Source organism: Cydia splendana, chromosome 10 (assembly GCF_910591565.1).
Source record: "Cydia splendana chromosome 10, ilCydSple1.2, whole genome shotgun sequence".
NCBI classification, from domain to species: Eukaryota; Metazoa; Arthropoda; class Insecta; order Lepidoptera; family Tortricidae; genus Cydia; species Cydia splendana.
Window position 1 is genome coordinate 12,255,026 of NC_085969.1, and position 144,179 is coordinate 12,399,204.

At 35.5% G+C, this 144,179-nt stretch overlaps 4 protein-coding genes and 1 pseudogene across 4 annotated transcripts; 1 reads left to right on the forward strand and 4 right to left on the reverse strand.

Moving 5' to 3' along the window:
- Positions 1-29,232: 29,232 nt before the first annotated feature.
- On the reverse strand, positions 29,233-33,345 carry LOC134794290 (esterase FE4-like). The gene is made up of 3 exons (XM_063766048.1): positions 33,145-33,345; positions 31,071-32,344; positions 29,233-30,592 (listed from the first exon to the last, which is right to left on the reverse strand). The coding sequence occupies exons 1-3, from the start codon at positions 33,322-33,324 to the stop codon at positions 30,418-30,420; spliced, it is 1,629 nt and encodes a 542-aa protein (XP_063622118.1). The 5' UTR covers positions 33,325-33,345; the 3' UTR covers positions 29,233-30,417.
- A 7,899-nt stretch (positions 33,346-41,244) lies between these two features.
- LOC134794286 (prominin-1-A) lies at positions 41,245-63,289 on the reverse strand. The gene is made up of 18 exons (XM_063766043.1): positions 62,118-63,289; positions 61,775-61,830; positions 57,391-57,614; positions 53,814-54,001; positions 52,018-52,113; positions 51,185-51,387; positions 50,325-50,460; positions 49,574-49,744; positions 48,941-49,040; positions 48,393-48,474; positions 47,397-47,560; positions 46,564-46,785; positions 45,742-45,857; positions 45,117-45,307; positions 44,408-44,566; positions 42,089-42,228; positions 41,454-41,510; positions 41,245-41,333 (listed from the first exon to the last, which is right to left on the reverse strand). The coding sequence occupies exons 1-18, from the start codon at positions 63,112-63,114 to the stop codon at positions 41,306-41,308; spliced, it is 3,330 nt and encodes a 1,109-aa protein (XP_063622113.1). The 5' UTR covers positions 63,115-63,289; the 3' UTR covers positions 41,245-41,305.
- Positions 63,290-83,913: 20,624 nt separating this feature from the next.
- LOC134794299 (circadian clock-controlled protein daywake-like) lies at positions 83,914-95,733 on the forward strand. The gene is made up of 5 exons (XM_063766062.1): positions 83,914-84,010; positions 85,858-86,077; positions 93,847-93,977; positions 94,673-94,828; positions 95,513-95,733. The coding sequence occupies exons 1-5, from the start codon at positions 83,941-83,943 to the stop codon at positions 95,680-95,682; spliced, it is 747 nt and encodes a 248-aa protein (XP_063622132.1). The 5' UTR covers positions 83,914-83,940; the 3' UTR covers positions 95,683-95,733.
- Positions 95,734-99,565: 3,832 nt separating this feature from the next.
- On the reverse strand, positions 99,566-118,390 carry LOC134794284 (circadian clock-controlled protein daywake-like). Its single transcript, XM_063766040.1, has 5 exons — positions 117,976-118,390; positions 107,897-108,116; positions 101,137-101,267; positions 100,520-100,675; positions 99,566-99,742 (listed from the first exon to the last, which is right to left on the reverse strand). The coding sequence occupies exons 1-5, from the start codon at positions 118,049-118,051 to the stop codon at positions 99,576-99,578; spliced, it is 750 nt and encodes a 249-aa protein (XP_063622110.1). The 5' UTR covers positions 118,052-118,390; the 3' UTR covers positions 99,566-99,575.
- A 15,175-nt stretch (positions 118,391-133,565) lies between these two features.
- On the reverse strand, positions 133,566-135,832 carry LOC134794575 (uncharacterized; annotated as a pseudogene).
- Positions 135,833-144,179: the final 8,347 nt, after the last annotated feature.

The window sequence follows — 144,179 nt, forward strand, 5'->3', positions numbered from 1 at the left end:
TAAAAGTCGAATTATAATATGGACTGTAACTATCAGGTTAATTGTTAGCGAAGGCAATTAAGCAATTCAGGAATGATTTAATGAATTAAATACGCCACATGTTGCTGCGTATTACGAGTACTGTCCTAGGTACTAATTATTATTATATAATTAATTTTTATGAACCACAATTAAGTACAGTCAACACCAAACGCAGCGGATCAAACTACATGTCAAAAATATCTACTCTTCTATTATTAGCTGAACAAAAAGGGACGTGGGCCGTTATATATGTAGAATAATTCGACTGTAGAAAATAATTTTGAATTAGAACTGAAGGAATTTATCTTTATTTTGAAAAGTATTTGATGATTGCAGATACTTTCGGTGCGTTGTTTCATCCGCTACTATTCATGCTGACTTGCTGACTGTACCTACATTATTGACTAAAGAACCGCTAAGTGTTTCCTGAAATATATTATTGGAAGAGTACCTACCAACTCAGGACTCGTAAATAATCGTCTTTGGCGAAGAAGCCTCTTAAGTATGAGTTACCAGATAGCTCTGCAAAGTTGTGTAGATTCTTACCTTGAACGATATAATCATTGGCAAAACATTTTTTGAACATTTTGAATTTCAGATTGAGATAATTCAAAGGGGAACCCTTTGTTTCCCATAAACTTATTGTTTCGAATTTCGATAGTCAGAAATTGATATCCATATAATTTATGAACATAAACATCAATAGTCATAATTTTTGTTAAGTATAACGTTTCATAGTTCAAATGTTAAACATCTATAATATTAAACGCTATAATCACAAAAGTTATAAAATTGATGAGTATAACATTCAAAGGTATATCAATAATTATTCAGAAATATTTTAAGGCATATATTTTATCGGACTAATGGTCGTTAATCATATCGTTTTAATGTCATCCCTTTGTTTCCCATAAACTTACTGTTTCGATAGTCAGAAAATTATATCCATTATGATTTATGCACACAAACGTCAATTACAAAATCTTTGGGCAAGAGCTATAATATTAAACATTATGACTTTCAATAATTATGTCAAATAATAAAGTGAATTACGTCTAAGAAACCAAATCAATAACATCCTTCATATAAAAAAAAGAAATCTGTGTCCTCAGGTAGGTTTGTTAGTTACCTTGTGTCCCTCAGAGCGGAAATAGGAGCCCCGCGAAGCGGGGCTCCGTCAACTCGTTGGCGGGACGAAATGGCTTAATAAGCTACATGAAAAATAAGAAATGGTGGGGAAATCAGTAAGCCAAACAAAAGAAATCTGTTTTCTCAGGTAGGTTCGTTAGTTACCTTGTGTCCCTCAAAGCGGAAATAGGAGCCCCGCGAAGCGGGGCTCCGTCGACTCGTTGGCGGGACGAAATGGCTTAATAAGCTACATGTAAAATAAGAAATGGCGGGGAAACCAGTAAGCCAAACAATAAAAAATCTGTTTCCTCAGGTAGGTTCGTTAGTTACCTTGTGTCCCTCAGAGCGGAAATAGGAGCCCCGCAAAGCTTAATAAACTACATGAAAAATAAGAAATGGAGGGGAAATCAGTAAGCCAAATAAAAAATAATCCAGGTAGGTAGGCAAGCATGTAATTTGTATTGTTTAATTTTATAACTATTGACAATATGAGTAATAAAAATTAAGATGGAAAACGTTATGGTCTAAAAAAATCGGAACATAAAAATTTAGGGTATGCAATAGAGCCCCTACTTATCATTATAACCTGCGATAAAAGACCTTACAACGATTATTGCAAGCAAGTTTATTGCCTTCAACATTATGTTATTATATACCTTCTGGACTTTGAATATTATGACTAACAAATTTTATAACTAACAATAATAATGACCTGCAAAAATCGGAACTGCAATTTATATTGTTACAATTTATGACTATTGACAATATAACTAGTAAAAATTATGATGGAAAACGTTATAGACTGAAAAAATCGGAACAAAAAATTTATGGGAACCAATAGAGACCCAATTCAAAGCCATCGTCTTTATCATTATCGCCGCTTGTATCCAGCGGTCGCAAAATATTGTGTTTCGTTAATTAAAAATGTTTCGGTAAAGGCTTCATCGTATAATTGGATATTTTTAATATACCTGGTAGTATTTTTAATACTGTCACGTTAAAGTTATTTGTTTTTGTAATGCTGAAAGTATTTAATGAGTTTGTACGTCTGTCTTATAGCCATTAATAATTTATATATGCCTATTGTAACAATATATTAGAAGTTGGCAGGACTTCTGGCGCAAGTAACTAAATAATCTAGAAGTCTAGAGTCAAAAAGTTTGAAAATTCACACCCACGCCGTAAATATGTGCCTGTCACAATTTGTGACACAATCTACAATTAACACTTGTGCTATCAAAATCGTTGCAGACTTTTCTTGGTCTAACTCTAGTTACAATTTCTTCTAACGAGCCCAACATGACATCAATAAAAGCATGTAAAAATTAAACTATTATTACAGTAGTAATAAAGTAATAAACAACACCATGTTAATACAAGATTGAGCCTTTTGTTACAAAAACAATTTGTCCGACATAATTGCCATGCTCATACATAACTTGAGGTCGGGCATAAAGGCGATGAAAGTTTAATGTGCCAGGGTCCTTTAAGGCATCAATAAAACATGGGATGGTAAGTAGGATCCCGTGTCGAACCAATGCATACACACTAGGCCTATTATTGTTTTTGTAGGACAGAAGTTCTTTATGTAAGTTCTGTTTTTATATATTATAACGACTTCCAAAAACAGTAGGTAGCTACTTAAATTTTAAAATGCCTACATTAAGTAGGTACTGCATTTTACTACCGATATTTCGTGTTCTATGTCTATGTCAAAAAAAAGTAGTACGATAGATTAAATTCAATTTACAACTTATTCCTAAAATTTACAGTCCTCGACAAATTACTTAATGTGCGCTTAACCAGTTTGATAGATTGTGATCTAGTTTTCGTAAACAAGATAGGTACCTACTATTAGGAGATTTATGTACGCAGATGACCTTTATAAGGCAATTAAGTTACAAGAGAATCTGTCATCAGTAAAGTAACACAGTGAAGGTTATTTTGAAAGTGACACAGACATAATATCTAGTAAACCACCTACATGGGCTGTCATACAATTAGCCTAGTCTTTCTAAGAGTGGGATTCACTCACGTCGTCTGTTTTTGCATCTCAATACGAACTAATATTCTTAAAATCAAAAATACTTATATGGGCTTAAACTATAATTGAAAATGTCATGTTACATGTAATGGTAAATGTCTTTTAATTGAAAAACGCTTTTTAAAAATCAGTAATAAGGTAAGTCTCCCTGTGAATGACACTATTAGGAGGAAATTAAGTCATTTACTCGAAAAACTACTTAACTATAACCCATACAGACTATTGGTGTATGCAGATTTATGAACCAGTCCTTCCTTAATATCAGCGGAACAATACATTGTATAATATTAATAACATTTATTAATTATTTCAGTTTTCCTCGACATCTGAAATTATACCAGTGGATAACTGGCGAAATTTCGAATGTCCCAATGTATGACTATGAAAAAAAAATGTCGTTGACCCAGTGTTTGACATGGAGGTGCATCAAGTTTACATGATAGCTGTAACCAATGTATGACACTAGTTATGACCCAATGAATGACACCTCAATACGTAACTGTCATTCACTCCACCTCCATAGTAAAACAGTGTATGACACTCATGTCAGATACTACTCACATGATTGAAAAATAATTGATTTTTACAGAGTATATTAAATGTATGTTTTACTTCCTTACAACATGGTCAATATTAAATTTCATAAAATAGTAATTTGTGCGAGTGAATGACATAGATGTCATACACTACTAAACGCTAAAATTTTGTTCCAGTGTATGACATGTCTTCAAAATACTAACGTAAGGAAAATAATCTACTTACTTTTAATATACAATATTGGTACGTTTGGTTTATTATGTAACAATATGAATAAGCACTTACCAATTACTCATAAATTCCTGTTTTTTATTTACACTTTTAAGATGCAAAGTCTTAACAGATTTACTAAGAAACCCGACGCACAACTGAATCGATGCACCTCCTAGCAAAAACTACCTCACAAAGTGAAAAATATATAACGTATTAATGACAGCTTCGGAACAAAATTCATAGATAACAACATACAATCGATTAAGTCCTGTTTTTTGTTTATATTAGAAACCGTTTTCTTATTTTTCAAAATAAACTGCGTAAATGTCATACATTAGGTCAGTGTCATCCATACGGACGTTTACCTTAAGCAGAAGAATAGAAATGATCGTTTTAGATTCATAATTGTTACATATTTGCCGTGACTTATTTTTTAAATGTGTTTTTCAAATAAAAGACACATCAAGATTGTTTACCTTTTTTCTAATGCTAAAAAAAACGAACTATAGTGAGCTTCATCTTTTGCGCTATCGTCACTTCTCATCACGTCTGTATAATAAGAGAATTTGCTCGATAAAATAATGCGCGTAAATCACATGGCTCATCAATAAATAAAATAGGTACCGAAGTAACGCATACGTCGATAACACTATTCTACCCCACCATGACAGGCATTGGGATACTCGTTCAATTGTTTGACCGTATTCTCATGCAACAAATTCCAAATTCAAACTGGGTTCTTAATGGCTCTTTGACGTTTAGTGTGCTCGGTGGGGCCACCTACATGCGAAGTGTATGTAAATATATATCTGTGCTTGTTCTGAAGTGAAATAATGATGTATATCAGTTTCAATATCGATGTCTGAGATGGCAGTCGTTGATATTCGATGGCCTTGCGTCATTTTGGTTAGTAGAATTAAGTGAACTTGCAATTTACCTGTTTTTGTGTGGTCCATTTTTCTACATTTTATTACCAATTATTGGCCATTTTACGCTTGAAACTAAAGACCGAATCATACCGGATTAGATTAAGCATACTCAGCATTGCTCCAGCAGCGTAGATATTAGCACAAGCTTAATTGCTTATACACTGGCTTGGTGCTTTCATCTGTAATTATTTTAAATAAAATATATTTTATTTTTTTTATTTCTTATTTGGATCATAGTTATTAATACTCACGGATAAAATGTTATATAAAAAAATGGTACAATTTTTGATGTAGGCATAGGTATGCAATAAGCTCCTGTAATAGAAATTGATCAGATTATGCATATCGGTATCGGTTTAAGATGATTAAGATGTTTACATAAACTGTATCCGAATTAGGGAACTTCCTGTAAACGGGGTTTTAAGTTATAAGCTGTAGATATAATGGGTTCACACTTGCATATAAGTTTGTAGTTTGTTAGTTCTCTCGTCTGTCGCTAGGGCGTAGACTACTAGGGCGTAACCAATACCATACACTATTAACAAAGACATGTAAATAGTAAACACTATCAATATCTATACAAATATTCGCCTTTGTGTTATGTAATATAGGCTATAGGTACTTTGTGTGTGACATTTCCATTAAATTACAATTATTTTTCTTCAGTCTGTCGTGTCGTGAAGTATTTATATTTAATTCGTTAAAATAGTATATATAATTAAAAATATATCGTAGGATATTATTTTATGTGGTAGTCGATAGATAATACACCGTGTTTTTATTGAATTCCGTTAACTTCGTGGTATAGTTAAGTACGTTTATAAGAACTAAATGGCATAGTTAATTTAAAAAAAAAAAAAATTTTTTGTTTTCTTTTTTGTTTTTTTTTTGTTTAAAAAGTAATTAAATGTAGCATATAGCGTTGTTGTAACACGGGCATTACATTTACCTCAATCAAACAATTGAAATCTGTGACATATCAATGTCATTTCGTACATCAATCGACCGAGATTGTACTTAAGTTTAGTAGCAAATGTATGAACTCATTCTAAACACTAATCAATATGTAAGCCGGCCCTAAGGCAAGTGTACACGCTTGTAGAGGCCTTATAGGAAAAAAATAAATTATGGATTATCTCCGAAATGGACTTAATTAGAACATCGGTGTCTTTGAGAAAGTTACTTGATTTAAGCTCAGGAATGCACCCTTGAAAAAAACGGAAATAAAAAAAAACACGGTGTATAGTTTTAACTTCCTTTATAATATGTCCGTTTCCACGAGTACGCAGGGACAGACATATTATAAAGTTAAGTAAATACTAGAATAAATTGAAATTTAATTATATAGTCTGACACGGGCGTATCTGGCGACGCAAAATATGAGTTTGTCTACGGTTTGCAAAATCACCGTTCAAGTCTTAGGCTTTTTTTTAACATGGGTCATTGTTCTAAGTGATGTTTTATGAGTTTTGAAATCGTAGTCAGGATGTTTTGAGTGACGGTCAGTTTTACATCGCTCATGCGTAGTTAGCTTATCACATTCACGGATGAGGGCAGCCAAAACCGCACACAAATTCATAAATTCAAAATTCAATAATTTAATCTGTAGGGCATGAGCCATGATTAGATAATCTAATATCAATAAAAAAAGGCACGTATTTAACCGGTCAAGTAATTAATCAAATTTGGGTAGTATAAAAAAATAGAAATGGATACTAAAATTAATAGATTGGCAACAAAAAGACAACCTTAAAATATATCAATATGAGACATCATTTTAATATCGTTACAGCTTTTGTTTATTTTTAGGCAGGTACCAAATATTTATTTGGCAACTGAATTATTATATTGGAGACCATTTATGAAGCACACTTTAAAAAGAAAACGGCTAAGGCGGCTACGGTATATGTATAATAGTATAACCAACCAAATTTTATGATCGCTTTACAATATTAGTTGCCAACTTATTATTTTAGACAGCTATCAATTGAAGTTCCCTATAATTTTTTTGGGTGGCTTGATTTTGCTGCCAGTTTTTTAATAATATGATGCTTAAATTTGAGGCTTATATAAATTTATTGGTGCTAAAATATTAATGCACAGCCAAATTATATTATTACATGCCCAGTGAAAGTTCCTGTTTAATATTTTAGTTGCCCGGTTAATACTAAGCCATAAAAAAATACAGTAGCATAATTTCTTTACAACAGCCAATACTTTGATTAAAATCAGGTACTTACAATAATGTACTCATCTTAAAAATAAATTAAATACTACAGGGTGCCCAGCAGCAGATTTTCGATTACAAATTCGAATAATTTTCTGACGCGAAGTGCGAGGGAGACGCGGTGTGTGTTTTAGTTTGGTGAGTGTTGCGGATTGATTATGATTAGTGACAATAGATCGCTGGCCAGTAGAGCATAGTGCATATATTATGCTATTGAGGCATACACCGTACCAAAGGATGATCAATTAGTATAGCCAGCATCAAAAGTGTCTATCAATTTCAATAACTTAACAAAAAGAGTTATGTCTGAGAATAAATATTCTACATATACCTAGACTGCGACATACTTATGTATATACTTTAGATCGCGAACTGTAGAGATTTATCTCTATTTAAAATTTAAAAGAGTATTCCAGGGTGGCAGATACTTTTGATGCGCTGTTTTATTTGCTACTATTCGTGCTGACTGTACCGCAAACCGCAAGTTTTTCAGAATATGCGGAAAATGTAGGATGAGGACACAGCAAACCAAAGCAATTTAGAAAATGTGATATTCAAAAATGAAATCTGCATTTATCTTCTGTTTATAAAAATAATAGTTTTGCTAAATTGTCTTTGCGAACCGTACACGTAGCATATGTTCCGTTTCCCCAGCTGACTAGTTTATTCACTCGGCCACATGCATGTTCATGTTATAAATGTTATAATGCCAAGTAGGTTCGGTTGCAATTTTCTTAAGTAGGCAATCAACTCCTACCACATTTGATTATTTGCATTAGACCTTGGGAGATCTAGGACATACAAAAACGGTAATTGCAATAGTTTACAATTAAAATAATAACTTTTTGTAAGGTGTGTAAATAAGGTGCAACCAAATTCATGATGTAAATATGTAGGTTATGTAGGTAAGTACTTAGATTTTTATGGTACCGTCCTCAGTCCGTCTGCAGTAGCTCACAAATCAGAACCAACTCATTAACAAACTATTGAAATAGGTCAAAATGAATAAAATTACAGTTTCGCATCATGATCATGTACCTAATTGTTAGTTTTTTTCTTACTTTCATATTTTTGGTACTGTTTTAACTTAGATAGTAAGCTTTGTCAGCTCTTTGATGGAAACAGAGCATTGGACATCAGTTACCTCTTCATTCGGGAGGCGCTAACATGAAATAGGAATATAGTAAACAACGGAATCCAAAATTAATAACACAACGTACTAAAACACTTTGAAACACAGAGTAATAACAGTAACAGAGCATTGGCGCGCCGCCTAACCCGCGCGCCGTGTCTGCCAATACGGCGTAATACAGATTACCGTGTTATTGCACCCTCTGTCTCAGATGCGCTGGACAATGGCCAAGAATCATTTTTGTGCTCATATATTCGCTTTTCCCTCAGATCAGGTCAGATGGCAGTCGCTTTTGTAAAAACTAGTGCCTACGTTAATTCTCGGGATTAGTTGTCAAGCGGACCCCAGGCTCCCAAAGCCTTATCAATGTATATTTTATTCCCTATTTCAATTACCTTGAGGTATAAATTTAAATGCTTTGAGACGGACCTCGGAGCATCACGGAGGATTGTTACTCCGCGGCATCGAGGAGCACGTTAGAGGAGACCGCGGCGGTAGGCGGCGGCATGCCGCGGCATCCCCCGGCATGTGCCGAGACCTCCCGAGTGCGCCGGGGTAGCGCCGGGACGACGGGGGAGAACTCGTGCACACTAGTCACTAATCCTTTTTGATAGAGTACACGCGGTGGCTTGCCGCGGCATCCCCCGGCCTGCGCCGAAGTGCTCCCTAGTGCACCGGCCGCCAGCGCTGGGCGCTAGCGGTATCGCGGGGGATTTTACCTCGCCGGTGTGCGCTGCGCGGCGTAAATCCTCCTCGGTGATCTGCGCTGCGCTCCGCCAGTTTGCGCAGGCCTTTATTCTCTTAACAATAGAGATAAAGTCGCGTCATCATCATTTTGAACACCAGGCCCGTTTAGCAACTTCTGCTGCTGGCTAAAAGTAACAGATAAACAAAAGAACAAACAGGAAAACAGAGAGATTTACTTTTTCTTGTTTAATATTGCGTACCTACGAATAATGTAGTAGTACTAGCGGTTGACCAAAATCGGCACGATTAATCTTTAGGCTATTTGAATCAATTTGACCCGTAGCACCAAAAAGAAAAAACAAACGGAAAGGAGTTATGACGTCATCTTTTTTTTGTATGAAAAAAAAAAAACTGTTCAGAAACCTATCGTGTGTGGTATTAAATGAAAGGGCATTTTGAGCTGGTTCTAAAAATATATCACATTATTATATTTCCGTCACTTGCATTCAATTAAAATTAAAATAATTTTCAAACATACCAAGTTTGGGCTCCTCTAGATACGAAACCGTTGAATTATTTTTTGTAAAATATACCTCACGTAATACCCACAATATCCTCATATCTAATTCCAAGAAAGTAATTTCGAAAATATTTAGTTTTAGTATTTTTTTTATTTTTTTATTATTACAAATTGTGATCTATCAATCTATCAATGAAACGCCTCCTAGCCTTGTGTCTTCATCATCATCATCACACAAATAGATGCCCTTACTAGGATTCGAACTAGGCTTCGGCTTCGACTAGGCTAGGAGGCCGTTTCATTGATAGATTGATAGATCACAATTTGTAATAATAAAAAATAAAACAAAAAATACTAAAACTAAATATTTTCGAAATTAATTTCTTGGGGTTAGATATGAGGATATTGGGTATTACTTGAGGTATATTTTACAAAAAATAATTCAACGATTTCGTATCTGGAGGAGCCCACTTGGTATGTTTTGAAAATTATTTTAATTTTAATTGAATGCAAGTGACGGAAATATAATAATGTGATATATTTTTAGAACCGGCTTAAAATGCCATTTCATTTAATACCACACACGATAGGTTTCTGAACAAAAATTTAGTTTTTTCCATACAAAAAAAAGATGACATCATAACTCCTTTCCGTTTGTTTTTTTTTTGTTGCTACGGGTCAAATTGATTCAAATGGCCTAAAGATTAATCGTGCCGATTTTCATACCTTTAACGCCATTTGCAGCTGATTCCCGAATTTCAGGCTGTACCGCTATCACTATAGGTACTTACTACATAAGAATATACTAAAATGGACCGGTGGCTCTTAAATTTTATACTTACATGTGCATACTTATATTTCTGAATCCTAGCATGCATAGGCATATTATTAAAGCCTAGCCCATATTTAAGTGTACCTACATCAGAGACCTAATCTCTGATCTTGATTTACCGTAACACCCCTCGCTCGGGGCTAAATAAGATTAATGAAAAACACCTATAGATGAATTCAGATTTTAAAAATATGATATTGACTTTTTCTGTCTGCATCCTGCTCCCACTAAATATATAACGCGTGAACCACACCGAAGTTAATATTATATCAATTATATATTTTCAGATCAGAATACGCCTTCTGACGATAAAACTGTTTCATAAAATTTTACGATACTTATTTGGTAACGAGATATATTTTCGTCATAGCGGCGTTTGACTTGTATTGAGAATTTTAGTAGTGACTTATTATTTTTTAAATTTTAGCTTGATTTCATAAAAGGCTAAAGGGCTCAATTTCATAACCCAAGAAAGATTTACACTATCAGTCAAATCAACCAAAGGGCCATACACGGTGTTCTGCCTTTTCCCCGAAGTTTTATTGTCCGAATTTCACTTGCCAACCAACCGACAGGACCGACTTATTTTGCATCGAACGATGTTAAATTATAATATATAGTACTTAACAATCATTTTGAGATATCATAAATAGTAGTATTTATAATGATAGAGTATTGATACAAAACTTGATAGTAAACAGCCCATTGGACGATAAAATATGACAAGATAGAGCTATGCACGTAAAGATTGTAAGATGCAGATATTTGGATGATCAGTTATGGCATGCTTTTGGTGTAATTGTAGAGCGAGTTCAAGAATATGACAGCTGTGCGGCCTTGCCGACAACAACTCTGATTACGGGGCCGGTGTTAAGTGCAAAAAGAGTGTCTTATAATAATGAATCATAATATACGCTTGGCTCTCTAAAGTTAACACCAGAAAAAAGTTAACACCAAAAAAAAAATTAAAATCGGTCAACATTTAGAGGTTGCACAACATCAACAAAGATTTTTCAAATAACCAACGACTCTACATCGGAGGGTAGAAAATGGTTTAAGCGGCTACCATCAAAGCGGAGAGTAGTGTGATACTGAACCTTCTACATATAAATAAATTTTAAAATGAGTAGTAGTAAACTTGGATTTTGGTTACTCGATAAATTTAATGTTCTAATTAAGATTTTTCAGTTTTTCCACCTGTTTCCAAAGGAAAAGTGCTTTTATCGTGTTTTAGACGCAAAATTCAGTTTTCTCATTCGATTTTAGTATCAGTTCATTATATTTTGTCATTTTAGAACATAGTTCATTTTCACGCAATGTATGGGGTTCTCACTCTACCTTTTCAACTTGTGCAACCTCTAAACGTTATTCGATTCTTTTGAAAATTGAAATAGATAGTTTTTAGTGTGGGGAGGCTCCATTGGTGAGCAAAGTCAGGAAAAATATTACAACTTTTTGTTCTCCATACAAAAGTGAATCACCCTAACCTATGGTCTATTATCCTTATCTATTCTGAGATAATTATGTAAATACGAAGTCAATAAATAGTCTGAAGATAATAAATTTAAGTTTCTAGTAAGTACAATCGCCTGCGCTCGCGGTGTTCCACCCTTAGGGCGATACTCGTTTGAACGCCTTGCAGGTGGCAGGTAGTAAGGATTAAGGCGAATTTATCTTAACTGGAACACCGCGAGCGTAGGCGATTGTACCTATACTTAAAAGAACCCGCCCCTTGTCTAATACTTTCTTTTGGGTCTATATTGGGTCGCATAATAATTGATTGTCCTAATGTAATATTACGCATAAAACTCATTTCGCATAATTGTTATTGTGCTGAAACTAATAACATTTCTGAAAAATTATAAAACAAACCTAACCTAATCAACCCTATTCTACACAACCTATGCAAAATATTTTCGAAAATACTCTTTGTTTCAGCTCGAGAAAAATTATGCGAAAATAATTTTATGCGTAACATTACATTAGGACAATCAATTATTATGCGACGAGATCGGCACCCCTTTCTTTTTTATAATGTCAATTTAAATTTAAAATTAAACTTCTGGCATTGTGTCTTTGTATTGTGTTCTGTAATGAGGTGTGCAATAAAGAGTATTTGTATTGTATTGTATTGTATCCCTGTTTAGGAAATTAGAAATGTTCGTAGGTAAATAAGTTAAACATAGCAGTACAACGACATAGTGTTTCAAATTGCATAATTAGCCAGTAGACTGTGGACAGGTGCTCTGCTCCCCATCGCAAAGGTCCTGCCATTTGTTTGGCCTTCGCATCTGGGTCAATGTAAGTCTGAGTAGTCGCGGTCTTAAAAAAATGGATTACATATGGTCAAAACCAGTATCGTGACTTCAAGGAAGCGCTTGTCAATAATGACAGTGAAAAATTCCCAGATACATATGTATTTACAAAAAAAAAAAGTTTTGTTTTGAAAATCAATACCAAATTCGTTCTGTGGATATCATCGTCGATCTATTTTTTTAAGAGAAGAGATAATAAAAGCAAAGCCGAACTCAGAATAAGATAATATTTGAAAAATCTACTTCAAGCAGGCGTTTACCTATACTTGAATAATAATTTCAAGTCACAAGTACATTTTACAATTTTTAAGTTTCTTGTTCAGTTCATACTGCCTAAAACATAACAATAATAAAAAAACGTTTGTTCATTCAAGTTAATATGCTTGTTTCAATATTTTTACTGTGTACAGTTAAATTAATGTGACTCGTCAGCACTTTCATGTATACCGGTGGCCAGTAAATTATCTTTATGGATCGTTTTAAACGAGTTCAATTGATGTTCACAGAATTTAATAGGTGTTTATTTTTTGATACGCTAATTAAGTATGATGTAATAAAATAATATAATGGTATCGCTGACCGATTTTACAACGAAGATCATTTTTAGGGTTCCTTACCCCAAAAGGAAAAAACGGAACCCTTACAGGATCACTCTTATGTCTGTCTGTCTGCCTGTCCGACCATCCCCCCCCCCCCCTTTATCTCCGAAACTACTGGGTCAAAATTTTGAAAAAAATACACAAAATAGTTCTTTGCCTTCAAATGACAGGAAAACCTATTAGAAATGTACAGTCAAGCGTGAGTCGGACTTAATTACTTAGTTTTGATTCGACCCGTACGGCTTTATTAAAGACATTTCATTCACATTCCACATAAAAAATACATTGTTAGAAGTTGGGTAATGTACGGAACCCTTGGAATGCGAGTCCGACTCGCACTTGACCGGTTTTTTTTATCAATGTATAGGTATGTAATGCGATTTCACGGTCTTGAGTAGCCCTATATATTTTTTTAAGGTTATGAGATCTTGTTGAATTTGTTTTTTGTTAAATGCCAGCAATCGGTGCGTGGAGATCTTGCTACGACTTAGTACGAGCGCGTAACAGCCGTATTCGAACAATGAGATACGATAAATACGTTTCTTCAAACAAAAACGTCACTTTTGACACTTGTTTGACACTGACATATCCAATCCATATCGTTTCAATATCTAATATTTGACGTATCTCATTGTTCGAATACGGCTGTTAATTGTTGTATGATTTAGGTTCGTTCCTGCAAGAGGTTGTCGCCCCGTCATCTGATAGCCCGATTCGGATTATGTAATAGACATCTATTAGACATCTTTTAGACATTACCAAGATACGATAACGATATGTTTAAGATCTAACCTGTCAAATTTGACATTTGCGCGATACTGGAGATACTGTTGAACGATTTCCACAGGATATGACTTAGAGATCCAATTCACATCTAATAGATATCTTACTCTATCTAACGTAAAAGTGACATTGGTTGCCCGAATTGCGCTGCAAAATAGAACTAGTTGATATCTAAACTATAACGTACCTAGAATGGATCTAGTACGTGTCGTCTCTTGTGAATATCTTGAAGTTCGAATACGGCAGTGAGTCTTGACTCGTCTGAGTCAAGTTTGTGTTTTAATATTTCAATTTACACCCTATTACACCGTTGAAGTGGCACCCATTTCTTCCAACCGACTTGCCTTGATTTTATATTACAAACGTATCCGTATAAAATTTCGTAGGTACTTCAAGTTTAAGGGGAGTATGCTCAATATTTTATTCAAGATAATTTAATATCACGATTCTTAATAAGAAAACAGTGCTTACATAAATGTTTAATACCACACAAAGGTATCGATTGTTCAGAACTCTCAGTGCGCGAGTCCGGCGTGCACTAGAATAGTTTTTAGTTAACAAGTTTATAAATCGATAATATTTATACAAGTAACTTTCAAATATACTGTATATTAGAGATGCACCGGATATTACCCGGTTCGGTTCGGTTCGGTTACTATCCGGTATGCGGCCTATCCGGCCAGTTTTCAATATCCGGCCGGATACCGGATAGTGCCTTAATATCCGGCCGGATACCGGATAGTAACTTTGCTTGATTTTGGAGTAAACAAATTGGATTTAAGAAACAGTCACGGTCATAATCGTACTTGTTTATTATTTAAATAGTATTTTATACAATCGTGATATAATAGAGAGCTTTTCAGTCGAGTACCGTGTTTAGACAACGAAGCTTGCTGAGTTGTCTAAGTAAGGTACGAGATTGAAAAGCTTGTATATCACTATTGTATACAATACTTTTTCTACGCGTCAACAAAAATAATACTTTAAACTAGTAGAATCATTTAGGTAAACAAACCAAAAGTATAGGTACAGCTAATTGTAAGATACGCGAACAGCCGCGATACCTTGATGTCCTTCATACTGGTACGCAACCCGGCCGCCGCGCCCCGCGCCCCTCGGCGGGTTAGTCAACGACACCTTCTCGTAACTCATGAGGCCCTGGTACTTGCTCCGCGCAAATTCAATTTTTAGACAGTTTTTTCTTGATTTTGGCCACCGTAGCCTATGGAGACTAACAAGCAACGCTAAGTGGTTTTCGTAGTCAATGGATGTTGCTATATTAAGGGTGTCACATGCGCGTTTCTGACTTATGAACCAATTGTTTCTACTATACAACCTAAAATAAATAATTAATTTGAGCTATGGTTTTGTTTCCTCCTCTTGATCGCGGCGAGCTGTGATTGGTCAATTTCATTATAGGGTAAGACCTCCAGTGAATGAACACTTAAGGAATTACCCAAGTTTGAAAAATAATTTCTCAGCATTCATTAATAATTTCAATAATTATCTGCAATTTAATGAATCTTCATTTAATAAATAAGAAAGTAATTTCTGCGATTTTTTATTACTTTCATAGTTTTTGAGTTATAGCAGAATTTATCAAAAACTACCCAAAAACCTAATGAATAAACATAAAAACTAGTGAATGAACACCTCAAAACCTAGTGAATGAACATCGTTTAGATCTTTTTAATCAGTTTAAAAAAAACATTTTGAACACAAAAAACGTTTCCAGCTCTATTTTAGTAGGTATAGCGAAAGCGTTAATATATTTTTAGCCCTCCATATTGATTTCAAATAGATTAGAATGTAATACAAATATGGTTATTCATCAGAACCTATTACATATTAATAAGAAAAAGAGAATACATTTTTAAAACAAGAAACAACGAGCATATTCTGATCAAAAAAGGTTAGGATCAGCAAATAATGCTTAAAATAATAAACTTGTCATTGCATTGTTCGTGGTTACATTGTTCATACATAGAATTCGTAGAAATCTAATAAATGAACACCCCCAAATGTTGTATTGTTCATACATAGGCATGAAATATCCAGTAAATGGACTATAGAAATTTTGTTTGTTCCAATACTGGCTGAAAGGATCAGAATCGTTTTCTATGCAGGATCACAAAAAACAAGCTCAATACCAATTCGTTTACACATAAATTTAGAAAAAAAATTAAATCTAGACGACACCAGTAAATGAACACACCGTTCATTTACTGGTTGCAGAACATTTGATAAGCCAGTATTGGAACTATAAAAAATAAAGACTTAATCACATAATACGCCGACAAAGTGTACATTTATAGAAGGTTTAACTCTTAATCTAACCAAATAACCAAACTTTGTACAGGTAAACATTAAATAAGCACTTCATATGTTGCTCCAAACGTACACTGTTCTTATCTGGGATATAATTTTTGCATACAAAACTTCAAAACCAGAAATACGTAAACTTCAAACGCCAGTCACGTTCAAACTGGTCGAAAAAAAATTTAGCAGGGGTTGAAATTGCATAGGAAATAGAGTTGTTAATAAGAAAAAAATACGACAAGTGGTAGAAATTGCTATATTTCTTATTTTAGACAAAAAACGAGATGTTGTTCATTCACTGGGGGGTGTTCATTCACTGGAGGGTTTACCCTAGTTGACTAAACTGTATCGAAATGAATATTATAGTTGAGTTGGGAGCCCACACATTAAAAATACCCAATTGCAGTTTGGTATAAGAAATCTTAATTCAAGAATTATAGTCGACGAGTAGAAAATATTACATTATTGTCGAGGCTCGGAAGTAGCTACTTGCAGGCTGAGGATTCGTTTTAAACGGACGACCTTGGGAGTCCGTTTAATTGAATCCGAAGCCAGCAAGTAGCCTTCCAGCCGAGTCATATATAGTGCTTTTAAAAATGGTCCAAGAAATATAAATATCATAGAAATATTTTACAAAAGCAACTTTCTTACGTATATATTTTCACAAAAAAAAGTAGAAACAATTGAAAAAATTAGCTTTGCCACCTTTTTATTTTTTTAATAAAAAAATAGAAGTGTATTTGTCTGCCGAAAATACGCCAACCTATTTGAGACAGCTAAATAGTCGCGGTACTAATCATCTGTTTGGCTGTTGAATGGGCCTGTGCCTTCATTTGATATGGCCATTTCAACTTTTAAAAAGTTTGGAACTCGACTAATAATGGAATTTGTATGCAACATTGCAGTCCCAAAATCGAGACTGCAATGTTTTTAACTTTTTAATTTTTGACTGACCATAAACTACGCGCTTCGCGACCTATTTTTTAAACGGCAAAGTCGACTTTGCCGTCCATTTTTGAGAAAAATAATTTAAACATTCCACTGACTTACACGCGCACTCATTTTGAACCTAGAAATGTGTCCGCGCGAACGTTCATTAGGAAACAGGTCAAACCTGCACAATGCGCACCTCAAAAACCGAAATATAGTTCCGCAGGCCGAACATTCGGCGGCCGGATACCGGATATTCGGCCGATGGTCAGGCCGAATATCCGGTATCCGGTGTCCGGCCAATCAACTATCCGTTGCATCTCTACTGTATATTACGTTACGGCAGCTAAAATGTTACAGAAAAGCAAGCCAAAGCTCTTTACCTAAGACTCTGAGGGATTAAAATGACTTAAGTTAATGTTTACGTGGCGTCAACACGTTTGATGCCACCGTGATGAATATTTGTAATTAAATTCACGAGCCTACATGTGACTTTGTTTCTCGGCAGATTATGACATTGATATGGTGTGATATAACAGCAGATACCAGCCAAATGTTCACTTCATCTGTGACTTTGTCGAACTTGCTTATATTTACCGTTACCCACAATATGTATATCTGGCTAGAAATATTATGCAATATTTAACGGCGTATGGTCTTGTTTAAATTACGATCAGTATTAAGTCATAGGTAATTAATTTCGAGTAGATTTAGCCTGCTAAATAATTGTATTAACAATTATACTTATAATGTGAATGAGGCAAACCTCATGCAAAATTATTTTAATAAAAACCGGACAAGTGCGAGTCGGACTCGTCCACCGTTCCGAGGGTTCCCAGGGTTCCGTACTTTTTAGTATTTGTTGTTATAGCGGCAACAGAAATACATCATCTGTGAAATTTTCAACTGTCTAGCTATCACGGTTCGTGAGATACAGCCTGGTGACAGACGGACGGACGGACGGACAGCGGAGTCTTAGTAATAGGGTCCCGTTTTACCCTTTGGGTACGGAACCCTAAAAACCGGAAATAAGGACATCTGTCAATCGCGAACTAGAGCTAACTCAGATGTAATATTACTCCATTATACACTTTAAATTTATTCTTACGGCGTATGTATTTATTACTAGAGACATCAATTATCAATCTCTGCATTACATAAAACTTGTTAAAAAATAAAAAGTAGCAGTGTAAGAACATACTAATAGTACACACCGTAAGTATTTTACAATGCTGACAATACAATTCGATACATTTGTAAATTGCTATCAATGCCATGAAATATGTTTGACATTATACCTACTTAGCATTTATTTCGCGAACAAAACTTTGGTCATGGTTTTTGTCGGTTAGGGCCGTTTGTTTCGGTCTTGTAGTTATTCTTTTATTAACAAATATCGGTGTGACTTCCTACTCACAACTTTATATAAGTACACACAAGTAAGGAGATGGGACACATTTTCTGAGGATGCCTCGCAGAGAGGCGAAACGTGTCGAGTATTGTTCTTTTGGTGGTGGTTCTTATATTTATTTGCGTATTTATTTTTGCGGTGGGAGGGTGGGAACATTAATTGAATGTAAAAAATACGTAAATAAGTATAATGGGTTAGCACTGATTGACTAGCACGTTATCTTTTCGCGGATTAGCAAAGTAATATTTTGGTTTTAATTAATATGGATTTCCGCAAAGTAACGCCTGATTCTATTCATTACATTTTTGTAAAATGATTTTACTAGCTTTTGAAGTGATTTGTGTTAGCTAGAAATCTAAATATGAACCCATTTGCCTTATTTCACACGCCAGTTTGGCACACTCTCGGCATTGATTAGGTCATAAATCGATGAAGATGATAATATAATGTCTCTAATAGCTAGGTAGGTAAGTAGTAAGTACTTTAAATTCAGATGCAGTAAATTGTGATTGGTATTTAAAATATTTGGTGAGTACAACGACGCGTAAGCGCGACGTTTAATAACAGGCGTTGACCAGTAAAGGGTGCTCCATGAAGAAGATCCTCGAAAATTTGATCGAAACATGTCGAGGGTTTATTCGACTTAATAATACGTGAGTTACCCGATTAAAATAATTATATTCGAGTTTCACGGGAGTTTTATAATTAAAGTAACTTCACTGTTGGTAAAAATATTCTTATCAACAATTTTAGCCCTCCCCACGTCTTGTCTTGACATGTCTTGAGTGTAAAAATAATGTATTGTGTTATAAAAGAGTCAGTATAATACATGAATGATATGAGCTACGAGTATACACGCATGTATCATTACCTGTACCTTGAACCAGATTTAAAGTCAAAATTACGGTGTCATTGTAGGCGTAGGTATAATAATGGCTTATTGTTCTGCTGTCTCTGCATGTCACAGTTCCGTCTTTTATGACCGTTACGAGTCTCGATTTTTCTTTGATATCATTTAAAAGACTCTTAAAATTAATTCTATGAAATTGATGAAATAATGTTTGCCTGCTAAAAAACTCAAATTCTCAAAGATTTTCTAAATATTTTAAAACAAGACTAAGTGTGAAACTTCTATAATAATGTTTTAATTAATCTGTAAATTATTTACAGATTCATTAAAACATAAGCTAAACGTCTAAGCGAGCAATATTGACCAGTAATTAACTATTATCTTCTTAGCGTTTGTCTTTGCTTTTTGCCACGGCTTGCTAAAAGAAATTTTTAATTAGTAATATCAAAATTGATTTCATTCAAAGAAATATCGTAATAACTCCGAATTAATTAGTTAGTTTAATACAAATTCGAAACGTGACAGCAAAGTTCAATGGACGTACTTATTCGTAGCTTCGTTAAAACTTTGGAAAAGGGGGAATGAGAATTGTGCATTTTCCCGCTAGAATTGATGCTAAGAAATTAATCTCCAGTCAAAAACAGCCATGTTTTGCACTATTTCCTTTTCATTAATCTTGATGATGCTGTCGCTTGTTGAATTGATTGTTTTTGATATTTCATTTTTTGATTATTCAAATTTTTGACAAACTACTTACGACTTGTTTTATTAAACGTAACAACTCGGGCCTTTTTTAGGGTAATTCGTCAATTACTGTCCACCGGTTAATAACTGGCCACCTTATACTAAAAATTAATTCTATTCACCTATAAACAGAATTCATTTTTAGTATGAGGTTTCAATAACTGGCTGTCCTTTAATAACTAGCCATTTTATTAGTTAGTTATCTATTTATTCGACTACATTATTTATTAGGTTGTAAACAAGTAAAAACATCTAGGCATTTTAGAGTGGCATCTCTGTTATATCTATAATCTGTGCCAAAACGGGCAGTTGCGCATAATCTTTAAGTGAATCGTACTTACTTTTTAGTTCGAAATATTTACTTGTATGCTACTAAAGGCCCATTATTATACATTTTGAATGCTCTAGGGGAGTTTGGGTCCAGTGTAAATAATAATTGGGTACCTAGCTAACCCTTTTTGCGAGTTAGTTCGTAGTTTTACCTTCATAATGGTCCCTTTTCGATCTCTATAGAGGTTGGATGGCGGGCATAACGCGCATATTAATGCTATGCGTTACGTTGATAGAATTCTAAGTACAATCGCTATCAGATATATCGGAGCCGCCAAGGTGTTCACAATATCTGAACACGCGCTCTAACTAACGCTTTGACAATAGAGGCGTATTCAGATATTTGTGAGCGCCTTGGCCGTTCCGATATATCTAATAGCGACTGGACATATTGAAACCAAATAACGTATCGGTCGAGTTTCAGTTCAGATTCCAATCATATTAAATCGTTTTATAGGGCTTGAAATATCACACCGTTTCAGGTACCTACATTTTTCACTTTCGTAAATACTCGTAGGTAACTTTCGTAACTTTTTATTTAAATTGATAGATTATCGGGCAAGGGCGATATTTGAAATGTTTATTAAGAGTTTTAAGAATAATTTCCCCTTGGGAGTAATATCACACTGCAATAGATTTACGGTAGCAATACAAGTAAGTAATAGACAGCTTAGGCAAATAATCGGGGATCCGAGTTATAAATTTAACACTTTTACCGTCCGTGCATTACATGACATGCACCGTCAAACTAGCTCCGTCACGTCCAAGTGACATCAGAAATGGGAATACTCTATATATTTGTGCATTACCTGTAATGCACGGACGTACGATCCATGTGAGTAGTGAAGGCGAGGGACAGTTAAAGTGTTAATATTACCAAGCATATTGTGAAGGTTCCGTACGTATTTATACGAGAATTTATTATTTTTCTACAAAAAGTTGAATTTCATTATTCCCGTGGATTCATAATAGATGTATATTTAGTTCAACGTTAAAGGTAACAATTGGATTGCGACTGCTGTTGCAACGTTACTTTTGTAGCGCTATGACGCAAGCGATGCCACTTGATAAATTACGTTAACTTACTTACGTTGATTAGGACGTCCTATTCATTACTCATTTAATCAAGGAGATTTCAGTCACATCGTCCCCATCAATGTTCCAGCATAACCCTTGTAACTACTTGTAACGCTGCTGCTGTACTCATCTGAATGTAACGTTAACTTAACAAACAAATCAAGAAAGCTTATTATTTTCTATAATGCTTTACCTACAATATTACAATCAAATTATCTCTCTAATAAGTCTAGAATTGGAATTTATTATACGAGCATATGGTAGACAGTTAAATTAGTTTTTCAATGCCTATTCAATTACCTATGCGTGATGGTGGGGCAGAATATAAATCGTCTTTCAAAATCTGATGGTTCGACCACGTCACCGTCTGTCACTTTCTCGACTCAATGTAGGCTCCTTATGTTCTTTATTTCCGAAAATAATATACGCTTAGGTGTTTAATATCTACGGAATCCTAAAAAATATAACATTTACAGAATATCCAACATTATTTAAGTATGAACTTATTAAAACTTTAATTGGTTGTAAAGCTATAAAAGTAATTGTGAGGTCGTCCTTTGTGCTACTCCTTGCTTCACTTACGTTATAATTGTTGCTAAATTTCACAGTAATTAGCAAGAAAAATTATAGCAATTAACACCGTGATTCACCGAGCAAGGATTTTCTTGTGAAATTTATTCGCAGTAAAAACCACTGACTCAGGATGTTAGACTGTTTTCGGTATTAATTAACTTTATTCGCTTTTACAAATTTAATACTCTCTTACAAGTATTTTCCTAGTTTGCCCGCAGCGTTTCGTCTCCTTAAAATTACCTTAAGTATGTATATAGTATACATATTATACATTTTTTCTTCTATGGTTTCTAGGATCAATGTGCAAATTATCATACAGTATGCTAGAGACTCCGTGTAAGTCGATACACATAATTACGCACATGTAACCTACTTATTAATAATTCCATAGAACTGCAGTCACCTATCGATCACAACATGAGTACCTATTTATCCTTGTTGCATTCAACATACACCTTGCCGTTAAGTCATTTTAATAGACTTTAAATCTAGGTCTGTAATATGTACATTTCGTAAGCCCAGGTGGAGCTTACGGATATGTGAAATTGTATGTGTATTTAATTATAACGATGTGGAACGGTGCGTATGGGCGAGCCTGATTCAGGTGGACTGGCAGTACCTATAGCTAAAATTGTAGGTAATAAATGCAAACAAGTTATAATGAGATAACACATTTATTACGTTAAATAATACAATTTTAAGCTTATTTCAATACAGTTGTGTGGTAGAAAGAAGAGAAATCTAATCTTCAAGGATGGGTATTCCACAGCCGTCTTCAGATCCAAATCTTTCTATCCTTCTTCTCGTTCCTCTAATTCTTAGAGAGACAGCTCTGATGATTGATATTTGTATTTTGACTTTGATCCAGTTGATTATTTGTGAGTATGGTTTGGACCATTTTTCATGGAGCTTAAGGGATGCTCTTTTTATGTTAAACAAGTTATATGTTCTTGGTTTTATTTCATTTGATGAAGCGTAGACAAAATGTAAAGGATCACACGAGTTTTTAAAAAGGCTCACACGAATGGACAGACAAAATGTAAGTTCGCGAATGAACCAAGAAAAAGCCCAATTCTCTATTCTGTAAGCGCAAGTGGTGTATCCTTAACAGCTGGCCTAGCCAAGGTAACAATCGCTATCGCTTCGACAACGAAAAGCATTATGTCTCTCTATCACTCTTCCATATTTAGTGCGACAGTGACGTTGCGTTGCGATCGCTACGGAGCGTAAGCTATTGGCATCTTGGCTACGCGGCCAGGTCTATATTCTGCGAATACCCATAAGCTTTTGCATTATTTTGAATTTCAAACCTTGTCTTATTTAATAAAAGTTGAATTTGCTTTTTCTATTATGTTCTTACTTTTAAAGGCCTCAGAGATCTATCGGGAAATCGAAACTTAAGCGGTCGTCTAGATGTTTAATTTTATGTAGTTTAAAGTTTACGTATATTATGGCTACGTTCAGAATTAGACACAGATAGTTGAAATACACGTAATTGTAGCTATATGTGTCCTACAAGTAACTTATTTGCATACGGAGATACGGTCCATGTTCATTATGTCTGCGGCCAAGTTGCCGGTGCATATAATATCTATTTAATTTCAGTAACCACTGGCCACTGTGTGTGTGTGTGTGTGTGTGTGACCCAGGTTAACGACATGTTTAGGTAGGTCCACAAAAAATAATTAGGTAAGTACCTATATTAAAACATATTTAAAACCGGGTCTTTCGCGAATTTACTTTGTTTCCTTTATTTCCGACGTTTGACGTTTGACTACGACCGACGAAAGTGACTGTGACGGCTAAGATAAAAGCGAGACAAATTTTAGACTCCTAGTAACTACCGTAAAACGGGGTGAGTAGGTTTCGCGGGGAGAGGTGGGTTATGAATGGGGAGAGAAGGTTTGAGAGGGGGGTGAGAAGGGATTTTAAGGCTACTGCTACAAAAATGATGTCTTCGAATTTAAAATGGAGCTATAGTAATACGCATAATAAAAAAAAATCGATCCAACAATCTTCCAAAATCACCTTTGTATGAAAACCCCTCTTACCCCAAATACGAGGGTGAGGTGGGTTTTCCTCTTTATGGTCAAAGTTATGAAATGGAACTACCCAAAATAAAATAAAAACTAAAATACAAACGTCCGGAACACTTATTATATGTTACTGTAAAAGCCCGAAGTACGGCAAAACCTAGGTTTTACCGGTAAATCCTAGTTTTTACCGATGCCGATTGGTAAAAGCCCGAAATATTAAATCTTACTAGTTTACTTCGGGCTTTTACCAACACCGATCTGGTAAATCCTAGGTCTTACCACGGCGACCGGTAAAGTTTGAATCATGCTCTGATTCTTGAGATTATTAGATGATAATTTTTAAGAAAAAAAAACCGACTACTATGGGGTCCGATGAAAGATTATGGTAGATGGTGCACTATGTAGAAAAGGAGGTAAAAACCACCCACTTTTCTAGTAGCATTTCGTTTCTGTAAGGGTCGCAGTTCTAACCTAACCTAACCCACTTTTGTTCGGTTCTGTGAGGATCGCAGTTCAAACCTAACCTAACCCACTTAACGGCGCATGCGGTGCGGTGTACGGGGGTTTGAGCGGGAGGGGTTGAGAATCAGTGCATGATTCAAACTTTACCGGTCGCCGTGGTAAGACCTAGGATTTACCATATCGGTGTTGGTAAAAGCCCGAAGTAAACTAGTAAGATTTAACATTTCGAGCTTTTACCGATAGGCATCGGTAAAACCTAGGTTTTACCGGTAAATCCTAGGTTCTGCCGTACTTCGGGCTTTTACAGTAACATATACACCATTCAGTTTTCATATGTAAAAATAAAATGTTATATTATATTATAACGAAAAAGTCACTGGTACGGGGCTCGAACATACGACTACACATTTTGAATCCGCACACCTTACACCTTGGCTACTAGGTAGCGCTGGTGTAGCGAAAACTCACCACGCACCAGCAGCTTATGCCACAATGAAAATTATAAGCTTCCTAACGAGTAAACAACACGCAGCACAGTCTTAAGCTCCTAAACATTACGTATCACGTATCCCGTCTACCAAAGCTGGTTGCATGCAGGTTTCGCAACGAGCCCAGCCCAGCCGTGTGTGGTCATCGCTTACCGGCGCAGACTAGTCTAGCTTAACCAGTATATCATAGACCTCGAGATCAGCAACATTAAAAATAACGTGCGTATGGTGGAGAAATCACAGGATCGCCATCAGTGCGAGCCTGAAATCCTGTGAAAATACTATTAATCCAACGAAAATGGTGTTATAACAATTAGCGTGCTGTATGAGGTGAATTGTCTTAATTAACAATTTTACAATGAGTTCAACCTCGTGATCGCGATGAAAAACTAGCTCATTCCTACTTTTGGTACTTCAGATGTCGATGTTTTTTGACACTTAGTTAAAGTTATTCAGCAATGCCTAACTTTTAGAGCTTTGTAGAGTTCTGCAAAATCAGAGTAGGTACACTGGTTATCTTCCGGTAGTGCTCGGCAAGCGGTTAGAATATTACTTCAGCAGACTCATGCGTAAACCTATCTGACTAACGGATCTAGATCGGCACTTTTGCGGCGAAAGGTCAGTCGAACCCGTTGATATTGTGTAACCGTCGGCCACTTTGTAAATAATCTATAGACGCATCAAGATGTTATTTGTGTCTCAGTTATTATGGTATGATTGCCAAAATTATAATTCTGGTTTTAGAGCGAAAAAGTACTAGTCGTAGGTAAGTGTAAATGTCGTGATTGTTTCACCGGATGGTTGCATCGGAAGATCAGCGCTGGAATTTGCCAGCATCACCAAAGATGTGACCATTTCGTGGCACTCCATCCTACGTTTTTTTTTTTGGATAATTTTATTTTATGTGTCTGCTTACGAATAAATATTTTGTATTATATTTTATTCTGTCTATTAAAGTGTCTTTGACTTTATTAAGTATGATGAAAATAAATATAAGTGTTCGCAAAATTACCAAAACATAAACAACATAAAAAAGCAATAATCAAGTGATTTAAGCTAGTTATTAATTTCGTTTAGTAGTACCACTGTATATATATTGTATGTAAATAAATGATTTATAGATAAAGTGATTTATAATAGGTTGGTAGGTGGTAGGTGGTGGTAGGTGGGGGTAGGTAGGTAGGTAGGTGAGGTTGTGTCTTCAATGTCACCAATATCAGAGCCTCATCCGAGAAAAGCACTTTGTGAGTTTACAAAGAAATGGACTTTACAACCACGAATTTTATAGCAAAACACAGATTCAATCTCACAAATGGGTGGACGTCAATCATAAAAATTCATCTTAGAAGACCCGAAGAAATTTAAAAGAATATAACTTAGATAAAACAAACACGCATCAAAGGCGTAACCCGGTCGATGCTGAGTGCAATAAAGTTTAAACTAGTAGCAATTTATAAATTCGAACTCATCATAATAAATATGAAGTAGGTAAATAAATGAAGAGCGGTTGTAAAGTTCAATGAACGCTCGATGATGTAACGAAGATGTTCCGGAGTAGGTCAGCGTGTCAGTGACTCGCGGGTTAAGGCCGCTGCTCATCTTCCATACATCTCGTTGAGAATTCACTGCCAATTATTTGACTTACAATTGTGAGCACAAATGTAAGCTGGCTTTTCCGTACTTTGATATAGGTACAATTTTTTTATAAAAAATTGAAAGCGTAACTATTATCCTATGTATTATTTCAATCTCACTAAAATTAGTCAAAACGCAATCCACACGCAATCAAAACCACATACCACACCACACCACACACCACATACCACATACCACACCACACCACACCACATAGATATGGGGCGCTAGCTCACGTTTCCCTTTCTTTAATGTGACTCCATAATTCACATGTGACTGTGTCTTAGATACCCCTTCCCCTTAGTTTTAATATATTATTCAAGCGGGCTACGAATTGTAGGCACACTTTTTATCATAAGCCCGACGTCTCTACGGTATATTTTTTTACGTCTTGTTCGGCACGAATTGAAAATTTCAATGTCAAATAAACTTACCTACTTCGCGCCTCGTTCGTTATGCTTGTGATGTATTTTCATTAAATTGTCATTTTACCTACTAGGTACCTCGAGAGAATTGAAGGGTATTAATATTCTGTCCTAATTTATTATTGATGAAAATAAATAAGTACTGGAAATTTGAGCAATAAATAACCCATAATATTTGGGGACAATTCTCCGAACTTTTGTTCAAGGTTATATTTTAACGAAGGTTAGAGGCTTTAAGAGGAAACATTAGCGGTACTTTTTCCATACAAACGTTCTCGATATTTTCCTTTGAATATATTTTTTACATAATTTCAATATCCTTATCGCACTACTTTTAGGAGATATTTACCTAAAATTCTCAAATCTGAGAAGGGGCTCAGCTGGTATTTCCTCTTAGCCGCAAACAACCAGTGTTTGAATACACCCGAATGGTTACGGTCTCCTGGGTACCTTTTAAAACCCTTGTTCTATGTTGTTTAAAATATCCAAACGTACATTATTATAGCAGTTAGCCCTTTCCGTAATGGGTCATTATTAACATATTTGTAGAACATAGTATGACATTTCTTCTAACAAACTATGCCTGGCTGACGGGATAAAATTACAAAAAAAAGGTTAATCCACCCATTTGATAATAATGTACCTATATAAAGAAAATTTTGACTTTGTATGTAACAACAACGCCACATCTTAAATAAAATCATATTATATCCACTTATAGTACGAAATATATTAACATAATAACAATGTAGATAGAACAAACGTATAAGAGCTCGCCAGTCTACTTTTTTGTTAATTAATTATACTGCAAAATTTCTATGCCAAGGTAGTTTCCGTGCGTAATCACTTAATGCCATATTAACCTTTTAGATTACATCGAAACAATATATTTCTAAAGGGTAACTAATTAACCTCAATGATAATTCTCGCTGATTCATAATCATGTCATATGAGCCTAAAAAACTTGCATCTTTGTCCACAGCTGGGACTGTTGGACAAAGGCCTTAACCAAGGATCTTCAAAGTGTTTGTTTCGTGTGCAGTATCGTCGCTCACACTGTTAACTGACAGTTCGTAAACCTTATTACAATAAGCATAAGGTCCACTATGGTCAGTTAATGTTGCTGTTTGTAGACAGTGCAATTAGAGCCGAGTGTATAGGTACAGTGTGTATTTTTAATACTATAACTGCAAATTGAAACCAACCGGGCGTAGGTTTCAGTGCTACGAAACAAATTTGAAAAGGAATTTTTAAATTAACCTTAACTAACAGAGTGCAATTTTTTCCAGCGGCAATACTGCGTACATAGTCATCACTTGTGACAGTTGTGACGTCGCGTCAGTAAGGACGATATTTTGAATAATAACAAATGATATATTGCATGCTGAGTTATTTTCTAAGGAAAAATAAAAATCATATTTTTTTGTTAACATTATGAAAGTTAATATATTTGGGCTTATACTAACTACCCTTACAATCCTTACATACAACCCTTAGATAAACATCAGTTCTGTTTACTGTATTCAATTCTCATATTCCTCTGACTCATAGTACAGTCGCCATCAGATATATCGGGGCGGATAAGGCGCTCACAAATATCTGAACACGTCTCTATTGTCAAGGCGTTAGAGTGCGTGTTCAGATATTTTTGAGCACCTCGGACGCTCCGATATATCTGATGGCGACTGTACCTACCTTGCCGATACGTGTAAGTGTTAGGTACTTACGGTATAATTATTTTCTTCCTCTAATTTGACTTAGTATACGTATTCGTGGTATTATATTATAAAAGTAATCAAAAGAAATAATATCTTTGAACTCTGTTAGGTAACTACGTCTGTAGTACCATTGGAAAACCTTCTAAGTTGTGTAGGGTATGTTATTTTCATTTTCATTCTAAAAACCTTCTATTATTTTCTAATTATTATTGCCTGCGACTAAAACATGGATTACATACGTAGGTCAGATACCTAGAAATAGTATAGCTGCCCGATTCGAACTTTAAGATACGTCAATTAATAGATTTGGAAACGATATGGATTAGATGTGTCAGTGTCAAAAGTGACGTTTTTGTTTGAAGTAACGTCATTTTTGACAGTGACATATCTATTCCATATCGTTTCTAGATCTATTAATTAACGTTACTTAAATTTCTAATCGGGCCGTAGATATGGTGTACCTATATTTGCTCATACTCGACGATTGTTTTGTGCGTGGTCTCTTCTTACGTTGCAATGCAATATTAAATCAAATGTGTAACAAATGTTACGATCCTGTACACGCCCGATATTCTGATATTTTAGACATCTTACAGATTCGACTTAGAGCCACTCTAATGCCACATGTGCCAAACTCAAGGGACAGCCACATTGTACCTATATATACCTACTAGTGTACTAAAAAATACGATCCGGCTTTAGAGATGAGATGCTTTTGCGAGTCAACGGCCCTTTCAACCTTTTGAATACATTAATTGGAATACGTTTCAAGTGGGTGAGAGCCCTTGAATAAATTGTAGTGATTCAATTGAATTTTCTTAGAGAATTTTTGCTTTCTTCATGGGTGTTGATTTTGTGAAAATATTTGAAAATATTCTCAGAAATTACATCTCTCTCATTATGCATTCAGATATTGTGACGCGAAAGTCTTTCAGAATACCTACTTAAAATAGTTATATTTAGTGGCAATGCTAGAAATGGGAGTGGAGTGTATTCGTTATTAATGTTCTCTTAGGAGATTACGCCCGAAGTTGTTAGCAACTTCAATCGTAAAACTACAGTTATCAAATTCTTGTATCTCAGCAATCCGTCAATCTTAATGAGATTTCTAGAACTAAATGGTTCTCGTTAGACAAAACAATAATATTGTTGCGTAGAAAGATACATTTTGATGATAAAACCGAAGTTTGTTCGTATACGTATTAATATGGGTCTAACGTATACACATTTTACCAAACTATTGTTACCTTTACCAAATTTGCCTTTATTAAATCACCACCGAGACAGTACAAAACAATAACGCACCTCTGTTTTCTGCGGAGACTCAATTTAAAAAAAGATTCTGTCAGGTATTGCGGTCTGATCATTCGTCACACTTAAAATACGCATGTAATTTGGATTATATTAATATGGTAGTTATTTAATTTTACCTTCACTTGTCCAATTTATCTATCAGAATCTAGTCTTTCTATATTTTTGATATATATTTTTCCACATTTCGTACGCCTCTGGACTAGGGATGCTCGCCATCTCAAAGTCGCTACCTATGTAAAGAAACCTTAAGTTTTCTTTGTTACTCGGCAGCCAGCGTAGAGGGAGCTCCTTTGTAATAGTAGGTGTTGGGTCCCTGCAATGTAATACATAATATTTAATTATATTTGCGGTTGTGTAACGGCTAATACTGCTCTGCAATTAATGGCATCATCTTTTGGTTATAATTGAATCCTCTTCAACAAAATTACATTTCATTTAATTACTCGCTACAATCTACGTTATGTTTATTGGTCAGTGGTAGTACTCCGCTGTCGCGTAGGCACTACTTACAAAATTGTTCGACTTATGAAATGTTATATCCTAGGTTTTCCTATTTTCGTCATGCCAAAGTTTTATTTAATACTCCTTTAACCATATTATTTTGAATAAAGTAAATTCAATATAAAACCTGATGGGCAGTTCTAAGAATTATGTTTATAAAGGGCTGTCCAGCCACTTGGATCCGTCCGGATCTTAATGTGTGCATGCAGTATGGTTCCATTCATCTCAATCATTGTAAAAGTGACATATGTAAAATCTAGATTAGCTAGGCCGATGATGCCATGACTTACCCGTATTTCGCGAAATTTGTCCACATTGTAGTCATTCGTCTAATCATAAGGTTGTCGTCTTCATTTATTTTAAAAGGCCATAGTACAGCATCGAAGACGTACAAAAGGTCATCTCCATGACATGCGCCATCTACTTCATCATAACCTAGAGCAAATTTTAGGTAATTTCTGTTACCAGAGTATTTGAAATAATAATTGTATAACGTAACGTTGCTTTCCTCAGCCAAAATTTCTGACTCAAAAATACTCGGCATTTCAAAGTGTAGGTGCTTATACAATTCTGATAAATTCATTGCAGTTTTCATGCTAATAGATTCTTCAAAAAAATAATAATCTTGTATTTCTTTAGATACTTTTGCAGCTTCTTCATTAGTTTGGAACACTAAATCGCTCGCCATCAAGTATTTTCCATTTCTATAATTAATTGTTTCAAGGGTATCGTACGAAATGAAAAACAGACCTTCTTGATCAGTTGTTCCATGAATTATTGATATATTTGGTGGATTTCTTTTAAGAAGATTGTAAGGATAGTCAGTTATAATAGCTTCCGTACCAGGAAACGTCTTTTCGATACATGGTAAATGAATTAGTTGTGTATCAAGATATTGTTCTACAGGTTTATCATGAGGTAGTGCAGCTAATTGTTTGTATGTCATGCTATTTAAAATACTATGTAATTCGTACGGGTCTCCGGTATTGTCATACCCTAATGATTTCAGGACATAATTTGCGACCCATAAGGGTTTCCTTGTGATTGCCCAATGGGCAAGAGCGGAGCCACTTTGAAGGATGGCTCTCTTGACCAAGCCATCCAGTTTGCCGCTAGCAATAAGTAGCGACACAGACGCTGCGCCAGCACTAACTCCGAAAACTGTTACGTTATCACTATCACCGCCAAAAGCCTTTATATTCCTCTTCACCCATCGTAAGGCAGCTAACTGGTCTTTCAGCCCTGCATTACCTGGAGCTTCTTCGATACCCAAGCATAAAAACCCTAAAACCCCAATTCTGTAGTTAAAGGTAACCAGTATTATGTCATGTTTGAGTAAAAACTTTGGTCCAAGAAAGATCTTTCCTCCGTCTCCGAGGAAGAATGCCCCTCCGTGAACAAATACCATAACTGGCAAAGGTTTCGTAGCAAAAGCTGGAACGAATACGTTGATCTTGAGACAGTCCTCTGTACCCCTAATGGCGATGAAGTTATTCTGAGGACATGCCGTGGAGTCATCGGTGGCTTTGAAAATTCCTTTCCATGTTGGCGGTGGGAGTGGGGCCTAGAAAATCAACACAATTTTGACGAAGCCTGCAGTCGTAGTGAACTTACTGAATAAATAGACAGGCGTTGGAGACAAGTTTGGTTTCAAACCCAAAGTTTCAAACCCAAATATGGGTGAACCTAAATCGACAATAATCTTTAACCAAAAAAACCGACTTCACAAAGCAGGTTGAAATGTCATTAAAATTATTTACGAGTTTTACAACATAAATAGTGCATATTTGAACAATTACAAATTACTCGAAAGATGTAAAACATTATCGATTGTGAATTGTTCCATTCTAGTCTTCATCAGCAATTCGACTTCACCAAATAGCACTGTTTAAATGCAAATGCTTGATTTGTAGATGAAAACACAAAAATAGCTATAAATATGTTTATAAGACTTGAGGAGTGCCCCCAATTCCTTATTGAACTTATCATCAGAACAAGACCTTGACAAAAATGTTGTTTGAAACCGGACCTACTTGCTTAACTGAATGGAGAAGACAAATCAGTAAATATAAAATACGTGTCACTGAGGAGTTCCGTCCCAGTTTTCACAGTTCCCTGTCAAAAGTTACATACCTATACGCTAATGTCTACGTAATTTACTTTCTGTACATCTCGCTCGCACTAATATGCGAGTACAAGCGAGATGCATAGAAAGTAAGTTAGGTAGGTTCGTTCTCGATAGCGTTTACATTATGTCAGTGGCAAACTGGTCGTAGCCACTCAGGAGTAGAGGAGACATTTCGAAGTAATCTAGACTTCCAATGTGGCTTACTAATAATCCAGCTAGAGCATAATCAATTTTACCTTGAACCGTGCTTTCTCATTAGTAGTCGCATAAGGTATCCCCAGGTACTCAAATATCAGTCCATCTTCGCTTATCCTTCCACTCAAAGTCCCTTGTTCGATGGTGACCTCTGGTGCGGGCTGTTCGATAAAGTTCAACGCGACTAGCGTAAACAAAACTACATGTTTTCCTGACCGCATTGCACAGACTGCTAAGTTATACTAATCATTAATTACTTAGGATGCACTTGAGTATAATTGTGACCTACTTGATAAATTATCTTTTATGAAAGAGATTTTAAAGCTGCTTTTACGTGGTATAATTTAATGAACCTTTTTACGAACCGGTATAACACCGTATATATTATTGTGATTCTACATATACAAAATACAATTATTATGTGTCTAAATCATTGATCGCTGACTGATATCACTGAATGATCACTGAGAACTTTTTATAATACGAAACATGCGCAAAGATAACTCATCGCTACTTGCTTATCTTCGGCGGTGGATCAGCTGCTTCATATATAGGATTCCATTTGCTATTCTCTTTAATTTTTTTTTTAATTCTCTAATCATACGTTTAATAGACAATAACAAATATGATCAAATTTTCAGTAAGGATATCCACAACGCAGGCTTCGTCAGGTGGCCACAAATGCAAATCCGCAACATGCTTCGTCCAAAACAAACCAGTGATGATGTCCGCACCAGGCTTCGTCATTTTTAAACAAAACAATTGTCACGAATCGTACCTGGTTCAAAAGTCCCCATCACACTGGCAGCGTTACCACGTTGAATGGCCAATGAGATTTGTTGAACCAGGTACGATCCGGACCGAGGGTCACACCCCCTGTCCCTCAGCCGCCGGCCCAAACCCCATACGAATTCCTTGGCCTCCAAAGCCCAAGGTCCCGCAGTCTCGACTGCAACTGGCATAAAGTCGTACATTGGCTCCAGGGCAGAGTACTTAACATGCTTCATTTTAGCCGCATACTCCGCGGCTGAGCCAGCAGACCTCACCGTGAGATTCAAGTGGGACGGCGCAAACGTACTGACGCACGTTGCATCCCACAGGAGGCACAGTCCCTTCTGCCATAGAACCAATGTCAGACCGTCAGGCCTCTTGCCATCTGTGCGGCACAACCCTGGAGGCTCCATAACGCAAGGAACGTTGGCCGACACCAGAGCCCTGCGGATTCCATATTGTTTATAGGATATATAACATAGGATATATAAAAAATTTTAATGGCCCTTCGCATTTACCTACGATATTACAATAAAATATTGAATTTGTTTTCTATTGTGTAGGACGCCTAATTAGTAAATAGGTATATAATTATACATTAATAGTGTTTGCCCTTTTGGTGAGGTCAGATAACGTAATCAAAGTTATTCCGGTATAACACGTTTTGTAAATTATTCATTTACACATTTTTAGACCGTTTAACAATACGATGATTGTGAGGTGTATACTATATACTTTTCACATCACCTATTCGGAAAAGGGCTTTTTCTTCCCCGCTAGGAGGGATCAAAGTGGCACTTTTCCTCCCTGCTAGGGGGGATCAAAGTGGCACTTTTCTGTTCTAGGACACTGTTTTTGTTATTTTTTGCATTCTTTTTTTAGCTTGAATAATATTTTGAAACATAATAATTGTGTCAACACTAAGATCTTTTTATTTCCTCATAGTTGATGTGAAAAGCAGTATGTGTCACACGGTATCAAAATTATTTCGTCTTGGGCGTTAACACTTGAATCCCTCATTACGCTCAGGATTCTACTTTAGAATCCCTCACTACGTTCGGGATTCTATTGTAGAATCCATCGCTTCGTTCAGGATTCAATGTACGCCCTTGACGGAAATATATCATTTTAATCCCTTGTAACACAAACTACTATACTCACTACTTAATATTTTTTACTTAGGTACAACATTAATCAGATCTAATTTATATTACTTGATGTCGTCAGGTGACAACCAAAACTCACTAATTATATACCACCACAAGTTCATAGCCATAGTGAACCGTATTATTAGTACCTAAATAAAGTTGATTTTTGTTATAGTAAAATTAGAGAGTTATGGTTCTCATCTGACGATGATTTGTGTATATACAAAATTACATGACTAAAAAAACTTGTGAGTAGTATTTTTTGAGGATACTTTCAATTTACATTTAGGTAAAAGGATCGTTATTTATGGAATCTGTACTTACGGCTCGATTCCGAAAATGAATTAGATTTCTACTAGACTTCAACAAGTTACGATACGGATAATTTAAATATATTTGTAAGATAGATATGTCAAATTTGACGTTTCCGCGATTCTGGAGGTCCTCTTGAACGATTTCGACAAGTTATGACTTAGATATCCAAGTCACATCTAGTCGATATCTAATGTAGATCTAGTTGATCTCTAAATCGTCTCAAGATCTTGTGATTATCTCGAAATCCGAATAGGCCTATTATAGAATGGAAATTATACATAAAATCTATTTAGAACCGATTTTTTATTGGTAATAGTAAAAACATGGAAAAAAACATACTTGGAAAGTAAAACCGAAAGTAGAGGCGAAAATTATCACTTTCATCCCGCTTCATAGATAAAGGAATGAGCCACTTCCATACGTTGAGAAAGAAAAATACGTTGCTATCTCAATCAATCAATGCATTTGCATAGTACTAACAATAAGCCGATCTACATCTAACTAGAGTGGCGTAACATATTTCAGTATCTAAGGTCACACAAATGTTAACCGGTTGGTCACAGATAGATGGTTCACATCGAATATGGCGTAACGCACGGCTACCTAATTCACAAAATGTTGCGCCTCGACTGCAGGCTGGTGGCTATTATAACTTGACCGCCTAATGTTGTTTTTTACTGCAGCTATGGCTTTAAAAAAATACGAATTATTCGCTGTGAATAGCTAATCAATTGGCTTACCTAACCTATACATAGCTGATAAGGAGATGATACTGCTGATTTTCTGAAAAACTTATGCAACTCATGACTTAAATTTTTTTAGTGACAGATCTTAACCAAGCAGTCATATTTTCTGTTATTTTTTTTTTGAGTCATTTAAACATTTTTTTTTTCATTTCATGTTTCTCATCTCGACGAGTCCGATGTACATTTAGCTCACTGAAATTAAAATTATACTCGATATGTAAAACATGTATGTTTAATTCTGGTGAAAATACAATCGGAGTGTAATATAATTATCATTTCCATTTCCCAAATAGGTATCATCTCAGTAACCGCTTATATATAGCGATTATAATTTCGTTTAATGAATAATTTGTCGTTTCAAGTCAATAATAAATAAATATCTGAGACGATCTTACAAACAATAAATATTATTAATTTAAAATATATTTACTCGTGATTTAAAATTCTTTATAGTAAAATGTATTTATATTAATGTAAGATTTCGCCAAAAAATAAGAATAGCCAAATAGTTTATATTCTAACAAATACAAAGAAAAAAATTTCAAATATTGATATACTAGACAAATTTAACTTCTCCAGCGACCATCGACTAATTAGAGGAACTAACAACATAATAATATGTTGGGCACAGAAAAGTAGAATAAAATTCAAAAATAAAAAACAAAACTTAAATAACATTACAACAGTAAACAAATTCTTAGAAAGTTTGGAAGAAACTATGGAAAACTTAAAATTAGATGATGACGAAACAGTAGAGTCTTTTCACTCAAAAATTAAAAAGACAATTGCAGAGAGCTTAAATTTCTTTACCAATTCTAACGCCATATCGAAGCAATATAAGGTTATTTCGGAAAATACACAAGCTCCACTACAACGGAGACAAGATTTACAACACAAAAAACCGCAGACCAGGGAAGAAAAGCAAGAGCTAAGCTTTTTATACAAAACAGTCCATAAACTTATAAAAAAGGACTACCAAGAACATAGGCTCAATATAATAGAAAAATATTTAGAAACGACTGGAAGCATAAAAAAGGGATTTAAAGAAATTAACAAGTCTAAGCAATGGATTGCCACTCTAACAGAGTCACATACTGGAAACAAGCTTTACTCAAGAACCAAAATTGTTAAAACAGCAACTGAATTTTACAGAAACCTTTACTCCCAAAGAAGTGCTAATATATATCCAGGTACAGATAAACCTGTTCAAATAACTAACATGACAAACATAGAAAGATTCACCGATAGTGAGATATTAAAAAAGATAGAGTCACTGAAAACGGATAAGAGTAGCGGTTCTGATGAGATTACCAACGAAGCAATCATAGCCGGTAGATTCTTGTTAACACCATACTTAACAGCTCTTTTTAACAAAATTTTAAACTCACTAACAATCCCTACTGAATGGGCGAAATCGGACATAATTTTATTATATAAAAAAGGAGACCCTGCGGATGTTGGCAACTATCGGCCTACTTTATATAAACTGTTCGCCTCTATGATAGAGCGACGAATCTCAAAATTCACGGAGGAACACCAGCCAGTAGAGCAAGCCGGGTTCAGGGAAGGCTTCTCTACCATGGATCACATTGATGTTTTAGACCAAATAATAGAGAAGTTTCAGGAGCAAAGACGACCGCTCTACCTCGCTTTTATAGATTACGCGAAAGCGTTTGATTCGATCTCACATACCAGCATGTGGAACGCTCTAACTGAATGCAACGTGCCGCTGGAAGTTATAGAGCTCATTAAAGACATTTACTCTAAAAGCGTTAGTAGAGTTAAGTTAGATAAAATGGGCTCGGAAGAAAATATCTGCAGAGGTGTAAGACAGGGTGACCCCCTGTCGCCAAGAATATTTATTACTGTTTTACAAAATATAATGAAGAAATTAAATTGGTCTAACAAAGGCATAAACATTGAAGGGAAATATTTAAACAACCTACGATTCGCAGACGACATTGTACTTTTCTCGAAATCAGCTGCACAGCAGCTTCAATCAATGATCGAAGATATCTACGTTGTAAGTAAAAATATTGGTCTAGAATTGAACATATCTAAAACAAAAGTCATGACAAACCACGATCGGGACTCTATCAAAGTAAATAATAACAGTCTTGACTACGTTGAAAACTACATCTACCCGGGAAAACAAAATTCCTTCAAGAAAACCCGACATCTGGATGAACTAGACAGACGTGTTAAAATATCCTGGAACAAGTACTGGAGTTACAAAGAACCATTAAAATCAAATCTGCCACTGAAACTGAAAAAGAAAATTCTGGATTCCTGCATATTACCATGCCTTTCTTATGGATGTCAAACGTGGATTTTCAATTCGTACACAAAAAATAAAATTAACACATGTCAACGAAGCATGGAGCGGAGCATTCTAAATATAAAACGTACAGATAAAAAGAAAAACATAGAGATAAGACAAAAAATAAAACTGATTGATGCTCTGACATACTGTAAAAAATTGAAATGGCGATGGGCTGGTCATGTAACAAGAATGAATGACAACAAGTGGACAAAGACAGTGACAACATGGCCGGGTCCAGCGGGAAAACGAAGGCAAGGAAAACCACTAGAAAGGTGGTCAGATGAAATTATTAAAATAGCAGGACAACAATGGATGGAAACAGGCAAAATAAGAGATAAATGGAAGGAGTTGGAGGAGGCCTATACTCGAGAGAGGTCCTTAATATCTTAGACTTAATTTATATATCAAGTTGACAATTAAATTTTACTAAGTTAATCAAATTATATTTCAATCAAATTAAATAACAAATTCAAATGTTTAGAATGTATTTATATGTCAATTATTTAAGAATTATAGTAAAAATGTAAATAATGCATGCATACCTATCCGATAATTCTCTTTTTATATTGTAGCGATATTAAGGAATAAATGGCTTTTTTATTTTTATTTATTTATTTATAGTAAAATTAAAGGTATAGTAAGTTGCAGAGACAAGTTTCTATGCAGCGGGGGTGACTTATCTCTGCAACTTACTCCAATACCTACTTTGAGTGAAAATTGAGATTCAGTTACACTGGTCTGTCAGAGATGATGCGCCCGGGAAGCATTGAAAATAACATATTAGATAATTGTCAGTGTTTGCATACTACTATGACAGATCAACTGTTATACTTGCATGTATCGGGCCGCGAGTAAGAAGTTTGGGGTGTAAGGTTATTTAAATTTTAACCTAGTTTACCTATAGGTACTGTAGAAGATTTTATACGCCCTCGGAAAATCCAACCGGCGTGAAGTGGCTCAGAAAGCGTAGAGTGGCGGTTTGTGGAGTCGGAGGCCAAAATCCTCTTATGGTCGCCTAGAGCGTGATTAGTTGTAGTAGTAATAGTCGGTAGTAGACCAACGTAAAAATATTCTCGCATTTTCGAGCGCTTCAAATTGCCGGCAATAACGGTATTGCAAGATATTTTACATGATCATAAGATAAAATTACTTTGACTTTGAAAAAAAAAATATTCTTAACTTTTCACTAGGCACTACAAAAAAGATCCATTTTTTATATGAAACATCATGGTTAAGGTTTGGAGTCCATTTATTTATGTTAATGTAATATAATAAAACTATAACATTACGATAATAGTCATTAAAAAATTACAAGTAAAAACAGGTATCGGTAAAATATTATCCTACAAATAAATAAGGCAATTTAAAAGCTGTACTTATTGTAACTGTACAGCCTTGATAAAAATTCAAACTAACACAAACATTATTGGGCAAAAGGTATTTTAACAATTTAAATAAATAACCAGATTATACTTACAAGTAAAATAACCAACATCGGTATCATATACATAAGTACATGTTAAAGTTAAAATTTGATTTGATATCGTGAAAGTCAGCCGCGTAGCCGATTTTTAAGCCTCAAAGTCATGGCTAGGCCGAAATGCGAGACCCTAACTTTCAGTCACGTTAAATAAAAATGCAAACATGAACGCTATCTATAAAATCTTTAAGATTATTTGAGTGACTTATAGTTTGGCAGTTATCAAGGAACATCTTTTGGGTTTAGTGTCACCATTTAGTGTAGTAAATGAAGCAAGTTGTTGTATGGAGACCCATGTATTAATTTCTCAGTCGATGAAATTTTGCTTGGTTATTGTATAGTATAAGCCTAAACTAACATATAAATATCAAAAAAAAAACACTCCTAAGTTAGGTATTTATACGTAAAAATACAAATTTATTTATATATTGAACTGAGTAATTCCTCCGTCCAAAATTATTTTACCAAATAAGTTATTTGTATCAGTATGTAATACTAGTAAAAAATATAAAACTTTTGTCAAACATGAGAATATTTTTTTATGATAATTCCTTTTTTTGTCGCTCATTTTCATCGGAAAATTGCTCTATCATTTTTTTCTTCTTATATGATCTTAGAATATAATTTGGCGTAGTGGGTAAGAAAATCAAAAATAAAAATGCATACCCAAATTTATGTATTTTAGAACTATTAAAAAGTGAGAGTGGAAAATTTCTCAGCCTGATTTCTTTTTAAATATGTACTAAGTAGTCACGTATACACTTAAATCCAAAATATCCAAAAGAAATATCATCCCTTGTACACCCCGCTACCGATATGTTTAGTTTTTAATACGCTAGTTATTTTTTGGATGTTTTTATACTTGAATAGAAAAACAACTGTAAACTTAATTCAGTAAATAAAATGGATAGAGAAATTTTTCCACAGCGAGTAAAAAGGCAATTTCTGAAAATAGTACAGTTACATGGTAATTTTTTTAGATTTTCATTTTGTAGGTATAAAACTGCAATAATATGGCATTCCAGTGAAAAAATTAGACGGAGCAATTTTCCGGTCCAAGACACGCCAAAAAATTATATTTTATAAATATTTGTATTTCTGCTGGGATATTATTTTTGATATTTCATATATTGTTGCAATACGTTACATGAATATGTCCGGTGAAGAAAGTTTGAACGGAGCATTTTTCCGTAAAAAGATATTAACGATTTAAGACTTTAGGTATTTACTTTAATTCTATTATTATTATTCTTTGGAAATTTATACAATACTTTTTATTTATTGATATTTTATCATACTGTAAAATTTTTCTGGCTGAGGAATTACTGCGGGGTCCACTACCTTTATTTACTACACAATTACAATTGTGCTTCTGCGTTTTACGTTTAAGTGAAAGAACGGTTAAGTTTTTACATCCCATCACCAGCTGTCATTTCTCGGAGGCGGTCTGAAAACAAAAAAAATAAGCTGTCAGATTGATGGTGGCCATCCCAATCATATAAAACAAACTTAAGGTTTATCATCCATCCTGCATCAGGCATCCTCTTAAAAAATAACGTCTATTTACCCTGGTGTATTCCAATTGCTGCCCTCGCACAGTGCCGTTGTCGGTGTCTCTTGTCGTCTGAAACAATTCACCAACATGTTAATATCATAAAATACATATTTTTAAAATTACGTGGCTGCAGCAAAAATAGCAATTTATTTATTTTATTATGTGTAGCAATATCATTGAAAGCAAAACAAAGCGTGAAAATATGAGTAACCCTCCACACCCCAAGAACTGTGAAATTTTCGTTCGGACAGTTTTTAACGAACGTAACTTGAGGATTTCTAAAAAAGTTTGTATCTACATCAATTAAGGAATTTTTAATTTGTGAAATAATTTTCTAAGATTTTTTAAAGTTTTCAACAATTTTATAAACATTTTTGATAATTAAGGATCTGTTGAAATAATATTTTACATATTTACCTCCGCTCTCGACTTCATCCGCATAGAAGTTTCCAAAACATTTAACCCTAATGACTAAGGGACACATATAAAGTTGTATAAAATACTTAAAAAATGCATAAGAAATGAATGGGAAAAATGAAAAGAAAATTGTTGCACATTTTAAGCATGTCTGCAAAAGCGCATGAGCACTTTATGAATAAATTCCATTCATAATGTATCCATGCAGTTTTGCAGCTCGCTTTACATACCCTGATCCTAAGGTAGTAAGGTTTAGGGCATCCCGGGCCCTGATCTTCCGCCCGTAGGCTCGCCACAGCTTCACACTGATTGGAGTCAGGAACGTGCACCAAGTCACACCTAAAAGGAGACCGCAGAACCACCAGCCATGCTGGGAAAAAAATGTAAGAAAGACTAATTAGTTGTATGACTGGTACTAAATACTTTTTGTATGATAATGGCTATATTGATAATGTGTATGTTGCCAAGCGGAGCCCAGGCTCCCTTAAGCCGTGGCAAAAAGCCGGGATAACGCGAGGAAGATGATGATGAATGTTTATGTTGGAATTGGAAGTTTGACACACTCACGCAGTAGCTGGACTCAGTAGTCGGAATAATTTAATTCACTGGAGACTTTTAACTTTTATCGTTCATTAACTTACAATATAATGTTTACGGAAAGATAACCCACAATTAAAATGATCAACTAGGTACTTCTTGTTCTTATTCTGTCCCGTCAGATAGTTTTTATTGTATAAAATACAAAACAGAAAGTTTTACGAAGAAGGGGGTTTGACCTGACTATGTTTGAAAATTTCATGTTTAGGCAAACAAACCGATTCCGTCACGCATTTGAAATATAATATATTACTGGCAATAATATCCTAAAATAAGAAAGATATCTTTGTAGTTTTACATGTATATAAAATGTATAATTATTGCAATAAATAATATTTACCTACTTACTTACATTTTAGGATTAATAGTCTTACTTGTCTTATTCTATTTTTTTTAGTCCAAATCATTGTGCTACGATGACACAAATGTGCAATGTCATTGCCACAACAGCTCTGAAAAACACATAGACTCGCTAATCCTCTGCACGCCGGAGAGACAACAAATTAAGTATCTTAGTTTCGTTTCTATTCTAAAATGTAGGTTTAAACGATAAAATGCAATGAACACACTAGTCTTTATACTAATGACCTAGTTTCAGACATTGAAGGCTTTCATACCGTTTAGCGTTTGTTCAGTTGCAGTTTGCATCAAAGAGAAATAAGCTAGATAGATTAAACCAAAATCTGCTAAGCAAGCTTACCTACGAGTTTTAATGAGACCAGCTAGACTAAATGAACAGAATACCTAAATGAAATTAAAACGTTGGGTTGGGAATCATTTATTTGAGGTTAGGATAACAACTAGTTCGATGCAGCATGCAGCAATATATACAATGAAATAATGTTTGAAAATATTAAATACCTCTTCACTACAAATTCACTACTAATTCTAATTAATTAAACATAACTACTAATAATTAATTAAAGTCTATTAGAAACTATCTGTTGATATAAATGAGTGTGTATAAGACACAAGATTATAGAGGTTAATTTATTGAAACAAAGCATATATAAAAGATTTCGCAGCATTATTATGAATGGAATTTGATTTAAGTAAAAAGTAAAGTAAGTAAAATTATTTATTAACCAAGAAGAATTGCTTAAATACAGTATTCAAATTATCGACGACTTCCACACTAGGCTATGCCTGTGTCGTGAAAGTCAGCTACATGCGGAAATTAACCAAGTAACAGCGGCTTGAAAAATCAGATAAGTACATAGTGCATGCAAACTTACAACTAAGTATTAAATAATACAACTAAAGAACAAGGTTATGAATTAAATGGAGGCAAATATACTAAATGGAAGCAGAGGGTTCCGTAACTAATTATTTACCTATTGCAATATTTGGTGTGAGTGAGTGTGGGAGATGATGTGTGATTTTAAAAATTCTGTGAATTCTGATTAGATACAGTATAAGTAATATGTTATATTGTTACTGATTTCAATTATGTTAACTTAATTAAAGGTAGGTTACTAGTCAATACACGTAACGCATAAAATGTAGTTGTAATTATCATTGTCTGCCTAGTCTAGTGGCTTCGTATAATTATAAATAAAAATTGGGAAACATGGTCCCTGTCAATTTAGTTCTTTAGTTTTTGGTACCTGTTTGACGTTATAATTCAGGAAAATATTGTATTATACTTTAGTCGATGTTAAGTATAGTTATTTTTCAGCCAGACGTACCGTACAATATTTTTTTCGTGTACTTGGTACTAACACAAAAAGGGAGGGAAAGTGACGAGATATACGGCCCGATTTGAATTTTAAGATAAGTATCTACGTCAAATATTAGGTGTAGATACGATAAGGATTAGATATATCTGTGAAAACGTCACTTGTGACTGTTATGACACAGACATATGTAATCCATATCGTATCTAGACTTAATATTTGACGTACCTTAAATTTCGAATCGGGCGATATATATCGACAAAGATAAGTTCTTACCAAAGACCCGATGTATCTAGTACACAGCAAAGACCTAGCGGCTTCGTAGACGGTGAAAAGGGGTCGGCAACGCGCCGCGTGCTTTCCAGCCGCTGTGAGTGCATGCGTTCGCCAGCCGGCCACGTGGGATACCAACCGAGATACGTACATTGCTACTTTCTGAAAAACATAAAGGCCTTTTATTTGTAATATTTTTTGTTATCTTGTCACTTATTACATGCCATTAAAACTTATTATATATTAATGAAATCGTTATAATAGGTCAAACTGTATTTTAGTTAGTTTACATACAATCTTTTTTTTTCGGAATTTTCTCACGATATTTTCTTAACAAACAGTACTCCTTACCTGTCATATAGAAACCCCTAGGAATCTAAACGCTATGTATCTCTATCGCACTAATATGGAAGAAAGACAGGGAGACAATAGCGTTTAGTTTTCTGCAAACGATTGTCATCTTGGCTAGGTCCCATGATGTCCATCAATATTTAGTTTCGCAATTTTATGTCAGAAAACAGATTAATCAGATTTTTTCTCATTTCGAGATCATTTGGGGCATTATCTATGAAAATGGACCTCATTGTCGATAACGCTTACGCCGCACAGCGTCGCGCGGCATTGTATTTATATCGGAGCATCGTTAATAATGGCGTAAGCGCCACCGACAATAAAGTCCCTTTTCATAGATAACGCCACATTTACGTATTACCTTATGAGCAATAGTTTCTCCCTGATTGTCGATATAGTATTGCGCAGTATAGATGTGGCTGAGTGATATATTCAGTTTCCTCCTGAACGGCAACAGTTGAAGCTCCAGCTCCGTCAGTTTGTACACAACGTCCGCTCGGAGCTGTTCCAGTGGTTTTATATTCGTGATGTGCAAACGTTTGGTTCTTGTTGCTGAAATAAAGGTACTCAATTTATTTCATGGGGCTATGTAAGAATAAGAAAAAAAATTTAACTAATAATAATAAAAATCTATGCGACGGGAAATATATTTAAGTACCTACACATTAACAAAAGCGTACGGACACTAAAGGGGCCCACTGATTAACAGTCCGTCGGACGGTATCGGCCTGTCAGTTGTTCGGAACTGTCAAAATTTTGTTCTAACTGACAGGGCGATACCGTCCGGCGGACTGTTAATCAGTGGGCCCCTTAACACATTAAAAAAAATGACGGAATGACGGGCGAGAGTCATGGAACTCATGGAAGAAAAGACGGGCGTGTAATACCAATCGTAAATAGATGAGGGCAAGCGAATCATGGCTCTAGTTACTTTGGACGTTTACCGACCCTGATAAACTTGTTAACATTATGCAATATGCAGTTACCCAAAGTTTCCAATCTGCCAGCTGTCGTCAAGTCCGATATTTGTGCTCCAATGTTCTCTAACTGATCTACTAAAGAGGGCAAATCTTTGCCAACAACCGGCCCGTTGTATTCCATCCTAAAATTAAACAAATCTCATTAGTCAAAAGAAAGTTTTGTATCTCACGGCCTCTTGGGTAATAATTTCAAAGTTTTCTTTAGGTATTCATATTATATATAATCCTTGAATTGAAAGTTAAAGATTTTCTTGCTGTTACTAAGCAAATACTCTTTTGGCGAGATTTCATCTTTAAAAATTTGTAAATTACAAATAATTACGTTTGCGAGAAGAGGATTTCAACTTCGTTAAAATAGCTTTTGAGAAAAAATCTCGAGTCTTTGATAAGTATTTAATAATTATTCCTTGGAAAGGTTTCTGTACTTGTATACAGTGTCTTCGTCTCAAGTTTAAAAGATCTGTACCTACTTAAATAAATTATTATATTTTTGTAAATTGGCACTTCAATAGTACATTTTTCCTATAAATAATACTTTTATATCAATTTATGTTATACGTTAAAACAAGCGATTTGCTCTTTCATAGACCTACAATTAAGATAAATATTAAATTGATAACATGATATTTTGGTAACGCCATAGACGTAAAAAGTGTCGATCTAAAAAACAATAGCATAAGCACGCATCGCTGCGTTCCAAAAGAATAGGTATATCGACGTATGTAAATTGGTTGTCTGTAATGGCTTAAACAACAATTTTGTGTGGTAGTAATGTATAAGCTTGTATTAGAATTTGGACATATGTTAAAGATTAAATATAAACCTTACCTGTATTTCGATAAGTTCACATCAGACACCTGTAAAATCCTATTCAGCAGTTTGTTAAAATTCACAGAGATCGTTTTCAAGAACCTGACGTCAATTGATGATGTCAGACCTTCTAAGTCCATCTGCAGTTGGTCCCATTCAAAATATGACGTCTCTTTATTGACGTCCAAAACTTTGTCCAATTGAAATACTATATATGCCGGCCGGTCCTTTTCACAATCCCTATAAATGTCAAACAAACAGGTAAACTTTCGGGCCAATTTGAACGTAGGTACACTGACATCAGAATGATATTTGAATCACGTTATTTAGTTATCGTGCATTTCACTCGTACTTATCCGTACATGTAGTGGCGAGGGCGAGACGCATGATACCAAATTAACATGATTCAAACATCATTTAGATGTCAGTGTACGTTGGAATTGGCCGGCTTAGCTACGCAATAGGGATTCCAGGGGATTGAAAGGAGATACCTTTATTTTTCTCTTTTAAACTATAAATATCTACGAGTGACAGGCAATACCAAAATACCGTTCGCCCTCAGCCGACGTACGCAAGCCTAAAGGTGCCTAAAGATAATTTATTTTCAGGTTGACAAAGGTCGACATGCACCCACGCCTAGACTATTAAATATCTGGGACATTTTCCCTCTAGGGCTAAAATCTGGCTAAACGATATTGAATTAACTAGATAACTACCTACTGGTTAATGATGATATGATGAGCGTGGATGAAAATGAATTTGATGGGAGTGCCATTAACGAGTTTAAAGGATACCTAACAACAAAATGATACCTAACAATTCTTCTTTCTTCTAACAACAACACTACATACCTAAGGACATCCTTGACGGACACATCAATAGTAATATTCTCGAGATCCGAGAATAACGCATCGAAAATCCCTTTTTTATCAGTAAGCAGGGGCGAGGGTCGGTCCAGGAGTGCTGATAAAGTTTGGTATTGCGGAGTGTCCCAAAGAGCACGACACACAAAAACCTGGAAATTATAGTCATAATTTATAGGTAGGTATGTAGTTTTATGAAAATCATAAATAAGTAATGTAAACTTCGTAAATGGATATAGTATCTACAATTTAATAAAAATAGTAGAACCCCGACAGGAATGTCTTTCAGTAATTTTCATGTAAGTAAGTACTCTGACTGTTGTGAGTCGTGACTTAAGATTTATATTGTAGGGTGGAAAGACGTGATTTCGACTAGTTCTAAAATCTAACGAGCAACGAAATGTTCTTAAATCATTTAGAGTTTAGAGAGACGTAGTTATTTAGAAAAAACTTAAATATGTATTGGAGGCGTTTGCGAAACAGTGGTGTCAACATTTTTTTTAATGTTTTTAACATTAGACATACTAGGCGCAGACTAGGACTTTTGTCTAATATTTTGGCGCTGTTTAAGATGTAATACACTAATATTACTATACTAATCGCATACTCAGGATTTTCCAAATGCCACATTCAAACGAAACATGCTATCCGTTCCATACCGCTGTTTACTCAATATGATTTAACCCTTTAGTCCGTAGCGGCAACATACTTGCCATCATAAATTTATTGAAACAAAAACGCATCTCTACATTAAGAATTACGGTTCGAAATTGAATGACTAAAAAGGAATGTCAAATGGTTCAAGGGTTTCTTGGATGCAACAATAAACTTTGTTATGATACCAACCCATAAATTGTAACACATAACGCATAGTACAATTCAAGCAACTCATTGAAACATTTATTTTTATGAGTAGGTACTAAACCCCTCAAATAAAGGAAACCCTAAAAACACAAAGTCGCCCTTACGCAACGCGGGTCTTACCTCAGCATGTCCCGCAATAACAAAAATGGCGGATATCACGCCCCATAAAACAAGGGACACGGCGCACATCCAGACAGCCGATCTGTAACATTCATCACATCACGACTCTGAAATAAGGCAAGTTGTCGCACCACCCGTAAGTAATAAAAGTAGTTTGTTCGCAGGTCGTTTTACATATACCTACAGTCAGTACCGTCTTTACCATAAGGGCACACGGGGCCCGTGCCAAGGCCCCCATCCTCAGGGAACCCCCAAGGACAGACAGTAACAGTATATTTGAATAGGTACCCATAATAAATAGAAGATCATAGTAGAAAAATGTTAGTTTAATTAGCTTTCTTTACTTTCCAAAAGGGCCCCAAAATCTTATGTGCCCATCACCCATGGGCCCCAGCATAGTTTAAGCCGGCCCTGCCTACAGTTTTATAACTTATTTGCTTAATGATTTTCCTTTATAAGATTTTCATATTAACTGAATTATTTGTGTAATAGTGGTCAAATTGATAGAAAGATTGGATGAAAAAAAAGTCTTGTCACAAAAAACTTACATTTGTAAAGTTCGTTTAGCAAGCTCCTTACTGTTGCTGCAACCGCACATCAGGGCGAGTAGCATGAGCGTCATCACGAAGCCTACGGTCACCACGCACGCTTAAATGCAAAAAGAGATTATTGCTATTTTATATTTTTAGGCGTCAGATTGTTTTAAAGCTTGCCTTACAGACAGATACACCAGCTGTGTACTTTAGAAGTTCTATTCACTTGTCTGGTTTTATTTGAATGATACTTATATGGCACATCCAATATTGCACTATTTATAGCTCGTGACAGCATACGTAGAATTATCGTTCTTTCATACTATTTTTCTCAGACATGCTCGGAAATGGTCGCATATTATTTAAAATGTAAAGTGCCCAATTTACGTATCTCTTATCTAATAAAAAAATCGCAGTGGAAAAAAATGGTTTTCACAGGAACATTTTACTCCTATAGGAATAAAATATTCGCATGAAATCTCATTTTTATTCGCTGCGTTATTTTTTTTTAATCGTGTGATTGCATTAAAATTTAAATCCAAGGAAATATTTTTAGATTTTTTTTAATACATTACCGAGTCGAGTTGACTCTCGACGTAAACATAAATTAGTACATTGTGTTAAAGTTTTCCAATATAGCATGCTCACCCAACAAAATAGTCCATCTCCAGAACTCGTACTTTTGCATTCTGACGAGCGCGGAATCAAACTGCCTCACGACGCTGTGGAGCCCCGCCGTTAGATGGCGCACCATGTCGCTCAGTATCCGTACGGCGCTTTGTAATGTCTGTCTCTTTGCTTCTATGTCGCGAAGAATTGCTGGAATACAATTTGATTAGGGACAATCGAAATGTTCCCAGTTTTTAGCGGCAATATATACTTACTCAATACTCAGTCGTAACTATACATAGGTATACATAATACACACTCGTTTCTATATTGGCGCTACAACAACAAATAATATAAATAACAATACTAGGGAGTATTGCCTACATTTTAAATGAGAAAGTAATTCTGTCCGTCTTTTACCTCTTAGCGCTTAAACCTGAACCGATTGAGATGAAATTTGGTACGGAGATAGTTTGAGGCCCATGCTAAACATACAATACTTAAACATAAAAATGGCCAAGCGTGATTCGGACTTAAGGAGAAAAAAACATTGTTAAGAATTGTGTAATGGTACGGAAATGGCGGGGCTCAAGTCCGACTCGTACTTAGCCGGGTTTTTTATAAGTACAGCCAGTACGTAGGTGATATTCTTAGAAATTAGGCTACTTAAGTAGGTAACATAACCCCATTTATAAGAATATCGGCGACTAATTTTTTTACGGGTTTTAGTATAATTGTTGAATTATGTGATAGTTAAAGATCCTGACTTTGCCCTTTTCGTCAAACTCACCTTCCCTGACTTGCGTCGTCTGCGTGGTTATGGCATGTGGCAGGGTTCTGAACTCCTGTCGGGCGTTTGATATGGCACGGGTCAGATTCTCCACTCCTAAAGTGCGCAACTCTAGAAGCTGCTGCTCACGGAGTATCTGAAATACAGAGAACATTGATTGAAGACTAATCACTCAGTACAAACATTGATTTCTAAAACGGTTCAGGTTATACCTTATACCTTCTCCATAAATATACCCCGCACCCAGTTTTAAACAGTATTCAATACACAATTCTTTCACCCCTTCCATTTTCCTCGCGTTATTTCGGCATTTTGCCACGGCTCATGGGAGCCTGGGGTCGCTTGACAACTAATCCCAAGAATCGACGTAGGCAATACTTTTTACGAAAGCGACTGCCATCTTACCTTCCAACCCAGAGGGGAACTAGGCCTTATTGGGATTAGTCCGGTTTCCTCGTGATGTTTTCCTTCACCGAAAAGCAACTGGTAAATATCAAATGATATTTCGTACAGGAATTCCAAAAAACTTATTGGTACGAGCTGTGGTTTGAACCCGTGACCTCGGGATTGAAAGTCGCACGGTCTTACCGCTAGGTCACCAGTTTTTCCGCTGGCCACCATCCAATGCACAATTTCCTACTAACTATTTAAAAAAAAATGATTTGTTAAAATATAATTATATAGGTACCTCAACCCTTTTGCTACAAAATTACTATATCTAACAGGCATAACGATTTGAATCTTCTTGCATAGACGTTAAGATCATTATTGAGGCGGGGTATAATGTTAAAAGATCTGTTCAGATAGATAGTTTTAACAATGAAATCTATATTTTAATAATTTAATCGAAAGGTACATACCAAGTCGAATTTTAGTTGTATCTCCAACGAATTAGTGTTAATAGTATCACAGAGCGGAGCGTCTTTGGCAGTGCAGTGCTTCTTCAGGTTGTCCAGCTGTTTGGTTAAGTCCCTTATTCGGTCTGATGCGGTGGAAGCCAGCGCTCCGGCCCTGATACTGACGTCGCGCAGGGACGCAATTTTCGTAGCGATATCTTCGCTCTCTGAAAATGTTGGATTCCGTATGTTTCAAAGTACTTTTCTTTTTGCACACATAATATGTTTGTTATTATTGTAGGGATTTATATTAAAAATTACCTGTGCCCTAGAGTGCTCGCGATATGAGCATTTTGCCGCCCGTGGCGAAAAACTGTGATTATAAACTTGAACGCGGTACCTACATTTATCAAGGTAATTTTTTTGTACTACAAAGTGCTAAACTATAATAAATTTATCTTTTTTTAATAGTTTATGATTTATTTTATCCCATAAAAATGATTACAAACAGATTTATCCATTATTTTAAACAAAAAATCATGTTAATACTGGCGACAAAATGCTCCCCACGCGAGCACTCCCGTTTCACGGAAAGGCGTGACTACTCTAGGATTAAGGACCATTATTTTCGTAAGCAGAATCACGAATAACCAGCGCACTGAAGTGAAAGGATAAATAAAATAGGAACGTGGTTATTAGTAAAATAATCAAACCAACCAAAGTAAAGCATATCGTATCATAGACATTTCAAATCTACAGTATAAATCAACCGTTGAATCCGAGAAAAAACAAATCAGACATAGATTTCTTTTCAACCCCGTTCAACAGCACACTTTAACGATCAAAGCGAACCCAACCTGAGATGATATCAGCCAACGAATCAAACACCAAGTCGATGCCGCTCTCAGACGCGATGGCTTGTTGAACCGGCTCCCCGAGGAGAGGGCCCACGTCTGAAATTAACGAATCCAGTTACGAATAAACTTGTTGATGTTTACGCTTCCATTCCCGATTTTTATTGGTTATCGCTATCCGACTGATTTCGAATTGGTTTGTAAGTCATTACCAGAAAATTCAAAAGTGAGGAATGAGGTTTATATTAGTGAAATTAAATCAATGTTAACTTTACATCGAAGTGTCAAATCATTGTATAAGATATGGTACATATGTAAGGTAAGTGGGTAGAACACAAAAGGATAGAGAGCGCTTTATCCGCCAACAAACTGTCCTCAGTTTGGCGGAATATAAATATGTAAATACCCTGTAATAGTGAGGGAAGTAGTGTCACCCAATGTACGGGACGTGCAAATTTTGGTATCGGATGAATTCACTTGGCACAGCAGACTTGTTCACCCTTGACGGCGACGTTATCCAATGGAAGTTACACATATCATATCGGCTTCTATTTACCTACCACCTAGAGTTTGGTATCATTTCCAGATAAATCGGGCATGAGGAATTCATGTTTTAGACATTTAATGTACAGTTTAATAGAAAAAAATAAAAATATTGACGCTCAAATCAAAATCGGTTTGCTATTTTTTTTATTCAACTATTACTATTATCAGCCGAAACTACAAATGCTAGAAAGTTGAAATTTGCACACCAGGTTACATTTATAATGTGTACAAGAGATAAGAAGCGATTTTGAAAAATTCAACCCCTAAGGGGGTTAAAAAGGGGATGAAAGTTTGTATGGGGTTCATGTTTTATTTTAAGCTAGGAATTTCAAACTTCGTTAAACGATATATTATTGAAATACAAGAAACTAATTTCAGCGTTTTTGAAAATTCGTCCCCCAAGGTGGCGAAATAGGGGTTGAAAATTTGTATGGAGATCAAATTTTTTTACGACTGTGGGGCTTGAAACTTTGTTTATGCATATATTATTAGAATACAAGAAAAGTAGTTTCAGCGTTTTTAAAAATTCATCCTCTAACGGGGTTAAAAAGGAGTTGAAAGCTTGAATCGATTACAAATTACTTTGACTGCCCCCCCTGCCTACCTGCCAGGGGGTGGCGGATGCTTTAGCTTTACATATATTACATCTGTGCTAAGTGAATTCATCCGATACCAAAATTTGCACCTTATGACACTACTTCCCGTACTATAAGTATTTTTTGCGATAAAAAAAAAAAAAGAAAAGATCCATTATTCATATTATATAGGGCGCGAGAATTATGATTGTTAATATTTTGATATTTTAAATTTAAGTCGCTATGTCAACAAACTTACTTTTCAAGACCTGTCTATACATGGACTAGGTAGGTACGATATCCTTAGGTGGCACCAGAGTGTGGCGTAGCTCGTGCGCAGATGCGGCCAGCCAAGTCGCAATGAATGATTTTTTATACACAAGGAATACCTACTTACTGTCTATTAATAAAATTATTTCTTTATATTTGTTATAAATTTAATTTTCCTTGGTAAGAAGGAGGAAAGTGCCCAGAGAGAGGCATAAGGGAGACTTTTGTCACTTTCTAAATGTTGCCATTTTGGAAAACTAAAACTTCTTTAATAGTTAAACATAGTTATATTAACTTCCACGTATTGCTTCTTTATTCGTTTAACGTTTATTGGAGGCGAAAGCGCAGTCTTCTTAAGTCTATGATCAGCGCACGCAGTTTTTTACTAGTATATCACCTAATACTTACTTCTCAAATCCTGTCTATAAGCATGGACTACGATATCCATAGGCAGCACCAGAGCGTGGTGTAGCTCGCGCGCCGACGCCGCCAGCCAAGTCGCTATGTCCGCGCACGCGCAACTCACTATGTTCCGGCTGTCAGCGGCAGCGTCAGCAGCCTGCTCGTTACTCAGCGCCATGCCTGATATGAATATGCTGGAATTATAAGAGAAGATCGCAGGTCACCAACACAGATTTAGACAAAAAGTATAAAACAAAGTAATGGAATCCTATGACTCACTTTAGGTTATATAATGAGAACAATTTTATTGTCGTACTAAACTATAGTATATGTCCTTTACAAAGTAGGATAGGTTTAAGGTAACCAATTATTTAGAAGATAATTGTTGATAATAGCTTGAAAAGGGAGATAATTCTTTAAATACTTATTATAAACTACAAGACTTACTTTTTTAACAAATTAGTCCGATTTGTTCTTACAAAGATACTGAATATAAGAAAATGGTTACCGCTAAGGGCAAAATTGTCTCATAATATAATTATAGACCCCGAAACAGGTACAAATGTCATCAGTCATTCCGTCAACTGATTGTTTGTTGATTAAGTTTAAATAATGTTGATAACGTGCTCACATTTATTTTACATAAGTAAACGTTTTTTCCTTACTTTGATTCGGTAGTATTCAATATGTATTCAAACACAGACCTTCACTAACGGGTAAATAATACCTACCCCGGATTTTTTTAGATTCTCTTTAACAAACTTTCCTTTAAAAAACAACGAAAACTCGAAAATTACATTCATATGTGACTGTTTACAAAAGCCAAATAGGGAAGTGTGTAGAGTCTAAGAAGTATAAAAATTAACTACAACAATACCCTTTATCCGCTCTGCTACAACCCAATGCTACAACCCAATTTTTAGGCACGATGACCGTAAACAACGTTTTTATTTGAAGATGTAGTACTTTCCTCTAATTTTACTTTGCAAACAATTTTTGTACAACATTCAGGCTCAAATGGACTTTAATATTCCCGTATAACTTTCTCATCGCAGATTGGTGTTTGATGGGTCTTGCGAATATTTAAAATTATGAAAGCACAAAATAAAAATGAAATTCCTCCTCAGTTTTTAGCTGCATTGAGGTGAATGATTTAGTAAAACGGTCGCTTTAACTTTGTAGCAGGAAAGGTGTGCCAGATATACCTTGTGTGTCTTTAATACTAACCGTATTAAAGAGACTATTGAGCGAAACCAAGGCTCCAAAGTGTTCGCAAAGGACAAGTCTATTGGGCAAAGCCAGCTGACAAAGCTGAAACGGGAAGATGGCAGCATAGCGTCGAGCAAAGCGGAGGTTTTAGGTGAGATCGAGAGGTTCTATGGACAGTTATACACTTCGATCGCAAAGCCCGTTGACAGCTTGGTAGGAGATCCAAGAGCCAAGCTGTCCCGACATTATACCGAAGATATCCCGGACATCAGTCTGTACGAGATTAGGATGGCCCTGAAGCAGCTTAAGAACAACAAGGCGCCGGGCAAAGACGGAATCACTTCAGAGCTTCTGAGAGCGGGTGGAACACCGGTACTTAAAGTCCTCCAGAAGCTCTTTAATTCCGTCTTGTCCGAGGGCATAACGCCTGAAACATGGAATAGAGGCGAGGTGGTGCTGTTCTTCAAAAAAGGTGATAACAACCTATTGAAGAACTACAGACCCATCACGCTTCTGAGCCATGTCTATAAGCTGTTTTCAAGGGTCATCACGAACCGTCTCGAACACAGACTTGATGACTTCCAGCCTCCCGAACAAGCCGGTTTCCGAAAAGGCTATAGTACCATAGACCACATCCATACGCTGCGGCAAGTTATACAGAAGATCGAAGAGTATAACTTGCCATTATGCTTAGCGTTTGTGGACTATGAGAAAGCCTTCGATTCGGTGGAAACATGGGCGGTGCTTGAGTCTCTTCAGCGATGCCATATTGACTATCGGTACATCGAAGTGTTGAAGTGTTTGTATAGTAACGCCACCATGTCGGTCCGAGTACAGGAGCAGAGCACGAGGGCGATTCCATTGCGAAGAGGCGTAAGGCAGGGAGACGTTATCTCTCCGAAACTGTTTACTGCCGTAATGGAAGACGCCTTCAAGCTCCTGGAATGGGAAGGACTTGGCATCAACATCAACGGCGAATACATCACTCACCTTCGGTTTGCCGACGATATCGTAGTCATGGCAAAGTCGATGGAGGAACTCAGCATGATGCTCGATGACCTCAACCGAGTTTCACAACGGGTGGGCTTGAAAATGAACATGGACAAGACGAAACTTATATCAAATGCCAATGTTGTGCCCATCCCAGTCTCTGTTGGGAACTCGGTACTCGAAGTTGTTGACTCGTACATCTACCTAGGACAAGTAGTCCAATTAGGTAGGTCCAACTTCGAGAAAGAGGTCAACCGCCGAATCCAACTCGGTTGGGCAGCGTTCGGGAAACTACGTAATGTCTTTTCGTCCGACATACCTCAGTGCCTCAAGACGAAAGTCTTTAATCAATGTGTGTTACCAGTGATGACTTACGGCTCCGAAACGTGGTCTTTCACTATCGGCCTCATCTCAAAACTTAAAGTCGCTCAACGAGCTATGGAGAGGGCTATGCTCGGAGTTTCTCTACGTGATCGAATCAGAAATGAGGAGATCCGTAGACGAACTAAAGTCACCGACATAGCCCACCGGATTAGCAAGCTGAAGTGGCAATGGGCAGGCCACATTGCACGCAGAGAAGATGGCCGATGGGGTCGAAAAGTGCTCGAGTGGAGACCACGGACTAGCAAGCGCAGCGTAGGACGTCCACCCACAAGATGGACAGACGATCTTGTTAAGGTCGCCGGAAGACGCTGGATGCGGGTCGCTTCCAACCGGCACGTATGGAGGTCCAAGGGGGAGGCCTATGTTCAGCAGTGGACGTCTTATGGCTGAGATGATGATGATGATGATGATGAATTCATTTATAAAGTGGCCATGTAATTTTGTGGCTGAGAATAAAGTAGAGAAAAAGCAGTTTCTAATTATTTGAATATTAGGTATTTTAATACGACGCTGATGTATTATTTATTGTGCCAAAAAATGAAAAACTTGCAAAGAAATTGACGAAGACTAAATTGTAGGTTTCATACTATTTATATTTTTTGTACCTTTTGTCTATTTGTCACATTATTATATCGTTTTTATATCTTGTTTTTAGTTGTCAGTAAAATCTTGCTCTCGAAGCCGATTTTTTCGTTTTGCTCTCCTCATAGCTATCGTATTAATCGTATAGGTATTTAATGCTCATAATTCCCGGACTGAAATTAAGAACTACATTCTTCCCTACAACCTTTGGGTACCAAGAAATGAAGAACTTAAAACCGTTAACAAGTAATACAAAGTATAGAGATATTACCGCCATCTTCCCTTGAAATATTAACAAATATTATAGTATTTGTATAAAATAACCTTAACACCATTTGCAGCATTTTACTGAATTTCGGGGTGTACCGGCTAACACTATAACTGAACAAAAAACATAATGTAATATTCAAATACTTACCAACAAAATAGTGCCAAAAATAAAGTAAGCACCACCAAGACTCGGCCATTGTAATCTGAATCTTCATCATCAGGAAATAGAGCTCCAGTTTCCGTTTCGTCATCGCAGCCAGATTTTGAGAACAGTGATAGTATTGCCAGTATCAGCATGTACGCTGGTATAATGAACGCTATGCATGAGAATATCACTATGACTGCTAGAAATGTAGATTCCACTTTGATCGACTGTAATGCAAAAAATAGGTAAGTTCGGTACAAAAAAACTTAAGTGACCTTTAAATTTAAAACACAGTGTCAATAGAGTGAATTGCAAAAAAAAATTCATAGTTAAGGAGCTGTAATTAGTCTTTAAGTTTATCGAGTCCATTGTGTTACGACAATTAAGCAGTTTCTAAGTATTTAAGTTACACGCATGAAAATGTGTTCGCGTATGCTATAAACTCAGGTGTGTATAAACACAATGGTAAGTGTAACATACAGTATACTTTACTCAAATTAATCTACATCCGTAGGGCTACCCATGCAATAATAAATAAAATATGATTAAAAAGTCAATGTTGAATTCGAGCATTATTGAGATTACCGTGGGACTAAATTGGATTTGGGATCGTAATTACTTCATAAGCGTGCTTCGGGCTATCTGAGATAATTTTATGTTATTAAATACGAGTATTTACAATATTTAATGAAATACTTACCATCAATCTGATCCATTACTATCAATAATATTACATTCTAGCATTCTAACGCAAAATTATTTCATATACAGCTAATAGCATGATATATACAGTTAACACGCGCACAATAATGTATTTAATCAACATTAAATGTATGGAGATATTGGTTTAATTACGGAGGTATTTACATTAATATTCTTCCCCAAAAAAGTAGCTACAAGTGAATAAGGTATCAAAATGCTGACACACAAAGTGATTCATTTACTGAATAAAATAGTTTTAAAACATGGGTTTAAATATGTTGTACTGTCAGTTACTGCTATATAATTATTTACTTTTCATATAAACTTCAACAAAATAAACATAAGAAACAACATGTACCACCGTTTTAAATAACTTCAGGAAAAGATACCTACCCACTTTAAAATTATGACATGACCAATACATCTTGTGTTAAGAAAAATGTGCTCTTTCGTAAATAAGTCAGGGGAATCTCGGCATAATCATGCTTTTACTGCGCCCGGAGGGTAAATTTCATTCAGGATAAATATACGTAAAATTACTTTTTCTTGAAATTAAACAATTTTCGTGTAAGCACTCGGTCATTAAGCAGGAAATTGCTTTTTATGTACTTACAGCCAGCTGCAGTAAAACTTCGTAGGACAAGGCTCCTAAAATCATTTTAAAAGTACCTGACAAAATTATGATTAGAATAATTATGAATAATTTGTAAGTGTCGTAATACAACTCTATTACACACAGCTGTTTTAGAGTATGGCAGACGGTGTACTTCCGTTTGGGCCAAATACCTTTCGACAAATTTCACTTCCCAACAAACTTATCGCAGTAGTTTCATTTCCCAAATGAATCTTTAGCAAATTTACACTTCGCATACCTATAATTTATTTGGTCAAATTATCATTTGGCATGATTTTACTTTGTCAAATTTTATTAAGACAAAAACTTATTTAGCAAACGTTTTTTATTTTCTAATATTACTTATATTCCAAAAATAAGGTTTGATCAAATTTTCACTTCGCAAATTTGGCAAATAGGCATCTCTATTTTAATTTGTACTTAAATTTGTTGTGTTAGAATTTTGAATGTATATATTATTTCTACTCTGAATCGGCTTTTCCCATTTTTACTGAGAAAATGTTCCCAATTATTTGGTCCATTTAAGATACTTTGGGAAACGCTTTTGGCCCATTCATTAGCAACCATGGCAGACATACATGAGTGTTTAATACAACTCTAAGATAAAAGACCTGGCAGATATGGTTAGGCATTAGTAACATCAAATTATATGTGGCTTTCCACGCAATAAGGACGTTTTCATCGGAAGTTCTAACTAAACTAAACTCTTCTCGGATGGAAAGCCAACATTCATCTGACTTCACCTATACTCTGTATCTTTAGGTACTTATATAAAAGTAAACAAATTTTCAAGTAGTTCTAACAATTATTGATTAACCAACCAAATACAAACTGCCCGATTCGAACTTTAAGATATGTCAGTTAATAGATCTTGAAACGTTATGGATTAGATGTGTCAGTGTCAAAAGTGACGTTTTTGGTTTGAGGCCGAAAATCACCTGGGGGGCGATTTTTGAATTTCGATCGCTCGTTTTCGTCACTCGAAAATCGGTGGAAAACGGCGAAATGCTAATTTTTTAAATACGAGCGATAGAAATTGGGAATCGAGTGGTATTGACCACTCGTTTTCAATTTTATTAGTAGAATTTAAATGCCTAGTAGTTAGTAGAGGAGATATTATTGAACGAATTACACGAAATCGAGCGGTCGAAATTCATAAATCGGCCCCCCGGATCTATCATTAAACGACCTGACTATTATATCATGTAATGTTATCATCTACCCTCAACTGACTTAAGAAGCCATTTGAGGGTAGATTTTGTTAACTCTTTTTTAAATAAGTACCTAAAGATACAGACTTAAATAATGATTCCGAAAAGCTGTTTTATTTTGTATAGGTATTAGCTTTTTAATAAAAAGTAAGATAAATTATATTTTAAAAAATTTCATCAACATTTTCAAATATAAAAATATCAGTAACTGACTTACATTGTGTCGCATGAATGTGTAAAATTCAACGTGCATTAAGGACAAAGCCATTAACACCAAAGGTTCAGGCACTATCGTGTTGCCGGAAGTCATCCTTTTAAAGTGTCAGAGGAACGGGATATTCGTACGGTCGTCGGTCAATGCAGACAACGGGTAGCTACATATGTAACGGCCGTATTCGAACAATACTTATAAGATGTCTCAGCGATACGATACCGATCTGTCAGTGCCAAAAGTGACGTTGTTGGTTGAAGAAAAGTCATGACACTGACAGATCGGTATGGAATCGCTGTGCAATCTTATAAGCTTTATTCGAATACGGCCGTTAATCATAGGTCACTAGATCTACTAGATAGATCATGAAAAATGACTCGCAGTCGCCGCAAATTAGCTCTTCTACTCGTGACGACAAGAATAATGGGCAATGCCGTGAAATAGTCGCAAATTAGACATTTTTTGGCCCTAGAAATTGAATTAACATCATGGTCTAATAAAACATGGTCTTCCATTCCCAGAGTGACACGGGCCTACGTCACAATAACATTGCCACTTTATTTCAACATAACATGTTACATGGGTACATTATACCTATGGTTAATAAGTTAAAATATTTCTTTATAATTCTATAATTTTCATTTATATGTATTTTAGCTTAAATTTTACAATAACACGTCATTTTTAATTACTCGTTAGCAATATCTTCCGATTCACGAAAGAAATTTCAGACCTTCGGGTAATTCTGTTTATACTACTGGCAACACAGGATAGCGCTGTGCACATTTGACAATTCGGATCTAGATAACTTCATGCCCTGACCGTCATCCTTGTCGAACGCGTGTTAATTGTTATTTCCTTCTCGCTCAGTGTCAGCAGTCGCAGTGTTTTCCAAACTTTTCACGTCGTAAGCTTGGTAATTAATGTGTAACTGTGAATTAGTTTTTTAAACGTTTGTCTTGTATAGATAAATAAAGTTTAATTTAATACATTAGATTTGTTTTATTTTACTATGTTTCTACATGAATAACTTAAAATTAATGCCGTTAAAATAATTTTCACCGTTGGTTAAAATTCTCCCACATTTCAAAGTTTGAGAACCTGTAAACAGCATGATGACGTAGGCGCGTGTCAGTTAGGTCATACGCGAATCTCGGAATGGAGTACCAGGCGGAGTATATTATTATACCATGATTAACATTAAGTAATTACTAGAGTACCATTTAATTTTGACATTTAGCCCTGTCTTATCTTACGATTTAGTAGGTAGGCATAAAATACCATTACGAGTAGAAGAGAATTCACTGGATTGTCTAATAAACGAAACGATTTCCAAAGTTTTAATCAAATAATCCGTTTCGAAAGAGAAAATTACAATTTAGCTGACCATTTATTTTCGGAGTTCTAAGATTTGCTTCAGATTGGCTATCTTAGTCTAAATCTGAGATATTTATTTCGTTTTGAATCTACTACTAATTGGCTTTTGCTATTAGATTCCTGTGAAGTGATAGCAGTTAAGTAAAGCAATACAAAAATTAAAGAAAAATAACTGTACACACATTTACTAACGCAACGCTATACTATTTTATACATTCATCTATACTCTACAGTAAATGGAAATACGTTTACCTGTAAAAATGAGTAAGGAAATGAGAAGTTTCCCCATACGATATCCTTGACAAGACCTATAATTTTAAACTTTCACTTTATATTGGCTACATGTTTGAGTCTGCTAGTCTAAGTATCAATTTCTTTACATAATTCACTCACTGTAGCTCGTATTTTACAGTGCACTAGTTAGACAAGGCGTATTATGTGCATTCTTTACCAGTCAACTTTCAGATGAAACAAACAGATTGTGGGCGGTGGTCAAGATTCTTATTTGCTTTCTTCTTATTTTGATTCTTAATTAATGATTAAGTTACATAGAAAAAGTATATATAATCAACTTCAGAAAAGTAACGTTACTCACCAACTGGAAATTCAAACGGGTAAATGATAGCGAAGAATTGTGACATAAACCCGAAAGGATAGAACCCCTCTTCCGGCATTAGCGCCGGTATCAAATATGTCTCCGACTGAGGCTGCAACCCGAATCTTATCTTACTCCTGTCATTCGGCTCGAACCAATCTTCAGTGTAACTTGCCCTAATGTTGTTTTCTGTCACTAAAACATCGACTGATATGTTAAACGTTTCTGTGGGCTCATTGAATAATTCCCGCGTTATAGGTATCATTTTCATAGTAGTCGATGAAATCTCCGTACTAGTCGGTTTCTCTATTTTCCTTATTAGCAACGAATCCGATTTACGAAATGGCACATTGGTTGTTCTAGTCCTTAAGCTCTTGTATTTTTCTATCCAAGACTTTATTGCCAATGAGTTATTTGTGTTATCGGCGTCTCTTTTGGTCAATCCTTCGCTCCATATACTTCCAATCTGCCTATTCTTTTGGAACTGTGAATCGTTTTCGGCATCCTCCATATCCAATAGGGGCTGGATCGATATTCTTTGATTATCTCTGAAATTTGTTTCCATACAGCTATCCCAAACTAAGGCCAGAGGTTTAATGTTAGTGCCGTCTGCATTAATTTCTCTTGCCGCGGCATTTCGATCAAAGGCTTGTAAATTGACGTTTCCTTCGTCTTTATCGTTATATTTCTTTTCTATTGCCTTTTTGTTTTGCTGTGAGTAAATTGTTGGAATTGCCTGGTAATTTTCCGACTGTAGCTGTGCGCCCGGTACGCTAGCGCCAACGACATTTAGATTGTTTCCGGCGGAGGCCGCGGGCGTCGCTTCCGATGTCGCCCGGATCTGTCGGATTTGCAAGGCAAAAATGGCGTCTGTGAAGCCTTCTGGTAACGTGTTTACCTCGAGCGCTGGATTCAACTCTGTTTCCGTTATTTGCGCGGTCGTAACTTGATTTAGGAGAAATATTGCGATGGAAGAAATTAGGGCAACAGTTTCCATCACTGCGAGGTTTACGAGTTCATATTTGTTCCGAGTTAGAGGAGTGTGCCGCGAGGTAGCGGGCCACTGGACTGAGGATTTGTAGCACTTAGCAGTCTGCCCTGCCGGCGACGTTGCACAATCGTATCGAGCCGCGCCACGGTGCCTTTACTGGATTATATAAAGAGTACTTAGCGAACAGAGTCTCGAGTCTGAAGCAATTCCACTTTATTGTTTACTTTGTTATTATCTACGATAATAATAAATAACCGCGAGACCATTGCCAATTAAATTGCTTATTATAGTAGGTGCTTACGAATAACGACATGAATTCATTTTAGTTATACTAAAGTTATAATAATATTAATAAAGAACTAAGCTGTTATATAATAATTAGATGTCAAAGATATAGTTATGGTTTACGTTTTCGTAGAATATTAGTATTCAGTCTAAATAGATTAACAATGAATTTATTAAATAATAAATAGTAACCTAAAATTAAAACTACATACCTATAAAACTAAACCTACTTAAAAATTAAACAACAATAGAAAATATACCCACCTACACTCTAAAAAATTAAGACCAACTAAGAGCAGTTTTCTCTTAGTTGACGTTAAGTTAATTACAACAATAACGATCTTATATAAATCAAAGAAAGCTGGTTACTTAAAACAATAAGTGTATCTGTGATTGAACTAATAAAGTAGGTATGTTATTAATCCTAACAATTGTATACTTTGCATCTATTATTAACTTGTTGGCATAATTATGTAACGTAGGTTAATTCAATCCTTAACAAATTAATTAAAACAGATAAATATGTTAATAGTTATGAACATTTTAATAGTTTATTTGATTATTTTGTCTTTGTTGATTTACATAAGATTTGGTAGTTCAATCAACTAAACATATAATATTTAGAACAACGAAGATAAAACATTCAATCCCATTATAATCAAATTATTGTATTAATTACGAAACTAATATTCCATTCTACTAAGAATTATTTGTTAAATCGATTTTCTTAATAATTAAATTAAATAATCGGTTAATCCGATCAATCAAGAGATAAATGGGAGGAGCGCCTGTACACCCGCTCTCCACCCCGCCCGCGCCCCTCTCGCGGCGTGTGCCACCGTGCGAGCGAGCAGTCGAGTCTCAGTAGCATGCAGTTGCCTTAAGCTCATTCAATTACTTATTCCTCTGGAAAAACCTGGTGTGTACAAAGTTGAGTGCAGTAGTTCGCACATTGGGCAGACCAAACGCACTATTGCCTGCAGAATTAAAGAACACATCGCTGCGGTCAAGAACAATGACTCTCGCAAGTCAGCTATTGCTCAGCGTCTCCTTGAGTCGGGTACAATAATCACTGGATCGAGTTGCATAGTCCCAAGGTCATTTCGACACCACTATATACCAAGATTGGTAAGAGAAGCCATTGAAATTCACAAATACAAAAATTTCAATCGTGAAGATCGGGTTTTAAATTGTCAAATGTGTGGAATCCTGTGATTTGTTTGTCTAGAAATAACCAGTGAAATCCGAATCAAACTCGCGTAGTGACACTGTGAGTGTAGTGTACTTTCAAAATGTTTAAATGAATAAATAACATCTTATTATAATATTTTTTTTGTTTTATTCATTTACCCCCTTTTCATAAAACTGTACAGGACTGATTTAGTTTAATTATGTTTTATCCCTTTCTTTGTTGTTATATTTTATTAACTACTTATTCGTTTAAATTTGATAAATTTCCTTTGTGCTAGTTTTTATACGCGCCGTGCTGAATAAATGCTGGTCCTCGTATTATACTCAAGGCATTAGTCTTAAATACTAAGTAGGTAATACAGATTACAGATTTATTTCAGATCTTTTTGAGGATCGGCCTAGACCGATATGGCTTAACATTTCACAAGCACGCCTCCTCCCGTGTTTGTAAAGCTAAACCGGTCTAGGCCGATTGCCAAAAAGGTCTGAAATAAATGTATATATTAGTATTTAAGACTAATGCCTTGAGTATAATAACGAGGACCATCAGCATTATTCAGCACGGCGCGTATAAAAACTAGAGATCTGAAAGAAATGTATTAGCATGTATTAGTAAATGAGACAAAGTAAGTCATAGTACAATTGAACAAGAATGGTATTGTACTAAACAAGCTTCATAGTTGAAATGATTAAACAATTAAGATTCAAATTGAACAATATCTTAGTTCAGGCTAATAAAATGCATAAGTCGGTGTAATCATGTTCTTAGTTGATCTTATTTGGGTCAAATAGTTAATACAGTAATTCTTCATGTTAACATTGATTTACATCTTAGTTGAAATGATTAAACATTTAAGATTCAAATTGACCAATATCTTAGTTCAGGCTAATAAGGTGCATAAGTTGGTGTAATCATGTTTTTAGTTGAACTTATTTGGGTCAAATAGTTAATACAGTAATTCTTCATGTTAACATTGATTTACTTCTTAGTTAAACTAACTTGTTTGTTTTAGTTGGTACAGTTACGTATCATGATAATAATTATCAAGCCCTTAGTTAGTATAATTATTTTTCATGTAAATATTGAACAAGATCTTAATTGGTTCAGTTACATAACAATAGTAATAGCAATCAGAATTACCTTGTTTGATGTGTCTAAGTTCTTGTTAGGCTCGTATGGAATCAAGATGCTTGATTACGACTATCAAGATATTGATTGGGACAACCAAATTTTTTTTAGAGTGTATGAAAAGTCCCCAAGTCTGTGCCGTGCCAATAAATAAATAAATACTTAGTAGGTACATGTATCATGGCCAAGTGGTGCGCTTTATGAGGACAATTAATATTTTTTTATATCTTTTAAATTAAATTTAGAATTCAATATAGGTAGGTAATAGTTGCCACATTACATTTTTACCGACATTAGATACGTATAATAGCTTGTCAATAATAAAGCATGTATTCATATAATTATATTTGCTTTTTATACTTGTAATTATTCTACGAGTGTATGACACAAACTTTAGTTACTCTATACTTGTCGTGTCAATTCAATTTACTTACTAACAGCGGTTGTAACGACACACAAGTAACGGCTAAATAAAAAGTAAATCTCGGAAGTAAAAACAATTGAAAATTTGTATTAATATTTTTTTTTCTTTAAACTTTAAACAGCTCCAACGATTTTGATTTAACTTACAAAATATAGCTAGGTTTCATTCTTAGAAAAAATCTAAATTCATCTAACCCATATGTCTCTGTCACCCAGATATTAAACATTAATTGATGCATAATTTCATATATTGCAAAAAGTACCTACAAACATTATTAAACGACGTAGCACGTTTAAAATAAAATACTACTTATACCTGCTGAAAATTACAATTATACCTATAAATATTATACATTCATAAATCCTCTCTAGGCCTGAAATATTCAGGATCTTCTAAACCAAAAATGTAATTTACAAGAAACCTTTAGTTAGGTACGCTTTTGAGCACACCAAGATACGGCAGATTCATACTAGCAATGTGAAAGGTCTGAAAAAAAAATACCATGACATTAAGTATCCTACATTTAGGACAGGTTCTATTATGGTTAAGCATTGCTTTAGAATACTTCCTATTCAAGAAATTACAAATGCTGTCAAGTGTGTTTTTGTTTTATTGTGTCTGTATATATATGTCTTTTAATTTAATACATTATTTGCAAACTGATAGAAACAATTCGCTGAGGGAAATATACATAGTTGTAATTTGATTATAAAATATTAAAAAAAAAGTAATTTATCTTAACCTATTTCAAAAGCGGTGTTTTAGCCTTAGAATTATCTAGTAATAGCTTATTAATTTCGTTTTAGTGGTGTTTTTAGGATTTACTTATATAGAAGGCCAAACGCAAGTTGTGAGCTCGTTTAAGAATACGAGATTGGCGATCCCTTTTCCGAGGAACGTTCAGCTAGCGTTTTCCTTAAAAAATCTGGTATAGATACATCAAATAAAAAAATGTAAGCGCCAAACACCGTAGGCTCATATTGTAATCAAATGTTTATGTGTATATTTATAAAATCTAGTGAAAAGTAAAACAACAAATAGGTAGCTACTGATTAGTAGGAAAACATAAGTCATATTTCCTGTACAGTTCCGTAAGGGTGATGTAAGAGCGTATGATTACAGTTATAAGGCTTCGCGTAACGAGACACGCCACGCTGCAACTAGCGCGTTCATGGCTTACACATACCCTATATATTAACTCATTAAAAGCAGGCTAATACATGCTGAAGGCTATTTTTTATTTTATAAAAACAATTGCTTTGATATACTTTGTTGTTACTTAGGTTTATATTAGAACATTAAAATATCAAACATGCACGTTATTTTTAAAAAATGTGCAGGGCTACGACTGGCCTCTTTCTACCTAGATATGATTAAATTTGAAAGTTGGAAAGTATTAAATGAAAATGTTTCAACATTAAGAAATGTATCACTTATTTACTGCATAGCTACGCATGTAGCGCTACGTCGTAAATTGTAGCATACCTTTCTCGTAGCGAAAATGTTTTGTAGAGGAGTAACTACTATTCGTCGCGATTAGTGTTAGACAGGTAAAAATAAAAATAGTGTTTCGAATTTTATACTTACCCCAAAATGTAAATAAAAGAGAGTGGTACACATAAAATTGCACAAGTTGTCATTCCACGTTACTTGAAATTCGTCGTTAATTTATTTATAACTCTACATAAAATGTACCTAAATCTGTAAGTATACAAAAGTACAGGATGCCTAGCCAACGTGCCAATCGTTTACGCTCCGTAGCGAACGAAACGCAACTGTCTCTGTCGCACTAATCTGGAAGAGTGATAGAGTGACTACGCTACGCTACGGAGCGTAAACGATTGGCACGTTGGCTAGGCACCCAGATGTACTTACTTATTACACCTATATACGTATTTGATATATTTCAGGGAACGTGATTAAGGATGATTCACGCTAGACCGGACCGGGGCCGGGCCGGAGCTTCCGGCGCTTCGTTTTCTATGGAAAGCATCACGTGATCACCGATCAGAAAATGGCATGTCGGGCGTATCGGCAGGTCTAGCGTGAGTCATCCTTTAAGAGGAGTACACTCCACAGTACATAAATGCACCGGAAACCGGATTCTATCAATGCTAAATCAAAATCACACGGCGCAAAGTACTACGGATTTCCCAATGCATCTTCAAGCGTGTACTTCGACTGCGACCCGACTGCATAATTCATCCCACTTGCTTACGGACACATCGTATTTGGAATGTCTGCATTATGTCGATGTATTCAGCTGTGGGTAAATCTGCGTTCTAGCACAGAATGTAATAGTATTTCATACCGAATGAACACGGTCCACGCCGCCCCGAACAGGGCTATAACCGCGAAAATCAAAGTCGGTACATTTTGAGCTACTGTCTCTGTCAATCTAATTACGCATTAATTGGAGTAAAAGAAGAATTTGCGAACTTCGGTAGGCCCTCAGAAGGCCATCTATTCGAAAATAATGACTGTTACCTATTACCAGCGTGACATTAATATACCAGAGTGCTGCCATTTAAACCAAGAGGTAATTAAGTCTTAACTAAACAACTTTCTTCAAGGTATGAATGGGATATTTTAATTAAATCTCACCTCTGAATAGCATACTAGCACGTTATATAAACTTTGTGTCCGGGCATGTGACAGCAATTTGAATACCGTAAACATCGCGCTTCAGGTCTCAACCATTCCTTTGCATTCCTCAAAATCCACGTATCAAAATGCCACAACCACCTTTCACCGGTCCACAGCGATATCGACTTTGAAAGCAAAGGCGTCAAAAGGTTAAAGAAACATTTCCCCTGAACGTGGAAATGGGGGCGCGCTCCCGTTAAGGCATGTATGTGAGTTAAGTCAACATACTGCTTTTCTTTCGGGCGGAGGTTTTACGAGATTTTTTTAAGGGTAAATTGACTGGTCGCAGGTGGCTAGGGAAACGGGTCAGCGGGCCTCGGCGTGTCATGTTCATGTGCCACCAGGGACGGAGTCGGGAAATAAATGATAGTAAATTCACCCCGATGGCACTTTGTGTGGCTAAAAGACGTTTATTAGGCTCACGTCCGAACCTTTTAGTCTTTAATTTACGCACAAATAGTTATAACGGCGCGGAGCGGAGTCATTTGCGCTTGATAATAGAATTCGTCGTAATGGAGCCTGCAATTAGATTTCGGCGTGAAATGAAAGGTCTTGGTTACATTTAGATCTTGAGTGGAGTGTCTGCTTAAAAGAAATGAAATGTAGGCACCTAACTAGGTTATAAACATATTTTTGAAAGACAATCAAAAAGGTTTTCAATATTTACTTAGGTTCGTTAGAAATCGTTAACTGCTACTATTTTGCATTAAACTAAGACTGAAGCCACAAAGAGCTTACTATATGAGAGCTTACTTGCCTAAAACTGTCTATACAAGTATAATACAATACATTGAAGAAAACCCTATACCTACGTTATCGTAACCATATGGTTATCGGCAACGTTAACCTGCTGCATTATTTAATCTCCAGCTTATCGGCATCATAAACATTTATGTTAGGACAAGGCGGAATTGTTGCGGTCTAACAAGGATCCTCTTTGTTGTAAGACAACGGTCGGGGCCTAGCCGCAAATCGCAATGGATACAGAGTGGCTATTTGTATTTGAATGAGAAAAGATGTAGGCTATGATAAAACACTCACTACATTTACTTTCTGCAGTCAAAGTTAAGTACTTTTGGACACAAGTCAGAAAACTAAAAATAAAATGATAAATAAGATTACATTTAAAATTAAATAACACACCTTATTTAAGAATCCAGAATCATAATCACAATTATTTCGTTTATCGGTTAACATAAAAGGCTGCTGCTTCATTAAGAGATCCCAACGACTAGCGTGGATTGCCAAATGGTGACGGGATCAAATTTAACGAGACACGATTATTTTTAATACATTTTCTTTTGTATTCAGTTTTGCTAAGCACAACTAGAGTGTGTGCGGAAAGAGAAGAATCGTGAAATGTATTCCATTCCATACATTCCACGACTCTTCTATTTCCGCACAGACTAAAATTTTACTGAGTGTTTGCAGTGTTCTATCCTATTGAATCCGGCCCTGCTTCTCCATATTTCTATTAATTACCGTGTCAACTGGGTCACGTCTTGCATCTTCCGGAACTAGAGGGCGGAGCCGCGTCGATACGATGCTGCCTCGTTACTTACTTAGGCACTGCTTCAGCGAGATGGACATTAGAAATAAATTATACACATACCTACCTAGTATGTATGATCAATTGATGCATATCTAAAACTATAGATGTTCTATAATTTATGCATCTCATTTTGACAGATAGCGGCATTCTACAGATTAATACAGTTAAAACACCTCTCAGACACGAAAAGCCGGCAATATAACAAGTTTCGCCTCCCTGACCTCACTTTAGTTCAGTCCAAAGACCTGAACCTCACACTTAGTCTTAACTATCATCGCCATAAATATATCTACAATTTACAACGTATCACAAGACGTTCACGGCATCTTCATTATGGTTATTGCCAGAGTAAACGATGTTAGAGTCTGTGCAGAAAGAGAAGAGTCATGGAATATATGGGGCCTAACACATATCACGACTCTTCTCTTTCCGAACAGACCTTAGCGATGTATTTATATTCCAAAAAATGTCAATGAAGTTGAATAAATTACGTTATAAAACTCTTCAAACCATTTTTCTCTAATAGCAACTTACCACGTAGACGAATTTATAGTTCTCTACCTTACGTACTTTTAGTTATAAATATTTTCTGGTTATTCTAAGTCACCGTTTTCCTTTTATTCTCGCTGATTGAGGTATAAATAAAGTTTGTAAAAAAATAGCTTTCTTCTTATAGTTATTATCGACCCTACTAACTCGTAGATTATAAATTTATTATTCATAATTGCCGAACTATTTAATAAGCGGAGCTATTAACAGTGATTGCAGTGATTTCTGATTTCAACAGCTGGCCTATTAATCTTATTGCCCTTGCCTTAGTTGTTTTGACCTGTTATACTACAAATATAAGGATGTATACCTATTTATACAAATTTCATGATTGAATATCGATAATTGAATAATAAGTTTATAAATTAACCGTACCTATAAGTTTGTTTAATTTTTGTCTTGAAATGTAGATATTTAAAATCAATTGAAAGTATTTACTGAAGGAACTTTAATAATTTTAATATCTGTTTCTGTAGCAATAATTTAGATATTGTGGAAATTTAAGTTGTCCTTAAAAGATTTCTTAAAAAGAATAAAAAAAGATTGCTTAAAAAATAACCAAAAAAATTTTTTTTTAATGTAGATTAATTTTAATATTTATTGTCTTCGAATACCGCAATAGTTACCTAATCATAACTATTTAATGAAAATCATTACGCGGTAAAATACAATAGATTTTTTTGCATTGAATGATTTTGTTAATTGAAATAACCTTACTACAAAACCTACGTAGGGATGGTAATTTTCATAAAACGGTCTCAAAGTTTATACGAGCTGCGATTGAATTAAGCCGAAATTGCTCCACGTATCTCCCCGCTTTATGAATATACTTACCTTTTATTCTTACCTGTTTTTATTCATAATTAATTTAACCTTCTTTTTCCGAGAATTCATGCTAATGATAAGTAAAAAATGGCGGAATTTTTAGAAAATTGCGTTAAAAATTCAAATTACGGAATAATTAATTAAGTACATTATTTTCAGCCAGCCGCATAATGTAAGTCAAACATAACTTTGTTTAATGTGTATAATATTCATCCATACACTTCAAAAGAGTACCTACCTATATATACCTACATGAGTTCTATTTTTAACTTATTACATCATAAGACATGCATGGTGTTTTCATTTAGTATGATCGACTGTTAGAATTGCTGCTCAAAATGCGTGTGATATTTAATTGTACATATTTGCAAAATAAAACGAGATTTTTAGAAGCATGCACAAATAAAAAAGATTTGTCCAAGTAGAACTACAAAGTAATAATGCACATAACACAGGCTTTTAGGACTCACATATCTAACAAACAACTTTATGAGAAGTCTGGTAAAAGGAAGCTTAGGCTGAACTAAGAAACCTTAAAGTATACGAGTACAACAGGCTTGTAATTCCCATTGTTTACCGAACGAAGGCGACTCTGAATCTGAACAAGTTATACATAGTTGAAAGATCTTAGACTATCTTAGACATATGCGGCCCGATTCGAACTTCAAGATACGTCAAATATTACGTCTAGATACGATATGGATTAGATATGTCAGTGTCAAAAGTGACGTTTCTTCAAACAAAAACAAAAAAAACGTTTAAATCGGGCCGTTAGTATGGCCGAAAACTGAATTCTAACCTACGAAATTAGCAGTTCAGTACTCATTTGCAAACGAGTCACGCAGTTCATCTGGAAGTAGGCAAAATTAAGATAATGAGATAAAATAGCCACAAGTTCGCCAGAGTATTTGTTGTAAATAACAGCCATGGGTTGTGGTAGGCGTTTTTGTCACTTCTCTTCTTCTTCCTCGGTCCCTCATTGCTGAGGATCGCAACCGTGTGTGCTCCGTCTCCATAGTGTGCGATCATAAGCCATATGGGCCACGCACTGCATGTTGCCGCCAACCACCTTCTATTCACAACATCAGACCATCTCGTGGGTGCTTTTCCTAACGCACGCTTGCCATGTAGTGCTTTTGTCGCTTATCTACTCGTATTATTGTGTGCTACCTATTTTAAGGTGCTCACAAGTTTTTGTTTTGAGAATGTGTTTTCTATATGCTGTACTAGTTGTTACACCCAGTTTGTAGATCAATAATAAAAAAAAGCTAATCTAATAAGCGAATACGATTGACACACACCACTACTTTTTAAGCTTAGCGTCAAGCGGCAGATAGCAAACCCTATGGTGTCCACATATAATACTGTAGTTTAAAGCGCCTTTTTTGAAGTGCGTACTATGCAAGTTGGTTTTCTCGAAAACTATTTACCCGCACTCGCACAGCACTGAGAGAACACAACCGTCGACACACGGCGAGACTCGAAGAGCTCTAATTAATTCTGAGCTGCGGTCGCGCTTCTGTTTGACTTCATAATTAGGTTTTCGTGCTTGCTGTAAGAAGTCAATACGTTAAGATATCTGTGAATAAGAGCGGGGTATTAAGACATTACATATCTGTTACATATAATGTACACTTAGCATTAGTCTGTCTAGTCGTTAGACGTTATCGTTCAAAGGGATTTTTTTTTATAGGAAGAGTAAAATAGGTATTTTCATTGCTTTTTATATTTTGATATTAGTGGTAGGTATATACCTACGGTGTATCATATACGAATATTTGGGAGACCGAGCTTTGCTCGGAAAACATATAAAAACTCAAAAATGCGCGTTTTTCCAGAGATAAGACCTAGATCGATGTATCGCCCCCGAAAACCCCGAAAGCAAATTTCATCGAAATTGTTAGAGCCGTTTCCGAGAACCCGGAAATATAAAATATATACAAATAAAATAAAATAAATAAATATTAGAGGACATCTTACATAGATCAACCTAGCCCCAAACTAAGCAAAGCTTGTACTATGGGTGCTAGGCGACGATGAAAATGAAAAATGAAAATGAAAAAATGTTTATTTGTTAACACAGAGGGTACAGGTGTAAAGGTTGAAGTCTTCTAGTAAGTATAAAATACTTGTGACAGAAGACTCCGCTCTTCCATAATATCTAGGGCTTAGAACTTAATTAACAAATATAGGTAATATACAATATTGTTATCTAAGAAAAAATAATATAATTAACTTATTATTGGGAATATTAACTAATTAGCTACTGCTATTTCTAATACAATTTAATTAGTTTTGTTTTGAATAAATTATAATCTAGTACAAAATATCCTAAAAATGTGTGTGTGTGTGTGTGTGTGTGTGTGTGTGTGTGTGTGTGTGTGTGTGTGTGTGTGTGTGTGTGTGTGTGTGTGTGTGTGTGTGTGTGTGTGCGCGTGAGTGTGAGAGTGTGAGCAAATGTACGTCTATTCTATATTTGGTGGGTATATAGTTATATGTTATATGTTATAGTTATGTGTTATAATAAGAGAGACTCAATTTCATCATAGCTTTGTGTTTTTAACCAATCTGTCACAACTTTTTTACATTTAAATAGCTGTAAAGGATAGATATCTAGTTTTTTATTAATTTTGTTATATAGGTGAGCTGAAACTTTACTGAACTGAATCTTGGCAAATCGTGATTTGGTAGGAGGTATCGGTGCTACATTTTGTTTACGCCTCCCTGTAGTTATGAGATTAGGGTTGTACGGTAAGGCCTTATGTAATTTTAAAATTGATTGTAGGACAAATAGTTTTCTAATGGAAAGTAATTCGGAAATTTTGTAAAGCTCATTAGTAGGGTATCTGTAAGGTTTGAAATACATGACCTTAATTAAGCTTCTCTGTCCTCTCTCTACTTCAAGGAATTTTGTTTTTGCTGCCCCTCCCCAAACAGCAATACAGTAGCACATTATAGATTGGGCTAGAGCAGTATATAGTTGGTTGAGTAAAGGTCTAGAAGCTACGTGTCTTAGAGTTTTAAAAATCCAGTTGAGTTTCCTAATTCTATTATTTACATATTCAATGTGTGAGTACCATGATAGGCGTTGGTCAATTATAATGCCAAGGTATTTAGTATAGCTAACTTTTTCTATTTGCGTGCAATTACAATCAGTCATATTAATAAGATTAAGTAAGATATGATTAAGTACGATAACATACTCATATAGATAAATACATACTTAAATATACATCGAAAACACCCATAACTCAGGAACAAATATTTGTATTCATCACACAAATAAATGCCCTTACCACGATTTGAACCCAGGACCATCGGCTTCACAGGCAGGGTCACTACCCACTAGGCCAGATCGGTCGACAAAAAATATACAACAATTGCTCGTTTAAAGATATAGGTAAGATGATAATCATTTGTGTCTATAGTAGGTACCTAACCGCGACAGCATATCTTATGAAATAACAAATGAGACAATATTCAATTTATGTGTGTTTCAATAAAGGGTTAATTACCTCAACATAAAAAAAAATACGTTGACATTAATATAAAGTTATCTTTTTCGTGCACCTTCCACGTTTTACCACCAGTTAAGAGGGAAGGGGACGGGCGTTTCCCATACAAACGTAGTACCCATTTTTCCTCTTTCCTCTTTCCCTATATGGAAAATGATTTTACATAATTTGATGTATGTACATCACAGTACAAAAATAATAACATGTACCTAAATTTATAAAGTGTTGTTCATCCTAGTTTCCAGTTTATTATTTTAGAAGATAATATTCGTCTCCAATGTATGTAATTTTTGAAATAGGTAATCAAATTTTAAAAGTTAGTTTAGGTCCGCTGAGTTCGGTTAGCTTGCTAACTTATTTGTCGGTATCGAGGTTCTCCGATTACACCAGGATTCTTCTTAAGTTCTGAGAAGACTGTTAGTAATTTACGTAGAAATATATTTGTTGTGAAATACTTTATAACTTAATACCACGAATGTATGGACATTTGCCGTGGTGCTCTCATTCGTGAACATTAATCGCTAATCAATTGTTCAAAGCCCAATCAAGTCAAGTGCTAATTATTCAAATGATTCTCGTTTGCCAATTTAACTCCGGTAACCAAAAGCTATTGTCAATAGCATGGAATGAAATTCGATTTTAATTGTATTAAAATTAACACTGAATTGAGCCACAAAATCATAAACTTAAGTCGTGACATGAGTAGAAAACATCAAAATTTCAATAAAGTGTCCGGATAGTTAAAAACCCGCGCATAATGCTTATTGTATAAAAACCTACATATAATACCCACTTGATTTTCCGAGTCTTCTTACGACACGTTTGAAACATTAGAAATATTCCAAAGTTACTTGCACCTATTTATCATAATATATGGTGGTCGACATTTTACACAATTTAGTTGCCTGTAGATCTGTCAAGGAAACAAGAAAAAGCCTGTTACATGAATGTAAACAATCGCTCGTAGGTTCAAATATAATTAACCACACTAATTTTCCGCGGAGGTAACACGAATCCACGAGATAAAGTTGTAAATGGATTGCGAATTCAACCAACGAACCGACCGAAAGCCAATTTCATTATTTCTCTCCGCGTTGGCTATCCACCTTTGTAACATTGCGGGAATTTCCTTTTGTTTTCATGAAATTAAATAAATGAAAGTCGAAAACTATCGTTGCCGTCGGTAGAGTCTGTTCGAAAAAAGAAGAGTCGTAGAATGTATATAGGTTAAAATTGCGACCATATTACTAAGACTCCGCTGTCCTTCCGTCCGTCTGCCTGCCTGTCTGTCACCTGGCTGTAACAGATGATGTATTTTTGTTGCCGTTATAACAAAAAATACTAAAAACAAAATAAAATAAATATTTAAGTGGGGCTCCCATACCTACAACAAACGTGATTTTTTTTGCTGTTTTTTGCGTAATGGTACGGGACCCTTCGTGCGCGAGTCCGACTCGTACTTGGCCGGTTTTTTGTATTTGTAATAGATTTAACGCGGGTTTCAGATGGTTGTTTGTTAAGATTATGCGGTAAATGAGCTATAATTTGAAGGAAAATAAGTGTACATGGATTTCAGTATTCTGTAGCTGTAGATTTTGTTTCCCTCCTGGGGATACTTAGTAGTCATGTCTGCAATAGCTTTGAATAACTACATAAATATTCAGTGGGTTAATTTCCTAAACAGAAGAACTCACAGTCCCATGTAACGGAGGTATTTCTTTTTGTAAGCAAAGCAAAAGTTATCATCTCACACACTACGAGCATTCCTATACATTCAAAATGTGTTTACTTGGAATGATAGAATTTTAAATGTTTAAAAGAGGAAGAAGATAGAAATATTATAGTTTTGGTTGAAAAATAACTTATCGGTTTTCATATAAGCAGGTTTTTAAAACAGTCCTAAAAGTTCAATGCATGAAAGGGTAGCAACCCTAATTGGAAATATGAAGGAACCCGTTCGCTCGTAACTCATAATATAATAACTAGCCCCCACTCAAAACTTTATTATCCTGGACAAATTCGTTTAATGGCCGATGTAAATCTTCCATCTAATCCCGGTATTATCTTAATCTGTTGCGGACCATATTACTCCAACACTAAAGGATGTGGGATGGGATCACGTTTGTAAAGGATGATGATAAGGGAAAGGAGGGACAAAAACTATTTGGATATGAGGCAAATAATAATTTATTACTATTTATATGTAGGTACCTATGTTATTTGTAAACTCTCTTCCAAATAGGAATACCGTATATTATACTAGGTTCTGCCCGCGACTTCGTCTGCGTGTGATGATGATGATTAAAAAAAAACTAACCAATCGGGCCGATTGTCTTCCCTCGGGCTTGAAATATCTCCATATCAAATTTTATCAAAATCAGTTCAGCTGGTAACAGATAGTCAGACAGGCTCAGTTACTTTCGCATTTATTTATACTATGAGTAAGTAATGGTAAGGCTGTTTATAGTATGGTGAAATCGCAAACACCTCTGAGGTATCAATACACAGATATTTTTATGTTTTTTACCACACCAACTGGTAAAGGCTCTCTTGATTGTTCAAAGACTGATAGCAAAGTTGCATTTTATTCACATGTGAGGCAAAGTAATCAAATGCAAATTTTGAGTTGTTTTCTTATGTTTGCTGGTATTAGAATTGACTTTTAAATTATGATTTTGAATGATACATATTTAATAACATTCATTTGGATTTGATTTGGTTTGATATCTTACAGTTAATATTTTCTTCGGGTTGGTGTAGTGAAAAATTTTGTGTTTCACTCGGGGGCAAATTTTGTTTAACCCTCGTGCTTTGAAACCCTCGCAACGCTCAAGATTCAATTTATCGAACCACTCGCTACGCTCGTGGTTCAATTTTGGAATCTATCGCTTGCTCGGGTATTAATATTAGCACGAGCGGTTATACAACAACTTTGCCCCCTTGTAAAACAAATAACTGTTGTTAATGTGTTAATTTTATTCCTACGCATTTAATTGAATACGTACTCAGACCTTCTAGAGGCCAGCCAACTGCAGTGAAGTGTATTACAAATGACAATGCGTTCAAGTCGACGAACAAGTTCCAACATGCCCGCAAGCTAACAACTTGTTGGAACAACTTAACTTTGTCCCAGCTGAATTGACTAAACCTTTATTGTACTTCGGATGTTGTTGGTCGTATTAAGATCTAATGCAATAAACCGAAAGCTAATTGAGAGACAGATAATTAAGTGAAATGTGCTTAGGAACGAAATAGTCTTTGAATATAAGAACCATTCAAGAGAAGTGTTCAGATCAGAGAAAATATGTATGTAGAAATCTCCGCCACCGTACCTCAATCACCGTACCGCAAACTTACCGTCTGCACGTGCACGTTATGCATAATTTACGTTTTCCAAAAACGATCAGTAGAGATTTTCCTGCTATAATGAGCTTTCTCAGATGGATAAAATGTTGGAAGAAATAAATAATGGTCCACTCGATAAGGATACTCTGCAATTGATATAAATGAGCGGCGTTAGGAGAGGATTCGTCTGAAGAGTGGATTGCTGGGTAAAGATTCGGTCGGTATTTACTCTTCAAAGTTTTAGATATAAATAATGTTTTCGTTATTCGTTTGAGCTAAAGTTAATAACAGATTACGGAATTTTCCATGTTAGGTATAGGAAAATATCATTAATATTTTTCTTTTACTTTGACGACTTAATCACCTATTTTATCTTTCTGTACCTAATAAATTACAACAATCTACTTGCTTGAAAATAAATTCCACGATTACCTTACAAACTACATACCTAACATATAATTAAAAAAATATATCTTACTGACTCTGAGATAAAACGGCTTAAAATTCATGGAAAATCAAAGTAGGCACCCACTCACTTTGATGTATACGACCCATCGTTCAAAATGTCGTTGGGATAACAAATCCATGCGAAGCCTGAGAGTAGTTTCGTGAGGTCATTTGAGAAGTTTTGATTTCTTGAGAGCACAATTTCTTTCCGTGGAACTGATATATTGGTCTAATAGTGGTCGGCAGTTCAATGGCTTTTTTCCCAGCTCAAAAAATGCCCAACACGCCTAAAGAAGTTATCACTTCACTTTGTCTATGTACGTAGGTAACTGGAACGATGTTTAAGACTACAACGCCTCGAACATTAGTCATTCATCTACTTTGATAGGAGAATAAACATCTACAGATGAAATCTGGTAGGTACCTAAATCACTTCAGTGGTGCAGATCATTGTGATGTAAGTAAGTATGCCTAAACCCAACGTCAGAGGAGTTAAACATTAGTCTATGTTTGGCTACTGCTAACTACCGAATAACTATCAAAAATAATAACAAAAACATTAAGTTTGTGGGGTACAAATTTGCAATAAATATTTGTTTTACTAGTTGGATTAGTTTATAAGTGAACACAATGAACACATACTAAATGAGACATGTTGTATCAAAAATACCAAACAAATATGTACTGTTGTACTTATTTATTATACTGGCTTATAATGTACTTTAAATTTTTATTGTTCTCATTCTCTCCCAGGATATACCCTGGCCATTAATCTACAAATATGACTGCGTTGTAAATATGTACATCTTTAAACGTTAGGGTTGAGTAAAAAATATTAACGATTTCCGAGAGGCAGGTAAAAGTAAAATATGGTGCTCGTTAGAATCAGCGTCGTCGTTACGTCGCAAGTAACTTACCTACAATTTTGTGGAAATGACATAAAAGCTGTTTTTCGTTTTAATGGGGCGTTAGAGGCTCATAATGGGTTCACCAATTTAAACCCTTAGCTGCCACTGAGACAGCAATTCTATAACTTTGAGTAAACTGGTAGAAATCAATTCGTTTGCTTTACCAATTCATTGCCTAAAGTGTCATTCTATGGAACTTGATAACTATGTAAACAAACCGCCATATTGAAATTGTCTCTGAATGATGAATTTACTAGTGACTTTTGTTTACATAGTTAGCAAGTTCCATAGAATGACACTTTAGAAGCCATCATTTTGGAACCATAATTGGTTGCGGGCATGAATAGTGTTCGGATTGATAACAACGATGTTTAATTTACCTTAACCTAAGGGTAACATTCCATTTCTGACCGCAGCTGCACTACTAGTACGAGCGCGTCGGTGTTATTATCAATTTCCATAGTAAAATGAATGGTAGTGCTGCTGTCGTTGGAAATGGACTGTCACCTTTAAGGTGACATTCGTTTGTCAACTGCAGCTTCATAATTTGTTCCGACATTACTGCGGCAGCGTTGATGACTGTCTATTTCTTTGATAAAATGAGTGACGGATTGAACATCATGATCGTGGCAGTAATGCGGCGTCATAAAGTCAATATTAGGTACAATAACTACAATTGGGCCTCGCGTTTTAAATATAAATTATTGTTAGCTTGTATTAATGGATCAAAAACTAAAACCATCTATAAACAGAAACTTGGTTTAAAATACCTAAAGGTTTGTAATTTTATATTTAGTTTATCTGCCATAATGACTAATTTTATTAGGTACGAGTATGACGTTTGCAACAGGATATTTGTACGTCAATTATGTCCTTTCGTCCTGTTCTTGAATGGACATTGGACTTATTTATCATTCGTTCCCTCGTTTTAGAAAATCCCCAAATGGTTATTTATGGACACGACGCATACCTATGATGATCATATCGACGCGACGTTGGATTTAACCAATATTAGTATTTACAACGCGAAATGTTATTTTTAAGGTAAACTTAAACTGTCAAACATTATAATTATATTGGGCGATTATCTTAAGCAACGTGCTTATTGACCGGTGGATCTCGGCCTCCGACACCAAAGACCGCCATGCTACTCTGTCCAAAGCCGTTTCTGTCAAGTAGACGGCACCGAGTTTGCTAAGGTCTTTCTGCACTTCGTCTCTCCAGCGGTACCGAGGGCGTCCAGACGGTCTTCGGCCACTTGGTACTCCAGAGTACGCCCTCCAGACTGCGCGAAAAAAAAATTAAGCTTGCTTAAGCTTGGGCAAATTATGCTTCGTATATCCAACTGTTCTCCTCAACAGGTCACATGTCACAGCCGATGCTCGTGAAATTTTGTGAGAAGCTTTAATAATTATATATTAAGATTTGTCGATTCAGTTTTTGGGAATTTCGCAATATCCCATGGGAGCCATGGGGGATCGAGAGGTATATAGCTCACAGAGCCACTAGCCATTAATTTATAAATAAAATACCTACCTATACAAGTTTCATAAGAGATTCGTACCCAGGACTACCAGTTTTTTAGACAAGTTCACTACCTAATTTCTAAGTGGCCATAAAGAACCTTCTTTAAAAAAAGAAAGCACCAGATCAATGCCTCTTTCCACCTATTTTATGCTTTGTTAAATCAGTGAGTAGTAATAAAGTGGGCGTTGTTAGGACTTACAAGTGGCTTAATCCAATTATATGGGCGCCCGCCGAGTTGTAAGTTAGGATAAAAGGGTGCAAATTAGAGGCTTTCGTAGCTGAGGAGTGAAATAATAAGTAAACTTGTATAGCCGTTGTCCTGTGGTTAACTATACATTCATTCAAGTATCTAAATACATAAGTAATTTAAAAATATGAATGGCATTTTAAGATAAAACTAGTACCTATGTAGGTATGTATTCGTATTGATAAATTATTCGCAGAACCTCTCGCTTACTATTTATAGTTCGAATCGGCTTTCAGATTGTTCCTTAACAATTTAGTTGCAACTTTAACTTTTTTATGTAAAAACAACTAGTCATGAAGTGGGAAAAAATAATTAGAAAACTTGTTTTTACGACTACTGAGCCAGCTTGGATTTTCTCGTAAAGTTGAAATGTCAATTCTTACGTTTTCTACATTTTAATCGATTCGGCCGGTTGGAATAAGCTACAATTTAACGAACTTGAAAAAATACGTTTATAGAAGTTTTTAAACGATTTATATTTTATCACATAAAAACCTAATGGAATAATTTAGAGTTGTAAAGCTAATCGCTTACTTGTGCACTAATACGTGACCTTCGACAACGTGCGTCAGTTTTTTTTATAATTCCATATATTAATAACCAACCAAGATAACACCATTTTTGTAATGTACCTATAAATATTCGAGGTCATCTAAATTAATAAGTGGACAAAGGTCGCTACCGAAAGCGTAAACATCTAGATATTAATACACTTTTTTCATCATTCTTCCAAATAATCATCTATTCTCGAACAATAAACGTAATACTTAAGTTTATTTCGTCTGAATAGGATGTTTAAAATAGTAGGTAGGTCCAGTTTTTAACTTTACTGCCACTTGAATGAACAGGCAGTTAATTTTAATTATTCTTTGCTCGACTTCATTTGATCTTAGTTTTTAACTCTTAGGCCTGTATCAAATTTAGAATGTGCGATTTTGTGTCATTTTATACAAGAAATAAATAAATCTTCACTTGTATATGTTACCTTGATACTAGGTACCTTTGTTGATAATATTCGTCAATCAGATAATTTTAACCGCCAGTCAATATGCTTAAAATCGTGTAAGTACCTATCAATAAGTTAAGTTAAACGATTTATACAATTGCAGTAAAATCGAACCAGCTAGTTGACAAGTCTTTGATTATGTTACTGTACATTTATTGTAAACTACGAGTAGGTATGTGAGGTGTGAAATAATGAGTATTGTATTGTATTGCACGCCATCCGATTATACCCATACAGCTGTTTACGACCTCAAGACACAGTTACATTGGTTCATTTGAGCACTCTACATACATGGCAGGTAGCAGTGGAATTACTGCACTTGCTTCCGATCGGAAACTCGTCATTATCGAGCTCAGGTACAGTAAAATATACGTCTCCAGTAACATTAGCAGACTCGTATGTGATCAAATTGTTGTATTGCAAAAATATACCAACAGAGATGGGAATAACGTAAATAGTTTAAAATGAAAGGGCGCACTAGAGGTTACTTTAGAGATAGACGATATTTATAGTAATATTTTCGAGGATATTCAGATGAGATCATGTGCACGACGGGAAATAAGATTCAGAATTTAAGAAATATTTTAAATATGAAGGTAAAAATGACATACTTACTTATTTACTTTTAGCATTAAAAAAAAATCTCAATAAAAAAAGACTGTAGTAAGTAACTTTTCTGAGGTACCTATGTGTTTATTCTTTTAAATTCTAAACTACATGCCATGCAATTTGGAGGTAATTATCTTATAAACTATGTTTTGACGTCAATATAAATCTTTTTTTTTCAGAACAGAAGCTATTAGGTTTGTTACCCCTGTACACACATTTGTATGCAGAGGTGCTAAGCTAATAGTTTTGCTGACTGTACCTGAGTACCCCAAAAGTTAAAACCTTAAACTGTATGATGTAGAAATTTGAGAGATTATGTATTACATTTCTTTGCGTAGTTTGACCCATAATAATTAATATTTATTTTTGCTATCGAGCGATGTTGCCAGCTTTTTTAGCGAACTAGTTATACCACTCGTATCTATATAAGTACCTATAATATGTTTTGTTTTGATATTAATATGATGTCCTTTATACAAGCGGAACAAAAAGTCGTCGATGAGCCATTTTCTATAAAACAGCTTGCGGGACATACATTTTGTTAGTTTCTTGTTGTGTTTCACAGTTTATGCTACCTTATATAATTATTTAGTATTTTGTAAGGTTTTAAGTAATATTGAAGTCGCAATGCGCTGGTACTTGTCATTTTTATGCATAGCTGCATTTTTCATTGAATATGGATTTACCAGATTGACACGTAAGTACCTACCTAGATATATAAAAAGAGTTCCAATTTCAATCAGTGGTTTCCTTCTTATACCTCTCTTAGCGCCACTTGCAACATCCCACTATCCCAGGGTTAACCGGTTAAACCGTTAACCCAGTGTCAAATAGTACTGGTAACCATGGTAACTCCAGGTTTAACCGGTTAACCCCGGGTTAGTAGGATGGAGCAGGTGGCCCTTAGATATAAATAAGCGTTATTGATCTTAGATGTCACAATCAGAATTATCGCATTTTATTCGTGATAAACTTATTTACTTTCATATCGATATTACTCTCATAAATATTACGTGTTATTTATTCCTTGTCATTTTCTTGTTTTCCCTGTTGCAAGCTAAAGAAACTTGTCACACGCTAACATAAATCCAATATTTTGCTTTTCCGTAAGCATCAGGCCTTCCAACCGGGAGGGGAAATTGTGCCTTTGTGGAGGTTAGGTTGGTTACCTTAGGATCATTTCCTTCACTGAAAAGATTAAAGAGATGGCTTACTTTTAATTATTGACAATTTCATTGTAAGAACGGGAAATTAGATAATTTTCGGTAACTACGTTCAATATATTCCGCCCCAGATACTATATGAGATGATGTAACCTCATGGACCGTATAATAAGAACCACCACCCATAACAAGGGCAAGCGAATGATTAATTAGGTGGGTATACTTAACATCAACGAAGAAAACTGTCTTTGTTTTGATAATTAGTGCAAAGTTACAAAACAAAATCTTGTTTGTAGGTAATGCACTAAAACGATTTATTTAGTCAGGATAATTTTTTTTATCTATCTCCTTAGTATATAAAATTGATTAAAAGAATAAAATAGAAATATAGTGTGAATTTGCAATAGACAACAAATTAAAAGCAGTTTTACAACTATGTTCTCAAATTATTTGCTATACAATCCATTGGCCCTATGGCCATTTCTATCTATAAGCATTTATAGAGAGGAACTTATGTACTGTCACGGACTTTAATCTTTAATTGTTGAGCCATTTAGGGTTTACTTTACAGTCGACATTTCATACCGATAGTATTGACAACCAAATTAGCTTAAACCCTAAATGGCCAAACAATTAAAATCCGTGCCTGTACCTATGCAACTATAGAAAGAAATATATGTTAAACTGTCAGTGTACACTGTAAAGGCTAATCACGTACTCGGCCCATTTGTTTCATCAACAAAGAATTATACAAAATAGCGCGTTAATTACTTATTAAACTAACATGCACACAATGTTCGTTTTTAGGGTTCCGTACCCAAAGGGTAAAACGGGACCCTATTACTAAGACTTCGCTGTCCGTCCGTCCGTCCGTCCGTCCATCCGTCCGTCCGTCCGTCCGTCCGTCTGTCACCAGGCTGTATCTCACGAACCGTGATAGCTAGACAGTTGAAATTTTCACAGATGATGTATTTCTGTTGCCGCTATAACAACAAATACTAAAAACAGAATAAAATAAAGATTTAAATGGGGCTCCCATACAACAAACGTGATTTTTGACCAAAGTTAAGCAACGTCGGGAGTGGTCAGTACTTGGATGGGTGACCGTTTTTTTTTTTGCTTTTTTTTTTTGTTTTTTTTTTTATATGGTACGGATTCCTTCGTGCGCGAGTCCGACTCGCACTTGCCCGATTTTTATATAATGTAAGGATTATTGTTTAAGCTGCTAATTGTTTTGTTTAGGTGCATGATTAGATTAGTTAATTGAGCGTTTCTTTCGCCAACAAACGGGTTACAGTTTGGCTATATTATAAATTTTGTTTGCGAGCATGTACCTTTTGTGTTAATAAATAAAAAAATAAGTAAATCATTCTATTTTCAGCGGACTTCATCCACCCATGTCCTATAGACAACAAGCCTTGCTTAATGCAATCCACCATTGATGCAATCCCTTACTTCACTATGGGAATCCCTGACTTGGGAGTACCATCTATAGATCCTTTCTACATCGACAGACTGACGATTCCGCTTTCAGGACTTAAGATTGCCTTCTTTAATGGAAAAGTCACTGGATTCAGGAAGGCAGTCATAGATAATGTTGAGTAAGTAAATTCTTAATATAATACACATATAGAGCCGACGCCACCAACGACAGTTGACGGACTGATCAACGTCACTCAACTACGAGTATTAAACTTCCCATACAATAAAATTAAGCGAACATTTCAAAGGTGACAGATGGTTTGGTGCAACCGTGCAACTTACTTGCTAATTTAATAGACTACAGTTTGGTTTAATAGAAAACAAATAACGGCGTCTACTACTACTAATTAACACACTTAATAATTATTAAGGTGTGACTTTAAAATGCCCTTTGAAGCATTACATAAAAGTAGGTGTAACGTCCCAGACAGTAAAAATAAAATTAAACAGTCGTAATGAGCTGGATTTTAGTTACGGTTTTAGGTATTAATGTGCTTACTACTTCGTTTTTATTAGGGTTCTGTACCCAAAGGATAAAAACGGGACCCTATTTCTTTCGGTTCATTTTATGAAAAGTGTTAGGTATATATTATATTTATTTATTAATTAACATGTTTTTCTTCATAGCACAAACCATACAAGTCAATCATCATCATCATATCGTTAAGCTAACGATTACTTCACAATTTAAACAACAAACAAATTTGATAACAATTTATAATGAACACATCCAGCTCAAGGTACTCGTATTTTTATAACTCCAAAAATTAATTCGTCATCGAACCAGTCGACGTTCACAACCTTTTTGTTTTCCTAATTTAATCTTGTTTAGACGTTTCTTGACGTCAACTAATAATATTGACTAGTTGACAGAATCACTCCGATCAAGTTGAAGGTTAAATCGATTAGATCACGCGATTTTTTTTTCACTAAAACAATACGAATTCGAAAATGTCACCTTTAAAATACAGCACAATAAATAAATTAAATAGTCAAAATAATATAATAATGATTATTATAATAAGATTACCTTAACCTTTAAAATGAGCTTCTTTTCATTTCACATTTAAATGGACGTTGCCTTTCAGTCAGTGTATTTAGCAAAGCTGAGGTGTTAGATAATATACGTTGGTTAAAATACAAGTATCAACCCATATAACCATTCCAGTCGCAGAATCACAAAGTGGTAACTAAATGTCAGATGTGTCGTAACAGAGTCCACACAATGTGTCTAGAATTGTTTCGAAACAAAGTGTCGTCGCCGTGTCTACACTTTTCCGTAACAAGGTGTCGACACATTTGTGTGCACTTTGCGTGCGGTTTGCGACTAAATCTGACAGCAAATTTGTGACAGCAAATGTCAATATAAAATACCTCTTGAAAACCAAGGTTTGTCAAACTACTATTAGTGTCTCGTGTGCTCGTAATTCTAGTAAGTCATCATGGGCAATGCAAATGATAATAATCGACCGAAACCATATAAACACCCAACACCCGTCAACCTTTTACAGAAAAGTTTTTAAAGAAATTCAATAAGCTACTTAGGTCAGGCAACGAATGCTCCAAAAGTTGTAGAGGGAAATGCTCGGAACACAATTTTTGACTCCGTAACTCGGTTTGACAAGTTAGGAGGTGAACATATCAAAAGTCCCCGGCCGTAGCCCTTGAGCGGGGGGGAGAGAGGGGGCTTTGAAGGTCCCATTTTCCCGTTTTTCGATTATATCTCGGAAACTATGCATCTCAGCGACATGGCCACTTATACAAAATGAAAGTTAATTTAATTTGTTACAAGTTTATTCAGTCAATTTTTTCGATATGTTGAATAGTTTTTGAGATATCCGCTCTTGAAAGTTTATTTAGGGCTCTCAATTTTATCTTGATATATATATCTATATCAGTGAAGGTGCTAGGCCGTGTTTGGTATCGTTTTCGTATAAATCTGGGGTGCTGAATCCATTTAAGATATCACATTGACACCATTCCACAAAATAAAAAAAAATCTTTTTAGGGTTCCGTACCTCAAAAGGAAAAAACGGAACCCTTATAGGATCACTCGTGCGTCTGTATGTATGTCCGTCTGAATACACAAAATAGTTCTTTACCTATAGATGACAGGAAAACCTATTAGAAATGTGCAGTCAAGCGCGAGTCGGACTTAATGTACGGAACCCTTAATACGCGAGTCCGACTTGCACTTGGCCGGTTTTTTTGAAACTCTTCTTGACGCTTAACCGCTGAACCGATTTCGTTGAAATTTGGTATAGAAATAGTTTGCGTCCCGGAACAGGACATAGGATAGATCTTATAACCAAAATCATCTTTTGAAGATGTGAAAAGTGGCGTGGAAATTTGTACGGGAAATCAATAACCGCTGAACCGATTTATATGAAATTTGGGATGGTCTACATCTTTGATTTAGTTAAAAATGATGAAAAAACATGACTTCAAACCTAAACTTAAACAGTATTAACTTCAAGAAGTCAATTCTGAATTCCCCCCTACACCTCATTTCACACCTTTAAAGGATGATTTTTGAGATAACTTATTATATCCTGTCTCGGGACTCAAAATATATGTGTACCAAATTTAAACTAAAACTGTTCAGCAGTTTAAGCGTGAAGAGGAGTTTAAAAGAAAGTATTTTAATTAGTTTATATGTTTTTACTTCGGAATGGTGTCAATGTGATACCTTAACTAAATTTGGTACTGCGAATTTATACGAAAACGATACCAAACATGGCCTCGTAGCTTTACTGTTGTAGAAGTCAAAATAAAATTGAGAGCCCTAAATTCTTATTACTTGGCCAAACTTGTGTAGAAGGAAAAGGTAAAATAAAAGTCTTCGGCAGGAATATAAGACACAAATATATATTTTTTTTGCGTTACTATTTCATTCATCAAATATAAACATACCTTGATTATACTATTCTAGTGAGATCCTCATAGATAAACAAAAACATTTACTTAAAAAATTACAAGGTCGAAATGTCACGGAACTTGTGAGAGTAATATGTGAAAAATAAAAACTTTTATGACAAAAAAAATCTGGACACAATTAAGAATCACCCAATTGCGTCGAGGAATCATCTGTATTTTTGCTTGTTTCATTACCTCCTCGCTTCTTTTTTGTCCTTTGTATTCAGTAGCAATTTGTTAGATCTGAAAATAAAGATAACTTGCGTCGTTACGGATGTCGATTTATAGGTTTTAGGGAGTGCAGAATTCGAAAACGATGATCATTTTATAATCCAAGATGGCGGCTACGTATTTTGTCATAAAATTGGAATCCAAAATAGTCATCATTTTCGAAATCTGCGCCCCCTAAAACCTATAAAACGATATCCATGACGACTTTTATGACATAGTGCATTGCCGCCATTTTGAAATTGAAAATGTTATCATTTTCGAAATCTGCGCCCCCTAAAACCTATAAAACGACATCCATGACGACTTTTATGACATAGTGCATGGTCGCCATCTTGAAATCCAAAATAGTCATCATTTTCGAAATCTGCGCCCCCTAAAACCTATAAAACGATATCCATGACGACTTTTATGACATAGTGCATTGCCGCCATTTTTAAATTGAAAATGTTATCATTTTCGAAATCTGCGCCCCCCAAAACCATCATCAAAATGGTCATCATTTTCGAAAGCGGGGCCCCCTAAAACCTATGAAACGACATACATGACGACTTTTATGACATAGTGCATGGCCGCCATCTTGGAATCCAAAATGGTCATCATTTTCGAAATCTGCGCCCCCTAAAACCTATAAAACGACATCCATGACGACTTTTATGACATAGTGCATGGCCGCCATCTTGGAATCCAAAATAGTCATCATTTTCGAAATCTGCGCCCCCTAAAATTTATAAAACGATATCCATGACGACTTTTATGACATAGTGCATTGCCGCCATTTTTAAATTGAAAATGTTATCATTTTCGAAATCTGCGCCCCCCAAAACCTATAAAACGATACCCATGACGACTTTTATGACATAGTGCATGGCCGCCATTTTGGAATCCAAAATGGTTATCATTTTCTAAATCTGCGCCCCCCAAAACCTATAAAACGACACCCATGACGACTTTTATGACATAGTGCATGGCCGCCATCTTGGAATCCAAAATAGTCATCATTTTCGAAATCTGCGCCCCCTAAAACCTATAAAACGACACCCATGACGACTTTTATGGCATAGTGCATGGCCGCCATTTTGGATTCTAAAATGGTCATCATTTTCAAAATTGGGGCCCCCTAAAACGTATAAAACGACATCCATGACGACTTTTATGACACAGTGCATGGCCGCCATTTCGGATTCCAAAATGGTCATTATTTTCGAAATCGGCACTCCCTAAAACCTATATATCGACACCCATCTCGACTTTTATGACAAAGTGTTTTGCTACCATCTGCATGCAAGACATTTCTATTATTTTTACGTACAAAAACGGCCCCCTTTCAACTTTCAATCGAGATTTAATCGATAATTTATTCGATTAATATTCAGATTAATTCAATTTCAATCTATGTTAGGTCGACTAAACTAATCGCGATTAAAATTTGAGAATTAACCTTTTTTATTCCATTAATTAGTCGAATAAACAGTTAATCGATTAATGCCCATCTCTGACCACGGCATTTTTACACTTTGAGAATATCTGAAAACAAATCAACACAAGGAGCCATTTTGCAAATCCAGTAACATACCAGTAACTTTGTTATTACTTTTGACAGCGCGTGTCATGTGTCAACACAGAGTCGACACAAAGTCGAAACATTGCAACTACTTTGTGACTGCAATATTTCTCAGCCTTAAACCATATTTATACATCATAATTAACAAGTTTCGTAGTATGTAAAGCGTTATTTCTGTTATTTAAGTATAGTATACGCATCGAAGTACTAAAAATGCTTCAAATAATATAGTTATGAACACAGGCACTGAGAAGTTAACAATTTCATTTCCGGCTAAACTAAAACAATGTGGTGGCGCGTTGATTATATTACACTTAGTTTATCAAATCACTCGAGCAGTTTATTTCCCCATAATAATTTAAGTCCTATTGTAATATAAATGCAAACAATATATAATTACGTCTTGTAATCCGTTTTAGAGATGGCGTATTAATGTCACTTATTTTTATTTAAGTATTTTTCCATCTGACAGTTTCCATTTGACAGAAACAAAATGAACGAATGAACGAATGATTTTGGCATAAAGTAGTCGCAAACCCGAAACAATGTGTGCACACGGCGACCACACTTTATGTCACTTTGTGTCATGTGTCGACCCTTCCCCATTTCTGGTAACTGTGTCGACACGGCGACGACTCTGCGACTGGAATTGTGACCGAAACAGACGGTGTCGACACAAGATGTGTCAACACCGCGTCGTAACGGCGACTGGAAATGGTTGTATGGGAAGTCCTGTTAATATCAAATTGGCATTGTGTTATGCGTTTATGTTCCTAATTATAGTGGGGGGCTCGGTGATCCGGCATCGGCAGCGGCACCCGATAAAATAAATAAAAATAAAAGCATGATATCAAAAACGTGGCATTACCGAATAATGCAACCTCTCTGTAATCGGCGTTCGGCTGTGTAAAATGCCGGATTAAGGATGCTTCACACTAGACCGGGCCGTGCCCGGGCCAAGGCGACCAACATGTCATTTTCTATGACAGTTGATCGGTGATCACGAGTTGCTTTCCATAGAAAACGAAGCACCGGAAGCTCCAGCCCGGCTCCGGCCCGGTCCAGCTTGAGTCATCCTTTATCAGAGCAGGCCATATAAGACGCTAATTGACGGATTGATGAGCGCTGGATTACTGAGCGCCTACTGTATAGTCATACCTACAGTAAACTACACTCATTTTTTTTCAAATTTTTAACAATATCTCATTCGGCTGACTTAGTTTTGATGCTATTAAAATCATTTAGATATTTTCCTTACAACTTTAATAAAATTACCATTCGATGTGTTTTAAATTACCTTAATGGTGAAATTTGTTAGGCGAAATGTCTCCAAACTTATGTCAAAACATAGTAACTAAGCAAATCACAATAATGTATGGCTGCTATTTAACTGATCACCAGATTTAGTAAAATTTTATACCAAAAAAATCTATTTTACCACCCTAAAATAATAAATGATCACCAAAATTATAACACCATTTTAATGTGAAATGATTGCCAATTATATTACATTTTACTATCCTATTAAAGGAAATCACACCAAACTAATCAATATTAACCCAAAAATAGTAAATAATTACCAAATTTCAAACCCCATTTTAATGTGAAATGATAACCAAATTTTTACATCTTGCTATCCTATTAAAAAAAATAACACTAAAATAATCATTGTAAACCCAAAAATAGTAATTGGCCACCAAAATTAGAACTCCATTTTAATGTAAAAATATAGCCAAATTTTTAAATCTTGCTATCATATTAAAGCAAATTACTCCAAATTAAATCCACTTCGTCACCTTTTTCTAGTAGCATTTCATTTCTGTAACAGTCGCAGTTTTAACATAACCTACCCCACTTTTCTAGTAGCATTTCGATTCTGTAAGGGTCGCAGTTCAAACCTAACCTAACACACTTTTCTAGTAGCATTTCTTTTCTGTAAGGGTCGCAGTTCAAACCTAACCTAACCCACTTTTCTAGTAGCTTTTCGCTTCTGTATGGGTCGCAGTTCAAACCTAACCTAACCTAACCCACTTTTCTAGTATCATTTCGTTTCTGTATGGGTCGCTATTCAAACCTAATCTAACCCACTTTTCTAGTAGCATTTCTTTTCTGTAAGGGTCGCAGTTCAAACCTAACCTAACCCACTTTTCTAGTAGCATTTCTTTTCTGTAAGAGTCGCAGTTCAAACCTAACCTAACCCACTTTTCTAGACGCATTTCGTTTCTGTATGGTTCGCAGTTCAAACCTAACCTAACCTAACCCACTTTTCTAGTATCATTTCGTTTCTGTATGGGTCGCAGTTCAAACCTAACCTTACCCACTTTTCTAGTATCATTTCGTTTCTGTATGGGTCGCAGTTCAAGCCTAACCTAACCCACTTTTCTAGTAGCATTTCTTTTCTGTAAGGGTCGCAGTTCAAACCTAACCTAACCCACTTTTCTAGTAACATTTCTTTTCTGTAAGGGTCGCAGTTCAAACCTAACCTAACCCACTTTTCTAGTAGCATTTCTTTTCTGTAAGGGTCGCAGTTCAAACCTAACCTAACCCACTTTTCTGGTAGCATTTCTTTTCGGTAAGGGTCGCGATTCAAACCTAACCCACTTTTATAGTAGCATTTCGTTTCTGTAAAGGTCGCAGCTCAAACCTAACCTAACCTACTTTTCTAGTACCATTTCGTTTCTGTAAGGGTCGCAGTGCTAACCTAACCTAACCCACTTAACTGATAGCAGTTCAAACTGATAGCAGTTTAACCTACTTTTCTAGTACCATAACGAAATGTTACTACAAAAGTAGGTTAGGTTAGGTAGGTATGCGGTGCAGGGTTCGGGGGGTTGAGCGGGAGGGGCTAGTAATTTTGGCATCAGTATACTTTATTTGGTAATATGTATACACTTTTTGGTAATCATAGTGGTTTATTTGGGTGAAAATATCGCATTAATTTGGTCTTCAAGATTTGGTGATCATTAATGATTTTTGGTGATCATTATATTTGGTATTTGAATACAATTTGCAGTGCAGTCGTTATTAAAATGGTGGTACTTTTGTATTTTTAGGCCTTATTTTTTTGTTGTTCAGTATTTTTTATTGGTAAGCATGATTTTTTTATTTAGGGTACCAAAGTATTTTTTGGTGGTCATTATATTTGTAGCCATAATGTATATGTGTTATATTATATTGCAGGTCTAATTTTGCTAAACGGAAATTCGGCCTAGAGTTCCACAGCAATGTTACCCTCAAGGGAGGTTACGAGGCCACGGGGAGAGTACTCACCTTCCCCATAAATGGAGAAGGAGAGGCCAAAATAAAAATAAGTAAGATATTAGTCACATGGTTTATGTTTTTGTCTTTGTTTTTTTTTTTGGATAATAGCCTCTGTATATTCTTAGTATGGTGACTTAAAATTTTCTCAAGAGTACGAGTATGTGATGTGCCCTCAGGATTTTTAGAGGTATAAAAAACACCTTGGGTCTGCAGTATTGTTAAGTACATGTTATTTGAATACTTGTTTTTATCAGTTGGGATAACATACACTGAATTATGTTATGTACCAAACACACTGTGAAACTTTAATATGTCTATTTCAACTTTCTATAACTTACTATAAGCTGCTCTAAAAAGAGATCGGGATATCAAATTAAGTTTAACAATTATTGAACACATCTTACTTATCAATACCTATGTTTTCAGCTTAACGGCTCGGCCACGACATCGAGCGACTTGCGACGGCGGGAGCGATAACCATAGGTTGGAGCATGACACAGCGACCGGACCTTTCGCTCCAACCTATGGCTATCACTCCCGCCGTCGCAAGTCGCAAATTGGTAGTTTCATACATTTTGGCTGGTCCATTTTCTGTGGGAGGGTAAAACTTTTTTCTCGATTTCGGGGTTGGTCCCATAGTAAAAATTGCTCAGTATAATCCCAAAACCTCCCTGGCAACGGGAATGCAGTTATTTTTTAGCCACGCTGTATATATCAATTATAATTAATGGTTTTATTTTCACAGCTAACCTCAAAATGAAGGTCATGATGAATTTGGATACGAAGTCAGATGACAAGGGTGTTAATCATTTATATGTCAAGAATTACAAATATAACCTCGGCTATGGCGATAAAGTGCATTACAACTTGACTAATCTCATTAAAGACAGTCCCGAATTGAGTAAGTAAACAATGACTTATTACTAATTACAACTAATAATTATTTTATATTATTTATGTAAACATGTCATCATCATCATCATCATCTCAGCCATAAGACGTCCACTGCTGAACATAGGCCTCCCCCTTGGACCTCCACACGTACCGGTTGGAAGCGACCCGCATCCAGCGTCTTCCGGCAAACATAAACATAACACATGAGTCATGTGTCATGTGACATGACACATAATGTAAACATGTACCTATCATAAATGAGCTCTGAGAGTGACGCGACGCAACTAAAACACCTGCACTAACCTGCACTAACCTAAGTTGAATCCTGCACGGATATTATGGTCGTGTAGACATACACGTGAACGTGACACGTGATAAAACGGAGTCCGCCACTTTCTATCTCGCGGTGTTAAAAAGTGACAGTTATTTTATCACGTGGATAAAACCATTCATAATACGCCGGCTGGACAATTGAAAACCGACAGTCGCGCCGCGATATTGTCACTTTGGTTAGGAATTTTGGATAAGGTGAGAACACCAAGAGCGAAACCACACGATTTACCTAGGTACTCCATACTTTTTGCACTTAAGATAAAACTAGTACTAACTACGATATGATAAGTGGTATCTTTGTCCAAGGAAAAAGGCAGTCGGCGATAGCAGTAAAGATTAAAGATGTTTTTATTTCCAGGCCGAACTCTGCTGCAGTTCATGAACGATAATTGGAAACTCGTGTCTGAAGAGTTCGGGAAACCAGTAGTGGATTACGCTACAGAACTGGCTCTGAGGACCATCGAGAAGTTCTTCCTCGCTGTGCCTTATGAAGAGTTGATTGAAGGACCCATACCCTCCTTTAAATAAATGCTTAACCAAGGGTGGCCTAAAATAAATGTCATGAAAATATAGTAGGAATATAGAAATCTAAGTATTTATACGTTTTTCTTTTCCAATATCCCTAAAATAGTGTAAACGGGTGATACTTAAATTGTGTCCAAAAAAATTTTTTTTTCATAAACGTTTTTATTTTTCACATATTTGCATATATCAAAAGTACATACAAAAAGCATTTTTTTGAATCATATGGTCAAGCTTAATACCCTCAGGAAAGGTAAATAAAATGAGTACATAAACACGGTTGTGACAAAGTGTCCCTCAGTTGTGACATTTCGGCATTTTGGTGGCCAACTCGGCTATTTTGATTTATATAGTTATTTTAACATAGCCTAAGTCACTCCTATGACTACGACAAACCTAATGACAGCTCAGACGTTGAAATCCGTCGTCAAACTATAAAGGCTGTAGAGCGTGACAAAGAATTCGATACACATCATACATATATACAAGCGAAAAACATTTTTTTGCTTTGGCAGTCGGGCAATAATAGCAAATGATCTGTAGCTAATAAAAATGGATTTCTGAAAAGTGCATGTGCCTCTAAATTAATCAAACGAATTAAGAATGACACGACCACGTGTCTATATGTCACGAACGTGGACTCAAAAGTCCGTGGTGGTGACAGATTTTTGAGGCCACGGTCGTGATAATTTGGAACATGTTCGATATTACACAAACATTTCCTTTGATTTTGCAAATGTTAAATAATTAGCTTAATCTGCAATGTATGAGGTATATCTTATGTTACAAACAATAACGTGAAACTGCAACTTACTTTTAAAACTCTAACACGGCGGTGACGCGTTATGGTTGACCGTTTTTTTCAAATGAACACAAATAAATAATTTTTGACTAAACTTCTACCTTCAGCCATTTGTAAATCTGACAACAACACAGTGTTGCTGTTCTAAAAAAACTTTAATAAGGCTGCCAGTAGTAAAGATAATTTTCTACCGAGTACCGCATGTTTATATTACCACGCGCGGTGGTGACGCGAAAACTAATCACAAAATGTATGTTGTTTAAAATTATATAAATCCATACAATTTTTAAACAGTGTTGTAGTACAAGGATTAGTGTTTTATATTTGATATAAATTATTGCAAAATCACTTCATATTTTAAAAAAAACATCAAATATCACAAAATCTGGGGAAATCACACTACACGACATTTCGCACTTGTGATTTTTTTTATATGTTTCTAATACTTTTAGGACAATACATTTAGGTTGACCTAAAACTAGAGGTAAATTGCTAAGTATATTGATATAGAGTTTACTTATTTTCACAAAAATACATACTATTCTTACGTGTTACACAAAAAATGCATAAGAATAAGAATTACCCAAACTGTATTTTTATTAATTCACAATGTACCTACCGTTCGGATTCAGAGGCCCCGTGCATGAAGTATAGGGGGCAGCATAGGAGCCGTCAGATTTTTGGCACGAGGCGTAAATGTGTCGTTTATGCTTCCAATGTAGTAGTCCACAAGATAGCAGAACATACGAGTACTATGCACAAGGAAACGTACCGACGAGAACGGTAGATGGTGGCACTTGCTTTGGCAATGTACATGTGCACATATGTTTCCAATCCAGGCCACAAGATGGCAGACCCTCCAACACGCACGGTCCCCGTCAAAAATCCAGGCAGCAACAACGATTATTTTGACAACAGCAAGGAGTCGGTAACAATGTAGCGCCGCAGCAGTAATGCTGATGTAATCTAAATTCAAACGGTACCTTAATTCTGAAATTTGCGATCCCTTGAAGCAATAAAAAATTTAACTTTTAAGTTACGCGATCAAATTATACAACATTCAAGTTAAACACTGAATCGAAAGATCCCGTTTGAAATAATTTTACAGTATATCTGGTGCTCCATTACGACACCTTTTGCTATAATAAGCACATTACGTAACTACGTCGAAAATTTAAAGGGCTATATGTACTGTAAAACGTTGTACAATACACGTGTGAAATTCTATTTCTGGCACTTGTATCGTAAATAACTATTAAATAACCACGTTACATAAATTATGTAGTATCGGAAATAGAATTGAGCCAAAAGGCTACCAATATCCTATCAATAAAACAACATCCAGTAGCTACGTACCATTTTATTTATATGTATAAACTTTGCGCTACTTGTACCTACCTGAGTTACAGTTTAATTCGTGGTATTCTTTTTATAGCTGAGAATTAGAATCAAGATTGTAAGTATCAAAAAGTTTATGTTTGAAACAATGTTTTGCATTCAACTTTACATTTTACACAGGTAATCATAGGCTTATTGTGATAATTATAATTGCAACGAATCAAATCTCGACATGCGACAATTTTTATGTAACAGAGTTCATGTGGCTATAAAAAAAATTCTACGAGTATCATGAGACCAGCTCAATGATAAAGTAGTGTTACTTTATGATGAACTTGCATACTTATAACTTTATCAATTTTCTGCAGTCACGAGGCCTGCATGGTGATCTGTTGACTAATAAATTAAAAATGATATTGATTATTAGAAAAAAAGTTTTTATAGAAAAATTTCCGTACCTACCGTACATGTTTACAATGACTTTGATTGCACTTTTCATGGTAGATAGTGAGAAGTGTAGTTTATTGCAAAATTATACATTTGATATACTTATACAATATATTACCCAATATCAATATTCTTACAGAATATGTTTTAATTGTAGATTGATTTTGGGTTGTTATTTTTCAAATTACAACTTAAATTTGTTTATTTTTATTGTATTACCCAATATCAATATTCTTACATAATATGTTTTAATTGTAGATTGACTTTGGGTTGTTATTTTTCAAATTACAACTTAAATTTGTATAGGTAATTTTATTGTCTTTCTTATATGTAGGTACAGAAATAGCGTTCTATGTAGCCAGCATCAAAGACGTATTATACGGTTTTTTAAATTATATTTGATACCATTTTGTTTGAATATTTTTTAACTTGTTGAGAAAGAATCAGTTCAGATCAGATCACTCAATAGAAATATATTGTATGCGGACTCTGAAAAAAGGTAACAATTAGGTTTACCAAATACCAAAACAACTGGCAAGAGTTTACAATAGCATGGGGAATATTTATAAAGAACTTAGCCTAAATTATTGAAGATAATGTACTACATATGTACCTAACCTGTATTTTCTCACAGTAATTTAATAGTATTTAAAATATAGTTTACTTTTACGAAATATGTGATATTTACATACTAATTACAATCCTATTCCTCAATTATAAATATTATACTACATTGAATATAATCTCTTTTATTTAACTTCTGTTTCGTATATATTACTCATATTAATTGCTTAAGTACCTAACATTTAAAAGGCCTCGATTTAAGGCTACGTAAAGGTGGTTTTTAATTCTCACATTCAACTTAAAATAATTAAATCGATTGCTAATATCAACACTTACTCAGTCCGCTATCAGAATAGGAATGTAGTTTGAAATAAGTTGTTTATAATTTACCGATCTTAAGTATTTGTCATGTATTTAATACTTCGAATGGAAAATAGACTGCCTACAATATAATACCTACCCCTTGTCGAAGTTTTGTCAGGTATTAAAGATAATGAATTACAACATTAATAATTATGTGTGCCGGATTCAAATCTACTTGGCTGTCTAACAAGTACTTTGTGGTATATAAAATCAAGAAAATTATTCATTAAATCTCCAATGACTGATATTCTGTACCTATCAATCATTTTCATGTCAGTGACAACTACATAAATAAATGTCCATTCTCATCACGAACCGGATAACACCACACGGTTTTAAACAAATGAGTGGTAAGTATAATCGATTAACTTTTAAATTATGTTTTTCAATATTTAGGAATGGGTACGTATAGCAGCTCATCGTAAGGCACAGCGTTGAAGAACTTCGTTGCTGTAGACACAACGACGTTCATGGCATAGTCTACGACTGGCTTTCCGAATTCTTCCGTGACTGTCCTCCAGTTTTCATTCAGGAATACGAGCACTGTGTTACCTGAAAAATATTTTAACATTGTAATCAATAGACAGTAATAGGAAATATTATAACATATTATGAAAATATTTAACCCTCGTTATGGGGATCAGCTTGAATATTGCAATGTAATATTCAACACCAAAACTAAAAACGCCTGCCCGGATGAGGTCTATTCAAGACGACAGAGTAAAATTGCCAGAACTGTGGAATATCAACAGGCGTCTATCGAACGTATATTCATCAATGATAAAAATCAATACAAACATAATTATACTACACAGTAAAAATAACCAAGGTATTTCAAAGATAAATATTAAATTTGTGCTCGATAGCTGTCACCGGGCTGAGCGTATTGCCCTGCTGAATAGCGATACATAATTATTCGCTGTGCAAAATAGTGGCTAGTCATCCTGGTCACCTGGAAGTATATTAGGCACGCCGACAAATCTTTAAAGAGTCAACATGGGCTCAATCCTAAAGTTCAATCCCCAACGCCACGAAAATGTAGCTGTTTCTTAAGGAGCAATATTTGCGGCGTTTCAGGTTATCGGCCGAGGTGGTAAGCGTTTATAATTTTTTAAATAATTTGTATAGTTAGGTCTACAATTAACTTTCTGTAAAACTAATAATTATTATTGCATTTAAGTTTTGTCAGTGTTTCCGGAAAAAAATTGATGTTATTTCTACGCTTACTCCTAACTTTCTTCTATGCTTTCTAACGCTTTCGCAATTTAACGGTATGTAAGTAACTACATTTAAATAAGTAGGCAACTAAAAAACAGAAAATTCACTTACTTAATTCGGGGTTTCCCTTGAAGAGATTGGTGATATTGTAGAAAATTCTATCACCATAGTCGAAAGTGTATCTGTAGCTTTTGATGCCGAAGTGGTCGCGGCCCTCGTTGTCTTTGTAGTATTTAGTCTTGATGTCCATTTTGATAACGGAGTTCACTGAAAAGAAAACAGTACTTATTAAAAATACAATACTCATAATCTAATAACCTCATCACCAAAGGGGATTAAAATATATATGTTTGCCAACGAGTCACTTTTGTGAAAATTAACTACTGAAATCTTTAGGTTGATGCCTATTCTAAAGTGTGATTCTATGGAACTTGCTAACTATGTAAACAAAAGTCACTAGTAAATTCATAATTCAGAGACAATTTCAATATGGCGGTTTGTTTACATAGTTAGCAAGTTCCATAGAATAACACTTTAGAAATGGTAAGCAGTGAAAAGGCAACATCGAAACGTACAATATACGTTTTTACGAATCAGTGCATACATTGAGCAGTTTAAATCATTGATATACCTATCAGACTAACTACTAGGTTTATGCGAAAATGTCGTCGGCATCCGAATGTAACATTTATGTTTTATCCTTATATTTAGTTGCTACAAATACTTACCGATTTTGATCTTAGCGTCGCCTTCTCCGTTGATGGGGAAGAGGAGCAGTCTGCCGACCGCTGTGTATTTGCCCTTGATGGTGATGTTGCATCGCACCTGCAGCTGGAAAACGTTCTTCTCCAGATAAGCCCTGGAAATAAAACGTAATTTCTTATTATATTAATTTGAGGAATACACGTCAGTGCCACCCTGCCCCCATCCAATTAAGTAATTTAAAAAACTATTTAATCTGGAATTCGTTGAATCATTTTTCCAGTGGCCGTTACGGGCTGTTAAATCAATCGTAGTTGGGCAAAATATTCAAGTAGGTGAAACGATTTTAAATGATAATTTTATTACATGCTATTAGATAAAATGATAGGTACCAACTTGAAAACCCACAAAAAATCACAAATGAACGGAAAATCATTCGGTACAGTCGTCATCAGATATATCGGAGCGGCCGAGGTGCTCAAAAATATCTGAACACGCGCTCTAGCGCCTTGACAATAGAGGCGTGTCCAGATATTTGTACTTTAAAATTTTAAACAGGCAAAGAACAGTATTAAAAGGTAATTTATTTAACTTCAATTTGCCGACGATTATCACTTGTTGCGATTTTAGCGATTGTTACGTGCTTGTAAATACTAACAAGTTTCACTATATTATGTATATGGAAAATTAACAAGATTGAAACTGTTATTAAAGTGTGATTGAAAAGTAACATAACAATCGAGACAATTTTAATAAATGTAAAGCTGATTTATGAAATGTTTAAGAATGGTGGGACCATCCATGAACTCCAGATTTGATGGACACCCCAGGCGTTTTTTATAGTTTTGATAGAATTAATAATACCATATTCCTACAAGATATGGGATAACTAATACGAATGATTAAAGTCCGTCTGTACCTACAGTTTAAGTAATTTATAGAAAAGGTATGATACACATCAAAACTTATAAATTAATAAAGTTTGCAAGCCGTATTGTTTTATGAGAAATATTAGATAGACAGCAGACGCAGACAAATTTATTGATAAGAACGGTAATGGTGTCTAGACGATGGCTAAGTTTCAAACCGTATAATAAACGGTTAGCGCAATTATTTTCATCTAGTATTTATTGCTGTTATGTACGGGTGCATTCCATTTGTTATAATTACTTTACATATATTATAGTTTGACATATCGTTATCTCGAATAACGTAATAAATGGCATACTACCGTAATACCTAATTAACGGTATACATAATGTTATTATTGGTATAACGATCATAAGGTATATTTACACTTCGTCTATTATACATTGCCATAATTATTACATACTCTAAAGCATATTATTTGTTATAACAAGTGACATCACATAATTATTTATGTTGCATAATAGTTGCATGACATAAATGGGTTAGGTTAGGTTAGAACTTTGACCCTCCATAGAATAAAATACCTAACAAAAAAGTGGTTCAGGTTAGATTTGAACTGCGGCTCCCGCAGAATCGAAAACCGTGAAAATATTGGTTAGGTTAGGTTATAACTGCGACCTCCCTAGAATAAAATAGCTATAAGAAGTAGGTCTGCGTACTAGTTATAAAAAGTGTGTAAACGTTATCATTACATGAAATAATATTTTGAAACATGAAAAAAAAGTTATGCAATATATATGTATTTATATTTGATAAAATTGTATGAAGTATTACGTTATACAAAAATATAATATAACAAATGTCATTATAATATATGTCTATATACGATTTAAAAATTATATCACAATAGGCATTATATCAATGACAGTTTAGATGAAACCACAATATAACAAAGGAAACGTATAATAAAAATTACATTATAACATATAATAATATATCAATGGCGTTATAACAAATGTATGATAGTTTTTTTTATAATTATATTAAGCATTACACACCCGTTATGTACACACAATAAATAAATCTATGTTAATGTTTTGATTTCAATGGTTATTTGTGTTTATCATTTATGGTATGTAAGTACCTAGTTGTTATTCATATATCGTATCCGCTCTCTCGCATTTGACGCATTTTCAAAAATATTAACGATATTCAGTGAAAAATACAATTTTCAACATAAACTAAGGTAACTAAGTGAGTAGTATTAATAAATTTGAAACGAAAACATATTGTTCAATATTAGGATTTCATTAAAAGGCATATAAGTCACTGTGGCGAAGTCCGGCATACTTTTTTTTTTTTTACTTTGGAGTGATCTAGTTCCGTTAATTATTCACCTATGTTACTGCTTGTAATCGCATACGATGAAGAATTTAATAATTAATAGTTTAGCCTTAGTGACAGATCATTTCAAGCACAAATTAAGCAAAAACAATGGCATTTTTTAAAATTCGGCGAGTAGACGGACTTCCCGTGCAGTTTAAGGGAAGTCCGTCTAGTTATGATATCAGCCAATCTATGGGTGTATATATGTTCGTAGTCAAATTCCTAAAAAGAACGGATCAAGACAATGAAAAGTGTATTTTAAACTTGTTAATATACGGTTCAGATTCGAAATAAACACCATTTTTCTAAAACAAAGGCAAGTCCGGCATATACTACCAAAATGGGGTGGTAAACCTTTTTTGGCAAATAATTAAACATAATTATTTTTTTGATTTCCGAAATAAAAGTTCAATAGTAATTTTAAAATGAATTTTAATCGTTTCTTTTAATTTACTGAGATCAAAATTTAATTAAGTAACATCATGCTCAAAGTCAGGAGGATTTTTTGATACCTTATCAAATCGTTATAATATTAAAGTCGCACAAACAGTTGGTAATCTCTGATTTAACGAAAGTCCGGCATATGACGGACTTGCCTTGAACATAATAGACGGACTTTCCAACTTAGTCAAATTTTAATATGATAAATTGTGGAACGTATAATTACAAAACTAAGCTAATTTCTGATATTTTAAAAATAGAATAAAGACAACTGTTTCTTATGCTACCTACGTAGTTACTTTTTGATGCACAATCTATTCAAAAACAATTTTTAAATTTTTTTTTTCGAACGGCTGTCGCACTATGACTTCGAGTTCAAAACACGAAATGACTTGTTGAGGCGGATTGCTCTGAAGTTGGTTGTCACAGCGCCATCTGTTTTACAGTGACGGAACTAGCGCGAAGAACTGGTTAATCGACTGGACTCCAAAGTCGCATACGCCTTCAAATTCAAAAGTTATAACGTGTTGACGGACTTGCCTTGTAGACGGACTTACCCACAGTGACCTTAAGTTTAATTAACAACATACATTTTTAAAGATACGAAATTAAAGAGTTTCATCTGAACATGTTTTTTTTTTGTTTTATTAGATAATTGAATCTACTCGTAAAATGGCAGGCAATTAGTAAACCTACTTTTGAATTTGGAATTTATTTTGCGAGAATACGGTAAGCTTCAATGAGTTTTCCAATGTGGATTACGGCTATTATAAGTCACTGAGTGATGGTGCAGATACCTACAAGTTAACTAACATTATTTACAATGCCACAATTTCAAGGGACACAAGCCTATTTGAAACAGTGGACGATTTTTTGCAAGGTTACGTTCATTGAACCTTCAAGTTTAAGTTCTCACAGGCAGTAAAGCAACAAAAGGTTCGTTCAAAGTCGGTTTACGCAACTGTGAGAATAATGCACCGCGCCGGTAATTGCTGTGAGGCAATCTGTGTGGGATGCCTAAGTACATGACCGGGCCACAGAGGACTGATCTGCGCAGAGTTATCAATTTATATGACCCTCCTGTGAGATGAGGTTCAAATATGCATAGATATCGAAGGGAAGTGACAAATACGTCATACTAAGCGGATGTCATATAAAGCATAGTTGATTAACTTCTTATTTTTGTAATTTTTTCCAAATTAATCTTAAATTCCGTTGTGAGAGATGAGTTTTATTAACCTTGTACCAATTATTAATTTGTCACCGAGAATCAAAACTAAAATAACTTAAACGCCACGCACGCACCAAACGTCCTCGCAGGGAAAGACGTGGGGACGGCCACGAAAACCAGTAAATCTGTGAAATGTGTCAGTATAACCGGACAACCGGGTAACTTCATGAAAATAGAATTAAAAGATAAAGGATAAAAAATAGTTTATTCAAGTAGGCATATTACAATGCGCTTATGAACGTCAAATAAACCTTTACCGGCTCCAACCATACACCTCTGCCCCGAGAAGATTTAAATCCCCCCTCAATTGGAGGAGGGTATCCCAATATGGGACCGGCAACAAACTCGGCGGGACACATCTTTTCAAAACATTATTACATCTTATAATTAACATGCATTACGAGTAATTAAGAAAAATACAATTTAAATTACTATAGAATTCATGCAATTATACTCAGTGAGTACATAACTTTATATAAATACGTAGCTCTTTCAGAAAACATATCAAATTCATACAAAAGGAAAAGAAAAAAAAACATTAAAAGAAATGAGAATACATATTATATGAATCTGACTGATTTTTATGAGATGCTTTCATACAATTTGATGTGCATTCTTACCTGAGCTGAGTCACCTTTAACTCTACACATAATACAATGCTTTTAATTGCTACTTGTCGTTATTACAGTTTCTGGTTTGGACCATGCATGTTTGTCTGTCAAGTAGTCCTCGACTCTGTAATAAGCCTTCAACATCAATGACTTTTTTAAGTAATTCTTAAGAGCTGGAAAGGGTAATCTTAAAGCATCCTCAGGTAACTTGTTATAAAAATGAATGCATTGCCCAACGAATGACTTCTGTACTTTACGAACACGAAACTTTCTGATAGCAAGCTTGTTTTTATTTCTAGTATTATAGTTATGGACATCAGAATTCTTAGTGAAGGAGTCTAGATTCTTAACAACATAAATAATACTATCATATATGTATTGGGAAGCTACAGTTAAAATATTAATTTCTTTAAAAAGTTCTCTTAATGATTCACGCACCCTTAAATTATATATAGAACGAATGGCTCTCTTTTGTAAGACAAATATAGTCTGTATGTCAGCTGCTTTGCCCCAAACCAGAATACCATATGACATTACACTATGAAAATAACTATAATAAACAAGGCGAGCTGTTTCAACATTAGTCAATTGTCTAATTCTCCTCACAGCGTAAGCGGCCGAACTTAATTTGTTTGCTAGTGTTCTTATATGAGGACTCCATTGTAGATTTTTGTCCAATGTTAAACCAAGAAACAGTGCTTTATCTACCGTCTCTAAGCATTCATTATTCAAAAGTATCTTAGTATCGACTGGTTTAACATTCGGCAAAGAAAATCTAATGCATTTAGTTTTCTTAGCATTAAGAAGCAAATTGTTCATAGTAAACCAGTTAAGTACATTAACGAGTGTGCTGTTAATTACACTGTAATCGGTATATTTTTTTAGTCTAAAAGTCGACATGATTCAACTAAGATCCATTATCATGATATTATCACTATAATTTCGTTACCTTGGAAAACACAAAATATAAAATTGCGATATCAACTTTATGTTTATATGTATATTAAATAACTGTGAAACAATAGTGTCAAGGTCGACTATGATGACATGTCAAACCGGTTTGAACGTCCGTTGTTCGAGAAAGTGTTTCCACATTTCTGGACATGTTTGATTTATTAAAATAAAGGTTACACGGTGTCCTTACTTAATGTCCTTACTTCGACTTCAGAAACTTGATTGGAGAATTTTCATTTATTTTTGAGATAACATTTATTAGTCACTAGCGACCCGCCCGGCTTCGCACGGGTTACACAAAACCTTGACAAATTATATACCTAAACCTTCCTCAATAATCACTCTATTGAAAGGTGAAAACTGCATGAAAATCTGTTCAGTAGTTTTTGAGTTTATCGCGAACATACATTCACACAGACAGAAACGGCGGGGGACTTCGTTTTATAGCCGGAGAGCTAGCCACGTCAAGAGGTATGCAATTTATAGAGCCACGAAATCCCTCTAGTTAGTGTGCCATACTATCATTATTAATTAATCCGGGCGCCTGGCAGCTGTTCAGCGGTGGGTGCGGGAGTGGATGGGCAACAAAGGGGTTGTAAAATCAATTGAAGGTGTGCAATTTATAGAGCTCTGAGTTTGATGTGGTATAATAGCTAATTATGTATTTAATTCGAATATAACAATGCCAGGCGTTTTATTTGTGGGAAAAGTAGTGCCAGGTGATGAAAATACACAATCACTTGTGCGCCTGCAGGAAGATCACGAGCAAATTGCACTGTCTGTATGTCTTTTACTTTTTCCTAACACTTACCTAGGCGTGATCTTCCTGCAGGCGCACAAGTGATTGTGTATTTTTATCACCTGGCACTACTTTTCCACCAAATAAAACGCCTGGCATTGTTATATTTGAATTAAATACATAATTAGCTATTTTATCACACCAAACTCAGAGCTCTATAAATTGCATACCTTCAATTGATTTTACAACTCCTTTGTTGCCCATCCACTCCCACACCCACCGCTGAACAGCTGCCAGGCGCCCGGATTAATTAATAATGATAGTATGGCACTCTAACTAGAGGGATTTCGTGGCTCTATAAATTGCATACCTATTGACGTGGCTAGCTCTCTGGCTATTATAAAGTGTAGTGATAGTGATAATCATTATCCATGTATTTTAATTGTAGCCATTATTTTGGTGACATTGAACATACATTTTTAAATAGGTAGTACATTATTTAGGGTTCTGAGCTTCAAAAACAAGAATTTCAACATGTAAAATTATAAACTTACTCAACATTCAGCACTTGGCATTTCCTCAGTCCCGTTGCTTTTCCATCCAGAAAGGTGACTTTGACTCCAGGCAGTTGGATGGGCAGTTCGTCAATAACGAAGGGGTCCAGGGATGGCACCCCGATGTCCGGGAGGCCTTTTGTAAAGGGCAGCACTGCGTCTTGGGTAGCCTTTATCAGGCAGGCCGGCTCCGTGTTGTTGCAGGGGTGAATGAAATCCGCTGTAATATTAAAATAAACAGTGTTACTTTACGGTAGCTTCTTGAATGCGACTAAAAGTAGCTGAATTATCAGTACTGACCAATACCTGAATCGCGCATCCAGTTATGCTACAACGCCTAAAAGTCCTGTTCTAGGGGTCATAGTAACAGTAGGGGAGGTAAGAAACCATTGGGAGGCTCGGGCACCCCCTTGTAAATCTGCACTTGTTACAAGGGGGTGCCCGAGCCTCCCGACTGCCCAATAGTCCCCTACCTCCTCTACATAAAACTTTGCGTATTAAACCAAACGTCCTTACGATTTGCCATTCTAATATTAGCCATTTAAACTACATCTGTCATGTTGCAATATTTCATGATCGATATTACTTTGCGGCATGCACGCAAGGATTTAAGGAGCATATAGAATGGTAAACAGTATAAAACATTCGTACAACGATAATGATACATTATAGGATTTTTAGTTTTTTACAGTTCAGTTATGCAGTCACCATCAGATATATCGGAGCGGCTGAGGTGCTCACAAATATATGAACACGCCTCTATTTGGGCGTTAGAGAGCGTGTTTAAATATTGTGAACACCTTGGCCGCTCCGATGCAATGGCCCTTAGTTATAATGACTACATGATTTTAGGTTAAGTTGGGAAGGCAGTGTGACAAGGTCCTTTTAATTATCTTTGAGTTATTATTATGGCTACGTGTAGTGTAGGTAGTTGACCTTTTTCTGTGTATGAACACGACGATGTGATGGCGAATTAATGATGTAGGTGCTTAGCCGGTTAATTTATCTTGCTTTAATAACTCGTACAACATATTACAGCTTATTTGCAAACAGGATATATACAGTGGTATTACTAAACGAAATTAAAAGCTTACAGCTTTAACAAAAGTGGCGATATCACCAATAAACCTGCCGATTAGGTGATCTTTAACTTACTTAGATGCTGACTGTATCAGTTAAGTTTCAGTTGACGGAGAAATTCCAAGTTATTATACATAATATTGTGACATTGTTATAATAAAAAAACAGGAATGTAATAAAAGTAGTCAACTGGCTAAGAACGCACTGCGAATATTTCTTGCGGTTTCAGAATCGCAAAACGTGTAAAGTACGACATGCTTCATAAACGCAAGCACTTGCAAATCTGAAACCCCTTAAAAGTAATCGCAGTGCGTTCATTTAACCTTATAACTTTATAACTTTTTTTTTAATGAGCCCGTTATGGTGTCCCACTGCTGGGCAAAGGCCTTTCCCCTTGATTTCCATGATAAATTATATATGATATTATTATTGTTGCCAGGAACCCATTTCACAATTGTTTGCTTTATTAACTCAGAAAGATTTATGATACGAGAAATATAGAAAATGATTTATTTATATACTAGCTGTGCCCGCGGCTCCGCCCGCGTGGAATTCGGTCTGTGTCAGTAAGCGGCTAATTTCTAATCCTAATTTCTCTCCCTCTCCCCTGGAGGCGGAACTTGAAGTAAAGTTGACAATTAAAATTTTTACAATTAGGTACCCCTAAATAAAACTACACTCCAAAATCAATAGTTTTTTTCGCCCTTATTCAAATTTTACACGTGATTTAAACGACAGAGTAGTAGGTGTATATCGGACGATACAGTAAGGGTACCTATATTATATTTTATCACGAAAATTGACAGTGCTGCAGCAGTAACGATGCAACAGAGTAATGCTGCTGCAGTCGCCACCCGAACGTCACCTTTATCATATCTTAAAAAGTTATTGAAAAGGCGAGCGAAGCGAGCGCGAAATTTTTTCAATATAAAAACGCAATTTGATAGACAGTTGTACATTTTTACTTTCAGTATGGAAATCAGTCACATCATTTTATCACGAAAATTGACAGTGCTGCAGGAGTAACGTTGCAGCAGAGTAATGCTGCTGCAGTCACCATATCTTAGAAAGTTATTGAAAACGAGAGCGAAGCGAAAGCGGAAATACTTCGATATAAAAACGCAATTTGATAGACAGTTGTAAATTTTTACTTTTGGTATGGAAATCAGTCACATCATTTTATCACGAAAATTGACAGTGCTACAGCAGTAACGTTGCAACAGAGTAATGCTGCTGAAGTCGCCATATCTTAGAAAGTTATTGAAAACGCGAGCGAAGCGAGCGCGAAAATTTTTCGATATAAAAATGCAATTTGATAGAGAGTTGTACATTTTTACTTTTAGTATGGAAATCAGTCACATCATTTTATCACGAAAACTGACAGTGCTGCAGCAGTAACGTTGCAACAGAGTAATGCTGCTGCAGTTGCCACCCTAATGTCACTTTTATCATATCTTATAATGTTATTGTAAACGCGAGCGAAGCGAGCGCGAAAATTTTTTGATATAAAAAACGCAATTTGATAGACAGTTGCACATTTTTACTTTTATTCCCAACCAGGCGCACATCCAGGATTTCATACAGAGAAGGGATGGGACAGTTTTCTATCAGCCTAGCTTCGCATAGGGCTCGACATTTAAGGGTCTCAGCGAGGTTGTTTTCATACAGAAAAGATGCAAGAAAGCAGAGCTTGGAATTGACCAAGTGAATTGAATTGGCGAAGTGTGAGCAAGGCAGAAGGCCCAGCTGCGAAAGAGGAAAGCTTGCATTTGAATCCACGCCCAAGTGTAATTAAGGCAAAAGATCAACTTTGCCATAAGGCAGAAGACCTCGCATAAGATCTTACGCCGAACTGCAAAAGAGTGGCTTGAAATCGAATCTATGCATGTAATCACGACTCTTCTACTACTCGCTCTTTGGCTTCACTCGAAAGCGCTACTTGATAGGATGCTTTTAGTTTTCGGCTTTCACGGGGCCCCTCATAACACTTTGACAGTTAGGTCTCAGGATCGCGGCTAAGGAGCAACTCGGCTTGGCCGACAAATCTGGCGTGCAAGAGAGCATAATTCGCTATAAAATCGGTAACCTATGTCGCAAAAATCGGCGGGCCGCAAGCCCGAAAACAAGATTTTTTCCATGACTTCAAGGTCCTCCGCGTAAGGTCAAATCGAAACCTACGTTGGAGATGTTTTTACGTACCCTCACTCTCTTACTTGATCCCTACGACCCTTCGTTATTAGATGGGTACTTGTACACGTATAAAAGTTTCATGTAGGTACCTACTCCACGACGACTGCAATGCTGATGCAGCCCTGCGCTTTTTTTTGCCTACGGTTTTGGTGCCACCTAGACGTGGTGCCCTAAGCAAGTGCTTATTTTGCCTAAAAGCCACTAGCCACACTAACCACTCTTCTAAACTTAGAGTTAATTTGGCAAAATCTTTCTTCGGTGGCTTATTCATGTCACAACGTATTAAATTCAGCGCCATCTGTTAGTTTACCAGGGTACTCAATAGTGGTAGCACATATTTGAAAAAAGTTTGCCCCTCCTTCCTAAGTAGCGCCATAAGATTCAGGGGCAAACTTAAGTCAATCGAGTGTTGTGGCTACCCCCCCTTTTAGGGGTTGAATTTTTATAGCCTATAACCTGGCCGGGGATTTTCTCGACAGATTAGTAAAGTTTTCATCAAAATCCGTTCAGCCGTTTTCACGTGATGCGCGTTCAAATAAACAGACAAACAGATAAACAGACAAACAGACAAAAATTCTAAAAACTTTTGGAACGTGTTCTGTTATCGATTCTAAGTATCCCCAGCCAACTTTTTTTCAAATATCTTCCATGTACAGACTTTCGACCGTCTTCAGCTTTATTATATGTATAGATAGATATTACGCACGAGTAATTTGATACTTAAATATTGTTCGACAAACATTTTGGTGTCTCTTATCTGTTCTTTTCTAAAACCAAAGCCTCAATACAGTTATATTCTATCATCATTGTTTTATGATAAGATAAGATAAGATAAGATAAGATAAGATAAGATAAGATAAGATAAGATAAGATAAGATAAGATAAAAAATAGTTTATTCAAGTAGGCATATTACAATGCGCTTATGAACGTCAAATAAAGCTATACCGGCTCCAACCGTACACCGCTGCCTCGAGAAGATTTAAATCCCCCTTCAATTGGAGGAGGGTATCCCAATACGGGACCGGCAACAAACTCGGCGGGCCACATCTTTTCAAAATATTATTACATCTTATAATGAACATGCATTACGAGTAAATAAGAAAAATACAATTTAAATTACTATAGAATTCATGCAATTATACTCAGTGAGTATATAACTTTATATAAATATGATAAAAAAGACATATATGTACATGATAAGCATCATTTGCAAGTAAAATAACAGCCATCGGAAATTAATCATGCGCAAATGTTTGCGTTAGAACAAAAAAAAGATATTTATTTCATCGCGTGTATTATAAACATGCAATTCTTAAATTATGACAATATAATGTCTCTCACAACTGAGACCAGACAAACATTAATCTAACGAAATCTCACACGCTAATTTGGTAATCATATATTTTAGGCCCACTCAGAACTGATCGTGATCGCGTATACACTGTATATACCTACAGTTGATACTTAATCGGCCCAATTCGAACTTTAAGATATGTCAATTAATCGATCTAGAAACGATATGGATTCGATATGTCAGTGTCAAATGTGACGTTCCTTCAAACAAACGTCACTTTTGACACTGACACATCTAATCCATATCGTTTCTAGATCTATTAATTGACGTATCTTAAAGTTCGAATCGGGCATAATATTTTTTTTATCAACGAGTGTCATCTTGGCTAGGCACCCAAAACTCTATGTGCGGAAGCTACGAAAATGCTGCTCATTAATTACAATAATATTATTTGCTACGAGACTTAATAAATTCCAGCAATCTTAGGAACACGTGTGACACGTGAAAGTGTATGAATAACAAATTCAAAATGCAATGATTCTAATTTATCAATGGCTGCTATGACTTATACATCACTCTTGCTGCGAAATATGTTTCTTATTCTTATTACAATAAAACGGATTTTTGTAAAGTATAGTTTTTTAAAGGGTCGCACATGAGGCACAAGTAATGGAATACCTCTCAAAACGAACGCGATCTTCAAAAAAGAAGAATAGCAACTGAGAAGGTCGTCTGGCTTTTGACACATTACAGATCACTCGTAATAAACGCGTTTAACCAGAGAGCGGCCTTGACCGCTGTCGCAACCGGACCCAAACAAACTGCATGCAGAAGCGGTAAGCTGATTTTAAAATCTGATAGGTTTCGATATTGATATGATACGCTCGCGCTAATTGGACTGCGAGTATTTCGCTCGCACTTATTTTCGCGCGCGAGATGCAGACAAAACTATCAAACATTCGTATACAAAGAAAATAGTTTAGTTATTAAATTAGTTTTCACCACACCAGCGCACAAGAAAGGCAAAGTACCTAAGTCCATGCAAATTTTGAGTAGTTTTCTCGTTTTGGCTGGTAGAAATGGTAGAATTGACTTTTAAATATTGATTTTCAAGTAAGCGTAATTGTAATTTTAATTTATTGTGTAATAGATTAAAGCTAAGTATGTACAGCACATTAAGTACATTAATAACTTATATAACTAAAATCTTAACTTTTCAGGCATTTAAAGTACGCATAGCGTTCTTTTTGGATCAAAAGCTTTTACATTTAGTATTTTCCTCGCGTTGGTGTGGTTAAAAATTATGTTTCATTCGGTATTCGGTAGCCAAGTATGTTTAACCTGCCTGAAACCCTATTAACGCTCAAGATTCCACTGTACAAAAAGCTTTTAGAGTAGGCATACTAAAATGTGAGAATTTAGCGAATAAGCTGCAAATTTAATATATCTACACAATGCAAAATATTTACCTGGTTTTAGGTAAAAAAAACAAAACCATCAGCAGTTACAAAAACAGATGACCTTATTATTCCGTTTAAGCTGCATTTACCAAAACAAAAGATACAATGGCCTTAAATTTATGAGACCTTGAATATGCTTCTGACTGGAAATAGCCACCCATAAATTTATAATCAGTAAACCTATCTGTTACAAAAGAACAATTTTGTAGCAACTTATCTGTGTGGCCTTCTTTTTATAATTTAAAAGGAGGAAATTAGGTACCATACGTCCTATTTTAGATTGTTGTACATCTAAATCATTTCATCATTGTTGTGCATCAGATCCAAAATTTCCGACCGTGAATTAGTTTTTTGTAATTACTTTGTCATTGAGAGTTGTCTTACAAATCTAAATAAGTAAAGCTCTAAGGGCCTACCGCGAACCACGTTTGCCTCTCTGTCGCACAAGTAAATTCGTATGATATTTTGGTTGACTGGTTTCCTAGGATAGCGGTGCCGTCATATAGCGGCCGTTTTTATACAAAATATTACTCCATCCATATATTTTGTATGGAGACGGCCGCTATATGACGGCACCGCTATCCTAGGGAGACAGAGCTTAATTAGAGAATCAAACCATTATCGCTTAGCAGAACGTGGCGAACTACCCTCTTTGACCCATTACAAGTACAACCTGTATAGTTATACTTATTTTTAATACAAAGTTTATTTATGGATAATTCGGATTTTTTATGATATATATTAAGGAACCAAAACTGCAACTTAATTTAAATACGGACAATACGTAAATTTTGTAAATTTATCTTGTGCTTACGTAAGCGTAAACCAGAAGTAATTAAAGCTGACATGACTCTGAAAACATATTGTTTTCTTTACCCATGAAAACCGTCACTGAACCGAATAATGCGAGACTAACTTTTGAAAACACCGAACCAAATTGACTACCGGGGTATTTGTAACCTCATCATGCAGATTTCATTATGTGCTTAACTCGCAGATACCTACTGGACTTTTATAATAGATACTACATAAAGTATTGTACTTTTTGTGAGGGTTTTACAATGTCATCAAAAGCATATACCTAGGTGACATTGCCATGCTATTTGTCATACAATGTGCAGATTAGAGTCAAATAGAAACTCAACCTACAAGGTAGAATTTATTGACTAGTGTACGATTTAAATATAGGTACGTGAGCATACATTTTTTATTGCACTAGCCAAAATAATAAGCACAACGAGATGGCAGTGATGTAACACAACTTTATTTTATTTATTTTATTATTTTATTTATTTAATACCACATGCAACTTGTGACTAAATACTTCAAATTTTTTTAGCAGTGTAACTTTAAAGAAAGTTAAGCAATTGAACGATAAATGTCCGTCCGGTGGTTAGGTACTATTTTCCTAGGGTCGGCAGCCTTGTACGAGTAGTATCGTTTACCCATTCTCTATTCTCTCTCTCTCATGTCATATACTTAGAATTGTGGCAATATAAATACTAGAACTAAGAGAAACTGCAACAGAGAGGATCGTTCACTTATATGAATAGTACTTTAGCAACTTGCCTTAACGACTTGCCAATAAAACCTAAGTCTAACCTTTAATAAAACCATAAATCGTGTTCTATCCCATCATTAAAGTTTGAATTCCTAAACGTGGCTACCAGTGGCTGCAAAACTTTGTAAGTGCTCATTAAAGGGGTATTAAAAAGTCTCTAGGGCACACATGGACATAAAACGTATAAGAAGCGGGGAGAGCGATAAATAAGATAAGGTCGGTTCGCAATCAATCCTCAGCGCCGATAGCGTTGATGAGGGCTGGTATTAACCGTGACTTTGCTTTTCTCTTCTATCGCTAAAAGCTTTGCTAGGTTACTGGACTTTTCTCAGTTTTTTTTTGTCATACTATTTGTAAATATTGCTGCCGATTGACGAATCTGGAAGTAAATATTTGACCGATAGAAAGGCGACATTGCCTAAAAATCAGTTCGTCATTTGCCAAGTGCATGTTGAGTGATGACTTAATGAGGCAGGTTGCGGATCGAACTTTTCCAATAAATTGGAAAAGTCCTTCAAAGTTTCTGGAAAATTTTACTACCAATAAACGAATTCGCAAAGTTTGTGTGGGCAATTCTTTTCGGACACCTGGGGGGTCTAGCACTGGCTCGTTTAGATACTTCTGCTGCTGAATATACAAAACTTCACGAAACAAATATTATATCTGTATTAAAATTTACTTAACCAAAGTGAAAAGGGAAGTAGTTAATGCATTCCAGTTCTGGCAATAACCTTATACGATCAGAAATGAGGTCGACAGGTTTCCCAGTCCTATGACGTGTTTCCTTATAGGTAAGACAACAACTTTTGTACTCCCAATACAAATATTCTTTATATGATTTCAAGCTAATGACCATCTACTACATATAATATTACAACACATTATTAACACACACAACACACAACACATTATTGACATATACTATTTGAAACTAGGTGAATACCTCCCTACATTTGTTTTTGTGACTTCCTTATATTACTACCCCCACTTAAAATAGTGTCGAAAAAATGGGAAAGGTGTTCAAAATTACGATCTTGTTCTTGCGGTGCCATCTCCTACTGGTAGTTAGCGAGCATCAGTCCTAGAGTTGCTAAACAAAGATCGACAACAGATCATGCCGAACCACTCCCGAAGGAATTTGAGCTAGATTTTTTTTATCGAAATCTCTTGTGAAATTGCCGAGCAGTTGGTCGTATATATACACCTAGTGGTTACGATGATGAAGCGAGTCCCGTTGAAGACTTACAATTTCAACGTTATATTAAAGTCATTGATGTACCACAATCAAGAGGTTAAGGTCTCAGTTAATCATAGACATCATAGTAAATGTGCGTGTATTACACTAAGTAAGGTAGTTGAATTGAAATATTTGTCGTTGCCGGGGCACGTATGTCGTTGTTAAGCAAGTGTGCGACCGAGTTTTATTTGATGCGTGAATCACCAAGACTACCTTTATTTGTGTTTCATTACGTGCTAAATTTCTTTGCTTACCCTGCAAAAAACTTATAACCAACTTAAGACCAGAACGAAACACCTCAACGCGACGTAGGTATTGCACGTTTGGCGACATGTCTTCGTTCGTTTAGTTTGTTCAGCAAGTTATTAAGTCCAGTAACTTTGTCGCCTAAAAGTACGGGGTTCTTTTACGTCGTCATGTTTTGCAAAAAAGATATCGACCTGGATAAAATGTTCAACAATTCTGATGATGGATTCCATGAGTAATTAAGGGAACACCTGAATACTTATAAGCATACTCATAGCGGTTTTTTTTTTTCAATTCATCTAATAACCTAGCATTTGAGATTAAACTGTGATATTTGGAGAAATGGAACTGGTCACCTTGGTCCAAGCAGTTCCATTCTGGTCTTGACCAGAATGGAACCCCTCCACGACAAGTATTGTCTTGGAGCTGATTGTAATTGTTACAATATACTTGTTAATTTCAAACGGTTTTGTGAAGTCGAATGTGCAACATAATTATGTTAGCTGATTATAATTTTTTAGCTTTATAGCTAGCTTTAGCTGATTATCAACGGAATTTAATTATTCAGTCTAGGAAAATTACTAAATTAAAATGGAAAAATCTGGCCAATGTTGATAAATTTTTTTATTCATAATTCCTGCTCAAGTATTGAAGCATTTTGTATCCTACATTAATGCAATATAAACAGTTTAAAGATAATGTAAATAAGTTTTGTTCTCACTTAAATTGAAATAATGCATATACTGCCAATTATACTCACGATATCTCCAATAAACCTCTAAAACCAGTTAACCAATATGCACCATCTATTCTATGTTGCAATAGACATTTGTCATTCCTTATTTCACAATCAAACTCCGGATAGGTATACACAATTGCTAGCAAATAATGCGCCGTATTGCAATTATTGCAATTAGGTTATCGAACATAAATTATACTCAGGATTTACCGCCTGGCCTGAAAATGCATCCTTCCCTAGCCCTAAGGTTAAGTAATTAAAGAAAACTCACGTGCTAATTTTGCCGAGCAATCACTAACGAAGGTCGCAGCCGCGAGGAAAGTGAAAACCAAAACATACGCACACATTGCGAATACGCACGCACTGGCCGGCGCAAAAATCGGAAATAAAAAAAACAATGTGGCGTCCGATTCGAGGACCACAGACTGACTGAATGGTGACCCTGCTGGCTTCGCGCGCTTACTTCTTATGTAAATTGAAACGAGTTCTTTCTCATTTTCGGTTGCACAAATTCGGTTAGCTCTTTGCCAATGTGAAGCCTGCTTTTCACGCAACACTGCTCGCTAATCCGCTTTATAAATTGTGTTCGCAGTTGGTATCGCGTGAAGATAGCCGTTTTTACGATATCGTGAAAATGAGATAAGTAATAGTCCCCCAGATTTGTGAATTTCAGACAGTCGTAAAAAATTTAATGCATTGTTCCTTAGAACGTAGCTAGAAAATACGGTACTGTTAAGTCGATAATGACTTAGACATAAAATGATGTTTTTATGGTTATAAAATAAACCTTTCCATGCCAGAAAAAATATTATGGAATCGTAAATGAAAATATTCATTATAATTCTTATTACTTCTAGGGATTTATTACAATAGCATAGACATTTTCATGAGCCACGCATGGAAACATATCTAAAATACAAGAGTGTCCACAAGTTCCACAACTATATAAATGAAATGTTGCCTGTAATATTTAATGGGTCATATTATGGAGATTTTAAACAGATGTGTGGCCATCTTCATCTTAGTACCAATTGCTGTCTTTCCTGATCCTGATAGATATCCACGGTAGATATCAGACCCAATTAGTGTTGCTACATACTTAATATGTCATCAGTTGCACTAATTTCATTCAAATTTTAGAATTTATAGCTCTGCTAGAGGTGAAAAATAATAATAACCACTAGGTACCTACTTGAAATTTCCACTCACCACCAAATAAAACATGTTACTCATGAAAATACTATTTTGGATCGCACTTCCTCAAGGCGGAACTCTCTTCCGGCGTATTCCGGGGACTTACAAAGAACACAGGCCTTCTTGGTTAAACTTACTACAGAGGATACCTACCTTGTCTTAACTTTCCAGTAAATTAGACCAAGGTCATAAGCAAACATAATTATACTAGTAAAAATATATACATAGTTACAAAATAATTGAAATATAATTAAAGTATGTTATCTGATCTGTAATATATTAAGGAGGCATATTTGCTTTTTTTTTTGCTTTTATTTCAACACTAAATATATTGTAAAAGGGCTAAGGAGTACAGGATTGTCTTTTAAAAGATAAATTAATTGTTTCATGAAAGGGGTCCTGAAAAATTATTGGAAATTATGACCTCATCAAATACGTTCCCATACCAATTTAATAAAGAGTAGCAGATTTTTTAGGACAGAACACTACCCTTTTTGGAAAATAATTTTCGGTTCCCGCGATTTACACTACTCAATGTGTGCTTTTTAGCAAAGTAAAGTTTCAAGAGCCTATCTGGCTTGTATATGACTACAGAACTAACTAACCTAATTGTTTGACTTTTGTACATTGTAAATTGTAATACAACATACAACGTGCTGTCGTAATGTCGTAATCTGCCCAATGTAAAATGTACTTACAGTACAATGTACTTTGTAATTTTATTTTGACGAAGAAATAATTATGGCACCAAGAGGAAGCTTGTGCACCATACGAAACAAATTGTTTTATTCGTGTAAATAATGTATAAATCAGCGAAGCAAGTCCGTTCCCAATCAGTGTTCCATGACCGATTCTTTGCGTGCACGCCTATGCAGTCAATGGTCGGTCGGCCTGATCGGTCGGACAATGCGTGCTAGAGATGGATATTGGGTAGGTTTGCTTTGTGCTTGACGCTGAGAGGGACACATTACTTACCTGATACTTGACAGCCTGTGTAATTTTTCTCCCATGCCGAGCGTCAATGCATAGACTGCTTAACCTGTACGGCTACCACCAGCTCGAGACTGACATATATCCTAGCGTGTGCACATATTAGTGCGAGCAAGATGTACATAGAAAGTAAGTTACGCAGACGTTGTCTAATATATCAGTTTGACACTGCTAAGGCAGTCGTGGTAAGGCTACTGAGCTCAACCAGTTCAAAAATACAAATAGATGTAAGGGGTGCACGCAGAGGCAGCACGTGAGGCCGCTACTCTCGCCACAAGCTGTCCTGTGTTTATATTTTATTTAATTATTATCCATCGTTTGCTCATCCTGTTGTTATTCTATTAAAATGTTATTTATTCAGGTATATATAAATGCTCTCAAATCACCTTGGAGGTTAACGGGTAATTTAGGAAAAATCCGGGAAAATTCAGGGTATATACCCGCTACCCATCCCTAGCGCTGTCAGTCTGGCGGTATTACAGTTGCTCATAGAGCGTAGACGAGTCAATCACTCACGTAAACCAGTGTCAAGTATACTGTTCGATTACATACGAATATCCACAAGTCAAATGCAAACTAAGTAAGGTTTGTGCGGAAAGAGAAGAGTCGTGGAATGTATGGGGCCCAACAGACAGTTTCCGAACAGACTTTACCTACTTAGCTTTTTAAAGTTTTAGGTAGGTACGTACCTATACTTTGTTTCACTTGTTTTATTTGAAGTTTAAGTTAATATTCTGCGAACGTTTCTGTTAAAATCGAGCGATATGTTTGATTAATGTGCAAAAAAACTCATTTACCTTAATGTTATCTCTAGATACCTACATATAAACTAATTCATTATCATAAGGCGAGTTTATCGAACGAGCGAGCGAAGCGAAGTGAAGTTCTTACATTCGACTTTGAACACACGGCTGGCTAGAGGCATGTCCCGGCATTTCGATGTTTTTAAGCTGAACTATCAGAGGATAGTTTGATACTCAATAACTTAAGTAAATTTGTTCTAATTTAAATGAAATTGGGTGAACGTATAGTTGCGGGCGGCATTATATTTTAGTCATTAAATTTTGAACAGGCTCGAACAAGAGGTTATTGAGCTAGAAGAGCTTAAAATGCTAAAAAGCCATTTGTGAGGGGTCTTGCTATTCTGGTCATTTTAATTGCAAGAAAGTATGGTCGAGTTTGGTATCAAATGAAAGTGCTCGGTTTGTTACACATTTATAATACTGTTTTTTTAATTTAAGATTTTTTCAAAAATGATGACAGTTTTGGAATCCAAGATGGTGGCCATGCACTATGTCATAAAAGTCGTCATGGATGTCGTTTTATAGGCTTTAGGGGGCGCAGATTTCGAAAATGATGACTATTTTGGAATCCAAGATAGCGGCCATGCACTATGTCATAAAAGTCGTCATGGATGTCGTTTTATAGGTTTTACGGGGCCCTGATTTCGAAAATGATGACCATATTGGATTCCAAAATGACGGCCATGCACTATGTCATAAAAGTCGTCATGGGTGTCGTTTTATAGGTTTTAGGGGGCGCAGATTTCGAAAATGATAACCATTTTGGATTCCAAAATGGCGGCCATGCACTATATCATAAAAGTCGTCATGGATGTCGTTTTATAGGATTTGGGGGGCGCAGATTTCGAAAATGATGACCATTTTGGATTCCAAAATGGCGGCCATGCACTATGTCATAAAAGTCGTCATAGATGTCGTTTTATAAGTTTTAGGGGGCGCAGATTTCGAAAATGATGATTATTTTGGAATCCATGGTGGCGGCCATGCACTATGTCATAAAAGTCGTCATGGATGTCGTTTTATAGGTTTTAGGGGGCGCAGATTTTGAAAATGATGACTATTTTGGAATCCAAAATGGCGGCCATGCAGTATGTCATAAAAGTCGTCATGGATGTCGTTTTATTGGTCATGGTCATCATTTTCGAAATCTGCACACCTGTTTCAAATAAGGTATAGGTAGATGCATCCTAGTAAGTCAACAACATCTATATCTACTATCGAAATGTACTTTTGATAGTAGTAGTACGAAATGTAATCTGAAAGGAATCAAGTAATATATTCCTGTAATGAGGAATCGTCATTGATTCCAATTACTAGTAATTGTAATATTCGAATAATTGATTCCTGATTCCTCAAATGGAATTGTACTTAGTAATTCGGTATTGTTAGATTACAAAGTAATCTGGGAAGCGGTAATCAGATTACAAAGTAATTTCAAGTAATCGTGGAATCAGGAATCAATTACGAAATGCCCATCTCGGACTAAGTAGCACTGCATTCAATTGATCTTTTTGGCGAACCGCGAGTTCACAGTTCGGGGCGAACTACTAGTTATAATTAATGCGATTGAGTGTTCAACTCGTTTGAATTCTATTAACAATTGCAATAACATCCCTGGTTTGTTTACGCAAATGAGCATAGGTTACTGGGTATTACCAGTTTCTTATATCCGTTTGGGTATCGAGGCCAATATATACCCCGATAATATGTCTCCTATGTCAAGCAATAACCGACAGTATGTCAATGATGACAAGATTTTTATTTGCTTCTCATTTAAGTACAATAGGAGATAAGTAAATGTCAAGATGTAACGTAAATAGAATGTAATGTAATGTAATGTAATGTAATATAATGTAATGTAATGTAATGTAATGTAATGTAATGTAATGTAATGTAATGTAATGTAATGTAATGTAATGTAATGTAATGTAATGTAATGTAGTGTAATGTAATGTAATGTAGTGTAATGTAATGTAATGTAATGTAATGTAATGTAATGTAATGTAATGTAATGTGGTAATGTATAAGTTGCTTATGTAAGAAATATGTTACAATGTTGTTTGCCTGTATTATGTTATTGTACCTATTAAAATAAAATAAAATAAAATAAAAATAAAATAACTACTAACTATTTAACAATATTTGTGGAAGATTTTTATATCGGTGTTTTTAAAAATAACTTAAGAAACAGGAAACCTTACGATTACCGTGAATTTGTTTGTCTACGCCGGTCCGTAACGCAAGCTCCTGATGACACTACTCGGTACGGAGTGAAACATGTCGAGCGTTTTTCGACTTAAAATACGTGAGTGACCCGTTCTTAATATATTTAATATTTCTGTGTCTCACGGAAGTTTTGTTATTAAAAGTGAATCTGTTTGTTTTATAGTATGTTCTTAGTTCTCAGTCGCCCGTCATCTCATCATCCACATACTTACTTTTCATCCTATTCACTTATTCCTTGATTTACCTTTGCTTTACAATCTTTACATCCCTCCATATTCAACCCAAAGGTTGTCTGGAAGAGATCGCTTTTAAGCGATAAGACCGCCTGTTGTTTACCTCTGCTTGTATTTCTGTTTTCGATTGTATTGTCTTATTTTATTGAGGAGTGCAATAAAGAGTATTTGTATTGTATTGTATTCATTCATAATCCTAACAACCTTTCTCGACACATGCCCGTGCCATGATAGACGTCTCAGTTAAATGTTTTTAAGGTAAAATCAGGCAATTAATCGGATTTGATTAGAATAAAATGGTGTGCATGTCCCGTATTAATTTAATGAACTGTCAATCTTCTTTGCTCGTTATTACATAAGTACAATATCATTATCAAATCATTCGGGCGTTGCTGATAAGTTAATGGATGCGAATTTATATCAAATCAGGGATGGCATTACAATTTATCATCTCGTTTTTTAAAAGAAAATCTTTGTTTGGATAATGGTTTAATCTCAATAAGACTCTTTTTCCTTTATTTTTTTATGTGGAAAGATCCATCGCTTTATTAAAAACTGGTGCCTCGATTTAGCGGTTAATTACGGTCTAAGCTTCATAAAGGTGTACCTGAAAAAGGAATTAGATAAGGAAAAGTGTTAGCAAATTGGGGTGAATTGAGACCAATCTGAAGTTCAAACCTCAATAAAAGTTTATATTTATATGTGGCACGTTGATTTATATACTTTAAAAGTGTTCCGGTAGTATGAACTAGTTTTTCAATGATAATCTGTCGTTTCATTCCATAGTTTCAACGATAAACACAAAATAGTAGGAAATCCCAGCTCACCCCGTTGACGGGGTAGGGGGGATAGGAATTGAGGGAGATGGGACAATTGCTAGAATTGACACAATACTATAATAGCTTGACTTCTCAAGAGAATAAAGTATTTACGTAACAATATGATAACTCTGGTCTAAAAATACCATCTACCTCCCCCAACCCCTACCATCCCTCCTCACCCCATTTATAACCCAACTGCCCTCGTAATCCCTACTCACCCCATTTAACGGTATTTTGCTATCTACCTTTACCGGAATTCAAACGTTATATGATCTCGATTTAACATGTTTCATTATTTTAAGGATTTAAAAGTGATCTTATATCAATAAATGATATCACTTACTGACGAAACACACAGTATAAAAATCGTACGTTCTTTGTCTCACAAATAGAGTTAGACCAAGACAAATCTGCAACGATTTTGATAAAACACTCAGAGCAAGTGTTATTTATACGTCATAATTTCATAGAAGTTAGACGTTTAAATTAACACTTGCACTGCGTGTGCTATCAAAATTGTTGCAGACTTGTCTTGGTCTAACTCAAGTATTCGTGATATACCTACTATATGAATGATTTCATTAAAATTAAGTACCTACATTAAGTATCGTTAACACAAAGTCGAATAAAGTTTCTGCTGTATTTATATTATTTATAATAATTCGATGTTATGAGCTTATATTAATGATGAAGGACACTGTAAACTACGTTTACTACGATTTTTAGGGTTCAGTGCCTCAAAAGGAAAAATCTGAACCCTTATAGGATCACTTTGTTGGCCGTCCGTCTGTCTGTCTGTCAAGACCCTTTATCTCAGGAACGCGTTGAGGTATCGAGTTAAATTCAAAACCATACACTTAGGTCATATATATATTCAGGGGCTATGAAGCTGTGAAAATCAGATATCTAAGCTAACGTAAAAAAAAGATACCGCCGATTATGCCGCAAAAAACTTACATTTCAACACTCTCAAGGGAATCAAAATGTATAGGGTACTTCCCTTTGACCTATAACTATGAAATTTAGCAAGTAATATCGTTTTATATTACAAGTACCTATAGGGAAAACGCACAAAACTATAAATTTGTAAAATAATAAAATTAAAATATATTTGTTCGGAACCGTTGGTAGGCGAGTCCGACTCGCACTTTTTTGTTTACTTATTCGATCGGCGACCTTGACCGGCGTTGCGAATGAAAGTTTCACCAATAACGCGCCTCGTGCGATCGGCGCACGATCGTACGATAGTGAATCAGCAGCACAGATTGTGCCCACTAGATACAGCATACCTTAAACACATTCATTGCGACCCAGCTAAACAAGACGTCCGCGCCAGGCCACAACAATTTCGTCATATAAAGCAGTAATACCACGATCCTGACTATCGGGTCGTCCGGCCAGGGAACGAAATCATAAAATACCCGATAGTCGGGTTTTCACTCTAGTCTATTGTACATAGTAATGTACCTACTTGTCTATAGTTCTGTATCAAATCGCATCTACTTAAAGGTTACTGGAAGAGATCCCTTAAAGGGATAAGTAAGTAAGTAAATAAATACACTTTATTGCACCACAAAAGAAAAAGTCAATAACAGAATTACGATAAGTATAAGTTTGCCTGTTCTGTGCCATATTTGTTTCTTTGTATATTCCGTACAATAAATTGTTAATAATATATACGAGTAATACAATGCTTGAAAATAAATGAAAGTTAGACAAGTTTACGTGATTTTTTTCTATCAACTTTAACCTTCTAAGGTTTTGGTTAGAGTCTGCCTTTGCAAATATAATCTAGTTTCCGTGGGAATTTTTCATGGCATTTGCCCTTGATTAAACATGTAAAAATTCAATATAAAACTAAATCTCCCCTCTTTAAAATATGCGGAATCTGTGAAATGTAAGCTATGTAACGTAGCCATGTTGTCTGTCCTTCGAGCGCGGATCAAGAAGCGCATTTACGGGTGCCGACAGAGAAATATTACATCTTGCAATAAGGATGGAATAAGATTTATTATGGCTCCTCTACACGATGGGCCAGCGCCGGCCACTCCAAGGGACGCAGCCATGCGGTAGAATGAGATAGCAATATCACTTGCTCCCTCTAAGGCATAAATGCGTCCCTTGGAGTGGCCGGCGCTGGCCCATCGTATAGAGGAGCCATTACGAATATTGAACAAGGTTCGTTTAGGATAATGTATGTTTTGCAATATCCTTATTAAGTATTAGCGTTACGTACACATTTGTAAATAAAATCCCAACTAGCAAATATTATTTTAGTAGTTTTTAGACCACTTGTTGATATATAAATAAGCTTGAATTTTGTATACTTATAAAAGATCGATGATCCTGGGAGGCTAATTTAAACTTATATTGTAACATAAAAATTATATCTAAATGATGTCAGTCATGTCAGAGCGCGTAGCCAACGTGCCTGTCGTTAACGCTCCGTAGCGTATCATAGTCATCATTCTCTATCAGTTATCACTCTTCCACACTAGTGCGACAGTGACAGTTGCGTTTCGTTCGCTACGGAGACAAAGATTAAGTTAAATATTCTATCTTATAAATAACGTTTAAAGAACAAACTAAAGGAGAAGTAGAGCGTCGAATTAAAATCGCATGGAAAAGATACTGGTCGCTAAAAGACATCTTCAAATCTAACCTACCCATTACCCTAAAGAAGAAAGCTTTCGACACGGTCGTCTCTCCCACACTTCTCTACGGCTGTCAAAGCTGGACTATAAATAAAGAAATAATACACAAATTACAAGTATTTCAACGGGCAGCAGAACGGAGTATGTTAGGACTAAAAATACGAGACAAGGTTAGAAATACAGAAATAAGAAAAAAGACCAAGCTAGTAGACGTAGCTGACTTAGCCTGCAGGCTAAAATGGCGCTGGGCAGGTCACGTCGCCCGCGCACACGATGGACGCTGGAGCGAGCGCGTACTACACTGGTGGTTCGTGACAAACGATTCACGCCGCAGAGCCCGCAAGGGCCACCCGCGCCGACGCTGGAGAGACGACATTGAAGAGTTCGCCGGCGGCACCTGGACTAGACTCGCGCAAAATAGAAAATCGTGGTCATGCATGGAGGAGGCCTTTACCCAAAATTGGGTCCCCAAAAACTGTAATTAAATTTATTTTAGATTTTAATGGAATTTGTACTTAATTGTGATCATTTATTTTAATTACTTTATAATTTTATTGTTCTTGCCTAAATTTTATGTTTTTGTGGGAATAAATGGCTTTATTATTATTTGTATGTCTTTCCCATCACGGAACAATGGTGTTCCGGACCTTTGGGAGGCGTGCGCGGAGCCGAAGCCAACACGTAGAGGCCCTTTTGACACTTTAATGAAATGTAAGGGGTACACCGAGCGGAGGCTGCCCTTGCCCGTGTCATGGGACGCACGCAGAGGCAGCACCCGCCAAGGTGTAAGGACTATTGAGAGTTGATGGAATCTAAAATGAACTTGTTATTGGGTGAAAGCGATGGACTAACAACTGAGCTATGGGGTAAAAAACCGGACGCCTGCCTAATAAAACGGTATGCAATTTTATTTCCGGCAGACGGTGACTCGCCCTCACAAGATGGGCCCCCACAAAAAGCGACATCTAGGATGGCTCAAGGGCAACACCGGTGTGAGCGGCTCAGGGGTGTCGAGAGGTGTGCGCCGCTTTCTACCCAGTGGCTGTTAACAGCCACTGTGCCAACTCGCGTCTTATGCATATTTCACTTCCACCCCTGGAGCTTATAGCTCTAACGACTCCACTCTGGCCGGCCGGCTAAGGCAAGCCAGAGGCAGAGAATCCTGTCCCACCCACCTTCCTTGCGGGTAACAGAACTCTCCAGGAGCACTCGGGTACGTGAGGTCGCTAATCCCCAACAGCTCGCCACAAGCTGCCCTGCGTTGACTGATTGCACTGGTAAAACCAGCGGGCGATGGGGTCGTCACATCCCTACGCCTTATTATTATTATTATTATTCTATCTTAAAGATTAAGTCGGTCGCTTTGTGTAAGATATTCTCCTATTTGAACTTTTAATTCGGGCTGTATCCACCAACCTGCTTCAGACCTCTTCTTTGTTACGTCACGGTCACGCTCTTCAACTTTGGGCTTACCGAACTATTAGGTACTTCTATTAACTCGTAGCTTAGGTATTACATATTAGGTAGATTTTTAACCGACTTCAATTTCATAGAAGGAGGAGGTTCTGTATTCGGTTGTAGCTGTGTTTTTTTTTTCTATGTACGTTCACCGATTACTCCGACATCCGTAGTCCGATTTGAGTAATTCTTTTTTTGTTTGATAGGAGCTACCTCCGAGTTGATCCCATTTTAATTTGGTTCTGTTCTGATGATGGGATCCATGAGGAATTGAGGGAACTCCTCAATTTTTAAAGGCATATGCATGGTGTTTTGGGCGTTTTCTTAAGCAACTCGAGCATTTTCTCCCGAAAACCACCAATTTGACGAAGTAGACCTGACGATGATGATTATTTTGATGATAATGATGATGATTTCTTTAAATGTGTATTTCTTTAAAAGTATGTTCAGCGATTACTCCGGCACCTGTGATCCGATTTGAGTAATTCTTTTTTTGTTTGGAAGAAGTTACCTCCAAGATGTTTCCGTATTATTTTTGGTTCTGGCCTGATGATGGAATCCATGAGGAATTGAGGGAACTCCTCAATTTTTAAAGGCACGTGTTAAGTGATTTCGAAGTTTTCTAAAGTAACTCGAGCATTTGCTTCCGAAAACCACCAATTTGATGTACTGCAACTGTAGCCTTACCACAAGTTTGACATTGACATATTCGCTAACATCTTATGCATCTAAATGTAACTTTTTATGCATCTCGCTCACACTAAGGTTAGTACGAGCGAGATCCATAGGAAGTAAGTTACACACATGCTAGCGAATATATCAATGTCAAACTCGTGGTAAGCTGGTAAGGCTACTAATCGGGGGTTAGGGTTAGTAGTTAAGGGGTCAGGGATTAAGGGGTCGGGGAATGGCGGTTGAAGGGTTGCTGGTTCAGGATCGAGGGGTTCCTGGATCAGGGGTTGATGTGCTGTGAGGTTGAGTGATCGGGGGGCTGAGGGATTGGGTCAGTGGCGCGGCGGGCGGATGGATTTAGTTGACAGGAATTATAATTTCCCAGACGGACTCGAGAAAATTCCTGATTACATATTTACTAAAGTAATAGGTACACGAATTTAGTGTTAAACATGATCTTGTTTTTCATTCATGCGTCGCGCTCTTAACAATGCGTTAAAACTAAAAATGGTAAAATAAAACTTTTTACAAAAAAAATGAAACCGACTTCAAAAAGGATGAAATAAAATATTATAATTTTTTATGTCTATGCGTTACCAACTGATATGTTTGAAGTCGGTGCCAAGCCAAGTAGTAACAATACCAGTCAAAAATAATCAGCTTTATGGCTATAAATCCCATTAGAACTGTACTAATAACTATTATAAATGTGTAAAGAATTCTGTCTGCCTCTTTGTCGCCTTTTCATGACTAAACAACTGAACCGCTTTAGTTGAAATTTGACAAGAAGGTAAATTCCTTGAATTGTTTTATATTTTGAAATGTAGTCCTCTGGATAAGGGACGGGAAATAACTCAGTCCCAATCCCACACTTGCGTGCTATAGACTGTTCGAGCATTAGTAAGAAATGCTCTTTAAAAAATACGACGGCAAAAAAATGCATTTATATTTACACTAATGTGCCGACAAACATGGTACGTACTGCGCCAAGAAGGTTTGATATTGTGTTATGAGGTGTGTTCTTAGGTCCAGTCGACGTCAATGATATGTTTACGCTTTTGCACCTTACTCCTTAGTAATAAGGCGAAAAGTGTAAACATATTTTTAACGTCGACTATACCTACAGAAAGTACGTTCATAGTCGTCGTGTAAGGCAATCCAACGTAGGTAAATCCTTATCGAATCGTACTAAAGTCATGGCATGCTTCAAAATTTGGCTTGGCACCGACTTCAAACATATCAGTTGGTAACGCATAGACATAAAAAAGGATAATATTTGATTTCATCCTTTTTGAAGTCGGTTTCATTTTTTTTGTAAAAAGTTTTTATTATACTTACCGTTCGGCATAATCAGAGGGCTTACCGGGAACACCGAAATTCGCAAATTGCGGGCATTTTTCTCTGTCACTCTAAATACGCCTTAGTTGGAGTAAATGAGGGAGACGTACACATAAATCGGAAATTTAATTTAATTTTATTTGTTGATAAAAATGCTCGACGTACCTATTAGGTATTTGTTCTACTAGTCAACTGTAATTCTTGAATTAAGATTTCTTATACCAAACTGCAATTGGGTATTTTTAATGTATGGGCTCCCAACTCAACTATAATATTCATTTCGATACAGTTTAGTCAACTACATATAATGAAATTGACCAATCACAGCTCGCCGCGATCAAGAGGACGAAACAAAACCATAGCTCAAATCAATTATTTTAGGTTGTATAGTCGAAACAATTGGTTCATAAGTCAGAAACGCGCATGTGACACCCTTAATATAGCAACATCCATAGACTACGAATACCACTTAGTGTTGCTTGTTAGTCTCCATAGGCTACGGTGACCAAAATCGAGAAAACAACCGTCTAAAAATTGAATTTAACGCGGAGCAAGTACCAGGGCCTCATGAGTTACGAGAAGGTGTCGTTGACCAACCTGCCGTGGGGCGCGGCGGCCGGGTAACGTACCAGTATGAAGGTATCGAGGCTGCTTGCGAATCTTAGCTGTATACTTTTGGTTTGTTTGTACCTATGATTATAGTTTAAAGTATTATTTTTGTGGACTCGTAGAAAAAGTATTGTATACAATAGTGATATAATCAAGCTTTTCAATCTCGTACCTTCCTTAGGCAACTCAGCAAGCTTCGTTGCCTAAACACGGTACTCGACTGAAAAACTCTCTATTAAGTATATCACGATTGTATAAAATACTATTACTTTTTAATACTGAGGAGTTAGTAAATTTACCAGCGGGCTCTTTGTAATCAAAGGACCCTATCAAAAACGTATAAGTAACTAATAGATGGAAACATTTTAACCCAAATTTGTAAATCATTCCCATTCTGCAACGATTCGGAACAAACAGTATGAGGCATGAATGCCTAAATTTATGGGAATGGTGAAACTGCCTCGTTTGTCCCGACTGTTTTACTTGCGCAAAAAAATATGCTAAAACACGTGCTTTTATTGATACTGCTTTGCAATTGTGATTCGTTTTAAATAATGTTGGTTTCATGGCAGACAAATTTTACTTGTTCTAATATTAAGTCGAAGACTTGATACTATTGATAAATTTGTCTGCATATCGAAACGATATAAAAAATACCGAAAGTGTGAGTTGGACTCGCCCATCGCGAGTTCCGTACAAATTAGTAGGTAGGTACATTTTAAAAAATGTTTCAAAATTTTTCCAAAAAATAGCTCTTCAAAATACGCTTCTGGAATGAAAACAAACTGTTCACACACACACATTGGTTTTGTATTGGCAGGCGAGGGTCACTCCGTGATTTCGTCGCTTTGCAGCAGGTAGCTAAAAGTACATCCGTTCCACACCAATTTTGGTGGCTAACCATAAGCCGCGCGTGGCGTTGTCGCCACCTAGCGGCCATATCTGTCCTGATCGTAACAGACGCGTTTTGTTAGAGAGTGAGTCTTCTGTACCTAGTACTATTATTTATTCTGTGGTATTGGTTAATTTCATTAATCGATATCCTTGATAAAAATATTTTCGTTAATAATCTGAGTTTCTGCATTTAAAATATTTTGTTTCTATCATCACTATCATCAGCGTCAGTACCTACCGCTTTACGGCCCCTACAACTATTTATACCTATCTACCATAGGTAGGTTGAAACCAACCAAGATCACAAGTAACTATGTATTATTTCTGTCTCAATTGGTACTGCATCTTAATACGAGTACAAATACTATTTTTATTGTACAAAAATTTAGTGCATTTTATTATTAAAGGTACTAAACTAATTTCAGGACAAAAATATGAAAAGGATATGAAAAATATGGAAAGGAGCTTGTTGTTAAAATGCCTTAGTCAAAATTAAATTCCGAAAATATCAGGCTGATAGTGGGCTGAAATATTTATATTGGAGATTACGCTGACAACTTTATTATTATCTAATATCAAATATGTTCGTAAATATGTAGTATGTAATATCAATCGTTAGAAAGGTATCAATTATGCATACATTGCAAGTTCCAGATAATTAAATGTATAAGCATAATTTTCAATAAAAAAATATTGTTTCTTTTCTCATTCTTATATATTTTAGTCACTTTTTGGTATATAGGATTTCAGCTTGCTATGTATTAGATACGTCTCTATTTATCTCATAGATCGGTGAACGCTCTAATTAACGTCTCACCAATTAACTGTTCACGGGTGGTAACTTGTGAGATATAGGGTTCGCTCGTTTCCGATGTTTCTAAATGGCAACTGAACAGGGTGCGTAGACAAGATGCCAATCGTTAACGCTCGGTAGCCAACGAAACGCAACTGTCTCTGTCTCACTAATATGGAAGAGTGATAGAGACGAGAGATATAGCTACGCTACGGAGCATGAACGATTGGTATCTTGTCTACGCACCCAGGACATACAAAGTAGAGCCATTCGCAACTGAGTTTAATTACATAGTTATTATATTTTGACTTAGATAAAGGTTCATTCAAACTAACATAACTTGGTTTATTAGCTTGAAGCATAATATATAGGGTATCGAGGTAGGCAGGCAGGCTTAGAGCTTAATATCGTTTTAAATATCGTTACAAGCTTCCTTAAACACTAAATCAGGTTCGAGCAAGATTCGATGGCTTATTTGGTTACAGAGTAATTGGACCAGTAGTATGTCCCAGGTGTGGATCTCCCGGAGGTCTGGTGCCAAATCTGAGTATGGCTTTTCAGCATCAGTATATAAATGTGACCTCGAAATCCGTAACTATGCGTACTCTCTGCCTTACACTGGTTTCCATGAAGCGATTCGCTTGGTAATCGATGACAGTAACAGGCAGGTACTCATTATCAGGTTGTAAAGAATCCGCCAGGCGTATGATGGCAACTGGCATCACAGCGTGAAAAACTATGAGCGACATTTTTAATAGAAAAGTTACAAGAGGGTCGTGTGGATTCTAAGCAAACTGTATCCATTTTATTACGCTCTGACTTTGCGTATTTGCATAAATATATATTTTATATTTCCACTTCGAAAGATAATATCACTACGCAATATTATTACAAGTCAAAGAAGTTTAGTTGTGAGGATAAATGTGATATACTTAAATATTTACTTAGTTTTTATTTGTAAAGTGCTAAAAACGGTTATCATGGACCAAAATACTCGCGGCACTTTCTCGGATGAGTAAGTTTGCTACATACAATGGCGTAGGAGCATTTTCCAACATTAAATAATTATTTTTCCAATAAAATAATGCAATTTAAATACTTGATAATTAATTACATTTGGATCACATTTATTATTATTTACATATTTTATTGCTGACACCAATCATACTATGAATGTACCATAATCTTGCAAAAAACATTTTTGATGATGTTGATTATTATTTTATGAACGGAGTAAGATCTTCTTTATTGTAATATCTGGCTGGTACAACTTCAAAGAATTTTCCACAGTAAGCGTATACAAATTCTAGAGATTTATCCATGATGGCTCTTCCAGCGTATGGTGCCATACTTTTAGCGGTCTGATTTAGTAGACTGATTGCTAGGACACCTGGAAATAAGTAACGATATTAAAGTAGTACCTACCAGTTACATAGGTACCTACCTAACATTTATTTATAGGTACCTAATATAATTATCTATTAAATAGAGAATAAAAATTATATATAATAGACTCAGCTGAGAAAGAAAGCCGATCATTTGGAAGATCTATCCAGCAGTGTCTTGATTGATATTATGATTAAGTATAGTAAAAATACACCTACTTAAGTTCCAAATTACATTAAAATTATATTTATATCGAAAAGTTTCCGAGAAAAATTGCTGTAACATGCGGACAGACAGACAGACGGACATGACAAAACTATAAGGTTTCCGTTTTTGCTATTTTGGCTAAGGAACCCTAAAAAATAATACTTACTTAAGCAGCAAGTAATTTAGCTACAAAATGACCGCCCCAAAGCACATAAATCTACTTGAAAAGTGTTTTTGTTTTTAATTTCAATTATTTTTAGGTATACATATACATATTAAATACTTACTAATATCTTGTTTTCCCATAAATATGTTGTTAGCAGCGAATACGAGCTTCCCCAATATTTCAAAATCATACTTTGTTTGATCGTATTTCGATGTCAAATAAATTTCCCCGTCATCACCCTTGTGAGCATAGATTGAGAAGTCAAAATTTATGTGAAGTTATTCTGAAAAAACAATTAGTTCATTTGCAGTACAAGTAGTTTTTATAGCAGCTACCATGCGTAGATATTTTGCTTAAATAAAGAAGGTCATAAAACGCAGTTGTTTGACCCCAAAGCTGAAAGCAAGGTTAGAGCGATTGAAATTAATTCAGAGTATTATTTACTACCACTCGTACCTACATATTTACAATATTTCACGTCTTACTCTGGGTAAAAAATACCTACCAATATTTGACTCAAAATCAGTAACATCAAAATCAATTTTATAACTTACCTACCCTGGCTTTTCCTACTCCATCAGCGCGGATAAATTCTCCTCCCAATAATGTCTTGATTAAGGGGCTGGCGGAAAAAGCCTTGTAATGTCCTTTTACCGTGATGTCGCACGTCATATCCAAGTAAAGGTGTCCGTTGGGAATGTCGGTCCTATAAAATGTAATTAAGGATTTCTTACACTACGAAAAGTTACCGGATGAAATAACAATCAACAAATTCCTATAAACGTCTTGTTATTTAGGGCACTCTTCTTTGTATTATTGGATGTTCGTTTTATTTGTCTGACCTGTTATAGTAATAACGAATTAAAGATAAGTAGACATAAGTTTTACTGTCGGGGGTGGTAACGGGAAAATGTGGTATGGGGTAGCAGCAGCAGGCGTAGATTGTTGAAGTACTCCACTCCTGCTGCATGATCCAATTGCAAACCTGCATTTTTCTGGAAAGTAAAGATCGTTGCTATTCTTACGTGACGTTATTGAGCAAACAGTCTTTTACTCCTTTAACTATTCCATCTTCCAAACTGATATCGAGCAGTCCTAGGAGGGAAACGGACACATTCCTTAGTTCCAAAGGGTAGACAGGGGGAATCCCCAATTCCTTCACACCGATTTTACCAACATCTGATATAACTGACTGGTACAGTTTTTTTATGGCACTTACTGTCGTTCATACTGCATTTAGTTAGCGAGCCAACTGTAAAAAAATACAAATGAAGATTTGAATCAACAACAATAAAATTGGAATCGTAAGAAAAGTTATAACCGCAACAGTAATTTTATTACATATATTTAAAGATAAAAATATAATTACCAAATGAGGCGTCGCCAATCAAAAACACTTACCTTACATACCTGCTGGCACTAGATTTTTTTATGTCAATCGTTTAACTTATGAGTATACATCGGAGACTTGTGGCAATTAGGTGGCACTAGTGATGAGACACATTTTTCAAGTGTCTTCTCAGGTACGATAAAATAACAAATTAATACTTACCTATTACTTACGTACATAGTTTTAACATACCTGTAGGTATACTCGCTACGACATTGTCATTTATTCAGTAATTATTACGTGACGTGTCGCAATTCTAGCAAGCCTTAGAATTATTTAATTAATCTAACGCATATGCACAGATCTTGTTTCAATTAACTAATCTTCTTTAATTAAATTGGCAAGTTATCTTCTTGATACAGCCGAATTTGACCACTTTAATAGATTTTGAACGTTATAATAGGCACATTTTCCTTGTTTTTGAAAATACCGGGATCCCGGTATTTCATTAAAAAATACCGGTATTGAAAAATCTGTTTAAACAGACGGGATCCCGGTATTTCGGGATCCCGGGATCCCGGTATTGGAAGCCCTAATTGACATTGCCTTGTACCGCTAATTCATATCACTAGAAGTTAGTTAAGCCAAGCAATCAAATAATAACTTTTGATATCCCAGTTCTTCTTCGACAGATTTTAATGCTTTCAATGAAACTGATCAACTCATGCTTAATCAAAAAGTTAGTCATATTAAAGTTAAAACAAAAGAGGAGATACTAGCTTCTAAAACAGTTTTCCTATGTCTATTTTGTGTGGTCTCGGATGTCCCCACAATATCCTAGTAAAATAACACGCAGTATAACGAGTAGGTTGAGTTGAATTCAATAACCCCATTGATATATTTCTCAAGGTCGATGGCGAACTCCAACTAGCCCCAGGCTTCCCAGCTCCCCCGAACACTGACTACGTCGGCTACCACCAATACATAGAAGACGCCATGCCGCCCGAATCCCCATACCTTTACGGCCTACACCCAAACGCTGAAATAGGCTTCCTGACCACCACTTCGGAGAACCTCTTTAGGACTATTTTTGAGATGCAGCCGAGAGATGCTCAAGCTTCTGGTGCTACCACTGTTACTAGAGAGGATAAGGTAAACTATTTAATTAGGAGTGTTTTGAGGTGAATTTATCAATGGCCATTGTTTTTCGGACCTTGATTTTTAATTTTTTTAATTTCCAAATGTAGCATAAATGCGAGATTAGGTTAGGCTAAGTTAAGTATTAAAAATATGCCTCGTCGATTTCACCGACAACATATTTGAGCTCGAAATGGGAACCAGGGTAGATAAGCAGATTATTTAGGATAATTAGACACCCCAGACTTGACTTGCCTAGTATTTGCTAGCAAACCAGATTTTTCAAAAGTAATAAGTAAAGTAAAGTAAAAGTGTATCATTATAATGTATGACCTTAACATGATAAGTTGGTTAGGTAAATATTCTTCATAGTTTGTATCATACAAGCTGTATGCTAATTAGGTTTCTATACAACCGCAGCGGCTCTAATTTGAGATCAGAAGTCGAAAGCAAAGAGAACACCAATAACGCTGCAACTGCAATATTACAGAATAATGCTTATTTTACTCATCACGGCATCGCGTTAGTCCAAGTCGAAATATTAATTTCTTACACCAAGTGGATTTTCTCATCGGTATAGAAGACGCAGGATAACTTCTTAACATTTAGAAAAAATATTACTTGTGTATCACGAATTGTCATATACCTATTAAATGATTAAAGATAAAAAAAATTGTTTATTCAAGTAGGCATATTACAATGCGCTTATGAACGTCAAATAAACCTTTACCGGCTCCAACCGTACACCTCTGCCCCGAGAAGATTTAAATCCCCCCTCAATTGGAGGAGGGTATCCCAATATGGGACCGGCAACAAACTCGGCGGGACACATGTTTTCAAAACATTATTACATCTTATAATTAACATGCATTACGAGTAATTAAGAAAAATACAATTTAAATTACTATAGAATTCATGCAATTATACTCAGTGAGTACATAACTTTATACAAATACGTAGCTCTTTCAGAAGATATATCAAATTCTTAGAAAAGGAAAAGAAAATAAAATCATTAAAAGAAATGAGAGTACATATTATATGAATCTGACTGATTTTTATGAGATGCTTTCATACAATTTGATGTGCTTTCTTACCTGAGCTGAGTCACCTTTAACTCTACACATAATACAATGCTTTTAATTGCTACTTGTCGTTATTACAGTTTCTGGTTTGGACCATGCATGTTTGTCTGTCAAGTAGTCCTCGACTCTGTAATAAGCCTTCAACATCAATGACTTTTTTAAGTAATTATTAAGAGCTGGAAAGGGTAATCTTAAAGCATCCTCAGGTAACTTGTTATAAAAATGAATGCATTGCCCAACGAATGACTTCTGCACTTTACGAACACGAAACTTTCTGATAGCAAGCTTGTTTTTATTTCTAGTATTATAGTTATGGACATCAGAATTCTTAGTGAAGGAGTCTAGATTCTTAACAACATAAATAATACTATCATATATGTATTGGGAAGCTACAGTTAAAATATTAATTTCTTTAAAAAGTTCTCTTAATGATTCACGCACCCTTAAATTATATTATAGAACGAATGGCTCTCTTTTGTAAGACAAATATAGTCTGTATGTCAGCTGCTTTGCCCCAAACCAGAATACCATATGACATTACACTATGAAAATAACTATAATAAACAAGGCGAGCTGTTTCAACATTAGTCAATTGTCTAATTCTCCTCACAGCGTAGGCGGCCGAACTTAATTTGTTTGCTAGTGTTCTTATATGAGGACTCCATTGTAGATTTTTGTCCAATGTTAAACCAAGAAACAGTGCTTTATATACCGTCTCTAAGCATTCATTATTCAAAAGTATCTTAGTATCAACTGGTTTAACATTCGGCAAAGAAAATCTAATGCATTTAGTTTTCTTAGCATTAAGAAGCAAATTGTTCATAGTAAATAAGTACATTAACGAGTGTGCTGTTAATGTCACTGTAATCGGTAGATTTCCGATCAACCTTAAAAAGTAATGATGTGTCATCAGCAAAAATAACAATTTCACAAAGATTTTCTACTACACATGGCAAATCATTTATATAAACCAAAAACAGGAATGGACCCAAAATAGAACCTTGTGGCACTCCTAATTGGACTACAGTACCGCTAGACCGGGTTTTGTTTACAACAACTGTTTGTGTTCTGTTGCTAAGGTAAGAAGACATAAAGTTTAGGGCATTTACTGACAGACCATAGTGTTCTAATTTCAAAATTTTCAAATTTCCATTTGTCGACTCGTACAGAACGACATGGTCACATCACTAGTCTGTCAGAAACGTCACATACTACCTAAATGCCACTAGCCTCCGATGTTTGCATTGTGAGGCAAGTTTTAAGGGGCCCACTGATTAACAGTCCGCCCGACGGTATCGGCCTGTCAGTTAGAACAAAATTTTGACAGTTCCGAACAACTGACAGGCCGATACCGTCCGGCGGACTGTTAATCAGTCCGCCCCTTTAGGGTTCCGTGGTAACAAGCCAAGTCCCAAACTGACCGCCGGAGTGCGCCAGAGTACTGTGGAGGATTTTCTCTCATAAAATCCTCCTCGATACCGCTGCGTGGAGGAAATCCACTTCGATAATCTGCGCTGCCGTCCGCCGGTTTGCGCAGGCCTTTATATGTTGTGTTATCTTTACTTTTTTTTGTTTTGTAATCTACCAGTCTAGGAGAGGTGCCTTATAATAGTTATTTATTTTTCAAGGTGGCAACATTGTTGTTTAACTCCTCGTGAGCGTTGGGAGGGTTTCAGGGCACAAATTATTCTACCGAGTAACACAAAATTAAACAAAATGCGATAATATACTGTAAAAGTAAAACATTACTAAATAAAATCCAAATGAACGCTATTTAATATATATCATTCAAAATGATTACTTAACCCTTTTCAAGGCATAGGGGTGTCGAGAATTATGTAAAATTGAACCCTATCACTTTTAAATAAAGTGCAAAGTAAGGTGGGAAATATTTTCCCTCTGCCTTTAGTGAATTCCTCAACATGATGAAACAACTCAAAATTTGCATCTAGTTTTTGATGAAAATTTTGTTATACTGAATTATTTACTGTTAGTTAGCCTTATTTATCAGAAGTTGAGGTCTATCTCTTCCATTTTAGTAATCTTGTGTAGGTATTGATTTGCTAATAAGTATTAACAATTATTTTATTACACATTAACATATATATTATATTATCATACATTAGATAATAAAAGAAGTATCGCTTCAATGCCAAGGAACCTTTGCATTAATGATTTAAGTAGGTATTCTCCAAAAATCAAAACAAAAGGTAATTCGATTGCGCAGTCTCAATAAAACTAGTTACAAAGTTTCAACATGCGTAAACCAAAAGCAAGGAAAAAACTGCGCCGACCACCGTAATAGAGTACATTTTGTTTTTCGCAGTTGTACAACTGCGGTTGCGGGCGCCACGCTGGCATAGTCGTCGAGCATTTTCCATCGCAGCCTTTTTTTCGCGGCCTGGGCATAATCTACATAAACATTAAAAAACGAGCCATAAAAAGATAATTTATAATACATCTTCTTGACACGGCATTAATACTCTTTAAGTTTTTTACATACGATTTTTCACCTTTAATTTAATCCGGCGACAATTTAATTGTCTCTAATTTAATTTGTACCTAAGCCTTTTCATGTAGCGAAAAAGGACGTAAAAGGTATAACTTATTTAATTTTTTTTAACTTAAATATGCACAAAAATGGTAACGGGATTTTTTTTATTCTAATTATCATATCAAAACCGTGTACCTATATTATAAATTTGATCAAGTTACTTGAATTTGTTATCGACCGAAATTTTGTCTTAAACATCTAGACACACGGCAGCCAAGTTCAAAAGAAGAGAATTGGCGACACAGCGGCCGTATTCATTTATTTCTTCGATTATCCAAGTTTTCAACAAAATTTGAGCAAATTCGGACGGAAATTCTCGTTAATGAACACCAGTTCCATTAGCAAAAAAAAGGTGGAAAACATCAAAGAGCTTGGTATTACAGCCCCATTGTATTAACAAAGCTGAAAGTTACTATTTTGGTGGAAGTGCACAGATTTACTCGGGTGCAACATAATCCAATTAAAACACGCTCGACACATTTTTGATCAGTTTAGCAGGTTGAATGGTGGCATTGTGTAGTTTTGTGTTGTGGTATTTTTTTTATTACTTATGTAATTTTATTAATTATTCAATCGTTTTTTATGATTTGATTGTGTTTTAAAAATGACTTTTTCTTCTTTTGTTATATTTTTATATTTGTCCTTATTTGATATTTTATTAACGATTCCAAATTTTTACATTTACATCAATTTTAAATTTATATTCAATTGTTTGAGTATGTTATTGTTAGTGTTAACACATTTTCGTTGAAGTATGTTATTGTATTCTGAGAGATGAGAAGTCGGATTTGTCGCTCGACCGATCCGCTATTTGTACTGAGCGAGCAAAATCGATAAATCCAACAATTACATGAGACTAAAATATAATAATTGTGTTTGAATGTAATTAAACGTATGATATGTAAAAAAAATATTACATGTGAAATATAACACTTTCTTTTTGTAAATTTGATGGGTCCGACCTCTTTTTATAACAAAAAACCGAGCAAACAGGCATTTTTGTGCAGCAGTGTTCACGCGCGCGTCTGGACTCGGTCTAGTGAAAAATCCAAGTGCAACTAGTTTTATTACCCGCGCTAGATTAGATTGACGCGCTAATCTTGTACCTCGGCAGAGGGGAAATAGTGCGAATGCCGCCTCCCTTCCGTGTTGCTCGAAGTATTTTTTATTATGTCATTGCTGACGATTATGATGAGAAGAGAAACATAATAAAATAAATATAATAAATTAATTAATAAAAATAAATATTATAGGACAATTTTACACAGATCGACCTAGTCCCACAGTAAGCTCAATAAGGCTTGTGTTGTGGGTACTAATAATAATATGTGGGATAATTGACATTGATATTCATTTCTGGGCCAAAGAATATGCAATATAGGCATACCTATCTAGCGTGGGAATGTAGCCAGCCTTATGGGCACCCTTCCACAGGGGACAGATCTGGAGGGCCTAAGATAGGTGGGTAAGTTTTATTTATTTTATTAGTTTTAATTTATTTAGTTTATACTTACTTAATTTTAATATTATTTAGTTTACAAGTTTTGTTTTTGAATAAATGTATAAAATAAAGAAATCGAAATATACCTAAATCTAAACAATATAAGTAAGTACCTACTACATTGCACATTATTACAAAATAAAATAAGGTTAGATTAGCTCAACATGAACGATATTTTCCTTAAATTCATATTTTGATATTCGTATGTATCGACAGATTTGTAAGTTTATACGTACGCAGTACGTTTATCCTTTAGTTATAAGTACATATTAATTGCCTAGTTATCGCTTGGTACTTGTCTGCTTGCGGAAATAGAAAATCTAATTTAAATTATACGATTGTTATTTCTATGGGTAACGCCCTCAAAGCTATTTGCGGATCACGTTAATTAGACTATACGGTAAGTAAATTATAATGAATAGTATTCATTGTAACTTTGTGACCTCGAGGGCCTACATATAAATATTCTAAATAATGAAATATAAAGTTAAAAGAATTTATAAAATTTAACTGAATGGAACGTGTATTTTTCTCCTACGCACGTCATTCACACCTTTCCTGTGGACGCACCCAAAGCTGGCCTAATTTTCTATGAAACCGTTGTTATCCATAGGTACTCTTTTTTTTCTATTAATCTGTGTAATAAAATGCAAAATTCACACAAGCTGTTAAGGGTGTATATGTAAATAGTTTTTGATACTTTTACACTATTATCTATGTCTAGTCTTAAGTTCTTTTTTAATTCCATATTTAAATTCTGATGTACAGTGGGTCAAGCAGATCTTGTCAGTAGAAAAAGGCGGCAAATTTGAAAAATGTAGGCGCGAAAGGATATCGTCCCATAGAAAATTTGAATGTCGCGCCTTTTTCTACTGACAAGATTTGCTTGACCATCTATATGTTTGACTGTTTATATTTTTGTATGTCAGTTCGCTAAATAAATCTATCGCAACTAGCCGACTGCCTGGTTGGCAATTTACACAAATTTTATAATTATTTTTACAAAATTATTTAGAATTTATTTAATATATTGTTTAAAAAAAATGTTTGGCCATTACCGTCAATATTTGGCCAAAGTGGAAAAGCCAGAATAAAACGCGCAAAAGATTAGACACGTACTGCAATGTACCGGTGGTTGCTACGGGTGGGCTCTGCAAGTAGGCCAAGAAAGGTACGCTCGGCTAGTATGGCGGAATGGAAATAATTAGTAATAGCTGAAATTTTCGGTGTATGGGACAGATAATAAATCTAGTGATTACGTCGACACATAATCCAAATAAATATATTACATTTAGGTATTTAAAAAAAAATGTAAAAATATAAAAAATCACAGAAAGTTTGTAAAAAATATTAATAACATTTTTTAAATTTATACTCATAGAGAAATATTTGCTTTATGACATTAAGCATGAATCACACAAAAAATAATTCTGTATCCTACATTTAAAGTAAGTAACCTACGGTTATTATTAAATTCAGTATATTTCCGTCCTCAAAAATGGTAATAGGCTATTTTTTCTCTCATTATTTCCAAATTACAATAAGTACAAGCGTTGCAATTTAATCGTACACTAAATAATACCGTATGGGAGGTTTTATGGGGTTGTGCATTAATTGCCTGGTTAAAAATGGTAATAGATCAATATCATATGGGATTTTTATTATGAGTTCTCCTTCATCGAATACTGTAAAAATCGGCTTGAAATATGATTCGTAACACAAAAAACCATCAAAAACGTTATCGTTGCTTTAAAGTTGCCGCGCACGAGCCAGCGAGCTAACGCGATTGGTCGTTGCATGGAGCGGGGCGACGGAACGATGAAACTTCCATCGCCCCGAGCGCGAATATTTAAAAAGTATTTAGTATATTTACTATTTACTCGGTCAAAACATATGTACCAGTGAACGTAAAAAATATGGGAGACTAGATTCGAACTAATTATCAGCTTTAATCTGGGCAAGAGTGCTGTAAATAAGAAAGTAAATTTTACGTAATTGCAGGCTTTCCGTCTTTGCGTGCGCGTTAAATTTAATACAATAATAGGCCAATTATATAGGGCTATTATACTGACACACACCCAATTTGATAGCAGAAAAAGACGCGAAATTAAAATTTTCTTAGGGAAATCAAATCTTCGCGCCTATAAGTTTAAACTTTAGGTTTCAATAGCGGTCATTTAAGTACCACCCCTCACCACTAAAATGTAATTATCAAAAACGACAGTTGCTAATGTTCCCCAAAGTAAGCATTTCTAGTTAATGCTGCAATACAGTGGTACCGGGCACCTTGCGACGCAAGGCCGAGCAGGAATCGCAAACCTTAAAATATTTGCACTAATTAATTGAGTTAGGATTTTGTTAGTACTCTTTAATTGAATAGCAAAAAATATAAGTTATGCATTAGAAATACCGTTTTTATTCGATTTT

Coding starts and splice junctions, on each gene's coding strand:
- LOC134794290 (XM_063766048.1), bottom strand. CDS start 33,324: ATGCGGTCAGGAAAACATGTAGTTTTGTTTACGCTAGTCGCGTTGAAC. Junction 32,345..33,144: donor ATGAGAAAGCACGGTTCAAG/GTAAAATTGATT, acceptor TTGATTTTCTAG/GCCCCACTCCCACCGCCAAC. Junction 30,593..31,070: donor ACAAATTTCGCGAAATACGG/GTAAGTCATGGC, acceptor ATTACATTGCAG/GGACCCAACACCTACTATTA.
- LOC134794286 (XM_063766043.1), bottom strand. CDS start 63,114: ATGGAAACTGTTGCCCTAATTTCTTCCATCGCAATATTTCTCCTAAAT. Junction 45,858..46,563: donor GTGAACTTATCGAAATACAG/GTAAGGTTTATA, acceptor GTTTAATTTTAG/GATGGAATACAACGGGCCGG. Junction 44,567..45,116: donor GAGAAACTATTGCTCATAAG/GTAATACGTAAA, acceptor TATGTTTTTCAG/AAAGTAGCAATGTACGTATC.
- LOC134794299 (XM_063766062.1), top strand. CDS start 83,941: ATGCGCTGGTACTTGTCATTTTTATGCATAGCTGCATTTTTCATTGAA. Junction 86,078..93,846: donor GCAGTCATAGATAATGTTGA/GTAAGTAAATTC, acceptor ATTATATTGCAG/GTCTAATTTTGCTAAACGGA. Junction 94,829..95,512: donor TAAAGACAGTCCCGAATTGA/GTAAGTAAACAA, acceptor TTTTATTTCCAG/GCCGAACTCTGCTGCAGTTC.
- LOC134794284 (XM_063766040.1), bottom strand. CDS start 118,051: ATGTGTGCGTATGTTTTGGTTTTCACTTTCCTCGCGGCTGCGACCTTC. Junction 108,117..117,975: donor TTGCTCGGCAAAATTAGCAC/GTGAGTTTTCTT, acceptor TTAATATTACAG/CGGATTTCATTCACCCCTGC. Junction 99,743..100,519: donor CAAGGGAAACCCCGAATTAA/GTAAGTGAATTT, acceptor AATATTTTTCAG/GTAACACAGTGCTCGTATTC.